General features: G+C 28.5%; 1 protein-coding gene across 2 annotated transcripts; it reads left to right on the top strand.

Annotated features, from left to right (window-relative positions):
- The first annotated feature begins 33784 nt into the window (after nt 1-33784).
- Nucleotides 33785-124861, top strand: LOC107446030 (protein DOP1A). Of its 2 annotated transcripts, XM_043047374.3 has the most exons (31): nt 33785-34204; nt 35801-35961; nt 44640-44992; nt 50236-50425; nt 51741-51916; nt 55807-55963; nt 56993-57129; nt 58807-59125; nt 60145-60904; nt 65408-65856; nt 67814-67914; nt 68450-69947; nt 73374-73575; nt 73724-73943; nt 77553-77799; nt 83590-83763; nt 87280-87405; nt 89531-89662; nt 92606-92763; nt 95786-95852; nt 96980-97112; nt 99518-99633; nt 102225-102334; nt 103833-104044; nt 107233-107385; nt 108710-108846; nt 112026-112081; nt 113565-113594; nt 117475-117642; nt 118963-119095; nt 122267-123582. In XM_043047374.3, the coding sequence occupies exons 2-31, from the start codon at nt 35815-35817 to the stop codon at nt 122594-122596; spliced, it is 7191 nt and encodes a 2396-aa protein (XP_042903308.2). In that variant the 5' UTR covers nt 33785-34204; nt 35801-35814; the 3' UTR covers nt 122597-123582. The 2 variants fall into 2 exon arrangements, with proteins under 2 accessions (XP_042903308.2, XP_042903309.2); XM_043047375.3 differs by lacking the exon at nt 113565-113594 and having other exon boundaries at nt 122267-124861.
- The last annotated feature ends 5408 nt before the right edge of the window (nt 124862-130269 follow it).

Below are 130269 nucleotides of genomic sequence, written 5' to 3'. Positions count from 1 at the left end.
AGTTCTATACTGATAAATAAAATTGCGCAGAAAATAGATGTTTGTTAATATTGTAGTAAATGTTATTTAATAACTAATAAGAAATCAGTCTTGAATATCTTAAATTTAAAGTTTCAAACAATTTTCGAAGTATTTTCTGCAAATTTGTTATTTTTATTGATGAACAAAACAGATAAAGAATCAATATCTTTATAGTTACACTTAATAATTCATAAGTATCTGATTTTGAGTATATCAGAAGCTGAACTTCAGACCACATCATTCGGTACGAAATTTATAGAACGAATTTCTAATTAAACAGATTTAGGGCATTGATAAACATAATTTGTTTGCTTTCACGTTAAATCTAATATTTAGTTATAAGAAAGACATGGACTTGGCTGTAAATCCATATTTTTATTAAGTTAATTCTTAAGTATAGAGGGAGACTATATTAATGTGAACCTAAATACGATTTTTACTTTCAAAATTAATTATACAGGGTGTTTATACAGTCCCGGACCCATTTGGATGTTTAATAACTCATAAAATAATAAAGATAGATTAAAATTAATAACATAAATGGTTAGATAGACTCAAAAAGTTTCATGACCCTTGTCAATGAACTTCCATGTGTGCCCCCTTCGTCGCACGGAGAATATCAAGTCGAAAGTCAATTTCACGCCAGGTAGCGGCAAGCATGTCGGCATCCACAGAGGTTATTGCGGTTGTAGTTCTGGCTTTTAGGTCATCAATGTTCGGCACGATTCTCCTGTAAAATTGTCCTTTATAAATCCCCAAAGAAAAAAGTCCAGCGGCGTTATATCATGTGATCTGGGTGGCCAAGGAATTGGACCTGCTCGCCCAATCCATCTTCCTGGAAAATGGTCATTCAAAGAACTACGAACGATGATACCCCTATGAGGTGGTGCACCATCTTGTTGCAAAAAGATATGTGGTTGAAGCTCTTCTAGTTGTGGAAGTACGAAGTTTTCCGACATGTCTAAGTACACGACTGACGAGACCGTCTTTTCTGTAAAAAAGAAAGGCCCAATGACTCAGTCGTGCACTAGTTCATACCACACATTAACCTTTAGGGAATCCCTTTGTGTCTCACGGTATTCATGGGGGTTTTCAGATCCCCCTATGTGCACATTATGGCGATTAACAATGCCAGAAGCATGAAAGGATGCTTCGTCGGAGAACATAATGCTCTTCAGAAAATCAGCATCATCTTCTATCCTTCCTACCATATCTGTTGCAAACGCCATCCTCCTAGGCCTATCGTCCGGTTCTAAACCTTGAACTATTTGAACTTTGTATGCATGCAGTCTTAATTGTTTCTTAATAACTTTGTACACCGTCGAAATTGGCATATCCAATTCTCTTGCGGCTGATCTCACAGATCTTCTAAGATTGTCTAAAAATGTCTGTCTGACACGCTCAACGTCAAAATCACTTGTACAGGGAGGTCCGGAACGTTTCTTATCTGCGATACTTATAGTTTCTAGAAAATTCTTTTTCCACCGCAAGATGCTGCTTTTGGATAGAGAATCTTTTTGGTAAATTCTTCTGCAATTTTTCTGTGCATGCACTATCGATTTCGTTTCTATAAACCACCATAAAATCTGTGCTTTCTCTTGCGGTGTATGCATTCTCCTCAATATCCGCTCGAATAAAACATCACATAGAAAAGTACTACATAGAACAAACGCATCAAAAGTAAACATAACATTGCAATAGTTGCCAAAAACAAAAGAGAGAAAAATGCAATTAATAAGCAGACGATATTTAGAAAAGTACAGATATTTAGACTGGAAAATGAAATTATCTGAAATTAACTACATGGGCAGACGATATTTACAAAAGTAAAGATATTCAAACCTGAAAAGGAAAATATATGAGTTATTCCATCAATAAATGCCATAAGTTTGTTTATATCTTCATTATTTTATGAGTTATTAAACATCAAAATGGGTCCGGGAATTTATAAACACCCTTTATAATTAAACATTTTAAGAGTCTACACTCTCTAAAATGAGTTGCTAGAACAAATTCTAAAATAAGTACTTCTAAGCAACTCTTCGTGTGATTTAACTTAAATCCAGATTTTGTAGTATTGGTGTAATTGCAGTTGAAAGTAAAATTAGATATTGCCCACAAAATGTGTACTTGTCTCAGGAAATTTTTAACATATTTTAAAACAAATATACAAATTTTTTTTAGCAAGTTTTGTAAAGGTATTGTACGATTTAGTCTAGTCAAATTACTTATGATAAATTGAAAATAAATTAAACTTCGAGTATATCACAAGTTTATGTGAGTTTTAATGATACTTATTTGCTGCTGGAGTAGCGAAATAATTACTAACTGCTCAGTAATCTAGTAACATACCTTAACCATAGCGCTAATTCGCTGCTTCAGTAGTAGAGTAAGAATAAAGTAGAAGAGTAATCTCCTCTTGAATAAAAGTAAAATTATAATTGTGATTGGAGTGAATAGAAACTGCGCTGAAAAATTAGTAACTTAACTGGAAATTTTATATTTTAATAAATTTTTTTTTAAATTACTAAATTATTAAAGAAATTTTGTTTCAAAGGTCACAGTGAGTTCTTTAAAGTAATAACTAATTATTGAACGACTGTAAAAAGGACTTTTAGCGGCAATTATAAATTTACAATAACTTACAAATTGCGCTTATTACATTTGTGACTTTCATTCAGGTCAGACCTTTCGTCTGAAGTCCACTTTTACCGAGGAATTCAGGTTGGTATTTAGTTCTAGCCCTACTTAATTTTCTACCAGTTTTGTGTTTGACATTAAGGATTTATGAAATTTTATATGTGAAAGAATCTTTTTATTTTTGAAAAAAATTACTTTAAATTGAAAACAAATCTCTTGATATTCCATGACAGCCCGAATTTTTCTAAAATTATATAAATTTTACTTGTAAAACTAAAGTAATGCAAAGTTTCTTAACAAACATATCGCTTTGCGCCTGCAGCAACGCACAACTCGTAATGCAAGCGTTCGTGCAATACAAAACTGTAACGAAAGCAAAAATCCAGTGAATATTCAAAAGATTTTAAGTCAGCAAATTAAATGGAATTCTATCATTAGCTTTTGAACTTTTTTAAATTTCCAGTTTAAGAAAATTTAACTAGAAGAAAGGTACCTTTTTATAAAATCAAGGCTTAGAGTAAGAATATTGTGAATAGAAAAAATTTCGGAAATTAATTCAAGAAACTAAGTTCTCAAACATTAATTTAAAATCATTCTTGAGTGGAAATCCGTAAACCTGAAATGTTTTATACTTATAAGCCGACAATTGCTATTTTTTAAGAGGTATGACAACAAAGTTCATAACACAATAATTGATAGTTTGATTTTAGAAAATTAAGAGTTTAAGTTCTAAGTTACTGAAGGAAAAAAAAAGGGTTTAATATTTTACTTTAAACTGTCTCTGCCAATGTTAATGTTTAAAAGTAATTGCAAAGATTCTTAATTTTTAAATTGCTATCCTTAGACTATTTAGTCTTCTTATAGAGCTTTTAAAGAAAATGACTATCCTTTGATGCAGGAAAACGATCAGTCAATATTTGATAACTAACTCTAGCCTAGTTTAGTAATTATACTTTCTTTGAAAAATTATGCCCTGGTAGAGTAATTTAAGTATTTACACCCCATAAATATGAGATCGATCTGAAACTCTATATTGGGATATTGTTTACAACACAGGTAAACATGCGTGAAACGAAAAATTTCAAAACCATTGGACAAGCGTAGAAGTCTAATTGGTAGCGGTAGGCGGCCATTCTGTTCCCTCTTGGAGCTCTACACTCGTTCAGCAGTTTCGAAACTTTTCGATTCCCTAGTATACGCTGCTGTGGTAAAAGTGTCCCGCAGTAAAAGTCTATGTGGCTTTTGGAGTCTTGGTGGTCCTGGATTGTGACGCTAGACTCCATGTTTGTGACCTGAAGTCTCAGAGGAACTTACAGCCGAATAGCTGTGAAAATTAACATTTGAACTAGTGCATTAATCAAATTTTAAAGGCCTGGCTGGAAAATAGTAAGGTCCTGGATTGCTATTTTAGGTTGCAGGTTCGTGCCCTGAAAGTCTTCCAGCACTTTAAAAGTGTCTAGTAGAACTAGACCACTCATAGAACTTTAAATTACGACAGTGTAAAATCTTTTAAAGATCTAAGCAAAAAAGTAATCTAATCGTTATATGGACGAGGGCTGCATTTGATGAACGACCTTAAAATTGGCGTTGCCCTTATGAAAATTTAAGGTATATTTAAGGTTGATTTGAGGTATTTTTGAGGTATTAAGGTTGTTTTGAGGTATATTTGAGGTGTATTTAAGGTTGCAGAGAAAACAGCAATAAAAATTATACCTCGTAAAGGTTGTAATTAAGGTGTACGAGGTTGATTTATATATACTTCAGCTTGTTTTGAGGTTGTTTAAAATTCACTTCAAATCAACCAGACTAATAAGGTGATTTTTAAGGTACACCAGGTTTATTTTCTTACACTTGTAACAAAAGAGGTATTTTTGAGGTATAAAAATTTTTACCTTATTTCAACTAACGATAAAAAGGTATTTATTGAGGTGTATGAAGTCATTTTATTTATACCTAAGCTTATTTTGAGGTTGTTTTAAATTCACTTCAAATCATCCAGACTGATAAGATGATTTTTAAGGTATACGAGGTTGTTTTTCTTACACTTGTAACAAAAGAGGTATTTATGAGGTATAAAAAAATCAACCTTATTTCAACTAACGAGAGTGAGGTATTTACGAGGTATAAAAAATATACCTTTTTTCTACTAACGATATTGAGGTATTTATGAGGTATAAAAAATATACCTTATTTCAACTAAAGAGAGTGAGGTATTTATTGAGGTGTTGAAGTCATTTTATTTATACCTAAGCTTGTTTTAAGGTTGCTTAAAGTACACTTCATATTAACTAGCTCACTTCCCAGAGTTCCATGCGAGCCGGCAAATGGCGTGTCTGTTGACAATCGAAAGTCTATTCGAAATTCGGTAAGTGTGCTTGACATTTATTAATTTAGTTTTATCACTTTTAATCAAATATGCTTCAATTTTGAAAATTAAATTTTATTATTTTTGTTTTAACGACGCGTCCTGATCTTAAATAATTTAAGTTGGAGGATATTCTTTGAGGCTATCGTTGTAGGCTTAGCAATAAGAGAGAATAACCGAAATATTTCTCGTCACTGTTTAGGGTAACATTACTGGTGAATCGTTACAGCAGGTTATGCACAGTATATTTTATTGTTTGTAGTTCAGTCAAATAGAACTATTCTTTTTATTTTGCTTAAATGTATATGTTTTAACGTAGCAGTATGCACGCTGATTAATTGAGAAAAATGTTCACAATTTCTCTTATAAAAAAATCATTGAAAATTGAAAGATTTTAAAATAGCAATTTTGCTTTGAAATTCTACTATAGCTGTATGCTTATCGTTTGGATATTTGTTGCAAAGTTTATATTATTGTTTATATATATACAAAGTTTATATATATATATATATATATATATATATATATATATATTTACAGAGCTTATCCACAGTTCCCTGATATTAATGAGATGGCCTAGGCTGTAAATAGCACATGCGCGGCGGCGCAGAAGAAGAGACAAGCAAGCTACTGCTCAGCCTTCCCCTAGGATATAGTTCTGAATTTATACCTAAAAGAAAAACTAATCTCTCCTAATAAACTACAGATTTTGTGTAATTGTTGATAACAATAGTTTGCTAGATATTTGATAATTGAGAACTAGTAACTGTACTAGCTCACTTCTTCAAGTTTGATCAGAAAACTGCTATTTTCATTACATGTTATTTTCTCGCATTTTACCCACGTTAATTATTTACTAAGCAGATTGTTATTACTTATTAGAATATTGGGCAGAATTAAATTAAATTCGATTTCAAGTTTATATGACAATTTGTTTCAAGGTTATGGGCTTTTTCATGCAGCTGTTTATGGTTCACTACTTCAAAAATGTGCGAATTTCGGAAATCTTAAATATTTTAGAAATAAGTCAGTATAGTATGCAATTTTAATCCTGAATTGAATAAAATCAATTGCAAATAAAAACATTTATTGTTGAAAGTAATATGCATCATTTTGAGTTTCATCCTATGGGATGTGTATTTATATTTAAACAAGTGTTTGTAACAACTAACTATTAGTTTTATTCTGCTCGGTATAAGTTATATAGGAGATATTATACTCAACTTATTTTAAAAGTATTATTTCAAATCATTCTCTCTTAGACATTTTCCTCACATAAAATTACTCACAACTTTAAAATAAATGCTCCTTATCAGAATGTAATTTGTTCTATTCAATTGAGTGTAAAAAAAGAATAAAAATTGGTACATAACTTTAAAATTTTAATTTATTAAACGATTGTAGATTCTAGATTACATTGATTAAAAATTATTAAAATAACTATTTTTTAAGAAACTCTGATGTGATTGACAATAACATAAGTCCTTTTCAGAATCAGCGTCAAAAATTTAAAAAAAAGCTGTGAAGTCTGACAAAAAGCTGAAAAATATAGACTAGGTTTATTGAGTTTAAAGATTTTTAAAAAAGAAAGGGAAGGAAATCTAATTTTTAAACTTACAAGTACCATAATGTTACAGATGTATAGAAAAATAAAAAGTGTTAAAATTGCATAATAAGATTGGAATTATACAGGGTGTTTATAAAGTCCCGGACCCATTTTGATGTTTAATAACTCATAAAATAATAAAGATAGATTAAAATTAATAACATTAATGGTTAGATAGACTCAAAAAGTTTCATGACCCTTGTCAATGAACTTCCACGTGTGCCCCCTTCGTCGCACGGAGAATATCAAGTCGATAGTCAGTTTCACGAGAGGTAGCTTTCTTTTTTACAGAAAAGACAATCTCATCAGTCGTATACTTAGACATGTTGGAAAACTTCGTATTTCCACAACTAGAAGTACTTCAGCCACATGTCTTTTTGCAACTAGATGGTGCACCACCTCATTGGGGTATCATCGTTCGTAGTTCTTTGAATGACCATTTTACAGGAAGATGGATTGGGCGAGGAGGTCCAATTCCTTGGCCACCCAGATCACCTGATATAACGCCGCTGGACTTTTTTCTTTGGGGATTTATAAAGGACAATGTTTACAGGAGGATCGTGTCGAACATTGATGGCCTAAAAGTCAGAATTACAACCGCAATAGCCAAGGCCGGATTAACCATTAAGCACACTAAGCACGTGCTTAGGGCACCAGAGGTAAGGGGGGCACCACGAAGCACCAATGAAAAATAACTAATTGAATTTTACTAAATTGATATTGTGTTATAATTATTTCAATCACGCCGACACGAAAAAGAAAGTTGTGTATTCATAAAGTGATCAATTCTTTTTCCTAACAGACCACCTATATAGTTGGTGAATAGCTGAGACCTGAAATACAAAACTAGAGATGGGAAGAAGCTTTGTGTATACAAGCGTAACGAATTGATTTCCTACGCTCACATGTCAAAGCATTCTTTTTATCTCTGAAACATCTTGGGGACCGCTAAATCCCCCTTAAATTTTGCTTTTTTTTTCAGTTAAAAATACTACTTCTCTATATACGGAAGATAAGATTGAAACTTTTAAATTGTCCTTCTTTGTGGTAACTTCTGTTACAGAAAAGTAGGAGGGCGAATAAAAGAGAGGTTCCTTGACTGGCATATTTTTTAAAACCAATTACGTGATTAGGAGCTGCATCAATTTTCTCATTTTCAGCGTACACTTGTTGAGCATTTAAAATTTAAACAAATTTTAGAGAGTGACTCGATCTTGACTGAGTATGTGCTTTGTTTTATTTCATGTTATGGAGATTTTGCTTGATTTTAAAAGTATAAGTCATTAAGATTTAATAATTCGACGAGGTTATAAAAAGAAACAAAGATCCCCCAGAGATTCTTTGAAAACTTCACGACTGACGTAAAAAGTAAAATTTTTTTTTTATTAATTTAGTTTTAACTAGTGTTTCCTCTTTTTATTTACAGATTATTGAAAACGTTGTAACAACGTAATGGGATTTTTATAAATCGCTTTAACTGATTTTAAATAGAATATTTCAAACGAAAATTACAAATACTAATCAATGGAAAAATTTTATTAAATTCAAAATTAATGTGGAGAAAGTAGGCATATTTTATAATGTAAAATGAGTTTAATTTATTTTAGACCAAATGAATAATTTGTTTATAAGGGGACTCAGGTGTTCTAATTCAGTTCACGTTCAAATTCAATATGCTGTGTGCAAAATAAAAAGTAAAACTTCAGAATAACTTTTAATCTAATGTAATGATAAGATTTCCGTATACTCAACCTTTTGTAGTTCAAAGACTTAACCTTAAATATAAAATTTTCAAATTAATACTGATGATGTTTTAAGTTATGATATCACACTCAAAAAAGTACTTTCTCAGAAAAACATATATTTTCAAAAACATTTTTCGGCAGTTTTGTATTCTCACCCTTGAATAAAGGGGGAGGTGGCCAAAATCTGGAAAATATGGTCACAATAATTTATGCAGGAGACCGATTAAAAATTTGGACCTATCCATGTTAATTTTACTTTTTTCGTATTTCGCCATATCTCTGGAAATTGCCCAGCAAATCAAAAAGTTTTTGCACACAATTTTAAAATTCCTTTATCCTAATATAATTTCATGTAAAATAATAATTATTATAATATATTTTATCTACTGAAGGGAAATTGAATTGTAAGGTATCATATTGTTAAGTAGTAATTTTAAACAACACAATACAAAAATTTAAATTAAATTGGTGGAATAAATCTAGAGAAATCAAAATTCAAATGAACTGCGTTTTGAAATTTGTTAACTCAGAAACTAGTCGATCTATTTCGTTCAAATTTTATGACTTAAAATTACATACTTTAAAAATGGTGTAAAAATTTGTATACGTTATAACAGAAAATTTTTTCGACAACTTTTAGATAAAATAATTAATAATTGTAATTTTTTTTAATGAATTTATCTTTGGATTAACGAATTTTATAATTGTGTACAAATTTCTTTCGATTCGCTTAAAATGTTCTCGTGATATCGCGTAATGCGCAAAAAGTGAAATTAACTTTATAAGTTCCGAACTTTCGAATGCCTCCTGCATAAACTATTCTGACCATATTTTCCAGATTATGGCTAGCTGACATCCATATTTTAGGTATCAGAATTCCAAATCTGTGGAAATAAGATATATTTTTTCAAAGAAAGTACGTTTTTGTGTTGGATTTTGTAATTTATCACATCATGAAAACATCGCCTGCATTAATTAATTGGCCCATTTAAGATTTGACTTTTGAACCCATAAAGATTGAGTCCTAGTGTGTGAAAATCCGATTATTTAATGAAAATTTGTTCGGGGGGGGGTGTTCACTTTTTTATTTTGGGCACACCTTTTTTCAGAAAATATTGTATAAATTTAAAAAATCTCTTTTTTTTTCTTTTCTTCATGTAATAGAGCATGATTTTATAAGTTTTTAAAATTAAAAAAATATTGAATTTATTTATGGTATTTTTTCTTTATTTTCATGACTAAGCTTTTAATTAAAATTCCTTTAAAAAAAATAGTTCAAATTCTACATTATTTTCAAAGTTAAAATATGCATCAAAACAATATTTTGAGTATAATTAAAATCAGTTAATATAAACTGAAAAAAGGTTGGTAAAAGTTAGCTACTTTAACAAACTGATAATTTGTCCATATTTTAAGAACTTTATATGTTAATAACTTTTTAAAATACTTTAATAATAATGCTTTCCGAAGTCCTATACTTCACTTAAGTAAAAAGCATGTCAAACAGATTAAAAAATATAATATTGAATAGTGGAGTTCACTGTTAAATTAAAATTAATAACCAGTTTTAGTTAAATATATAAAACGACCATATTATATTAGTGCATTAGCTTATGTATTAAAACATTTCTAATCTTCTTTAAAATCATAATTGAAAAAAATATAACTTCTCAAAATAATATTAGATTATTTATGCATATCAAAGATATTGAAGACTATTAAAAATATTAGTCAATTAAGTTATTTGATCTGTATCAGTGCAATTGTTTGCTTACAGTTGCTCTTCAAATTTTACTGATTTAAAATCTTATATTAGAGCGCGAAAAAGCAACTTTTCTAATTGAAAACAACTAAATTTCCTGTCGTTTCCATATGGTCTGTCACTTATTACAATCATTTTAAAAATTTTGCGTTTAAACTTTCACCGCACTGTGACGAGATCGAGAATGTGAATTTACAGTAAAATTCATGTTCAATACATATCAATACGAAATCAATACGCCATATAATCACACTATCACTTATATACAAAACTCACTTTTTCACAAACATGAAATTAAAGTGAAGTAACATATAACGGCTTAATTATAAATTAAATTTATTATTAATTCAGAAATTGTTTTACATTAAGCATAATTAATATATAGAATATTTTTGATTGATTGTTACAAATAAAATAATGTAAAAAATTTTTTTAAACACTTCGTTTTTCAAAGGAGTGGAAATAATCCGATTTTGCCACAAAAGGCGAAATAATTTCGTTAATAATAATAATAAATGCCTTAAATAATGAGAAATCTTTTATAAATTCATGGAGAACTGTCACAGGTTTCTTAACATTCTAAGAGATAAAAAAAAGAGTTGTTAGTTATTTTTATTTATTATTAATTTCATTTATATACTAAATCAAGCTTCTGTATGTTTTTGTATTCTCCAAAAAAATTGGTTAAGTTCGATAATTATTTTTTACGTAAATATTAACTTGACACCCACAGTGAAAATATTTTTAGCAAAAATTTAAAAAGCATATTTGAAAATATTACATAAAACCCAGAAAGTTTGAATAAAAAATTAGGTTTTATTTTATAGAATTAAAATGAAGAAAAAAACAGCTTGTGGGTCAGGAAATTTTTTTAAAAATGAAATACCAGGAATGTTGAAATTATTCTAATTTTGCTCTAAAATCGATGAATATGTGATTATAGCCTTGACAAACTTTCAAAAAGTTTATTGAAAATTTTTGATTTCCACCAGATTCTCTGCAAAAAGGGTTAAATTTGAATATAATATAAATTTATATAAATTATAGTATAAATTCGAATATAGATAAATTTATTTATTTTTGTAAACTTAACTTCAGTTTTATTTAAGAAAAATAATTTTTTTCAATTTATATTGATCTTCTTAATTACATTTAAGGAGCACCCAAAAATGTAAGTGCTTAGGGCCTCTGAGGTTCTTAATCCGGCCCTGGCAATAGCCTCTGTGGATGCCGACATGCTTGCCGCTACCTGGCGTGAAATTGACTATCGACTTGATATTCTCCGTGCGACGAAGGGGGCACACATGGAAGTTCATTGACAAGGTTCATGAAAGTGTTTGAGTCTATCTAACCATTTATGTTATTAATTTTAATCTATCTTTATTATTTTATGAGTTATTAAACATCAAAATGGGTCCGAGACTTTATAAACGCCCTGTATATTTGAATTTCTGTAAATGTTGTTAATGGTAATACTGTCTTCAGTGTATTTTATTTTGTGTCTGTGATACATGTCATGCTTTTTAGCTACGAGGATTGAATAGAAATGGCAGAAGATATTTATCTGAAAAGGAAAATTAATTTCATCCAGTTAATTTAAATCATAAAAAAAATACTTTCTAATATTTTAAGACCTGCCACTATTATTGTAAATATGACTTTCTTACTAATTTATATTTTTTTTCCTTTTAGGTTCTAATAATTACAAGTTTCAACATGTAGACGGAAACAGTATTTAAAATAATTTTGTTGGTTTGTAAAAAAAGTGAAATTTTAGTTTTAAATAAAAGTACTTCGAATTTGAGCCGACTAATTATTTAAATTTGTAGTTTTATAGCTTTAAAAATTCAAGCACCTTAGACAACTATCTTCTAAAAATACGAGTATGAGTTCCCATAAATAATTTTTACTAACTGTGGAATTTGGATAAGTGTTATTTTAAGATGATTTAAATCAATCTATTAAAATTATAGAAGAATTATGCATTTGAAATCTTCTTTTATAGCTTAACAAAAGAAGCAATTTCTGCCGAAGGTTTAATATTAAAAATTTCTGGTTGATAAATGATCTCTACTAGTGAAAAAAATGTAATGTACATTATTCTTCATATAATATATGTAATATCTTTATATATATATATTATATATTTTATATAGTGAGTCTAAAAATTAATAAACTAGGTGGTCCGTATAACACCTCACCTTCGTAAGTGCTAAAAAAAAAACATCTTTGGTTGATAAATTAACGCTTCTAAAAATACAGAAATATATACTTGAGGTTACGAAATAATAACTTAAGGTAGAACATGGAGCACATGGCGCTAATTAAAAATAACCTTTCCAATTGTTGAAAATACACTTCAGGTTGATTTATAACAGCCAGAAGTGTAAAATGGCCCACCTTAGGCTGAAAATATATACCTCTACAAGCATAAAATTATATGCCTGAAGTTGAAGAATAATTACCTGAGGTAAAACAAAATACACCTGAGGTTGATTTATAACAACCAGAAGTGTAAAACGACACACCACAGGTTGATAAATATATACCTCTACAAGCATAAAATTATATACCTGAGGTTGAAAAACAATTACCTGATGTCGAACAAAATACACCTGAGGTAGATTTATAATAAGCTGAAGTGTAAAATGACACACCATAGGTTGAAAAATATATACCTCTACAAGCATAAAATTATATACCTGAGGTTGAAAAACAATTACCTGATGTCGAACAAAATACACCTGAGGTTGATTTATAATAACCTGAAGTGTAAAATGACACACCTTAGGTTGTTGAATAAATACTTCCACAAGTGTAAAAAAATATACTTCAGACTGAAACATATATACCTCTGGAGGTATATTTAAGGTATATTTGAGGTTGATTTTGAGGTATTCATTTGCACCCTTTTCAACCTTTACGACGTATTTAAATAACAACCTCCTTTATACCTTTAAAATATACCTCGTTTATACCTCATTTATACCTCGATTTTTTCATAAGGGTGAAAACGTAGTATCGTTCTAAATTTAAAACTTATAATTGTAAATACTTAGATTTGTGATAGATGTAAACATGAAATTTTAATACCAAAATTTAAAATGAAGCTCTAACTTGCTAAACTTTAAAATATATAAACTACTAAATCGAATTTTTATAGTTGCAATTTTAAACACTTACGACGGTGCAGATAAGTTTTGACTCAAACTTTTATGTGCTTAAAATGTTAAGAGGAATTTCTGGCATGCCTTGGGGAAAAACTTGTCTTAAAGTTCGAGTAATTTAACAGAATTTGCATTTAACAGTTTTCTAAATTTTTTAATGATTTATTTTTTTAACTAATTTTTTAATTAGTTTATTTGAAAGACTACCTAAGAGGTAGTCTTTCAAGTAAACAAACGGAAACTTTCAAATTTATTAAATATGCTGTTGTTGTCGTTCATTTACGTCGCACTAGAGCTGCACAATGGGCTATTGGCGACGGAATTTACTAAATTTTATACAAATCTTTATACACTTAAATTTAATTTAAATGTTTTTAATGCATGGAAAATTTACCTTTAAACAAAAGTCAAATGCAGTGTTATAAAGTACAATTTACCCGTAATTTTGAAATTTATTATTCATTTAAAAATTAAGTGTTAAAAGTAACGAAATTCTGAAGCTAAAAGTTTTTCCTAAATGTCTTGTATCAGCTAGATTAACATAACTGAAACTGTTTTCAAATATTATTCGTTTATTTTAAAAGAATACTAAAACAGAATGTATTTAATAACAAATGTATCTTATTTCTTAATATTACAATAGAGTATGAAATTCAATTTTTATTTAATAATGATGTGAGCGTTATTAATGTATATTGATGTATTTGTATAGTGAAGAGCCTTGAATATTAGTTTTAAAGTCCTCTTGTGTACAAATTTCGCCACTAAAAATGCTCTTAGTATAAATCAATTAAAAAAAAATATGGACTTATCCTGTTTAGTAGTAAACCAAAGAGTGCCGAACAAGTTTAAAATCTTTCTAAAATTTTCTAAGATACTAAATTTAAAGGAGTTGTTGAAATATGAGGAATTTAAAGTGTTCTAAATTTGTTAATCAGCTTGTGGTCTTAAATCTTAACAATGGTTTTGTTCTGGATTCCTAGATTTATCGATGTATTTTAATTATAAAGTTGAAATTGTGTATGGTAATGCAGTTTTATTTGTTCTATAATAACTTTCTATACTTAAAAATCACACGTTTTTCAATGGTAATAGGAAAATACGCTTCAAAATTATACTAACAGTGTATTCACTGCGTTAATTTTATATTTTTCATAAATAATTTATTTCGATTTAAAATAATTGAATTTTTAAATTTTATTGTACCTTATGCCTAAAATCGAATTGGTGGTTTTAAAAAAAGGTAAACTTCAATTTGGATTCATTGAAGAAACACCTTTTTCAAAATGATTCATTTCTATTTTGACTTTCAAAAAATGAGGTTATTTGAAAATTTTACATCCCAGCTCTGAATTTTTAATTTTTTAGCTAAACTTAACTGAACAAAATTTTAAAAGAAAAAATAACTTTCATAAAATTTTTTAAGATACGTTACTTATATGTTGCAAACACGTATGTACGTTTAAAGAATTTCAGAGTTCTATAACAATAATTTCAATTAAAAAAATAATTTAAATCAACGCTAAAGTTTCTTTAGATAGTTATCCATTTATAAATCTTCAGCTGCGTAGATACAAAATAGTTTGGTTCAAATGTTTTCCTTAAACAAGTTCAGTGGCGAAAGTTTTTAATACTTTGTACTGAATGAACTATTAATGCTAAAGCGCTAAAAATTGTAAAAGTTCATGTCCTTTGTCTTGGGCAGAAATCAAACTTATGTTTAGTTTAGTTTTTTTATTTTTTTTTATTGCATAAGAACAAATTTGTGTCGGGTTAACTTATAAGGATTACGATAATCGATGACCTTGTATATATACTTTAGCACGTATTTCCGGAGGAAACCTAAAATATACTTAAATAAATTTCAAAAATTTACTTCAAATCCACTCAAAACCATTTTACTCAGCATGGTAGAAAAAAGTTCTATGGCACTTAAAATGATCTAGTTTACTAATACATCAGAATATAAAACGTTCCTTAGTCAGTTTCCGTCTTTTATAAAACTGTCTAATCAATTTTTAAATGTAATATGTGTGTGTGTGTGTGCGTGTTTTTTTTTTTTTTTTTTTTTTGCATTGCATTGCATTATCAGTTTGTTCAAATGTAAATTTAATAATTGTTTTTTTTTTTTTTTCAGAAAAATCGAACTTTTTCATAAATATTAGTTTTAAACGTTATAAATGCAAACAGATGTTAGAAATTTTTCTTGGGTGTAAATACTATTGCACTTTGGATTTAATTTTTCTGGTTTTTGAAAATTTGACTCGTTAATGATACATTCATTTTTGAAATTTTACGCAACTAAATTTAGATTTCTGGGTCATAGTTCCAAAGGACATTTTTGTTAAAATGCTTCATGCTTTTTGGATTTCAAATTTAGTGCCTTTTATTCCTTAGTGCCGAAAATTATGTTAAATTTAAGCTAAATTAAATCAAGCAGCCTGAGCCTTAGCGGTAAAGTCTTAAGTTTGCGTAAAACGTAATACTTTTAATGATTTATGCTCTTGTAGTATTATAACGTTAAATCTTGGTAAATTTATAGAGTATATTTTATATTTTTAAAGAATATGAAAATAATATTTAAAAAAATATTAAACAGAAATGATTTTTTGCTATTTCGTTTTATAGTATCTGATTTCTTTTAACCTCTAAAAGCATTAGATTTCAATTTTACCTGCAGATTTTACTATTGTATTTACTTACTATTTTTACTATTGTAATTATAAGTAAAATTCTTATTACTTGAAATTCTAATACAAAGTGTTTGTCATCAGCTCTCGTATATTTTTAGAAAAAGGGTGTTTTATCAAATAAATAATATTCAATAGATATTAAGAGAATATCATTTGCTTCATTACACATTCTACTAATCTTAACTGGTGTTTTAAAAACAGGTTTATTAAATTTTTTTATAACGTGCTGAAATAAGTATAATCTCGTAGAAAAATAAAATTGTAAATGTTTGGAATTTTCAAATTTGCTTACTATTTAATAGGAGATTTACCTTTGGTTAAAATCGCGCAGTAAAGTAAATATATAAAATCGTAAATTGAAAGAAAAAAAATTAAATAGCTTTTAAGTATTTTATTTTTTATTTTATAACCGTCGTTGAACAGCCGACCCAAGTTCATGGGTTTACGACTACTAACGTTCAACTCCGTAACCTTGTAATTTTGAACCAATCCAGAAGACAAGGAAACTCCTGGATCAGTACCCCCAGAGGTATTGATTTGTTGTGGGAACATGGAGGACTTTGAGACTCGACAGATTTAATGTGCATCAGTCACCATTTACTATACGGGGAGTCTTCGGCCGGCGAGGATCGAACCCACGACCTCTTGGATATGGGCCCAGCGCCCTACCGACCAGGCTATCCCGGCCGACCTTTTAAGTATTTTATTTTATAACCGTCGTTGAACAGCCGACCCAATTTCATGGGTTTACGACTACTTCCGTTCAACTCCGTAGCCTTGTAATTTTGAACCAATCCAGAAGACAAGGAAACTCCTGGATCAGTACCCCCAGAGGTATTGATTTGTTGTGGGAACATGGAGGACTTTGAGACTCGACAGATTTAATGTGCATCAGTCACCATTTACTATACGGGGAGTCTTCGGCCGGCGAGGATCGAACCCACGACCTCTTGGATATGGGCCCAGCGCCCTACCGACCAGGCTATCCCGGCCGACCTTTTAAGTATTTTATTTTATAACCGTCGTTGAACAGCCGACCCAATTTCATGGGTTTACGACTACTTACGTTCAACTCCGTAGCCTTGTAATTTTGAACCAATCCAGAAGACAAGGAAACTCCTGGATCAGTACCCCCAGAGGTATTGATTTGTTGTGGGAACATGGAGGACTTTGGGACTCGACTGATTTAACGTGCATCAGTCACCATTTACTACACGGGGAGTCTTCGGCCGGCGAGGATCGAACCCACGACCTCTTGGATATGGGCCCACCGCCCTACCGACCAGGCTATCCCGGGCCCCTTTTAAGTATTTTATTTTATAACCGTCGTTGAACAGCCGACCCAATTTCATGGGTTTACGACTACTTATGTTCAACTCCGTAGCCTTGTAATTTTGAACCAATCCAGAAGACAAGGAAACTCCTGGATCAGTACCCCCAGAGGTATTGATTTGTTGTGGGAACATGGAGGACTTTGAGACTCGACAGATTTAACGTGCATCAGTCACCATTTACTACACGGGGAGTCTTCGGCCGGCGAGGATCGAACCCACGACCTCTTGGATATGGGCTCAGCGCCCTACCGACCAGGCTATCCGGGCCCTACCTTTTAAGTATTTTATTTTATAACCGTCGTTGAGCAGCCGACCCAATTTCATGGGTTTACGACTACTAACGTTCAACTCCGTAACCTTGTATTTTTGAACCAATCCAGAAGACAAGGAAACTCCTGGATCAGTACCCCCAGAGGTATTGATTTGTTGTGGGAACATGGAGGACTTTGAGACTCGACAGATTTAATGTGCATCAGTCACCATTTACTATACGGGGAGTCTTCGGCCGGCGAGGATCGAACCCACGACCTCTTGGATATGGGCCCACCGCCCTACCGACCAGGCTATCCCGGCCCCTTTTAAGTATTTTATTTTATAACCGTCGTTGAACAGCCGACCCAATTTCATGGGTTTACGACTACTTATGTTCAACTCCGTAGCCTTGTAATTTTGAACCAATCCAGAAGACAAGGAAACTCCTGGATCAGTACCCCCAGAGGTATTGATTTGTTGTGGGAACATGGAGGACTTTGAGACTCGACAGATTTAACGTGCATCCGTCACCATTTACTACACGGGGAGTCTTCGGCCGGCGAGGATCGAACCCACGACCTCTTGGATATGGGCTCAGCGCCCTACCGACCAGGCTATCCCGGCCCTACCTTTTAAGTATTTTATTTTATAACCGTCGTTGAGCAGCCGACCCAATTTCATGGGTTTACGACTACTAACGTTCAACTCCGTAACCTTGTATTTTTGAACCAATCCAGAAGACAAGGAAACTCCTGGATCAGTACCCCCAGAGGTATTGATTTGTTGTGGGAACATGGAGGACTTTGAGACTCGACAGATTTAACGTGCATTAGTCACCATTTACTACACGGGGAGTCTTCGGCCGGCGAGGATCGAACCCACGACCTCTTGGATATGGGCCCAGCGCCCTACCGACCAGGCTATCCCGGCCTTACCGTTTAAGTATTTTATTTTATAACCGTCGTTGAACAGCCGACCCAATTTCATGGGTTTACGACTACTTATGTTCAACTCCGTAGCCTTGTAATTTTGAACCAATCCAGAAGACAAGGAAACTCCTGGATCAGTACCCCCCCCCCAGGTATTGAACCTTTTAAGTATTGATGTTTATCATGAATTTAAATAAGTAAAAAGTCCTTCGAAAAGTGCAATAAATGATTGTTTACATGTCGCATTTGTTTTTATTCGCCTATGAAATTTACTTCTATTTATTGAAAAATAAGGAAGTTTAAATACATATTACTCTTAAAAATGTAATAAATACAAAATCTATAGTTTTTGAAACTGGTTAGTTTAATTTCGGAAATTACCTTAATAAAACTGCTTTTAAATTCAAAATGGGACATCAATACGATATCTTCCCACGTTTTAAACAAAATTTAAATATCGTTTACTAATGATTTAGTTTTAACTTGATGTGATATTCTTAAGACATTGAAATGAAGTAGTTTTTCGAAAAACTTTTTTTTATTTAATAAAATCATTAAACATCGCTATCAAAAATATTTTAAACTTAAACTAATAAAAATAAAAGAGTTCTAGGGAGTCATGGAACTCCATATAAAATAGTATAAGCTCATTTCTCATAATTATGATGGAAATAAAATTGAACCTATGAAATGATTCTTTACAATTTTTACCAACTTCCGCTTCTTGGGCAAATCGCAGAGAACTGGACCAGTTGAAAACCCATAAATAGCTGTGAAAATAAATTAGTGCTAATTTGGGGATTGCGCCGGCATCTTATTTACTATTTTTCATGGTCGCTCTTTTGACGTCAGAAGTACTGGTGGCTTGTCCCTTTTAAAGCTATTTGTTCTGTAATTTTTACAAACAAATTATTTTTTTCACTCTAACAATGACAACCATTTAAGTTCTTAACTGCTGTCTCGACCCCTCTTTTTTTCATTTTGTTATAAAAGAGATTTATTTCAGTTCGACAAGTTTTGATATCCAATTGTCACTTACTAAAATAGCTGTAATAATTTATTTATCACTCCCTTTGTGCAACAAATACCCCGTTAATATCCCTGCAATCTTTTATCATTAGCTCTCTTTCGTTTTTATTAGTTTTTGAAATAAAAATTTTTGTATATTTCTGAATTGAGTATATTTTTATTTATTGATTATTAAATTGAGTATATTTTTTCTAAAACGTTTCTAGAAAATAAAAACAAAAATTTCCAATACTTTGCAAGATATTCCGGTAAAAAATAAAAATAAAAAAATTTCTCAACTTCATAGTACAGTCGGACTTTTATATAACGAACTTCTATTTTGCAAATTTCTCTATTTTGCGATTTTTTTCGAGGAACCAAGAACATTTTGGAAATTTCTTCGTAAAGTAACTTCCAAATAGCGAAATAGATTTTCTGTTTAACAGAGGTTTTTTTTTTTTTGAGATCCACTTTCCCTATTTCTCGAAATATTACGAAACATTTCAAACTTGTTAACGCATTTTATGGGGAAAATGACTGTGAATTGATTTTCGAAGCCAAACTTTTAGAGAAAGCAGCAAAATCCCTTTCCCTTTTCGTTAGCATTTCAAACTAAAAACTTAGACAAAATTGACGGATTTTATCAGTTGCAATTAATCTTAAGAACGGATGTGGTAATGTATGTTTAAAATTACTTTAATAAAGGCAGCTATAATTTAATACATAAATATATATTTTTTTAAAATTGAAAATTTATGTAGCATGATAGTGTAACACTGGTTATTTATTCTGTTTTGCTTTATTCCATGCTGCTTTCTATGTAAATTTCTTTCATAGTTAAGATTTATAGAATAAATAAACTGCTGTTTGTAGAAAATGCAACACCATGAAGGAATCATCAGAATCAAATGAAATTCGCAGCAAATGTCAATTATAGGATATTATGCAAATTAATAAAGTTTCAGAGCCATCGCGCGTGCGTGGCGCGCGCAGCGCCCTCTGAATTGATGCTGAAAGCGTATAAATAAAGTGCTGTAGCGGGACGTTGAAAATAGTCTATGATTATTTGTTAGTGGCAAACGTTTAGTGAGACCTGAGTATGCCTCCACGACGGAAGAATAAGAAATTCAAGCAACTTACGGAGTTTGAACGAGGGAGGATAATCGGCCTTCGAGAAGGAGGATTTTCCTATCGCGCAATAGCAGCTCGTATGCAGCGGAACAGTTCCACAGTGATGCGAGTTTGGAAGCAGTGGACCGACGAGCACCGAACAACTCGAAAAACAGGCACTGGACGACAGAAGGTGACGTCAGAGCGCGATGATCGACACCTGCTCCGCATGGCGGTGAATGATCGCACAGCTTCCTCCAGGCAGCTGGCAGCACATTGGTCTACTGCTACAGGTGTACAATTGTCGGCTTCGTCAATTCGTCGTCGTCTGCTGCGCCGTGGATTGCGTGCAAGGGTGCCATTATACAGGATTCCCCTCACGGCGGATCATCGACGGCTGCGTCGGCAGTGGGCTCTTGAGCACAGAGACTGGCGAGCTGATTGGCACCAAGTTGTCTTTTCAGATGAATCACGCTTCAATTTGTGGACCCATGATGGCCGTGTTCGTGTTAGACGTTATGCCGGTCAACGCTGCCTTCCTGAGTGTATTATTGAACGACATAGTGGTCGAACACCCGGAGTTATGGTCTGGGGTGCGATTTCGTATCATGGACGATCCAATTTGATACGAATTGAGGGTAATCTCAATAGCAACAGATACGTCCGTGAAGTGCTACAGCCCGAAGTCGTTCCTTTCCTTCAAGGCATCCCTGGAGCTATCTTTCAGCAGGATAATGCACGCCCACATGTTGCGCGGACTGTTAGAGACTTCTGTTCAGCACAACGCATGCAACTTCTTCCTTGGCCTGCTTATTCGCCGGATATGTCGCCTATTGAGCACGTGTGGGATATGGTTGGTCGGCGTCTCACTCGTGATCCGCGTCCTGCAGTTTCCAAAGACGAACTTTGGTTGCGCATACAAGCGATATGGAATTCTCTTCCTCAAGCAGATATTCAACATCTGTTTGACTCCATGCCACGTCGTATAGCAGCACTTACTGCAGCGCGTGGTGGCTGCACCAAATACTGATTTCGGACGCTTAATTTGTTTCTTTTGTTTTGAAAATTTCATCATTTATTTGTATCAGTACAAGTCGTTTCTGCATTAAATTTCATTTGATTCTGATGATTCTTTCATGGTGTTGCATTTTCTACAAACAGCAGTTTAGTATATACTAGGTTACACGATGAAGGTGTATCAATTGCTATATTACTTATGTTTAATGTTTATTAATTTAAAACCTGTTTTGCATTGTTTAAATATTTCAAAAGGTGATTTTCTATTTAACAAATTTTCCATATAACGTACTTATTATCGGGATTTAGCGACTTCGTTAAATACAGGTCCGACTGTATTTAGTAAAATTAGGACACTTAAGCAGTTCTAAAATTGTTTAAAGCTTTAATAATTATACTTATTATTGTGATTTAACAAAATACAAATTATACTTTTTATACGAGTAACTGCCTTTATTTTAAAGAAAATTCAATTGAAATCGTCCATAAGTTTTAAGAATTTTAAATTTTCGAAAAATTAAGGCCTTGAGAGACAATTATGAATTTATAACAATGCTATTATAGTATAACATATAACTGTATTAAAAATTAAAACCGTATAAAGGATTAAAAGTTCCTCTAAAACAGCAAATAAAAACACTGTTCAAGGACTAATTTTTTTAGTAATAACTGCGATTGAATAAATACTCTTTTTAAATTCGGGTACAATGGCATGAATTAAATTGAATATTAAGTTAATACAAATGTTAATGAGATATGCTCCTTTTTCCGTTTTTTTTTCAGTGCTTTTTCCGGTTTATTTTAGTGTTTTTTTCCGGTGCTTTTTCCGCGATTTACAAAGTATGCTATTTTGAATATCAGAGAAAATATCGAATTACAAAAGTATCAATAATCTATTATTAAAATTTTAAAATTATGTATGAGAAAGGAAAATGAAAATTACTCTTTTCAACCATAATTAAATTAAATACGAAATTTCTTTAAATCGTCCCTTTATTACGACTTTAACAAAAGCTGAATAGTTAGAATTTGTAATTCGTAAAAAAAAAAGTTAAAATTTGACGAAAGAGATCAAAAATAAAAATGAGTTAAGATTTTTTTCTCTACCAAATTCTCACTCGCTATTATATTAAATTTAAAATCCTGGTTTCCCTTTAAAAGTTTTTTTCTTTAAAAAAAACATTTATCAGACTTCTTTTTGGAAATTTAAAGCATTTATATATAACTTTAAAATACCATCTTAAAAATATAACTCTTTAAATTTCGAAATTAATATTTATTTTATTTATTCATTTCGAATTTAACTTATAAAAAAATATTTTATTCTAAAAGTGTCTGAAGTGTAAGTGCTCAAGATCAGCAGACGTAATCCTTATTAAATGTCTGGTACTGGCTACCAGAATAGATCTTAGATCTTTTATTTCCAAGGTCTGATTCCAAGGTCTGATATGTACATCGAAAAAGATGATAGTGGAATATTATTGAAAAACGCGTCAATCAATTAAATCTCCCTCAATATAAGCCTTAATCCATAAAACCTTTATCTATCAATAATATCCCTTAATTTAAATAAATAGTTAATTTTGAGAGGTATTTCAAAATTATGTGCGTATAACCTGAACTTATAAAATTTAACAGTTATTACACTATAGTAATTCTCCGATACTTAAAAATGTGAAATTTTTCATACATATTATAATATTTCTAAATTTACATTTGAAAATTAAAAAGAGCCATTAGTCTTAAACTTTTCAATTCTCAAATTATTCAGCTTATCACACTGAAATAAATAGTTTATTTCATCATTTAAATGCAACATTTCTCTTTTCAGTTTACAAATATATAACGATAGCACAAATTTTATGCATGAATATACTTTCTTTTTACCATAAACTTTATTTAAATATACTTTGAATTTGTCAATTTGTAAGATTGAATGCATATTATGCTTAGATTTTTTAATATTTTTCACATTGATAATTTATGTAAATTAAAATTATACTTAACAAAATATAGTGTGAGTACCGTTAAAAACTACTGAATTCTAATATTGATAAAAAAGATAGTAAGTTCTAGAACTAACCAAATGATATTTAGTTCGAATATAATTATAAAAACATCTCAGGTCCAAGTACTCATAAAAAATGTGTGGTTTATGACAATGATCAGATGATAGTGAGTTTGAGTTTCGATAAAAGCAAACAACATAAAAACAGTTAATTTATGTACTCGTACTGATTAAAAAATAGCTGATTTGAGTACCGATTATAAGATAGTGGGTTCAAGTTTGAAACAAAAGAGAGGAAATTCGAAAATTGATCAAATGATAGTGGGTTCAAGTAAGTTTTAAAAGATAGTGGTTTCAGATACCGATAAAAAGAGAGTGAATTTGAGAGCTAATTAAGTGATAATTAGTTAAAGTACAGATAAAAGCATCCTGGTTTCGAGTATTGTTCAAAAAAGTTTACGATTTCCGAAACAGATTGATCGATAGAGGTTAGCGGAGAGTATCGGAAAAAAGAAGACAGTGAGATTGTACTGACTAATTATACCTGGTTTCATTACCCATAATATGATAATGGGTTCGAAAAGATTTCAAATAATTGCCGGATCGATTACGGATCAAAAGGGAGTGGAATCTAGTGATGATCTAGTAATTATTTTATCGAAGGGTAGCGGGTTCGAATACCGATACAAATTATAGGTTTGAGCTCAGATTAAAAGAGTTTTTTCAGGCGCTTATAAAAAGTGTGATCGATAAAGATAATGTCATACCTGCCAACTTTTAATCCTTTCAAGGATGATTTTCCCCAGTGGTAGTAAATTTAAATTTAAAATGTAATTCTAGGCAGTAACATTCGCTGTAATTTGAACAAGCTAATGCGGATTTCTTCAGTAGTATTACATATTAATATATATGCATAATTTTTCTAAAAATAGTGGTGGATTAAAAATGTTATAAATTAAGTTTATAAATGCAAGGAATATATCGAAAGCATATATTTTACTACCACTTTAAATATAGAAATAAAATTTTACGCCAAATGCGTGAAAGTTGGCAGGTATGTAATTTTGTATACCTTTGAACAAAATAGAATTGTTCAGAAATTGATAAAATGATATGGGAACAAATATTGATAAAAAAAATAGTGAACTCGAGTGCTAATCAAATGATAGTTGGTTCGAATACTTATAAAGACATCATGGGTTCGGTATTGATGAGAATTCGGTATGGTTCCTGTATAAGTTTCGGTGATGGGAATGTAAGACTTTCAAATGAAACATCCTCTTTAACAGTAAAAGATAACAAACCATCTACGAAACTTCACAAACTCCAATTAACAAGCTATTCTTTAAAAACATTAAAAGTTGTTATTAAAAGAACAATTAAAACACTTAAACTTTTGATTGTAAATATCTCATACTGCCGGTGGGCGTCACTGGGTAGAAACGGGATATCGGGACGAAGTCTCGGACGCTGCACAACAACCCTTTTGAAGGCTTGGACTTGGACTTGGATGTGAATTTTATCGAAGTACCTGCCCGCGAATGCGGGCACCTCACTTCTTCATCTATTTATTGGCCCTAGGGCAACTGTGACTAGTGGCTTTGGCTCAGGAAAAGAAAAGAAAATGAATTCTACTAACTCTGGTTAGTTGTCTATGAGGTTAATTGCCGGGGAAGTCCCTATAGTCCATGGCATGTTAAAGAACAAAGAATTGAAAATATGTAGAAGATAAGTAATAACATGGTGAAATAAGAAAAATAATAAAATATTTACAATGTTTACAAATTGGCATAAATTATATATCTATTAGTGTAACCTCTGATACAATGATGTCCCGGTAAACCGCTCGTACCGGGTTGCTCATCATTTAAATCCTTTGAAGGCAAATTGTCATCTGCTTAAATACTGGACATCAGCCTTTTCACTCCCTGCCTTGGCCGCCGGTTGATGCTCCTCCGCCGGTATTCATCCGCCGGTATTCATCCGCGCAGGAACTATTTCGGTTCGTCCTCCTACCTTCGGTCTTCGATCCAATCCTCGATCCTTCTACCTCGGCTTTTCATGTTATCTGAGCTGGCGCAACCAACAGCCTCTACAGTTCCTAAAACTGATCGAATGATAGTGGGTTCGAATACCAAAAGAAAAAAAAAGTCGAATAGTACGGATCAAATGATACAGGGTTTCATTACCGTTAAAATAACAATGCGTTCGAGCATTGAAAAGATGAGGGTGGGTTCGAAAAGTGAATTTAAGTTTATTGAGTAAGATAGGGGATTCGAGTTATGATCAACTGATAGTAGGTTCGAGTACTGATCAAATGATAGCAGATTTTAGTTCTGAAAAAAAAATGGGTTTGATCACCGATAAAAAGATAGTGGGTTTGAAAACTGCCCCAATGATTGTTAGTTCGAGTATACATATAAAACATTGCTGGTTCAAACACCAATCAACAAAGTAAGTAGTTTTCAGAACTAGTACCACAAAATAGTAGTGGGTTTGAGTATTGAACATAAGAGATTAGATTTTAAAACAGATCAAATTATAGTAGATTCAATTTAACATGAAAAGATAATTGGTTCAAATACTCATCAAACGTTAGTGGATACAAGCACCGATAAAAAAACAATAGGAATTAAAGAAAAGAAAGTTTGTTCGAAAAGTGCTCAAGTTATAGTTGTTGTAGTGGTGGTGGTTCATTTACGTCACACTAGAGCTGCACAATGGGCTATTGGCGACGGTCTGGGAAACATCCCTGAGGGTGATCTGAAGACATGCCATCACAATTTTGATCCTCTGCAGAGGGGATGGCACCCCCGCTTTGGTAGCCCGACGACCTGCACGCGAAGTCGAGCATGTTACGGTAGAACGGTTTAACGAGGACCAATAATGCGCACCCTCTGTCCCTACGCAGACTGATCCAAGTGGCAACCACCCGCACACTGATCGCAGTCAGTGATGCTTAACTTCGGTGATCTGCTGGGAACCACGTCTTAACGATCAGTCCACCGCGGGACTCAAGTTATAGTGAGTTCGAGTATTGAACAATAGAGAATTGAATACGAAAATTTAAAATAATAGTTGACTCGAATATTGGTCAAAAGAGTTCAATCGAGTAATGATCAATTATGAGAAGGTTCGAGAACTTATCGAATGATAGCAGGTTCGAATACCGATGCAAAAGATAGTGGGTTCACTTTTTGAACGAAACAGAAATTAATAGAATGATAGTGGAAACGCATATCGATAAAAAATAGTTAATTCTAGTACCGATAGGAGAAAGAGGGCTTCCAAGTAATGATAAAAAGATAGTGGGTTCAAGTTTTAAACAAAAAAGAGGTTTCAAAAATTAAACAAATGGTAGTAGGTTCCTGTACCGATTTAAAGATAGTGGATTCGAGTACCAGAATAAAGATGGTGGGTTCAAGTTTTAAACAAAATAGAGTGTAGATTATAAAAATTTTTCAAATGATAGTGGTTTCAAGTACCAATTAAAGGATAGTGGATTCGGGTACCGATAAAAAGAGAGTGGGTTCGAGAACAGTATAAAGAATAGTTGGTTCGAGTAGCTTTAAAAATATTGTCGGTTCAAGTTCTTATCAAATGATACAGGGTTATAGTAAAGATAAAAATAAATAATAAATAAAGTGAGTTAGTTGTTCCGATAAAAAAAATAGCGAGTTCGAAATTTGACTAAATGATAGATGGTACGAGTATGCTAATAAAATCATTGTAGGTTTGAGTGTTTATCAAAAGGATTTATGGATTCTAAAACGGATCAAATGATATTGGGTTCAAGTATCGATAGAAAGGCAGTAAGTTAGATTACTGATCAAATTATAGCGGGTTTTTGAGTATCGATAATAAGATAGTCAGTTCTGATCAAAAGAAAGTGGGTTAGATCAAAAGTTATTTAGGGTGGTCTGTTTATTTTAACTGCACACATTTTAATGATATTTTGTTGTAGTTCATTTACGTCGCACTTGAGCTGCACAATGGGCTATTGGCGACGGTCTAAGAAGCATCCTCGAGAATGATCTGAAGACATGCCATCACAATTTTGAACCTCTGCAGAGAGGGTGGCACCCCCGCTTCGGTAGCCCGTCGACCTGCACGTGAAGTCGAGCACTTTACGGTAGAACAATTTAACGATGACCAATACAGCACACCTTCAGTCCCTACGTAGACTGATCCAAGTGGTCACCCACCCGCACACTGACCACAGTCAGTGATGCTTGACTTCGGTGATCTACTGGGAACCGTGTCTTAACGATCAGTCCACTGCGAGACTAATGATATTTTAAAGCTATTTACACTCATTATGTCTAAATTTTGTTAAAAATTATCTTAAAAATTAAAAAAAAATTGTAGTTGACTGTTGTAACACAAAACTTTGCTGTTTACAAAAATTTTTACGAATTTATAAGCTCCTACACTCGACCATAAATAAATTCAGTGCTGTTAATATACTTACTCGTTATTAATATGCTTATTCACTAATCTTAAAGCAATGTTAATCTTAATCATGAAACTTAGAGCAAAGTTAAAGCATGTTAAAGTTAAAGAATGTTAAAATAAAGCAAACTTAAAGCATGAAAGATGAGGGGGGAGCCCCCTCATCCCTTGCTTGTTGAATGGTTTAGAGAAGAGATGTGGAGCTGGGAAATATCTGGAAAATTGGAAGCTAAAGAGCCAAAAAATGACTTTTCTGCTGCACACTTTTCTTTCCATCTTTAGTAAAACTTAAATGTTAAGAGCACTAACTACAACGAAAGTTTATCTAAGAATATATGATTAAAAAGACCTAGAAATATATATTTCAGACAATTAATACTTAACAAAAAAAAATTTGTAATTTGTAAACATAAATCTGGGTCTCTTTCGGCGCCCCTCTAACCTGGCGCTCCAGTCGATCGCCTGCCTTGCCCGCCCCTTTCACCAGCCTTGTCCATTTTAGGTCAAACAAAAATAAAAACATTTTTCCAATTTAAAATTTTTTTAAAAAAAGTAGCTTTTATAACTTTTATTTTAGTTCTATGTTTGTAAGTTTCCTTGAGTTTCTACTTAAATTTCGATAAATAAAGAAGTGATAATATTACCATTAATTTTATTCGCATTATTTAAAAAACAATACTAGCATCAAGCACTAGTCAGAATTTTGAGCATAAAATAGCTTGTTGGAAGGGGATCGAAATTTTGATGGGCATTAAGTTCTCTTAGACGAAGAAATAGTTAAAAATATTTGTTAAGGACTGTTTCAAATACTATTTTCATCCAACTCAGAGCTCCATTTGAAATTTAAGCGCACAAGCTGGTCAAAAGAAGACTTCGAAAGCTACACAAGCTTTCGGATTCTTTTTAATTTATTTGTTGCTTGTTTCGTTAAAATTTAATTAAAGGAACTCTCTCTTCATTGCAAACACTGCAAGTGTAATTTAAAGGATTGCCCACTTTTATAGACCAAGGAGTAGAAATCAATTGAAACTAGTAACCCGGAAGTCTTATGATAAATGTTAACCTCTAGCGTCATTTGTGATTAGCTTTACACGGTCAAACAACCATCTATTTTTCATTGTAATTTATGTCCCGCAGTGGACTGATAGTAAAAACTGGGTTCCCAGTAGAACACGGAAGTCAAACATCATTGGCTGCGGTCAGTAAGGGGGTAGGTGACCTTTTTGATGATCCTGCTTTGGGACAAAGGGTGTACGGCATCAATCCTCGTTAAACTGTTCTATCCTAAAATGCTCGACTACATGCTCAGATCGTCGGGCTACCAAAGCTGGGAAGCAATCCCCTCTGAAGAGAATGGAAATTGCTACGTCTTGTCTATGGATCATCCCCAGGACCCCAAATCTCGCAACCTTCGAACGCGGACGGTGACGTCACTATTCCCCGGAGTCTATTCTATACCACCGTCCGATAGTAAAACAAAATCCAAACTTCGCAACCCCCGAAGAGAGCGGTGAGGGGAATCCCAGCCCTCGAACAAAGGTTCGGACCCTCCCCCTAGGAAGTGACGTATTGTATCGATAGTTATGAGAAGGGACCAATGGCTTTTGTTTATCCTTTAATCGTTCTGCCCTCGCTTGGAGTTGTGACCTCTATCCCAGAGTTTACAGTGTTCTTTCAGAAAGAGAATGTATTCTTCTTTCATTTTGACGGTTACATACATAGTCTAAAATAAATATCTACTTATTTTAATCTTTGATCTTTCTTCAAGAATTTTATATTTAGTATTCGTTTTAAATTTGTTTGCATTATTTTATTTATTATTAGAGAATCGATTCACTTATAACTATATTTACTAACAGTTTGCCAAAAAAAAAAAAAGAAAAGAAATATTCCTAAAATAAAAACTAACATCAGATTACAAATCAAATACATCTTTATTTATTACCTTTTCTAAAAATCATACTTTGAATGTTGTTTTAAATAAATGTAATTGATTCATGCAGAAATTTTATCGCTAGATTCTGAAACTTAAGAAATTATATGTATATTATCGAGAGCTTTTAGATTTAACGAACTAATGATTAATAAAGGTTATTTAATTTCACAAAATTTTGCAATTTTCTATTTTTACTTATTTTATTATTTAAAATTTTTTTATTATATTTATGATTACTTTATTACCTTCTATTATTTATAATGATTTTTTTTAATATTTGCAATTGATAAAATGTGTAGCTTTATACTTTATACCACTGAAATCTTTTAGTTTTAAAGCTACAATAAGTATCAAAATAGCGCGCAATAAATAAACTTTAATAAATAGGTAGAATGCATGAAATAAACTTTAAACTAGCATTTATTAAATAATTGCTAGTTTAAATAATCTTAAAAAAAAATTGCATTACAATTTTAAAAGAAACAGTTTTTTCAATTTTTCACTTTCTTTTTTGTTATGATTCCTCTTTTTTTTTCTCTTTCGCAATTCCAAACTTATACATTTTAATAATTCTAAGTTATTTTTTCAAAAAAACATTACTTTCTTCTCTTTTATAATATTTTTTATAATAAATTACAATTCGCAACTCAAGCAATGCAATATTTATTTTTCAAATTTAATAATTTATCTCTTTTTTGAAAATGGTATTTTCAATCGTTGTATTCTATTGAACTAGATTTGGAAAAAAATTCTCTGCAATTAATTTTTTGCCTTTTATTACCCTCTTACATTAAACCCAATTCGGAAGATAAGGATGCCAAGTAGTCGTACTTTATTTAAGAATTTCATGCTAGAGTTATTAGTTACACAATTTCACTGTTGTCGTTCTAACCGTAAGGGCAGTTCGTGATTTTTTTTATATCACAAATTCGTTTTTAAAGTTTAACTCGTTACAAATATTTTTAATACTTTCAATTAAGCACATTTTCAGTTTCAAAATATCCTCAATTGTTTTTATACTCGATGCTGGATTTTATTTTTTGCCTTATCATTTACCATGTAAATAAATTATGAAAAAATAATTCGAAAAATTATTTGTTTTAAGTGCCACATAAATTTGTAAGAGACTTTTTGAATTAGAATTAATTACATCAATGAGGATAACTTAAAATATTACTTGAATAATACCAAAAAAGACTAGTATAATAATGACCTATGTATACAGGAAAAACAGAATATATTAGTTAATATTTAAAAATTAATAATACTTAGCAAATTATTAATACTTAGCTAATATTTAAAAAAAAATCTCAAAACAGAGAAAGCAATTATGTTTGATTTTTTCTCTCCCTAAAATTTGTAATACAAACAATAAGTATTTTCAAAAGTTTAAATGTCAAACAACAGTTTAAGAAAAAACTAAGTTTTCTTTAGTCTAGAATTTTTTTAGTACAATTTTTAAGTAACAGCGTGATTTTAGAAATTTTTTAATGCTCATTTAAACAATTTTTTTTCTTATAATATTACATAATTTTTAAAAAACAAATTTTCGAGTATATATTGATGTTATAATTATAAGACTAGAAATATAAATATTTTTTTCTTGGAATATTGAGAACAGGAAAATTAAGGAAATAACTAATAAAAAAAGGTTTCTTAATTATGCATCTAAATTTATCAGCAACTTTAAAACAATTAATTCAAAAACAATTTTATTAAAAAAGTTTTCTTTCTTTATATTCCGGTCTTTTTATTACATTCTTACATGGAATCCAACTCAGAAGACAAGGGTGTCAAGTCGTGAGAACTTTGTTACAACTTTTGGGAGTTGGAACTTTTAGTTATACATTTCCATTGCTGTAGGTCTAGTCATAAGGATTATTCGTGATTTTATTTTATTACAAATTCGTGTTAGTAGTTTAACTCAATGCAAATATCAACTAGTTTTCATTGCACACTTTTTTAATAACAAAATTCTCTCAATTGTTTTTCTGATTGACGCAGGATATTTTTTTCTTATGATTTACCATTCTGTATATAAATGAATTATGCTAAAGCAATTCAAAAGAAATTCTCTTTTTTTACACGTCGCATAAATTCGGAAGAAACTTTTTGAAGTAGAATTAATCGCATACATTTAGATAATTTAAAGCATTATTTGAATAAAAACATAATAACTCTAGTTTAATAATAACAAATAAGTATAAGTGAATATCTTTAGAATAACTTAGCTGATACTTAATGGAGAATCTCAAAACAGAAAAGAAAATAATGCTTAAAGTTTTTTCTTCCACCCTAAAATTTGTTATTTACCATTTTATCAAAGGAGTAACTGTTTTAAAAAGGTCAAATGTCAAACAGAAGATTAAGAAATAACTCTAAAACGTTTTTCTTATTCAATTGCTTTTTTAATGCTATTTCTAACAAAAAAAATTTAAAAAAGGTGATTTTGGAATATTTTTAATCTTAATCTTAGCAAATTTTATTCCTAAAAATAATACATAATTTTTTAAAAAATAAATTGTCGAATATATTTTGGCATTATAGATAAAAGAATAAAAATATCTTTTTTTCTTTGAAAATAAAAGATGAAATTTTCGCATTTTAAATTATGAACAGAAAAATAAAAAAAATAATAACAATGCTTCTTAATTATGCATCTAAATTTATCTGCAACTTAATAATAATTCAAAAACGATTATATCGAAAAAATTTCCGTTCTTCATATTCCATGCTTTTTATTACCCACTTGTATTCTATCCTACTCAAAAGACAAGTGAAAATAAATGAAATTATGCTTCTTAATTATGCATCTAAACTAATCAACTACTTTATAAAAATTACAAAATCGATCATATTCTAAAAGCTTCAGTTCTTTCAAATCTCTGATAGAAAATTACACAGCGGATTAAAAATAAGTATACAATTTATAGTAATTCTTATTTATATTATATACGATTTAGTTATAGTAATCTTTTTTATTTATTATGCACGAATCTCAGTCATAACTCATCAATTTTTTAAAGAAAAAAATTCCATTTTTTTCTGCATATATTTTGAAAATATTACGAGGTAATTAAAATAAAAGTTAATAAAAACACGTCAATAATTATACTAAACATATTATGGCTGAGAATACACAAAAATTTGGAACAGAAAAAATTTTCTCGTTTTATTTAAAGTCGTGCAAGATTATTATAGATTTTATAAGTTCTGCAAGAAACTAATTATACTAAACGTATTAGGGCTAAGAATACACAAAAATTTGGAGCAAACTTTTCTTCACGTTTTATTTAAAGTTGTGCAAGATTATTATGGATTTTATTACAAGGTCTGCTAGAAACCGAAACTAATTATTTAATCCATTTATCCATTATATTATTTAATCCATGAAATAATAAATTTGTGAGAGAAAAAAATTATGTCTGAAATATATTCATAAAATATCTAGGTAAATGATTATAAAAAATCATAAAATATCTGGGTAAAAATTATCTTTGAAATCGGAAATTTAATTTAATCCCAACGTTAAACGCACTCTATTCGAACGTTCGAATCGCTTTCACCAGCAAATTGTTAGGTGAAAGTTTTTCGATAGATAGGAGGAAAAATGAAGATAGCAGTCCGTTAGCAAAATCCGTTCGAAATCGCGAGGTTCAGGTTTACCCTACGAGTAGAAACGTGACGTCAAAATGACGTCATTTTTCTCTTCTTAGCTCGTTCGAAGGCTGCGAGTTAGTTCCCAGACCGTTACCGATAGCCCAGTGTGCAGCTCTAGTGCGACGCAAATAAAGTACCTCCCTACATTGCAATTTTTCGAGTGTAACTGTGATTGCATTACTTTCAGTTTTGTTGTCATCATGTGATGTCAACAAAGATTAATCTCAGCAGTCTTCGAAGAAAGAGTTTCATCGAACTAAACACTTTTCCTTGGTTAGATGCCATGAAATAATTGCTGATAAACATTAAAATATAATATTAAGTGATTTACAAATTCTGCATAGTTTATATGCTTAATCAATATAATTGTATTTTGATTAAAATGTTAAATCAATGCAGAATGTTAAGTTCGTTCTATTCATTGATTCATTATGCTATTAATTAATTTCTTACTTAAGATATTATTTAAACAGATATTAAAGGGTTTGTGAATAACATAGTAAGTTGGGAATATTTTAATTTTCGATATTTCTTTTGATTTCTATATTTTTATTGTTGCATCGTGTAATATTTTAATTATATTTATTGGTTTAGCTTAGTTAATTATGAATCATTATAAAATTTAGCCTTATATGCCATTTTAATATAATCTAAGCTGTTATGTTTTATTCATAAGTATGTCCAGACATTTTTATTAAGGTGGCCTTTAAACGTTATCACATTTAAGTCTGATTTCAATATCCAACACTTTCCTGTTGAAAGTTTATGTTAGTTCTTAATAAAACACTGATTTTTAATCCTTTTTGATTCTTTGTAATCATTTATTATACATGTGAATAGCTTCTATCTTTCACAATTTTAGAAATATAAAATGTATGGTGAAAGAAAAGTAGTTACTGAAAGTTTTAAAACAAGTTCGACAAATACATAAATTTTTCATATCAGGAATGTTTTGAACACAGAAAGCATTTTAAAAATTTTGTTACTAATTACATTTTAATGCTAGTTAAATTTTGTAGAGTTTAGAATGATTACAATTTCATTTTAATTTTAAGTAATTCATTTTTTAAGCAGGGCATTTTTTTGTATTGTGTTATATGTTCCACCAATTACAATCGTTAAGGCACTAATTCTATTTTAAATTAGAAAACTTCTTAAAAGAACAAGTAGAATTATACTCTTTGAGTTGGTCTACTTCTGTGATGTGTTTTGAATTTCTCATAGGAAGTTGCTCCTGGAAGCTCTCCTGGAAGTTGCCAAGACTTGGCTATTTTGGCTATGGTCAGGATACTGAAATCTTCTCTTAATTTATATCCAATAATTGGCGACATATTATTTGACTATGAAAGTATGTAGACTAGTATGTTTGACTATGTAGTATTTAATTATAAAAGGTAGAGGGAAGTATATTATTCAGAACGTAAATTACTCGGATTTTATAATGAGTTATTAGCTATAGCATAAGAATTTCGGGACACTTTTAATTAAGATGAGCAGAAAGTAGAGTTAGATAATAAAGATGTATGCCATGCTTGGGAATTCTTAAATTTTATAGATTTTTAGTTATCAGGTCTAATTGTGTTGTGGTAAATTCCAAAATTCTAATATTTATTTAATGACATAAATCCAGCAATTTCTGCACAGATAAGTTTTTTCATTTTTATGGAAAATTATAAAATCAGAAGTGACAATTGACAATATGATTTTCTCAATGCATATTAATGCTTAAAACATAAAATAACACATCACAATGTAACCTAAACTAATGGTACCTGAGACTGTTTCTAAACAAAATATAAGCATTCATCTCAAGCTCTTGTAACTGGTAATATTAAATATCTTATATTGTCACTGATATAAAATGCATTGAAGAAATTGTATATTTATTAATAAGCCACACTTCATGTCGTACAATGTGTTCTTTCATCTTTTAAAAATAGTTTACTTTTTTTTTTACTCATTATGTAAAAGGATGTAAGACCAATTTTTGTTTAATTTTGCTAGAAATTTTTGTTACTTTTTTATGCATTGCTTTCTATAATTTTAGTTTTATTCTACCTTATTTCAAATTTTCTTTTTTCTGTATATTTTTTAGATTAGCTACTGGAAATGTCCGGTATTGCTTTGGAAGAATATGAGCTACTTGGGGATTCCAGGTATCGATCATATATATCAGCAGTTGATAAAGCTTTGAAAAGTTTTGAATATACTAGTGAATGGGCAGATCTAATTTCTGCTTTGGCAAAACTAAATAAGGTATGCGTACTATAATTTCTGTATTCATAATCATAACTTAACCAATAATTATTTAGATATATATGTATAAATATATACACACATATATAACTTTTCTGTAAAAATATGTTACAGAGCAGATTGTATATTTATAACCTATCTTATAACTCGATCATTTGTTATTTGACATACACTTATAGCTTCATTTTGCATAATTTACTTCTAGAAAGTTTTATGTTATTAGTCTATATAAAGTGCATAGAAAACATTAGACTTTTCTGGAAACTAGTGTTTTCCATGATTATTTCTGTAAGGGTAAAACTTAGCTACTTTTGTATAAGTAGGGCTCCTATATATAAATGTAGTATTGAGGGATATATTAACATTACTGCACAAACGTGCAGAATCAGATTAACGATTCAGCTTACTAAGTACATGCGTAGGGCACCAGAGATTAGGGAGCACCACAAAGCACCAAAAGAAAAAAAAATTTCAATACTTTTTTTACACATTTTAATTCAATTGTAAGCTTTTACACAAGATCATGGTTTAAACTAAATTGTTATTGTATTATATTTATTGTAATCCCACGGAAAAGAAAGAAAGTTGTGTATTGCCAGTATCTCATCACAGAATGACCAATACTTTTTTTTTCATATGGACCACCTACAAAGTTGATAGCATATATAAAACCTCAATCGGTAGTTGAGGCCTGAAATACAAAACTAGAGCAAGGAAGAAGTTTTATGTGAACAAGTGTAACAAATTGATTTACTACACTGATGTGTCAAAGCATCCTTTTTATCACTGAAACATCTTGGGGACCGCTAATTGTCATCCTATACTTTTGTCTTTTTTCAGTGAAAAATACTATTTTTCTTTATATTGTTGAAGATAAGATAAACTTTAAATTTTTCAACTGCTTCTGTTGGTGGCAACTTCTGTTACAAAAAAGTGGGAGGGCTATTAAAAGAGAGGCTCCTTGATTGCCATATTTTTTAAACCAATTTTATGATTAGGGGTTACATCAATTGATAATTTCCACAAAGAAAATTGAACATTTATTAAAACAAAAGTAAATTTTAGAGTGCTATTCTATCTGAGTTTTGTTTACTTCATGTTCAAGGAAACTTAGTTGGATTTTTAGTTGGAAGTATTAATCTTTTTTAAGTTTTAATAATGCAGCAAGGCCGGAAAAAAGAAACAAGACTCTCCCAGAGATTCTTTGAAGACTTTATGACTGACGTAAAAAGCAACAAATTTTTACTAAATTAGTTTAAGTTTTGCTCCTCCTTCCCATTTATTAATTATTGAGGTTATTGTTACAACATTATATGATTTCTTTTTATCATTGGGTAAGTTGCTTTAATTAATAGATTTTAAATGGATTATTTCAAATACCAATAAAATACTTGTCAATGAGAAAATTTCATTGGCTTCAAAATTCATTACACAAAAATTGACACATTTTATAGCGTTATATGAGTTTAATTTAAATTTAGATGAAATGAATAATTTGTTTTTAAGAGGAGTCTGGGATTCTACTCATATTAAAATAGCTAAATTTGACATATTGTGCGAAAAAAAAGACGTGATCGTCTAGAAACTTTTGATCTAATCTAATGATTGGATTTTCACTTATCCAACCTTAACAGTCCGAGGACTTGACCTTAAATATGTTAACTAATATTGACACGATTTTAAGCTATGAAATCTGACTCAAAAAAGTACTTTCTCAGGATAATTTATTTTTTCTGACAGATTTGGAATTCTGACCATCGAAAAATATGTTGGAGGAGAGAGCCACACTCTGGAAAATATGGTCTCAATAGTTAAGGAGAGCAGTTAAAAATTTGAACCCCTGTATATTAATTCACTTCATCACTTTTTGTGCATTTCACTGTATCTTGGGAACTTCGTAAGTGAATCAAAAAGTTTTTGCTCACAATTAGGCTGAATATAATTCAATTAAAAAAAAAATTATTATTAATTTTATCAAATGAAGAGTAAGGTATTACAGTTTTAAATATGTTATTTTAAGAAACAAAATACAATATTTAAATGAAATTGGTGGAATAGTTTTTGACAAATCAAGTTTTAAATATATGGTTTTAAATTTTGTTAAATCATTAGACAGCGGATAATATGCAATTGCATACTTGCATATGCAATTGCATATTTTAGCACTTTTTGCCACTTGTGCATATAAATGCATAAAAAGGTATATTTGCTCTTATAAATGCATATTTTCAGCATTTTACGGCTTTCCCTCCCAAAACCATATCACTATTCTTTTTATGTTAGCATAAGGAACGCTTTAAATTTTGTTTTCTTGTTCTTTATCACCTGAAAGGGTCAGCTGGGGTGATTGCAATCACGTGAAAAAGATGTAGAAATGAGGTGTGTGTCGGGAAGGGGGGTACAAAGGGCCCACCCAAACAGACATTCGTCATAGAAACCTCAGAAAGGGATGGTTAGATATTCTATGAAGGGATGTCTTTTCCTGGAATAAATAATTGTCAATCTGTGTGGGAAAAATAAGGCTTCTGTGGTAGGTTCACAGACTGGCTGAGACTGTTCAAGAAGTATTCTCCTCTGTGAATGATTTAATTTCTAGTATCAAGAAAGTTTTTCTCAAGGCACCTGTGCGCATAAAATTGTATAAAGAAATGTATCCTGATTTGCCCTTACCTCCCCAGCCTGTGATAACTAGGTGGGGTACATGGATTGAAGCTACACGTTTTTACGCTAATAATTTTGATGCAATAAAGTCAGTTGTAGATGCAATTGACAGTTCCTGTGCTTCTTCAGTTTATGTCACAAAAGAATTAGTACAGGATATCTCTTTGCAGAAGGACTTGGCCATAATTGACACTCACTTTTCTTTCTTAAGTGGAGCAATAACAAAGCTCGAAACACGAGGTCTTCCCCTGGCTGAGGCCATATCCGAAACCAAAACTGAAAAAATTCAACAGTGCATCAATGCTCTTCCAGACTCAGTTGGGAAGAAAGTAAAAGAAAAATGGTGTTTCGTTCAAAACAAAAATTCGGGCTTTGCAGCAGTGAAGAAGATAAATGATTTTCTTAATGGAAACGGAACTGAACTTCCAGAGAAAGTAAAACCAATGAGTACGAAATTGTACAAGTTTTGTCCAATAACATCGGTTGACGTGGAGAGGTCATTTTCTGCTTTCAAAATGATCTTTGATGACCGACGACATCAATTCACCCTTGAAAATTTGGAAAAACACTTAGTTGTGTATTGCAACAAAAATTATTCAGTTTAATAAAATCTTTCGGGAAAATGCGATGATTTTTCTTCTCTCATTTATCATACTTCAGCTTTAGGCTTTTTCTTCAGAAATGCGTAGATTCAAGTAAGAAATATTTTGATTTTCTTCCTTTTAACAAAAAAATGTTTTAGCTGTGTTTGTTGGAAAAAGTAAGTAGTAGTATTTAAATAAGTTGAACTTTTAATTTCTATTTTAAATGCATATTTCTAGTTTTAAGAGCATATATTCAAGTTTTTTAGTGCATATTTTGTCCGTTTTTTAGTGCATTTAATCCGCTGTCTATAAATCATAAATTATTCAATCTATTTCATTCAGTATTTCTTTTTTGTAATTTAAAGATACATAATTTAAAATTGTGTAAAGAGTTGAATGCATTGAAACTCAGAAATTTTTTGACTACGATTAGATAAAATAATAAATAATTATAAAAATTGTTTGTGAATGGAATTATCTTAAGATTAACCAATTTTATAATTGTGGAAAATTCTTTTGATTCATTTAAAAATTTCTCATGATTTAAGAAAATGAGCAAAAAGTGAAATTAACATTAGGGGGTCCAAACTTTCAACTGCCCTCCAGCCTATACTATTGAACCATATATTCCAGATTGAAGCTTGCTAACATCCAACCCACTGAAATAAATTGTTTATTCATATCAAGTATGGTTTTGTTTCTGATTTTGTAATTAATTGTGTAGTAAAATATCATCTGCATTAATTAATTAGCACATTTAAGATTTACCCTCGAAATCTTCAATATTGAGACAATTACTTGAAAATTAGTTAATGAAAAGTTATTCAGGATGTTAAATTTTTTATTTTGCGCACACTTTTTTGCAGAAAATATTGAATTGGTTTTCAAAGACTTTCCATTTGTTTCTTTTCTTCACGTTAGGGTTCACAATTTTATAATATTTGAAAAACAATCAATTAAACAAGCTGTAGTTTTTTTCTTGGCTAAATTTTAAATTGTATTCCTTTGAAAAAATTTCAAATTCTACATTATTTTTAACAAGCTAGTTTAACAAGCTGATACCAAAAGCAGTGACAAAATAAATATTTTATTCTTTTTGTTATGATTATTTTTCACTTTGTTGTTGTTTATTGCCATTCTTTAATGGAAAGTGGCAATTGTACTCAGCAGAGTGGCATTACTGTGGATCGACAAAGAGGAGTTCATGAGAAAAATAGAAGATATTATGAACATGAGAGACAACACATGAATGATCGTCGTTAGGAAGCTAGAAATGCTGCTTCACAGAGAAGTGAAGCAAATAATACAAGTGCTAAACAATGCAGGCAACTTATTAGTGATCGCTGTAGAGAAGCTCGAACATCTTGGATAAATTGATATCGAGAATTAAACGAATGTCAGTATCTCAGTGAATGTCTTCGTAATGATTGCCCACCGCCCTTAATTGGTGGAATGACCATGAAATGTAGTCACTGTGATGCTTTATCATTTCAAAATGAATGTGGCAGTGTGAAACATAATTGTTGCCATCAGGGTATGTTAAGCTTGATCCATCTCTTCAATATCCTTAGGTAACACTTTTGATGCTCTACATTTTCGTTAAAATATACATTTATAAAATGCTGCATCTGCAATGGCAGCATTTTCACCTTCTGAAGAAATTCTTTTTAAAGGCCTCAGTTGTGTGACAGTAAGAGGTGAAATTAATGCCTATGCAACTACCAGTCTTCTTTCAAACAATGCAGCAAAACCAAAATATGCTCAAATTTATATGCATGGGATTGACTCAGCAAATGAATATAGATTTTCTGACAAATGCCGTCCATCCATATTACAGTAAATACAAACTGTTATTTACAATAACTCATATGTCAAGAATTATAAAACACTTTTTCATAGGTATGAACAAAATATAAAAAAAAAACATCGTTAGCTTAATGTTTCCGCGTTCTGTTGTGTCAGATGGCCGTTGCTACAATGTACCAATTGAAAGTGCAACTGCTGAAGTAGCTGCAGTAATAGTAACTGGCAGTGATGGTTATATTCCACCTTCAGTAGATTTTATTGTGTATCTCAAGCATCACCGTGAGTTTCTAAAATTGCCATCAGATTGTCGCTTCATTGTTTTTCCACTACTATTTCTGTTGGGTAAATCCTGGCATATTCTATAAATATGCATAAGAATGTTTCTTCTTCCTAAACAATAACAGCATTGCAGTACTTTGAATGGCAGTTGCCATGGTTTTAACATCTTTACTATAGCAGGTAGATTGACACAGCAATGTGTGGTTCAAGGATGTAGAACAAATCAGTGGAATCGTCTAAATTATATCCACATATATCAGGTCCGGTTTCGCTGAGAAAGTGTACAAGGTTTAATTGATCACAACGAGCATAGTGCTGTAAGCACATCTGATTCCATGTGACTTGGTAGAGTTATGGAACCACCATCAACATTAGGAGGAAGTCCTCACTCAATGCAGCAACATTTCCAAGATGCCATGCCTTTATCCAGAGGAATTAGACGCCCAGATTTATTTATAACATTTATTGCCAATCCTCAGTCGCCTGAACTACAGGAGTTTCTTATGACACTTCAGGCTATGCTGCGAATGTCGTTCCCCATATTCTTGTTCATGCTTTTTTTGAAGCTGTTATTGTTAAAATAATGGGATATGCATGTAACATTCAATTTCAGAAGAGAGGTTTGCCCCACACTTACTGTCTATTCATCTTAAATCCCCGGGATGAACTACTTGCATCAGGGTTGCTTGATAGATTCATCTGTGCTGAGATTCCCGACAAAGCACATGCTTCGTGGGCCCCATTAACAAACTACTTCATGTTATGATTGTTCCATGGGTGTGTGTAAAAAGAAATTTCCTTGTGCTTTCAGTGACATAACGGATATGTACGGAGATGGTTTTCTTCAATATAAACTGAGTGGTAACCAAGAAGAACTATATTTTTATAACAACACGGGGTTGGTGAGCATTAGCAAGCAGAGTCTGGAGCCCTCTAGTATATATATATATATATATATATATATATATATATATATATATATATACCATGATTTTAAAAATATCCTTTGTTGCGATTTTGATTATTGGGAAATTCTGATTAATTTTTGTCTTTTTAGTAATTATCTTTACAATGGAAGGGATATCTTTCTTCAAATTAATGGAATACCACAGGGATCTAATTATTCATCTCTCTTAGCTAACTTATTTTTGCATTATTATGAAAAAAATTTTACTCTGAGTATTAAATTTGTTTTTAGATATATTGATGACTTAATTATCTTTAATTTCCAAGATTTTACTGTTTTATTGAGTGATATATACCCTGAGGAATTAATCTTACTTCGTAATCATGATGATAATATTAATTTCAATTTTTTGGATTTGGGTATTATGAAAGTTGAAAATATCTGCTTTGTTGATTTATACGATAAAAGAAATGATTTTAATTTTAATATTAATAAACTAGTTACTTGGAATTCTAATGTTTCTAGGAGCATCTATTTAAATACCACTTTTAATGAAATGAACAGAATTAAAAGAATATGTAGTAATATTTATTTATCCAAAATACAAATCGATAAACTCTTTCAAAATCTGATAAAAAACAATGGATACCCAACTAATGTAATAAAATTTTATATAAAATCATTGAATTAATCGTATATTTTGGTGGATATATTTTCTTTTTTGTTAATTTTTATGATTTTCCCATGTGCAAATCCATTTCAGGCCAAAATTCATTGCCAAAATTATTTACTAAATAATTTCTTTGTTAATTTATGTAATTTTTCCATGTGCAAATCCATTTCGGGCAAATCCGTGGCTATAATTATGTACTAAAATTTTTTCTTTGTTAATCTTTCCATGTGCAAATCCATTTCGGGCAAATCCGTGGTTAGAATTATTTACTAAAAATTCCTTTGCTAAATAATTTCCCTTGTTAATCTATACAGTTTTTCCATGTGCAAATCCATTTCGGGCAAATCCGTGGATAAATTGTTTGCTAAAAATTTCTTTATTAATTTATACAATTCCATGTGCAAATCCATTTCGGGCAAATCCGTGGTTAAAATTATCTGCTAAAATTTTTTCTTTGTTAATTTTTCCATGTGCAAATCCATTTCGGGCAAATCCGTGTTAAAAATTATCTATTAAAATTTTTTCTTTGATAATTTAAATAATTTTTCTATGTACTAATCCATATCGTGCAAATCCGCGGCTAAAATTATTTACAAAGCAGGCAATTTATGTTTCTCTTTTCTATTTTATATTTTTTCTTAAATAAACATCTATCTTCTAAAACTATTTATGATCAATTTTTAAAATTATCCAGTATAATATTACCTTGTGCACATCCATTTCGGGCCCATCCTTGGTAACTAACAAATCAAAACTCAGAATAACAAATCACTTCAGCAGTGCAGTAAGAACGACACTTTAGAACCCTTTTGTTACACTCAATTTGCGCTTTTGTTTTCATATTTTGTAATCTGGCAATCTTTCTGCGAAAATATTTTTAAATCATTCTTGAAAAATAACTGTCCAAGTAAGTTGTTATGATTTTGCTACTCGCTTTATAGTCCCCCCTTTTTAATGTTTTTTATTTTTATTTTATTTTTTCTTTTTATTTTATTTTATTATCTGTTTTTACATGTTATATTTACTTTTTATGATCTATTTTTACGTAGTTATTTTATAAAAAAAATTTTTTTGAGTGCTCCTCACACTATTGTATTAATATATTTTGCTTTGGCTTTATTGATACAATATCAGAAAGTACTCTGTTTTGCGGATATAATCGTGTGGGCTGAAGAAAAGATTATATCTTTTTTTCCGGCTTTTTTTCCGGTTTTTTAATTAACATTTCACTTTTTTTTTTTTTTTTTTTTTTTTTTTTAAATAAAATATTGTTTGTTGTTGTTTTTTTTACTTATTATTTCCCACCCCCTTTTTTTCATATGTCTATAATTTTTCTTTGTTTTATTCTTCATTTTGAACTTATATATATATATATATATATAATATTTGACACATACTATTAAAATCTTTTTGTTTCTGAATGTTTCACAAGACTTCATATACATACTTTTATTCATTTTTAAATGTTAAAACTTTATGTGTACTAATGCATTTATTGTTGAATCTTTTGCTTTTATTTTTTTTTAATTTTGCCATGCATTAAACATATAATTCTAAATCTTTGTTATCTGTTGATGGTTATATAGAAAACTAAATGTTTTAAGTTAATTAGTAAAATGAATTTTGAAATGCATATTATTTCTGTTATATAGATTATCTAGATTTATTATATATCTTACTAAGATTTTTAAAATTTTTTTTTTAACAATTAAAAAAAAATTTTAGTTATTACATTTCATTAAAAAACTTTTTCTCTGTATTTTAATAGGTCCTGCTGAGTAATGTTAAATATTCCATAATTCCAAGACGCATCACAATCAGTAAAAGACTAGCTCAATGTATGCACCCAGCTCTTCCTAGTGGTGTACATTTAAAAGCTTTAGAGACATATGACATAATATTTAAATGTATTGGACCTACCAGATTAGGTCAAGAATTGTTTATCTACAGTGCTGGTTTATTCCCACTATTAGGAAATGCTGCGATGAATGTCAGACCAACACTTTTAACTGTTTACGAGACTCATTTTTTGCCCCTTGGAGATAAACTTAGACCAGGATTAAATGGATTCTTGATAGGAGTTTTGCCAGGTTTAGAAGAGGGATCCGATTATTATGATAGGTATGTTAATGAAAATTTTTTGTTTGAAAATATTTCTATTTGACTATTCTTCTTAGTACTTCAATTAGCAACTGTCTAGACTTATGAAGTGTGTAAAAGAAATGACAGCTTTATATTTATTGCTTTTTATAATTTCCTTTATAACTTCTTCAAAGAGAATTGTTGAAAAGTGCTTCTTTTTATCTTGTTATTAGTCTGAAAAGCATTCAGTTATTACAGGTATAAAATGAAACGAGTACTTTTACTTTCTTTCATTTGAACTTCTCTCATACCCCTTGGCAAATTATTGGCAACTGAAGGGCTGCAAAGTTTTTTTTAATAAAAATATTTAATTTTGGTTAATATCTAATTTAACTCATTTGTGGTTAACATATTTTAAAAAAGTCAATTTCTTTTTTCAAAGAAAAAAATAAATAAATAAAATAAATAAATAAATGAATAAATAAATATAAAAATAAATCAATAAATAAAAGTGGTAGCACAAATGTTTTGTAGTTATAATTTAATTTTCAGAAACAAGAGAGTTCTATGTACCATAATAAATTAATAATGTAAATACTTTAAGATCTGAAGTCATGGCCATTGAAAACAAACTGCACACAATTAAATCCACGCTAGAGCCTTGGCCTGTGTTGCAATTGCGCTGAGCAGATGTCAAGCTCACCCGCCTACGTATAGGACATACTCGACTGACTCATCTTCACTTGCTGTTCGGAGAACCACTTCTTCGATGCAATACTTGTAACGTTTCACTTTAAATTCATCATATTTTAATCGCTTGCCCATGTTTTAACCAACAACATCTCACCTTTTTTGGAAGCACAATTTTATATATAAGAGACTTGTTAGATAAAAATCACCATCCTAACATCTTTGCATTTTTACGCGCTATTGGAATTTTAAGTTGTATTTAATTGTTTCATACTATTTAGTGTTTTAGTAAATTTACCATGCAATTTTATTAATTTTAATGTATGTAACTTTACAACATTGTTTTAGAATTTTCACTATCTTGTCTGATTTTATACGTGTGCTTTACTTAACCTTTTAATCTGTCTTTAAAACCGTGTGTTTGGCGCAGTAAGTCCTGTTTTGGACCTTGTGCCACTAAACCCCTCATTCAATTCAATTCTGAAGTCATGGCCCTGTGCTCTTCTTAAGCTAAAATAGCAGGTAAAAGAATGAAAAATACATCTGGTGTAATCAAATATGTACAATCGCTCTGTAATTCCTCATACAATTATTTTCATATACAGACCACTTTTTGCAGTTAGGCATTAATAGGTCAAAACTATTTATATTTATAGCCAAGCAAACTGAAATTTCATTATTTAATGTCTTGTAAATTTATGTTTTTTATAACAATTAGTTCAAAATGTAATAAGAAAAAAGTACAAATGAAACAAAAGTTCATTAGATTTCCCTAAATATTACTTGAATAAGAAAAAATATATCCAAGTTTATAAGTGGAATAAAATGCAAGAGAGAGAAAAAAAATAGTTTTTTAATTTTTACTTAACTTTCACCTATTTTAATAATTTAAACCCGAAATTCACAGATTTTTATGTTATTATATTTGCCCAAAATATGCTGCACCAAAATTAAAAACCGACAAATTATTTTATTAAAATTGCTACTTATCAAAAAATAACAAAAGTAAAAGGAAAAAAATATTATGATTAGTTGTCTATATCTATAATCTATAATATAAAAGTATCTATACTTCATTCCACCTTAAGTTGGCACTAGAGAGAAGGGTAGGCAGACCGGATTACAGACGTTGTCATGGAAACTGGGTTACACTTTAAGTCGGTTGAGGGATGGGGTAGTAAAAAAAGGAGAGAAAGTGGCCAGTATTGGCGTTTAAGAAAGCCAAACGCCGATGTTTTTTTTTTTAAAACTGAGAATCATACTAAAATTTTGAACAGAATACAGAAAAGAACACTATTTTTTAGAGCATTTCTAATAATTATTATTTTAAGATACTAGTTGTAAGCTAATTTCTTAATTAGTATTTAAAAAACAGATTTTCCTATTATGATTTTCTTAACTAAACTAATTGTAAACAATAGGAAAAAAAATATATTTGAAAAGTTTTTTTTTTGCTGAAATCTAAGTAAAAAAAGGAAATGCATATTTGCACACAAATACGTTGTTTTAAATATTTATTTTTATATGCTTACTTTTTGTAGCATATAGCTTTTGCATTAATTTATCCCACATTGGTGTTTTGTAGGGAAAGAAAAAGCCAACATAGGCAGGGAATCATTGATCATGAAAAATATCATACCTATGTTTTTTAATATTTACTGTTCTTTTTTTTTTTAATAAATAAAAAATTCTAATTTTTTTTTCAGAAGTTTTTTTTTATATAAAAATAATTTTTTTCTGAAATATATTTGCTTTTTAGAGACAAAAGAACTTACGTAGAGAAAATAATTCTCAAAAATTGTATAAATTTGGATTTTTAGTATTATCCACATAGGGAGCGTCTACTACATGTACGCCCGCCCCCCTTATTTTCAGCTGCCATATCCTACCCTCTTAGACTCAACAGGAGCTCATTGACCTGTCCTGGTGGTTATCTTGTTATTCATTTAATATTTTAACAGTTGACAGTTCTTTCTGCAAACTTTTTGTGGGGTCGCCCTGAATTGAATTCAATCCACAATTTCTTATCAGGAGAAATTCTACTTGGGTGGTTAGGCGCATTTTTTCAAAAGAAAATACATATTTTAAAATATCATATTTAAGTATAGTAGAATTAGTCTGGAAATATTTTGTCAGATACTGAAATATCTTAATATTTTCTACATAAGAGAAAGAATTTCTCAGCTTTTTTGGCTTTGTATTTCAAAAATAATAATTAAAATATTGACTGGTTTAACTTGACCTTTCGATGTTAAAAAAAAATTATGATTCACATTTTGTATCTTTTTTTTTAAATTATTTCAATTCCTATACTTACACTTATATTATGGAATTTGTATTTCAGATAATATTTAAAAATCCCTTTAATTGAACAAAACTAAAAATCTTAAATTTCCGCCATCACATTATTAAAGTTCCTATAAAAAGCGAATTGTACTTCAGAGCTACACATGGTGCAAAAAACACATAATTTGAATCTTTAAGGAGATTGAATAAAGCGAAAATTTTTTTTACTTTTGTCGTAAAAAAATAATAATAAAATCACATGTTGAATTAGCTACACAGTAAATATGCTCAACTGTCATCAGTTTAATAATATTCACCCGTCTATTTTTTTTCTCCATTCATTCTGAAGATAAGAAATTTTCATTAAATATTGTACATGAGGTTAATATTTAGAAAATTAAATAATCAAATACAATTTTACTATACTGGTTTAAAATTTTTTTTTTTTCATTTATGAACAAGGTTTGTTGATTTAAATCAACTTGATTTAAATCACGATTTGAATTATGATTTAAATCAAATGATTTTTTCAAAAAAATCATTGATTTAAATCAATCAATTTTTTTACATATATATTGATTTAAAAAATTAAAAAGCAGTGTTTTAAATTATTGATACTTTTATTATTTCTTTTCTAAGTTTTAAAATTCATTTTAAATAAATTGCTGCATTAATTAATTTTAGCTAACGAAAATACTTTCTTGGTTTTCTTGGTATGTGTTAGATTTCAGCACATTTCAAATTACATTTTTAAAAATCTTTTGATTTTTGAGATTGAAAGTACAGATTAAAGTAAGCATTTAAGTTTTTTTTCTCATAATATGTTTACAGTATCTTTGGCATTATCAGATTTTCTATAAAGAATTATTGTGGGAAAAAAATTTCAATTAGTACATAGATTTTTTTAAAACCTTTTTTCCGCTGAACTTCTTTTAATGAATGACTATACTTATAAACACAATCTGATACATTTATTTTGTCATTTTAAAATTCAAAAGAAAAAAAGAAGAAATCACAATTTTAAATTAAAACTATGGTTTGGTAATTGAAACTTTGTTTTAAAAGTTAAAGTATTCTTTAAATTCTCTATTTCATCTAGTCCTTAAATTTCAATCATGCATTTGTTTCAAAATGGTTACTATGCATTCAGAGCTATGTTTTGTAATAAAAAATTGTTTTAGGTAGTTAAGAGTTTCTAAAATATTCTTGTAATATAGTTTTAATATTAATTTAATTTTGATTAAACAATTATAAAAATGTTTTTTAGTCATAAATCAAAGTTCTTACAGTGTATTTGAATAAAAATAAAAAAAATCCGATTTAAACCAAAAAAAAGGAATAATTAAAAAAGGAAAGCAAGCTAAAGATTAATAACTTACAAAAGAAAAAGAGCTATCCATTAATAAGTAACAAAATAATACAAACTAACAAAAAAACATGCTAACATTTAGTAATTAGCAACAAAAAAAGAAGAAAAAAATTTTAGCAAGGAATCACAAAAAAATAAAAATTAACAATTAATGCAAAAAAAAATTTAAAAACTATAAAAAACGAGCTAACATTAAATAACTAGTACGAAACAACAAATTAACAATTAATGCAAAAAAGAATAATAGTGATAAAAAACGAGCTAACGATAACTAACCAGTAAAAAACCACAAATTAAGAGTTAATAACTAATAAAAAACAAAACAAAAGAACAATTAAGCGATGCGAATGAAAGAAAGCGAAAAACGAACTGCACAAGAGATAGGCAAGGAGAATGGAACGAGCTGACTGACCAGTGTAAAAACTTAGTCAATACGCCAATTCCTTGGCCTTGAAAACTGATCCAGCGCCAAACTAGAACACCTCCTTCTTCTTTGTACATTCGCTTTACTGAGAAGGTATTTATAAGTTAAATACATTTAAACATGAAAAACTTCGAATATATGTTTCAAGATAAACTTTTCTTATTATACAACATTTATTTATATTTGAACGCGCATTTAAACTGCAATTAATTCCAAAATAGAGAAGAACTACTTTTCAAAGGTGAAGTATTACATATCCTACCCTTCCCTGCAGTGCCAACTTAAGGTGGAATGGACTATAGCTATCTATAATATAAAATCTAGTTATCTATAATGTAAAAATATTATAGATAAAAACTGAGTAATTTTGAAAAAGTAAATAATAAAAAGAACTAAAATTGCAAAATTAAATTATTCATTATTCTTAGTTCTAGTTTTGATCTAATTATTTCTATTATAATTAGTTTATTTATAATTAATAATGATATTGTATTGTTTTTAAACTTTTTTTAGGACAGATCAACTTTTGCTAGCTGTTTGCAACAATGTTGAACAGCATTATTTCTATGGTTGTATGTGGGAATGTGTACTTTCCAATCCATCCATTCGACTTCCAGCTGTAACATTTATAATCAGCCATTACAATAGAAAGCTATGCATGGAAGATCAACTTTTTATATTTGGAACAGATGTTGATACAATGGTAAATATTTACTTAGAAGGTCTTTGAAAATACAGTAAAAACTCTATGTAGACAAGTACTGCATAAGAAGTTTATTATTATGACAATTTTTTAGGTCACCGTCAAAATGCTAATATTAAAGATTCAAAAATGAAATGTTATAACTTATGTTATAACATATATGTTTCATCTTATATATGTTTCATCTTTTTTATTACTATTTTATCATTAAATCTGTGCATTTGTTTATAACATTAAACTTGCTATAATGATAATTCTCTATACTACTGTGAATTATCATTATAATATACTTTTATGGAATTTATTTTTCATTCATGTAATTTATCAACTGTGTTCTTTATTTTTTTTGTGTTAAATATAAACTTTTATTTGTAGATTTTTGTGTGGATTTCATTACCTTTTTTAAGAAAGTCTTAACTGCTTAAATAAGTGTTAGAACTATATGGAGTTTAAAGTTAATTTACTGGTATATTCTGTTGCTTATATGAAAAGGAAAATATTTTAAATTAAACAGTATTGCAATTACTTATTTTGTTTTGTTGGGAAAAATAGTCAAAATATTTATTCAAGTATGTGTTCTCTTCTTAGATTACATGATGTTCAATTTATAACTATAAATGAAATTGTAATTCAGTCTATGTTTGTAACACTGTTTGGAAAAAAAATTATTTATCGACCCTATATTTATCTCTAAAAAATACTAATAGATTAAAATAAGATAGAAATGTTTGTGGTTCCCATTACCGTTTTTAAAGTGTCTCCTACTATAAGTATGGGAATAAAATTGTCTCAGGTCCTTATATATCATTAAACAGCTTTAATAATGTTGAAAATAATTCCAAAATATGTTTCATAACAGTTGTGTTTACTGCAGTGGGCTTAATCGTTCATGTTTATCAAGGTGGTTAAGCAGTGATAATAATTTTTATTAAATATCATTATTTACGTATAAAAAAGCATCCAAAAAAGTAAGATCACCAGATTCTCTTTCAACTGTTAATTAAATGCATGGATGCATTCAATTCAATTGAATCCTCAATGCATGCTAAATTGCACACTGCCTTTTATGACATTAATTTTAAACAAGTTTTAATTTTCTTGATAAAATTTGAAAAATATTTAATTTTTGATATTACTGAGGGAAAAAAAAGAGTTACTTATAGAGATTTCTCAGCAAGATGAAAAAGACCTTTAGCCACTAAGTTGTAAAATAGAGACCTAACTAAATATCTTATTCTAATAATGTCTTATTCTAATTTAATGTTTGCTTATAATTATGCCTACTAACTTTATATTTTCATGTCTTTTTAATTAGGTTCAAGGATTGTGTGCTTCATTACAAGACACTAGTGTACTTGTTCAGAGGTGTGCTTTAGATTTGTTATTAATGGGATTTCCTATACATTGCAACCAACTTCTCACATCGGATATGATTCATGTTGTGACTTCAGCTGTAACTGTAGTTTTGCGTCGAGATATGTCTCTTAATAGGTAAACTATTATATATTCAATTACTATAATTTATGATTATTATATTGTGTCAGTTAAATAAATGTATTTTTTGATTAAATATTTACAAAAAATAGCTGCTTTACAGAAAAATATTTCACTCTTGAGAAATAGTTAGTGATATCAAAAAACAATTTTAACTATAAGATAAAAAAATAAGTCTATCAACCAAATGAGACAAAGAGCAATCAGTTTACTTTTTATAGTAAAATCATATTTTAAAATAATTAAACGTAGACAAGTTTAGGAAAAGAATACAAAATATTCAAAACTATCTTTGAAAGAAACACGCTTAAAAGCAGCAGAATTTTCAAAAGAAAGAATAATTGAAGCAATATAGTAAACAATGGAAACAAAAATATGACCACCGACCGTCTTCAGGGGGTACCGACCTCGGAAGCCATAAAACAAAACCTTTTCTATTGAGAGAGAGGACAAATGCCAAAATTAACTCTCTCAGTACCCTGAAGGTTTTGTAGAAGTCCAGGAAGAAATACATGAAATACATAACAACCAAATCAGAAAAGAAATTTCAATAAAATCTTGAGAAAATAAAAACTCACATTAAACCGGTCAAACAGCAATTTCACAAACAAACTAAATGCAAAGGAAACTCTAAAGCAAAGGAGAACAACACCCTCTATTAAAATGCATAGAATGAAAAAAAGAATAGTAAAAAAAAAAAAGATTACGTAACAAATTAATATAATGCTTAACTGGGGCTTCTCAGTTAAGACTTGAATTTCGCCCTGTTAAATGGAGTAATAAACTAGTATTCTTCAATCATTTTCTTAATCAAAAAATTAATATTAGAATAATGAAAAGGAAAATCATTATTACTGAAATTATTCAAAAAATTATTCACAGCCACCTGAAAACTTTCAACGTTTTTGCAAATATTTTTAATCCTAACCAATTGTGAAAAAACTAAATTTTTGAAAATTTTATTACACAGATTAGTATTAAAGTTGCAGAAAAAAATGACTTTAAATTTAAAAGCTTTTCTTTTGTCAAGAACACCAATTTTAATTATTTTATCAACAATATCAATTTTAAAGTCTAAATATTCAACATTTAAGCAATTCTCATTAGTTTTCTTCAAAACCAAATCTTTAGGATAAATACTATAAATAAAATTATTATTATCACAATTAAACAAAATCAAATCATCAATATATCTAAAAGCATTATACTCAAGAAATTTAGCTTCAAAAAAATGTAAAAAAATATTAGCAAAAGTATCAGAAAGGGAATTACCTTGTGGAATTCCAATAACTTGGTTATAAGAGTCTAAACCATTAAAAAGTACATTCCCAAAAAGATTAAACCTACATAAATCCAACCAATAATATTTATCTATTTTCTCATTAAATAAATACTTATCAAAAATGCTGCTACAAATTTCAATAATCTGTGCATGTGGAATACTTGTGTACAATTTCTTAACACCACACATTTAAGTATTTATTTTTTATTTTCTTATATTCATTTTAACCTTAAAGAATGCATTTTTCACATTCTAAATAAACAATTTTGGTTTCTTACATTTTTTCCTTTGCTGCCATTAAATTTCAAATTTCTGTATGCAGAAATAATTTTGGATTAACTATAATGAGTTACCCTGTCTAAATCAGTATCATAGCTTGTAAGCTGGCTTTTGCCTGCAAAGATTATCTATGCTTGTTTTATTCAGATGTCTTAAGCTGTTTCTTCTTGATGGAAATATTTCAAAAGCAATTTTGCTTTTACTTTTTATTTTTATGAAATTTCATTAATTTTTTTTTAATCTTAAAAGTTTTTTTATTTTTATTCATTATTTTTTTCTTAAAGAAAGTATTATTTTACCAAAATAGTTTTCTTTGTTACTACTTGGAAGGGATGTGAAATAATGGGTTTTGAGTTGGAAACAAGATAAGGAATAAAAGGCTAATGATTTATTAAGTTAGAAGTGATGCAGCCACAATTGGGAAACTATCAGTTAAAGATTAACTTATAGTTCATGTGCTTGTTTTTTTTAGTAATAAAATATAAATTAAATATTCTGTAAGTTATCAATATTTTTGATTCATAATTAACTTTTTTTTATTTGTTCTTTTTTCTTGTTAACCTTTTTAAACCCAAAAAAATTATGAATGTGAATGACCTTATCTAGTGGGTCAAAATTTTTTAAGCTTATTTTTAAGTAAACAGAATTATATAACTTTTGCAATTGATTTTCGGTTGGTAACAAAATGATAAAAATTACAATAATGTTGTAATCTATCAATCTATCATTTCTGAAATTTACATTTCTATGTATAAGTTAAAATCAAAGCTTTCTCAATTTCTAAGCAGCTGAATTATCTAATCTTGTAGTTTTAAAACAATTATAAACTTTCAACTTTTTTACTGTCTTTGCCATTCTGATGAAAATATCACTAATTTTAATTAATTTGAAATAAGAGGTTTTTGTTTTTGTAAATTGATCCTAAGAAGGGAAGTATAAAATACTAGATAAATACTAGATAATACTATGCATATATTTCTTGTCTAAAGTTTTCTAACTAGTTAAATCTAGAAATCTTAATTTATTAGAACAGCTGTTTTCTTAAACCGAGGAGGATCTATTTGGAACAGATCTCTCCAAATCCTCGCTTATGCGGACGACATTGATATCATTGGAAGATCAGAACGGGCTGTTAAAGATGCCTTTCAAGCCCTTGAGGCCTCTGCTATAAATATGGGCCTTTCCATTAATGAAGACAAGACCAAATTCATGGAGTTTTCAAGCTCAACTGTAAACTATAGTGAACCTTTGCAGATAAACGGACATTCCTTTGAAAAGGTTAAAGAATTTAAGTATCTTGGTACAATTATCAATGACCAAAACAAACTGAAACCTGAAATTGACAATAGAATCAATATGGCCAACAGATGTTTTTTTGGACTAAAAAGTCAACTAAGATCGAATTTTATTAGCCAAAAAACAAAACTAAAATTATATAAGACACTCATTCTGCCTGTCTTGCTATACGGAAACGAAACCTGGACTTTAAACCTTGACGTACAACGCCCGATAGAAACGTTTGAAAGAAAGATACTTAGAACTATCTTTGGTGCCATACCAGAGGGGGGATGTTGGCGAACACGGTACAACTTTGAACTTTATGGGCTCTATAAACATCCTCAAATTATGCAGATAATCCGAAGCAACCGACTAAGATGGCTCGGACATATATGGAGAGGCTCTGAAGATAGCCCTGTAAAAATTGCCATCTTCAAGAACCCTCAGGGGTCTCGCTGTAGAGGTAGACCACCTACTCGATGGCTCAAAGACACTGAAAACGACCTCAAAGTCCTGAAACTTAAGAACTGGAGGGGAGTTGCCATGGACAGAGGGAGCTGGAGAAGGCGTGCTGTTGAGGCAGCCAAGGCCTGCAAAGGGCTGTTGCGCTCCTGAAGAAGAAGTTTTCTTAAAATTAACTTTTGCAATCTTTGTCCCAGTTGCAATGTTGTTTATAAAAAATTTATAATGATCTAATGTAATGTTATAAAAATTTTAAAATGTTATCTTAGTTATAATATGTATAATGTGGTCAACTGATAGCACTTTGCTAAATGTATTCCACAGCTTCCAGACATTTGACCTAAAGTAGACAGCTTTACTGGGGATTAAATGGAAGACATTTAGCTTTATTTTGCTTTAGATTTTCAATAAAATTTTTGAGTACCCCTTTAACTTCCACTGTATTTATAACTCACTTTTCAATTATCTTTTAATTTAAGATTTATATAAAAAAAGAATATATAGTTTTGATAATTATAGAATTTTTGAATGAGCTTTATTTTGGTGCTTGCTTATATTTGCAATTATATACTATCTTTTGTTTCAGGCGTTTATTTTCCTGGTTAATGGGTGGAGATTCTTTGTGTAGTGATGATGTAAATAAAACAACACCAGGAAAATCAAATGAAAAGTTTGATGCTAATTCCTATTTTAAAGATTTTTCTAAAGAATATTTATTAAAAGCACTTCAAAAATGCTTTGATGTAAGTATTCTAAAAATATCTGGCATACTTAATACATTAATCTGGTATACATTTTAGTGTTGATTTATATTTTGTTTTGTAAATTTAGTTAACTTAATGAAAAATAACATATTTTTTTTATATAAGGACTTGAATACATTTTTTTAAAATTGCAATGCATTTTTTTTTAGTTTATCGCATTTCAAAATTTTTAGAACCTATTATCAGCTACAAAGGAAAAAAGTTATTTGCTATCAATATAAGAACGAAGAATCTTTTGTTAATAAGTTCTGTATGTATAGTCTTTTCAAACATTTAAAAATGTCTTCTCTAACATAAGCATATGCTTTAACTTAGAATCATCTCTTATTAGTAGCAATGCTTTTTCTTGGTTGATTCTTTTTGAAAGGGATCAAAATAAAAATCTTGTTACTGCCATATTGCAGTTTATTATGATTTTTTTGGGAAAAATTACATTTATGAAAAGCAATTAAAATATTTTTTAAAATTTTTCTGGCAGATGCTACGATGAGTAGGTCATTTTAAACTTTAACTCAGTTGATCTTTATTATTCTAGTCAAAACAGTTGAGTTCATGCCATGCTAGAAAAATATCTAACTGAAAAGTTGATTAGAATATCATAAATATCTCACTGAATTTTGTGGATATCTTATCCTTGTGTGAATATTGGAATTATTTTTATGTTTAAATATAAAAATGTCATTTATTTTAGCAGAAATTATCTTTAAATAATCTTAACGCCAATCTTAAACAATCTTAATTATTAAGTTGTTAGAAGAATTGAAATAAATACAAAGCCATTTTTAAGGGTTTATTTTTCAAAATTATTTTCAAGAAAGAAATTCTTATATTTAAAACTGTTTGAAAAAAAGTAAAAATTGTTGTTAAAATGCATTTTATAATGATTAATAATAAGCAATAGTCTAATTAATAATATAGTGTGTAGTTCATTATTTTAATGGTTAGTCCCTCTACTTCTGTTTTTTTTCTCTGTTAGTTTAATTTAATGTGTTTTTTTTAATTCTTCAGAGTCCTCAGACTATTATGCCATCAAACTCTGTGCCTTCCACTGCTGACTTATGGTGCTACAGATTGCTAATTAGCTTACTAGATCGTCCAGAAATTAGCTCTGCTATTTTAGATGACATAATGATTGATATATTCAGGTAAACTTGGTAGTATCAAATATTTTGTATTATACTAGTTTGGAATGTATTATATCTAATTGTTATGGGATTATCTAATTGCTATTGAAGACTTTTCTCGATGATATCAAATGTTTTGATTAAATATTCAAAGTTTGATATAAAAAATTGGAATTAAAAGAATTTAAATTACCAGATATGTAAAAGACTTCGATATATAATTGATGATTTCTTTAATGATTAATTATAGAAATTGATGTAATGTTAAAAATATTTTTTACAATACATAATTATACTTCATTATATTTTGCATAATATTTTCCATTACATAATTATATTGATGTAATGTAAAAAAATATTCTACCTAATTTTAAAATTTTTTGTTTTTGCTGATTATTACTGAAAAATATTCAAAGTGTGTAAAAGTTGGCGGTTATGGTAGATTGTCATACTATTTAAAAAAATTAAATATTACATAATCAACTTGTTTTTAGTATCAAAGCAAGCCATTGAAATTGAAATTTTTATTTTATTTCAATAAATAAATAAAATAATAAAAGTACTAATTATAATAAACCAAATTTTGTGTAACACTTAGGAACTAAGAAATATATTTTCATTGTTTGTGTTTCTAAATAGACTAACTATTTTGTAGTTTAAAGCTCATAAATAATATGCTCAAATATCCAAAAGTATATTTAAGAAATCAACAATTAAAAATAAATAGTTTTTTGATTTTCTGTAGCATGATCTAAAAGTTTCAAGCATAGTTTTATTTGATTAGTCATTATACAGTTTCATAAAATTCCCTCCTATGTTTGTCAAAAGTTTCTTATGAAATTCTTTTATACATCTTTTGTTAATGAAACAAACATAGACAATTTTCTACTAAATTTGCATCAAACTTAAACTAAAAAACTAAAAGTAATAATAATATTTTATCTTGCCATTTCAAATGAATAATATAAATATTCAATGAACTATAACTGTGTATATATCTTTTAACTGTGTATGTCTATTATAACATAAATTTTTTGGTTTTTTAATTTTTGCTAAACTGGAAGAAAAATTATTAAAATGTTATTTAAATCCTAAAGATATCAACAATTATTAAACTTGAATTACAGAATACTTAGAAATAATATGCAGCTCTGATGCAGTTTATTAAAGTAGGTTTACTGCCTAGTACAATATTACTTGATACCAATTGACACATTCATAACTCTGGGTACAATAGTACTGACTTCAGTAAATTGGGAAATATTATATGTTCCAGGTTTATTTTATAATTTGGACAGCTTATAGGAATGGCATAAACTCTGGTTATTTTAACCACAATTCCAAAGGAAAATAATTTTTTCACTTTTTTTTTTGGATATCATTATTTTTTAATAATGATTAATTGAGTAACAATACTGAAAGTTTGTTTTTTGCTTTTAAAAATGCTTATTAGTTTTTAGAAAACATGCATATAATATCTTTTTTACTTTTTTTGTTTAGTAAAAATTGTTTAGCCATGGTCGTAATTTTGCTAAATCTACTGATAGTTTTGAAGTAAGAAATTATTCAGACTGAATGAAAGAAAAATTAAATGTTGCTGTAATAACATGATTTTAGTTGTGATATTCATTGTAAAATTTCTTAATTTTGATAATGTTTTAGCCCATAGTTTTCTGAATTAAAATCTCTATTTTACAGGTCCTTATACTTAGCTTGTCATTCATCAAAGTTTTACATTTCTAAGAGTGATAAGAAAGGCCAAAAGTCATCTAAGGACCAAAATGAACTTAAAAAATCTGCTAATTTATTATTTGGAACCTTAGAACCATCATATCTCTGGGAATATGCTGGAAAACACTTTTACAATGCCTGCCAAATGCCTAGCTCTTATTCGGACGATTCTGTTGAAGAAAGTAGTGATGATTGCTCAAAGTGCATAAAACGTGTTGGATCAGGAGATCCTAATTTATCTGAGTTATGTACTCTAGTCAGTTTTTTATTAGATATTGTGTCTCTGGTTAGTATTTACTTCATTAAACCAAATTTTACTTATCTTTAGCTTTCGTTTACTCATGATAATTCATTTCCACAAGTAATATGATTTTAATAAAATTTACCATTAAGCTGGTTTTTATTAAAACTTTTAACCTTTGATTCTAACTTTATTTTAGTTTTTTAAATTAATTTTTACAATAGTTTTATGCAATTTCATTTGAGACTGTTGTTGTCTTTGCCAATATTAGTGCTTTAAATGAATACCACAAACATTTATATCAAATATTCATTTCAGAATAATATTTATAAAAATATTTATTATGTTTCCTAAGTTAGGAATTAAATTTATTAATTGTTTCGTTTGATTTAATGATTTGTGAGTGAAATTTCCAATAAATGATTTGGATCTTTTTTTAAAAACGAAAGCCATTTAGGTATCTTTTCTATAAGAATTTAAAATAAAAATTTTAATTGTAAAGCAATTACTCAAACCCCTCAAAACAGTGGATGCAGTTAGTAAGATATTGGAAAAATATTGTATCTTTTGACATTATTATTAGTAAAATTACCTAGTTTGTAATAATTTTCCTGTCCAATAGTTTCAGTAAATCTTTTTATATTTTATATGAAATTGTTTTTTAATATTACTATTTTAACATTTTAAAACTTTCATAGATTTTTTAATCTATTTTTTGTAGAGAAATGAGCATGTCTTTTCTAGGATTGATATGCTACCTGGAAAAGTCAGGAAAATTGGAACTGTCATGCACTTACTTATGTTGAATATGTAGTTAAAGATGTTCCGTTGGTTACATTTCATTAAATTCAAAATTTCATTACATCGTTAAAAAATTACATTAAAAACATTTGCATTAAAAACTTTTACATTTAAAAAGAAATAGTAAAATAAACTGCATTTATTTCTTCTAGTTTTATGTTCTATTTTTATTTAATTCTCAATTTTTAATTTTTTGTTCTTTTTCACAATGTTGCAACTACTTGTCTTCAAGTTTTTCTATAGTTTTTTTCTTCTTTTTATAGGAAACTTATCTAGAAGCAAAAACTGAACACCTTCCTAAGCTTTTGAGTGATATTTTTGATGTGCTCTCTGAAAACTGTTCTAATTTATGTGTATATGATATTACAATAGCTTTAGAATTATGTTCAAAACTTTTATGCAAAATGCAACCACCTCTTGTGAATGCTATGTCTGAGGTAAAAAGTTCATTTGAATATACTAATAAAGCTAGCGATTCTTCAAAAGTTAATAATACTTCAGAATATGCAGTAAAAAGTTCTGATATTGCACAGCTAAATTCTAAAAAAAATAATTCTTTCAGTTACTGTCAAGATAAGTCAGAAATAGAAGATCATTATGAATTGAATATACGTAGTGTGATAACATTATGTGTTGAAAAATTTCAGAAACTATTTGTGACATTTATAGTGAAAAAAATGGTTAAAAGCTCTGAAGCTTCTTTAGAGCGTTATCAATCCTTAATTTTGCCTCAGGGAGGAGGAAACAGCCAGCGAGATATAAATTTAAATAATTTGTTACAGAAATGCTTGTCAGCTAAATGTAACTGCTTTTCTTCGGATGATCTTGTCATTTACAAACAAGATATTTTAGAGGCAACTGACCAAAACAGTTCTCTTCCTTATAGTGAGGTAGAAGAAGTACCAGATGATATTATTATGTGTAAAACTTTTCGTTATTTGTGTAATCTACTTGTTGAACTCTCTTCATTTCCTTCATTTTATACAAACTGCAAGCAGTTGTATGACACACATTTATCAACTGGTAAGTTAAATTTAATTTTTTAAATAATTCAAGTATATGAAATTATGTTCTCTGATGAAAAACCAATCAGATAGTGCAATTTTTTCTCTCTCCATGAAATGTAATGTAATTATGTAGGATTTAATGTATTCGCTTAAAACCTCATTATTAGAAAAGTGTTACACCAGATTACATCCAATATCAATGACATTTATTTTAGACTAATAGATATAAGTTTTTTAATTAAAAAAGTTATTATAAATTAGTAGCTAATTTAACTTTTTAAATAATCCAAGCATATGAAATTTTGTTCTCTGAAGTAAAACTAATAAGATAGTGTTAAAATAGTTTTTTTCTTAAAATGCTGTGTAATTATGTAATATATATTGCATTTGCTTAAAACCTCATTATTAGAAAAGTGTTACACCCAAATTACATCAAATATCAATGGCATTTATTTCAGACCATTAGAAATAAGTTTTTTAATTAAAAAATTTATTATGAATTTTAAATTAATAAAATATTTAATTTATCTTGTTTCTAAAATCATTCAAATCAATGCCTTAAAATAACTTATTTTTTAAATTTTTAAAAAAAAAAAATTGTTACTGAATTTTTCAGTTTCTTTTGTTTAATATTACATTTTGTGACAAAATTTAGTCATTATTGATACAATTGTTTTTCATTAATTAGTCTCAAAACTTTCAACATTATTTAATAATTATCACACATATATTTGGATAGTAATTGTTTTACTTTTTGAATGTTTCTGTTTTCATTAATTTTACATTATTTGCAAGCACATCTGTTGCACCTATATACTAAATTTTTTAAATATCTCAAGTAAATACAATGTTTATTCAAGAATTGGAAAATAATTAGAAAGGTATTTCTTTAGAAATACAGTAGTTCTGATTATAGGACAACGAAATTTTTAATTTTTTACTGGTTATCATGCTATAATATACATGAACGTGTGAATGCTGTTCACATATAATTTGTCACTACCACATAAATTTTTTTGATGTTACCCAAAAAAAAAAAAAAAAAAAGAGAAATATTCTACCTCTTCAAAGAAAGTTTATCTTTTTTGAAATAACTGAGGAAAAAAAATTTTGCTTTTTTGTTTTTCCTACCAATGCTTAGGTAATTTTAAATTACATACACTTGATAAAATCGCGCATCACAATTCCTATTTACGCAAATTAAGATCACACATCATGTTTCATATTAAAAACTTATGCATTGGAATTCATTTTCACTTGATTTTTAGAATGAAACATCAGATTTGTATTCACATGATTTTAAAATCAAGCATCGAGATTCGTATTCACGCGATGTTAAAATGAAATACCGAGATTCGTATTCATGCTATGTTAAAATTTAACATTGGAATTCGTAACATAACGATTTTAAAATTAAACCTTGAGATTCATGTTTACGCAATTTTAAAATTAAATATCGAGATTTGTATTCACGTGATTTAAAAATTTTGCATTGAGATTTCTATTCACACAGTTCAAATAAATCTTTCATCAATATTTTAAATGAACCATCGATAACTTTCTGTGATTAAATGTTTTCTACTCACACTTTTTTCATGCAAAAAATTTCAGATACTTTCTCAATTATTTAAAAAGTGTTTTTTTTTACATAACATTTGTGGATTTCTATTTTCTGGTTTTTTTTTATCAAACTTATCCCTGCAGTATGAATCAATATAGAGTTCTATAAAAATTGAACATTTTAAAAATAAAAAAAAATCAGTGATTTTCAAACAAATTTAACCAGAACTAGGTGGCGAGAGAAGGGAAAGGTTTTTTAATTGAGATTTTGTGTTTTCAACCTTATTTTGACAGTAAAACAGAGCACCTTTTGAATCACTAAATAATTTCGGTTAAATTAATAATCACCTAAGTTAAGTTCACCTAAGTTCTAAGTTTGTTATTGCTATATACTCAAATTCCATTGTTGACAAAGTTATACATTTTTATTCAGAACTTTGCCAAGATATATGTATTCTATTTTAAAGCACTACAACTCCACTAATTGATTTTGCGGAATCTATCTGGAGCCCATAAAACATCTAAATAAACATATAAGTCATCTGAATTTGTATTACTTAAGCTATTTGATAATTCTAGTGGAAATTACATAATAAAAAACTTTACATAATAATTTTCAATGAGTTAAAGTAGTAGGAGAATTAAACTGCAATAATTCGTTTACAGAAAATAATATATATGGCCTTGACCTTGAATCCAAAAATAATAGCAAACCTATTACCTATAGCAAACTTTTATAAGGAAAAATTTCTTCAATTGAAGGCTTGTGTTTCAAAGATTGAAAAGTAAAGCCTTGAGGAATGAATGAGAACATTACATTTAACCTAGGAAATATCCTTAAACATTTGAACTACTTTGTCAATAATGTTTATGCAAAAACCATTTGCTATTAATAATCTTGTATTCTAGCCCTAACACTTGTCTAACAAGTGCTAAATCTTTTATATCAGATTTAGGCTGAATTAAATTATTACGTTTGTCATATCACTTTCAAATTTTGTAAATACAACCAAATCATCTACATATACTAATATTACAGTTTTACAATCATAATTATACATGTAGTTACGTTTCAAAATTTTATGGAAACTTAAATTTGATGAAACTATATCCAGTTCTAGATGCCATTCTTGAGCTGATTGATGAAGCTTTCCTTAAAAGCATAGAAAGCTTTCCTTAAAAGCATAACACGAGAAATGTAATTAAGTTATGAATCTGATTTAAATCCTTTTTGGTATTTTCATATATATTTCTTCATTAAGATTACTATATAGATAAGTGCATTTAATATCAACGAATTGACAAGTTGGAATTTTTTGTTTTTTTAAAATTTGTTTTTACTGCACAAACTAGGTTAATATTCTAAAAAAGAATATCAATAATATAGCAACATAGTACAAATATGAAATAAATTTTTAAAAAAAATCTTGATCGACATTTTGTTCTGGTTTTTTGAGCATATTAAAGGAGCCATATGGATGAATAGAAGAAGTAGTTTCATCTGTATAAAAGGGTAGTGGTGGCACATTTATCACTTCATTTTCAACATAATTTTTATTTTCGTCATTTTTATTTATGTTTTCTTTCATTTCATCTACATCTCTTAAAGTGGCCGTTATGATAGATCACAGTTGAATACATCTTGTCACAGCGGCAAGTTGTCCTTCTGTATGCCTAAAAGTGGATGGGGTGGTACAAATTTCTTATATATCGTCTTTAAATTGAGACTATCCTTAAGTAGAACAGTGTTAAGCAAAGATTCAACTGTACGTTCAGGGTGTCCCAAAACTCATGGTACACATGTTAGAGGGTGATAGAACACAATTAGACGAGCACAAATCACCATACAATCCATTGTCAGAAAGCAAGAGATAAGGCGCTAGAGCACAAAACATACTGTGTCATGTAATGATCGGAAACTAGACTGGAAGACGTGGAAATGAAACCGATAAAATGAAGAAAAAAATTTGTTCAATGAAATCATGGAAATGAATGAAACAACACTAAGACCCCATCATAGGTCGTGTGATATGTGCTGAAACATGGTTTAATAATTCTGACTACACCTCTTGCAAAAACAGTATTAAATTCCATCCAGGTGTGTTGGCAGTTGATCTATTAGATGATCATGCATGGTTCCGGTCCAAACATTTAGTGCAAAAGATTGCTGGAACGAACGTGTATGTACTACATATGGGTTTTTCAGTTGCCCGCACATGATAAAATACTCTGGCTTGCGAATGTATTCGTCAGTGAACAACACATGTTCACAAAAATCTGGGTCCACAGCTGTTGGGAAACCACAATGTAAAATTGACACGAGCCTGGTAATCTGATGGTTCCAGGCCCTGAATTCTCTGCACATGGTAGAGATGCATTTTTTCATCTCCCAGCATTCCTCACACTGTATTATAGGAACCTGAATGGCTTGGGACAGTGCCCGAGTGCTAGATATAGGCCTCTCAGTAATGTGATGCACAACTTCGGATGGCGTTCTTACACTCCTTCCAAGTCTGCTATTCCGCATGCAACTTCAAAAGGGACTCTTTTAGCGGAGTTGTTAGTGCAGTCGTTGAAATATTCTCTCATTGGGGATGCCTCGTGTTGGAAAATGTGATACAATCTTTGAGTTTCTCTTGCATTGCTGTCTGCAGTTCCATACATGTAATGCATCTCAGCCCTCTTCTGATTTGATTACGCATCCATTTCATCGATGATCCATAGAGCGACTGAAAGCAGCTGCTGTGAACAGCTTTTTTACGGCGGTCTCAGGGAGACACCCTCTTGCATGCTATGACTCGCATTGGAATCATGGATTGTATGGTGATTTGTGCTTGTCTAGTTTTGTTCTATCACTACCAACATAAATACTATGAGTTTTGCGACACCCTGTTTATTGAATAAACATTTATCTTTTTTTTAAATTTCTATTTCTTTATTTTATTTTTATTTTTTACAGCTGGATTATCTTCTATTCCAGAGTGGCTAAAATTCATCATCACTATAGCATGTTTTGCTAATTCTGAAGAAATATTTTTTATTGCAATTTCTACACTATTTGATTTAATTGCACTCACAAAATCTGTTCTTGTAAATATAGAAATTAATGAAGTTGCTTCAGGTTCACCCAATCATTCCGGGATAGGAGATGCTTCTCAAACTAATGTACCTACTGTTGTTTTAGTGGCTTTAACGCCAGCTATCAGTGCATTACAGTTAGATTTCCTCTCCAATGAAACTGCACTTTTCAATGTTGCTGCAAACAAGCTATGGAAATATGTAGGGGATGAAAGATCAAACTTGTGCCTACGTGGCACAGAACTTTTACAACAAGTGCATAATTTATCTCCGACAAGTTCTATATGTGAAACAATTATCTGCAATTCTATGGCATCAGGAGATGAGATGGTAATTTAAAAATTTTCTCCATTTAGTATTTTTGTTACATAAGAGAATTTGAGCTTAAATATTCTTTGTATTTGAGAATCTTAACTTTTCAGCTGTCTTTTATAATTTTTCTTGTTAGTAGATTTTTTTTAAACAAAAAACCAGATTTCGTATAATAATGTAATATTGATTTGACTTATATGTATGAATATGATATTTTTGTGCAGTTTTCTACAGTTTTTAGCATTTGCTTTTTTAAAAAAATATCATCTCTTAAAAATTAGTCTGCATAATTATGTATAAGAGCTATGTGCTATTTGGTATTCAAGGGTCATTCTGAAATTTTTAAGATATATGCAGACAAGAAGTGGTAGAAAAAGCAAACTTTTATGTTAAGAATAAACATCTAGCTTCTGCTAGGTGTTGACTTTTAACATAACCATTAAGGGAGCTACTGCTACAAGAATTGGTAGTGATTGCCGAATTAAGAAATAGAAAAATATTTAGCTTGAAAGATGCACCTCATTGAGTTTGATGAAGAGCTATTAAATCAACTTTTGTTCTAAAATTTTAATCAAACGATGAGGGAATTATCAGAAAAAAATTTAACACTTTCTACTTTTAAAAAATTTAGATAAATGGAAGAAACTTAATTGCTAATTCAATATGAAACATTAGGAAAATAGGTGCTGTTTTAGGTTTTTCATGTTCACACACTTTTTGACAAGATCAACTTCAACTCAACACCATAATTACAAATAAGGAGTTCCAGGAGTTATAAAAAATCAAGCTAATTAAATAAAAATTATTAATAAAAAAAGCACAACAAGATCAAATGAAGAAAAAACACAATATTTTTGGAATTTCTTAGAGTTGATTATTTTTCAGGCTGAGTCTTTTTTTTTTTTTTAGTTTCAATAATGTGTACATTTTTAATGTTTTTGCATAACATTAATTTAAAGTATATTTATGTTAATTAACTTATTCATAAATATTAACTTGGCTGCAATTTTAATATAAATATGAGTACTGAAGAAGAAAAAGAATATCGACATCTTAAGAAATATATTGAAAACCATGAACTTATTCATTAAAAAATATATTCATAATATTCATTAAGAAACATGTATTGAATACCTGGTATTGAAAACCAATCCAGTCCATTGTTCACCAAGATGACAAACATCAATTGATAAATTTTTTGTAACCCATAACTTAAAATGTTGTGTTTACGACTGTCTATCCAGAAAAAAAAAATGTGACGAAAGGGTAACCAGTGATTGCAATAATGCTATCATAATTTTCTCTCTTGTAGTTGATCATCATTATCAAAGTTAATTCTAGTTAACAAAAATTCAGTAATTACACTAATGTTATCAGTTTGCAAACATTGACCAGAGGTCTGTCCAGAAAAAACAGTAGTTTCACAAAATACTTTTTCTTGAAATTTTATTTTTGTATCCCATAAGAAACAATAAATCCATATTTTTGTGTTGATTTTTTAATAAAATTTTTAATTTTCACAAATTATGTCTAAATTTTCACAAAATAGGTACCTCTTAGAAAAACCTGGACCGACCCTTGTTAACTAAAAGTACTCTACTTGGCAAAAGTAACTAAGAGTACCACTTAGCAATCACATTAAAATTCATCATACCATCAATATGATTTCTCAATAACACAATGCAGCTGCTCTTTTAAAAAATTATTATCCAAAATTAAAAATAAAAAAAATTTATAAAAAATAGTATCCAAAAAGTAGTAGATTAAATTTGTAGTATACAAAAAGTCGGATATTAAATTGTGTTAATTCGAATTGCATAAGCACTAACATTTTATTTCTGTGTTTTTGTACTTCTGATTACTGATAGCTAGTTTGAAAAGTTGGTACCTAATTATTTATCACAATTCTGTTTATGAGGTTATTTTTTTAAAAAAAAATTTAAATGGAAATAATTTTTTTGTTTTGTCATTTTAGGAGCAAGTAGAAGCACAAAAGAAATTTGCTATACTATGGCATTTGACTCGAGATTTAAATTTACAGTCTACACCCTCTACTATAACTAGGGTTTTTGATCGGTCAGTGATATTGAGCTTTTCTTTCACATTAATTTTATTTCTATTCTGTATTATCTAATTATATATTTTGTAAGTTAACTTTGTCTGTAAAATTTCTGAGGCAAAAAATATTTTTGATAAAATTTTTATATGGATTTAATCTACCGAATACTATGGTTGTAATGTAGTTGGCTATTTTTGCCTAATGTTTATTATTATAGTTTAAAGAAAACAAAGAATGGAGTTCTCCTTTTCTAATTTTTATTTTATTGAGTAGCCTGGAATTTTATTTTTATAAAGTGACCTCTTGTTTGAGAGAGAAAAAAAGCTTTTCACAATTTTTATTGAGATCCTAATTTTTTTCTGCAAAATATTGAGCCATATTTCAGAACTGGGATAAAAGAAATTTCTGTAGATGACATGATTTTTTTATAGAATAGTTGGTAGTTTTACGGTTTATTTTGTTTGAAATTTACGTTTTATTGCATAATTATTTTATTGTTTCTTAACAATGCATGCTTAAAATTTGACTAATAGGGATCACTAATTTTTTTAGATGTTTGTTTCTGATGTTAGACAGCCTGTGTAAAGAAACTGGACCCCAAAAGGCTATATCTCAAGCTTGGCTTAATCATTCTTTGCAACGTGGAGATGTTGCCAGGTTTCTTGAGCCTATCATACTGATATTACTTCATCCAGACTCTGCTCGAATATCTGTACAACATGTCAGTGTACATTGTCCACCAAAATTAGTAGTTGATGATGGTTATGCATCATCAACCACAGGTGCCCACCATGATGATGATGAAGCTAAAGTATATGCAATTAGTAGTACTTCTGGTCATGTTATTTATCATATTAGTGATGATAGTCGACCCTCCTCTCAAATACCTACTCCCGAGAAAAAGATATTAGCCTTAACATCATTAGTTAATCTTGATTCTGGAAAGGGCTCGTCATTTGTTACTCATAATTCTATGATGCAAGATTTTGAGTTGCCTTCCAGTCATGAACGGGATTTAAAAATGCCCATTTCAGTTTTTGTGAATCCATTTGGTTCATTATCTTCGCTTGCAAGTGATACTAATTTAGAATATTCAATTGTTTCTGCAACTGATTTAACGCAGCTTAAATATATTGAAAATGTACAAAAAAGTTCTTTTGATGAAGATGTTGATGAAAGTAACCAAACCCTTGATAATGAAATAGATATTGAGGGGATTGTTTCTTCAGTTTTGGAGGAAATCATTTCACAGATTGAAAATAGTGATAGTGACAAAGAATTTATATCTTCTGGTGATTATAATTTTAATGATGAATTTACTGATAGTGGTGACATAAATGGAACTTTTAAAAAGAACTGTGAACTTAATAGCATGTCTCAATTAACAGTTCACCCATTGCATACTTACATTTTACTATATTGTCAAGTATATGATTCCCAAAAAACTCTTTATGCTCTTTACTCATTAAAAGCTATAATTTTGACCAATCCACGCATTGCTTTATGCAGTATGGCTACCACAAATATTAGTAATTCATTGAGCTTAAGGGGCCAACAATTACAAATTCTTTTAGCTCGACATCGCAAATCTGTTTTTGGGAATAATTTTCACGGGGAATTAACAGCTGAAGCTACTACAATGTTTCGAAGCAATACATATGTAGAAGTCATTGTAGCAGCCTGCTTATATCATATACGAAGTCATTATCCTAATTTATGTCAAGTTAAGTTAACAGACGATGAAGTAACAGGTAACAGAAATGTTCGTCTTTTGTGCATGGAAGTTCTTACTCTTGTGTTTTCGGAATTAGTTGGAATTGTTAAAGATAGTGGAAAATGCTTTGCCAATTACTTGAGTGATCTTTTACACCGAAGTAAAGTTCAAAAGACTCTTTTACACTGTCTTGCTGCTAGTGTCTATGACTCACGCTATAAAATTCTTGATGAAAAATGTATGGCTTTTACTGAAACAATTGTTGACTTTAATGAGAAGACTTCAACCTTTTGTAATCATAATCAATCTGCTGATGACTTTCAAGACACATATCAGGTTAATAATTTTAATATTTTGTTTTCAGATAATAGCATTTTTACCTAGAAGTAAATACTGCTGAGGTAGACAGCATTTTCATGTCTTAATGCTAACTTTGTGATAGTATCTAAATTTTTTAAAAATAGATTTTTTAACCTGAACAATTATCTTAATTGAAAATATTTACTATATTGCTAAATTAAAATGTTTTAAATATGATCAAAAAATTATTTTAAAAAGCATAACATGTTAGCAGCCTGTAAACTGATTGTTTTGAGCATATATTTTTTTCTTGCATTTATTATTATTATTACTATTATTATTGTTTTTAAAATACATATAAATTAAAGTCATTGCTACATTATCTTAATAAATTCAGTTGTGTATCAGCGAATCTTGTTAGTTAAAAAATTCTTATATTTCTGTTACAACTTTTTGAATACATGTGTCCTTACTCAAAAATAATTGTCCCTGTACTTCAAATTTTTTTACAGTATATGAAATAAGTATTAGGCTATCCTTTCAAAAAATGAAATAATGAGTTGCCATTAGTTTTTGTGCAAATAAAAATTAATGTTTAAAAATACTTATGTTAAAAATAAGTTTAAACTAAGCTCCTGAGCTATCATATCTATGTTTTAAGCATACTCTAATTTTATCGGTTATTCAGAATCATAATAAAAACACTAAGACAAGGCCTGAAATTTCATTTTAAAGATACTAGCCAGGCTAAAATTTTGCTCATGACCATTTTTACAAAAAATATGAACAATTTTTAAACTTTTAACAGACGTTGATGTAAAATGTTACTGAAAAAGGGAAAAACATTAATTACAAATTAATAATAATATTTTAAAATTAAGGTTGCCATAAGGTTTTAATGATTCCAACATCATCCTCATATCATTAAGTGTTTAAAGTATGAAAAATATGAGTAAAATATATTAGAAATACTTGAATACTTTTAACACTTCATGTTTGTATAACCCTGTTTTTCGACACTAAAATACCCTTTGTCAATTGCAGCCCTAGTGTCAAACTTTATTATTCTCAGACTTAGTCATTTTGTCAAACTTTCTCATTACTTATTCGCTACCCCTAAATATTTGATCACTGATGGTGAGCTGCTGAGTGAAAATTTTGTTCTATTAATCAGTTATGCCCACAGGGAGTACCAAAGGGAGCAAGTCACCATTGCCATTTTTTAGAGGAAATACTTTTTTTAAAATATACAATTTTGTAGTTTTGAAATTTTAAATCATATATTTAAGAAATACTTTTGATTTTTAGGGGGTAATTTTAAATATTTAGGAGGGGGGATATTTTTTAAATATTTTTAGTGGGGAATATTTTCCCCGCCAAAATATATAATATCAATACTTTACTTTACACTCACAAAAAACTACAAATAAGGGAAGCACATTTACAACTTGTGGTTTAGTTTGAGGGTACAGAAGTTTTTTGGGTGACGAGTTAGATTTCAAAATCCCTCTTGGATGAGGGATATTTTTTTGTTTTTAGTAGAGATTATTCTTTCCAGCCATGTTCATTATATCTAAGCAACTCAAAATTTACATAATAAGAGAAGCACATTCATTTAAAACCAGTGCATTTGTTGAACTGAAACATTAGTTTTAATTTTTTTGGGGATGGGTTACATTGTTTGTTTTCATTTGAAGCAAAGTATTTTTTCAGCTTTAAGGCATTGAGTGTGTAAAATATTATCAATACACCTAATCATATTTAATCATGCAAAACTTCAAGAAGAGTAAATACCTCAGAAGGAAAAAAAAATTAAAAAAATAAAAAATATTTAAGAAGGGGATGCACTTTAGGGAAGGGAACTCTAGTTTATTCAGAATCTGTTCTTGTAAATTCTTAAAACTAAAATACTAAACTGAGCATAAGAACAATTAATTAAAAACATGTGTGTTATTGAATTTTATTACTTTGATTTTAACTTTAAAATAACTTTAAAATATTCATTGCCTGCATCATAAACTTTAAAATTGTAATTTTTTATTTTGAATTTGGTGCAATGAGCCTTAGGCACTTTAATCAATTTGAAAAACTGTTTCCTTCTCAGAGAAGGCATTTTTTTTAGTGTTTTTCATTAAAACTGTTTTCACATTGCATCTTCAATCTTTTTGAAATTATTAGCAATGTTTGTAATAAAGTCTTTTACATTTTTATATACTCAGCAGCTAATTTTTGGATGTTGCATTAATTTTACTGGTAATGTTCTTTAACTGCAATCTTTTTCTTTCAAAAGTTTTGGGGGTCATTTTAGAAATATACAGAGTAAAAAACTTTTCTTCTAGTAAACTACTAAATACATTTTTTAGACATTGATTTTCTCACTAGAGCTTAAATGAGTGCTTCCTTTTCAATCAGATTTGAATGGTAGTTAAATGATATCTTTATTCAAGTCGACTTTACTTAAAATTCATGTTTTATATATTGTTGGAATGGTTGTTTTGATAGAGTTAATTGTAAAAGATTGTAAGGAAATTTAATATCAACCTTAACTATACAATCATACAATAAGGACTTCACTCATTATCAAACATTTTTCAAAGTTGCCCTTAACAGTGACATATATTTCAGAAAAATGGACCAAAAATGGAAATTTTTATTCAATTAGAGCAAATGAAACAAAATTTTGAAACTTAGTATAATACTACTAGTATAATATAATATAAAAACACAGCAATAGGTTTTTTAATACATAAATTTTACAAATCTTTTGCTGTATGGCATATCCCAAAACCCCCACACACATTTCTCTCCCTCGACTGAAGTCGTATTCGGTGAAAAACTGGGACCACTGATGCTATCTATTCGGAAAATAGTGAATTAAGTATCCTGAGATAGAAACAAACTCAGCTTGGGCTTCAAAAAATATAAATGTTAATTTTTCTCCTGCCCGAAGTCAGTTCGGGCATCACAAATAATGCACATAGTAGTTGCCCGATCTGAATTCAGGTGACATTGGCAAGGGTCTAAAACTCTTGCCATTTTCCTTGTTTTGATTGTTTACTTATACTATAACTATAAACTATACTATAACTATAAACTATACTATAACTATAAACTATACTATAAACTATACTATAACTATAAACTATACTATAACTATAAACTATTAACTATAAACTAAACTATACTTTATAAACTATACTTTAAACTATTACTATTTATAGAAATTAAAAAGAGCTATTTAGGATGTAAATTGCTGTCAGAGTTAGGTGAAGTGAATTTTCGGCTTGAGGTAGATTACAATGACTTATATGTGTTGAAGGCAGTCTAAGAATTCGAAAAATATCTTATGTTTGGTGTTTATCTTTAAATAGTGTGTTTAGTTTTAGTTTTTCAGTGTTCATAATTTTCAGAATTCATGATGGTTTAAAGCATTTTCAATGCTAAAGCAGTTTAATTTTTTAGGTTCACCTTTTGAGATTAATTGCTACATTGGTTGTACTAGAGGATACAGTTTTATCTCAAAATGGCGCAGATAGGGATGTGATAAATGGCTCTGGAACAAAAAATGGTGATAATACTGAAAAGAAAACAAGTACAGGCTATACATCAGTTGCAAAGCCTAGCACAACACAGCCTTCAACATCTTCTTCCAAATTTCAGCCTGGTAACAATGATGTTTAAGTTGCCATTCTTTTTTTTTTTTTTTTTTTTTTTTTTTTTTTTTTATTTTTTTTTTTTTTTAATCTTAACCCTGTAGGACCTCAATTTATTTCATCATTATAATTTATTTAAAATTACAATTTTTTTTAAAGGTGTTCCAGTTCCATGTCAGTCTATGTTTCTAAGTGCTGTTTTAACTGCTTTGCGCCAAGATCATCATGCTCATTTGCATATACATTGGTTGTCTTTAGTTACATCTGCCTTACCATTTCTTGGGAGATGGCTACCTAGACTGATCATGACTGTTGTCAACCAGCTTTGCACAAATTTAGAAAATATTATGAAACTTTATTGGAACCCTTCTACAAATAAGTAAGTAACTAATATTTGTGCATACATAACCAATCATATGAGTAAAACAATCCATTTTATTATGAAATTTTTACATTATTAAGTATTGTTTGAATTTGAGTAATTTTTGCTCAAGGGTGTTTAATCCTTAAATTTACTATCTCTATTTGATTTGAAAGATATGATAATTAAGTTTATTATGCTTTTATCTACTCATCCTTTATACTTTTCAAAATATATAGGAAAAGTTGTTTTGTAAGTAATAGTCGCTCTAAAATTTGGTAAGATTTACAGGCAATGACAATCTTAATCAAGCAAAAGTCTATGAGTTAAAACATTCGGATAATAAAATAGTTAAAATTGGTAGCATTAAGTTTAAATATAGTTTTTTTGTTTAAACTTACAATGCATATGATTTTGGATATGACCAAAGTAGCACATATCTGAAAAACGATATCCTAAAAACACAGCTTCAAACGTTGTACAATATTGTAAGCGAAATATTGCGCAATATAAAACCTGAAGAGATATTTCTCGATATTTTAAAAAACGCTTTGGAATGTTGATCTATATCTCTCAGCATTTACAAACGTTGTGGAATTGTCGATCAACATTGTCAACACGATATTCGAGAAACAAATGCTGTAGAATGTTGGTCATCATCACGGTTGCGTTATCTGGAAGAAAAAAAATAGTGTTTGATAAATTTTCAGACCTATTTGTACACCAGAAAAAAGAGAAAACTGGTAATAAAACCCCTTCTAGCTAGTTTTCAAAAGAAATAAAATATCCTTCATTCAAAAGTTTTTCTCAGTTATTACATATATACTTACATTTGAAAACTTTTACAGCCCCCATTTTTTAAAAGGGATTAATAAAGCTTTTCCTATTATAAACTATCACCATTTTTTACTTTCTTCTGTATATGAATCTGTCCTATATATATATGATAACTTTTAATTAGTCTTGGTAGTCAAGGATATTTTTTTCTCATTCCTGAAAATAAGGCAGCTATGATATGGCTTTGCTTATAGTTTTTTCTCTATTCCAGGATACAAGCAGCCCTGTTATAATTTTAATTTGCCATTTCTTTTAGCAATTATTGTGATAATAAAAACATTAATTAAAATGAAACCAAATCACTACAATAATTTTTTCCACTTTTTTTTTTTGCTTTTCATTGAAATTTAATTTCATAACTTTATTTTTATAGTACCTAAAAATATTTCTTCTTTAAAAGAAAAAGAATTCTGAAAAAGCAAGAATTTGTAACTGAAGCTAGGGAGAAAAGTACTGTGTGGGAAGAAAAACGCCAAAAATATTTTATGCGTGCTTTAATGTTCATGTTCTATTTGTTTGGATTAAACCTAGGTACTAAATCAGTTTTTAAAAGTGCCCCTTGTTAGAAAAAAAATAGAAGAAAATTTCTTTAAATAGTAGCCACAATTCTCAATTAAAACATATTTTTTCTTTTTCAAATAAATTTTTTTTTATAAGTCAAGTAGCTAAATTTTGCACAAGTAGGCAAATGCTTATAAGTTAATGCAAAACACAAGTTTTTATCAAGGCCTCTAAAATTATGAAAAAATTTGCCTTTGGTAATAGTTGAAGAAAATTTTATTGATGTCAGATATTTGTTAGGGATCACTAGTAAGTCGTATAATTTAATTATGTTTGAAATAATGTTTTCATTTAATTTTACTGAACGTATTTTGCTTATGAGAGATAATGCATGAAAATTATATTATATATTTTCCTAATCAAACAGATGAAATACATTAGCATTTGAAAGGGGAAGTATTTAAAAAATGATCTGTTACTGTCAATTGCATTGATACTATTCAGATAAAAAAAACCTTTAGCTTGAGAGAACACAAATTATTTGTATTTTATCCAATAATATCTATAATTAATAACACACATGTAATATAATTTACTAAAGCATCAAATTTTATAGTAAACCATGAAAATTAAGGGGAAAAAAAAACATTGTAACAGCAGCGCTCACTTAAGATATTTACCAATGATAAGCATATAAGTACCAAAGACAATTTTTGGCAGTTATTAAGACAATGGGAAAAAATATCTATATATTATCTCCATCTCATGTGCATTGTCATCATATTATAGATGGATGCCAACCTGGAAGTTACAGCTTCCTACAATATTTAAAGTAACAGCTTAACGCAATGTTTGGAGCAATACGAAATAACATATCGAAGTTACTCAATAAGTTAAATTTTGCTCGCAATTAAATTTGATAAAAATGAATAAAAAAACATTCTTAAGTTAAAAATAATAATAAATAAATTCAAACTTGAAACTATTGTATGCTGGCATTATTAACCTTCAAAAGCAGTTAATGTTTCACCTCAATGCTAAGTGCAAACATATTGTTCTTTTTCATACTCATTTTTCTTTTAATGTCATTTTGTGCTAAATACAAAGCAAGATTAAATTATTAGATATTTAACTCAGTTAAATAACTAAATACTTTCTTAGTAATTCTTAGTGAATTTTGCATAATATTCCAAATAAAAGTATATGTTTTATCAGGGATATGCTGAATTCCAATCTAAATGTTTATAAACTATAAAAGCAATTCTATATTTACTTTCTATAACTCAATGGTGGCCTTCCAAATGAACAAAATTCAATTGATGTGTTCATATTTTAATAATAAATTACGAATTTAAGGAAATATGTAGGAAAAAAACATGCATAGTATATGTATTCACTTTTTAGCACTATTGTACAATAGAAATAATTTTTCTAAAAAAAATTGAAAAACTTGTTTATATATTTAAATTCATAAAATTTGAATTTATTTTACTGTGCAAGATTACTTCAAGTTCAAAGTAAGAATCACATATTTACTGTAAGGGAAGCTGGAAGTAAAATTTTTGCTATTTGTTTTTATTACAAATTTACCTGTTCAACTATTGTTTTCTTAGTATATTTTATTCCGCAAAATATCACAGCTAAATTTTGAAAAACTTAAAAAGTTGGTGTATGAACAATTATGATCTCTAATTATATTAAAACTCTTCACTTTAAATAGTAATTTTACTAGTATATTTAAATTGTGTCAAGAGATTTCAAATGTCTTGAGGACAGTCTAATATAAAGTCTAGAAGTGGCCGTGGCAGATGCACCGCGAGGATCCAGAACAAGACAAAACTGATGTTGAGGACAACCCATGACTTATATAAGAAAAGTACTGCATCCATTGCGTCATAATCGTCAAGACCATCTTAATGTCTCTTGATATTTTAAGCATCAGCAATCAAATTAAAATCTTACCAACTTTTTATCTGCATATTAATTTAATTTGCAGAGAGAAATAAATGTTTTGTAAATTTACAAATACTTATTTTTTTTGTCTATATCACCTGTATCCAAAAAATGCTTTAATATTTGTTTATTTTATGCCATGATGCATTTTATTTATAGATGTTGTAAAAGTTTAAGGAAATATATTTGGTTCTAGATTTGATGTTGAATTAAATATTTTTAATTCTCTATGTTTTTATAAAAACATAACACATTGCTGTTTTGCTTTTTTTTAAATTTTTTCTGCCTTTACCCATGATTTTTTATGTATATATATTCTTAAAAATTTTTTTTTAGTTCTGTAAAAGGAGAAAAAGACAATTTAGTAAAGCTATCGATGCCTCCTGATTATCTTATAACTCTTATTGAAGGATTGACAACATTGTGCCATTATTGCTTATTAGAGTGTCCTGCTCCTCTTTTATCTCCTTTGAACCAACCACCATTACCACCTGTTCCATCTCAACCATATGCACCTGGAACTAGTGCTTCACAAATCATATCAAATCTCATCCATGTATTTTCCACTTCATCAAATCAAAAAGTATGACTTTAAATTCTTATTAAATTGCAGAGTTTTTGCACTTTTGTACATTTAAGAATTTAAATTCACAATTAAAATAGAATGCAGCAAATTTTCGATAGCTTAATGTGTATTGAGCTATATTTATACTTAAATTATTTTGGATTTTCTTTGTTTGAAATTGGCAAAAATAAATTAATAAATAAATAAAAAATAAAATATACCTGAAATTTAAAAAAAAAAATAAATTATTATATAAGAGTGTAAGCAAATTATTACTTTTAAATTATTATTAAAATTTGAAAATTTAAGTTCATTTAGTTAAATAATGTAGTCAATGTTATATCCTTTAATATTTATAGAAGGAGCAAATTGATGAAAGAGGTGTTTAACAAGTAATTTTGAGGTTCTTTTTAAAATTCTTCAAAAATGTTTTAAGTAAAATCACAAGTTTTAAGCTTATAATGGATCTTAAAATTCTTCATACTTCCACACATCTATATCATGATGCTAATATATCTATTAGTTTTATAATACTTTTTACAGACTTCTTATAGTGTCATAAAACAAACTAATATATGTTTTTTTTTCATTCACGACTCCATTATTTTTAAAACATTAAATTCCTTTACCATCAATTTAATCTTAAATTATTATCGTGACATAATTGGTATCTTTCAGCATGTTAGCACATAAAAATGCATTGTCCTCATTCTGCATGTCTTTAATAAAATTAACGTAAGAATTTTTTAAGATTTAATTTTTCCTATATTTATTTCAGAAAGCTACTATGTACAAATAAGATTGACTTTTATATTTTCATTTAATTTTTTTTAGTTTATATCTATCTATATTTATATACATACAGGGTGTCCCAGAATGTCTTGTGCAAATTTGGAGAGGAGGTAGAAAACATCATTGGGAGTCATAATTATAAGGGAAAGCATGGGCGGTAATAAATTGGTGGCGCTGTATGTGAACTCTCAAAGTCGACATATATAGCTTCATTACAGATGCCGACTGCCTGTGTTCAACATGAATTCCTCTATGGTCTAGCCAACGAAAATGGACATGTTGTTTGGTTTCATTGGGAAAGATATCCAACAAGGCACCGACAAATCATCAAATGTTCGCATCAATGCATCAGAATCTTGCAAAACGTGGATCCTTCACTACCAGGATTGAAGGTATTGGGCAGGTGCCAACTACATAAACACCCATATTCGAAGAGGGTCTGTTATTTGCTGTGGACCAAAATCCTGGTACCAGCAGTGTATTGACACTTGAAGTTGGTACTGAAGCATCTTGATCAATTGTCCATCGAAGCCCTACGTCCCTTTAATGTTTAGAGAGTTCAGTTATTACAGCCGGATAATCACCTGCTACGTGTCTGGTCAATTCGAATTCTGCACCCAGCTCGCACCGACCACAGTGCTGATGTAAAATGTCCTCAGTGGTAGATTGATCATGGGTTAGAGTCCCCTTGTCAAACTAACGGTGGGAGGTGTTCGTGGTTTTCCTCTCCATTTAACGCAAAGTGGGGTTGTTCCATCAAAAAGTCTTCCATGAAGGGGACATTTCTCCCAATACTTGATTCTGGAGTTCCCTTGTCTTCTGGATTCGGTTCAAAATTACAAGACTACGGCATTGCACATTGGCAGCCCTAACCTCGAAAATTGGGTTGGATGTTTAACAATGGTTATGAAATAAAATATAAATGTGCACATGTGGGCCCTAAACAACCTACAAAGAACTCAAACACGAGCTGCACAACAGCCCTTCACTGTTAATTTGTGTTCAGATATCATGGAGGACAATTTAATCAGGCCATACATTTTACCACCTCAATTGGATACTCACACTGGATCTCGTCTATCTTCAGAAAGTATTTTCGGAAATGCTGAGCAATGTGTTCGCACATGATCAGTGTGGAATGTGGATTTAGCACCACAGGGTGCGATCTCATTATGGAAGGTGTGTAGGAAACCATTTAGACTGGACATTTGGAAGCAGTTAGGTTGGGCCTGGTGGTCCCGTTGTTTGGCCTCACAGATCACCTGATTTATATCTTCTTGATTTTTTCTCAGAGGTGCCACGAAAAGTATTGTCTACAGCAGTGGTGCGCAAACTTTTTTCGACTGCGACCCCTTTTGTAGAGAGAAAATTTTTGGCGACCCCTAGAGATAAATGTTCACAAATATGATGTATATTTCGCGCATTTCTTTTGTTTCATCGAATAAAAACATCATCATACTTTACTCATATTAATTTTATTTATAGTTTTAAAAAAATACTTTTTGTATAACACAAAAATCAGCAAATTGCCCTTTAATGAGATGTATGTGGCTGCAAGTTTCTAATTATCTCATCGATGTTTGGATGTATGTTGCTAATTGCAATTCGCATATCATCTTCAGGGTTTAAACGCGAGCGGTATTTAGTTTTTATTGAAACTAGTTTGCTAAATCCAGTTTCACATAAATACGTTGATGCAAATTGTATTAACACTCTGATGGCATTCTTGCATAAAACGGGATAGTGTTTTTCCACGGATAGCCAAAATTTTTGGCAAGGCTGAGTCTTAAACTGATTTCGAAGAGTATAATCACTAATTAGATCTATCAATTGCTCTTTCTCACTAATTTGAAGAGTTGAACTGCATATGTCAAAGGAAAATGGAGCACGAATCCAACCAAGATTGTTTTCAGGAAAATCCTCGAATCTTCTCGAAAATTTTTTCTTTAACTTTTCAATGTGACTGGAAATGATGTTTTTAAATGTAAATATAATTATATTATTTTCCTTGATAAAATCGTTAAAGCAAGGGAACATGTCGGTGTTGTTTTTATTCAGTTCAGTTTGCCAGAGACTAAGCTTATTCTTAAATGCTTGAATTTTACTGGCTGCAGTTATGATAGTTGAATTCTCACCCTGCAAGCTCAAATTTAAGTCGTTAAGTTTTTCGAAAATATCAACTAAATAGCTCAGCTTCCCTAGCCAAACTTCATTGATATAATAACTTGTCAATCTATGTTTCTTTTCGATTAAAAACATGTACACTTCATTTCTCAAATCAAATATTCGTCGTAGTATTTTCCCACGTGAAAGCCATCTGACTTCAGTGTGTAACAGTAATCTCTCATACGTTGAGCCCATCTCATTGCAAAGTATTGAAAAGAGACGGCTGTTGCATTTAATGTAGTTAATTGAACTAACAGCATCTTGTAATACGTTGTGCAACTCTTCATCCATATCTTTTGCAACAAGAGCTTGCCGATGAATCATACAGTGATTAAATACCATATGAGGCGCCACCTACTGAATTAAGCCTCTGAGCCCTTTATTCGAACCTGTTAATGCTGCAGCACCATCAGTACAAACCGCAACACAGTTTGCGCAGGTGGACTTTGTTTCAAAATATTCATTTATTACTTCGAATATTTTTTCTCCAGTTGTTTTTCCTTCCAAACTTTTGCAACATAAAAACGTTTCTGTTATATCTTCATTATTATCATCTATTAGTAATATCGGTAGTCTCGTCCAGTTGTAAAGCAAATACAGATGAATTTTGTATGCATTTTATGACTTCTGACTCGATATTTCGTGACATTTCGGAAATTCGCTGAGGCACGGTATCTCTTGCTAATGGTATTGTTTTTAGTTCATTTCCATATTTATCGCCATGCTTATGATGTCATCTTAGTTGCTGCAGGAAGGATAAAGGATTCTCCAATTGTATGGGGTTTCATTGTTTTTCCTATTAGATAAGAAACTTCTAAAGAAGCTCGTAATGCTTTCTGAGGTATTGTTGTAAATTTCTTTAAATGTGCACTTTGAATTTTCAGATTTTCAGCTCGTCTTTGAAAAAAATCGGCATGTTTATTTCGAAGTTCTTTATGTTTAGTTTCCAGGTGCTTTTTTAATTTAGCTGGTTTCATGCTCTCATTTGCTAATTTTTCGTTGCAAATGACACTTATCGGACGTTCTTCGTCATCAACAACACAAAATGTAAAACCATACTTAATAAATTCCTCATTGTATTTTCTTATTTTTTTAGATCGGGCATTTAGTTCAGTATTTTGCGACTCCTCATCAGTATTTGTTCGTTTGTTAGCTAAACATGTACCTGGTGTACATATTACCCATTTATCCATTATGAAGAAAGGGGTTAAATTATTTAATCTAAAACAAGTAATATATAAAATTTTATCATATTTTTTCGAGAAATTCAATAAAATTAACAGAGATCTTTCTCTAATGATAGTACATACCTAATAACAAAGAGTAGCAAAGCCCAATAAAAATATAAAAAATTAAAATTACACTGTGTGGTTAAGTATTACTTCAATACTTATTGAATAAATGAGCAAGATCTAGCATCTCGCAAACGCATTTAATGACAACCTAACGAGATACACAAGCTGAAACTAAACATAAATGCAAACTGAAACTAAAACTAAACAGTTAATACACAGTCACAGTTAATCTGGCTGATGCCACATGTACAACGTCGCATGATGAAACTCGAGGATAAACTAAAACAATTGCAGTCCAACTGCTACATGCTACAATTTCATACGAACACTTCACGTCTTCACTCTGACTATCAGATACACTGCGTACCTCGCCATCTGATTGGCTGATCACGGAAATGAATTTTTGCCCTTTCCCTGCGGTTAACGTCTAGTCACACAGGCGCTTTTCAGTAAAACTGACGAATTACTGCGAAGAGGGATCTATCTACCGGAGTGAAAAACCTGCGTCTTCACATTTTACATACATTACGCATTACGGTCAAAGAAAGAGTGGACAGCATGAAATTTCAATTAAACAGTGAGTGACGGCGCTTCACTCTTTATATTTACACTGTATGGTATGCAACATGCAGGGATAATTCATTTCATAAAAATTTGGCGACCCCCACAGGGGTGCGCGCCTGTGGGGGTCGCCAAAGGCGCCACCCCTAGTTTGCGCACCACTGGTCTACAGCATGCTGTAAATTCTAAAATGGACTTGGTGTGACGAATCTCCATCACTGCCGCTAAGATCAGTGAAATGCCAGATGTCTTTAAAAATATTTGCCAATTTATATCGCATAGGTGCATCAAAGCCAATGGGCACAATTTCAAACACTCCCTGTGATACTTGTATGTCATTTTGCTAGCATTTTTAAATTTAGAAAAATGAGAAATTTGAAAATTACAGCTTGATAAAAATGGATAGTTTTATTTTGTAAATAATTTTGAAATAGGTTTTAAAATAATTTTATTTATAATGAATCATTAAATATTAATTTAATATTTTCATATTTATTTTTTTGTTTTTACTCTTTTTTCTTTATTTATTATAGTAGAATATAAAATAAAAGGTCATGTTAGGTGAAATGAGTGCAAAAAGCATGTTTCTATATTTTCAAGTGAACAAAAACACAAATCAAAATATTTCATCTGTAGTTATTTTCATTAATTATTTTAAATTTAAGTGAAAAATAGACTTTATCATATTGTCTCTTTATTAATAGCATTATAGTAAAAATAGTTTTTGTTAACTAATTGAAATTTAAACCAAGTGTTTGACACATCATATCCTGTTTTGCACCTCGTATCACATTAAACCCTACATTCAATTCAATTGAAATATAAACTGAGATTCTATGATTTGTGTATATTTATTTTGTACAAAATCATTTGTTTTAAAAAATATAAACTGTTTTTGTATACTTGTTCTTTCATATAAATCAAATAATTTTATTTAAAAAAATATCAAAAATATTAAGAAATATTATATCTCTTTCCTTTTAATTTTTTAAAGGATATATCTGGTTGTGAATCTGGCAATGCCTTGGATCCTATTCTTTCTGCACGAAGAGTTCTTCTTAGCAATTTGCCAAGAGTTATTTCTAGCATGGCATCAGTTTTTCGCATTGTTACTGAAGTTGATAAGCAAAACTCTCACAAGGAATGGTGGATAATGGGCACACCAAAGGTTAGATTTCTTAAAATAATTGAAAACAAATTTAATTTTTAAAGCAATTTTGCTTTGATTATTTCTCTGCATTAAAAAATTGAAATTAGGCATAATGAAAGGGCCACATTTGTTCATTTACTAAACATAAGAGTTTTTTTTTTTAAAATTTCAATATGTTTGAAAGTTATTGTTATTTTAAGTTCTATTTTGTGACTTTTTTTAAATATTTATTTGCTTTGCAGCTCAAAATCTATAAAACTTGGAAACTTGAAATTACAAAAGCATGTAAAATAATGTACTAAAAGTTCGATGGAATAAAAAATAATTACAATTCAATTGTTAATTTGAGAGTAACTGTTAAACTTGTAATACATATACTATGTTATGCTGTATGTGTTATATGTATGTTATATACAAATACTATGTTACATACACTATGATCGATCCTTGATGTGTGTTACCTTGGCTGCCCTGATATTCTTTAATTTCCACACAGGAGCAGACACGATGCAACTAAATTCATTATTGCATCTACTTTCTATGCATCTAATTATTATCATGTATTATTATCATGTAACTTCCTAAATTTAAAGTTTATAAAATTTTGAGATCATTACTGAAAGTTTGAAATATTACGATTAGTTTGTGACTTTGAGGGGTTCTGCAATTTCTTGGTATTAACATTAAACTTTCAAAACTTTTAAGTTATTACTGAATCTTAAACTAAAACTTTAAGTGGTAATTTTCCGTAGGAATATTTGGTGTTAAAAATTTGTAACTTCAGTTAGTCAAGTGTACAAATATTATGTAACAGAAAATATTTTCTAAATTTGATGACTTTTCTATTATTTGAAAAACAAGTTTAGTAAAGCTTTTTTTTCTTCAAATAATTGAAAAAATTTAATTTCAAAATGTTTTAGTGCTTTACATTGATACTAATGATGTCTAGTGTTTAAAAGGTGATAATAGTAATTCTATTTCAATTTAAAATTTTGAAAGTATACCTTGTATGATTGAAATTTAATTTAAATGTAATTTAATTTAAATGTAAATATTTGAATTTTTGGTACTGGATAAAGTAATCAGGTAGTTTTAAATTTAATGAGGACGTTTTCATATTCTATCAAATAAAATGTTAAACTTGAGGATTTGTTGAAAATTTAAATTTTATGTGAGTGCTTGTTGAAATTAGAAATATAATTTAATGATCAGAATTTTCATTTTAATCTCCATCTATGTAAGGCTGAAGTTTTAAGTGAAAATTTCTTGGTAATATTAAATTAATGTGCAAAATTATACATGTATAGAATTAGTTAAATAAATTCTCTTTGACTCTGATAAATAAAATAAAGGTGTGATGAATTAGTTACATAAATTTTTTCTAATTCATGTTAAGTTTAATTATGAAATTCAGTGAGTTAATAACCTAAATTTATCTAATTCTTGTATAGTATGTAGTAAGTTAATTATGTTTAACCAGAGTCTTGGGGAATCTGTTTTGACAGCCTATGGGTAATCATTGTATGGAATGTCTACAATGAGTGAGCATAAGTAGTAAATTTTTAAATTTAGGTATTTGATGCATGGTACTCTCTTGGTGTTTTCTTATAATATGTTATTAGATAATGGCTATGGCTTCCATTTAGAGTAAGTTAGACTAAGTACTATGAGTAAATTATAAACTAGAGCTTTACTATCCATGATATAAAGTTTTTGGTAGAGTGTATTAATGGAAGGATTCTATGAAATTTAAAGATTATGACATATGACTTACTTGTTTTTGGAGTATGTACTTATGGTTGTGCATTTAAATATAAGGATTATATAAAAGTCTTATAAAATAGGATGTTGTTAATTTCAAATTTTAATTTCTTTACTTTTGCTGCAACAAATTTCAGACTACAGAGTATGGAAAATAATGATCTAATTGTGTTTTTCTCTTAACGTTTGTAATGAATTTTTTGGGAATCTCATGTGATGCAACTTAGAATATGTTTTTATATTTTGAAAGTAAAATGTTCTGTGTTTTTGTGGAAAGTAAAGTAAAAGTTTAAGAAGAAATAAACAATGATGATTGAGAATCAATTACTGGGGTTGGTGAGCAGAGCATCCTACTTTATTTAAAAATTCCGGTTTAGTGTTATAATGTGCAATCACTTTTTTTTGTAATACTGAAATTGAGTAGCAAAACTGTTACAAAACTCCCTGTGCAAATCTCTTAGTTGTCATCTTTATTTAATTTAATTAAAGAATTAGAACCTCTTTAATTAAATTGTGTTTTCATTATTTTGTGTTACAATTATTTTTCAATTCTATCTTCATGCAACAATATAAGGGGTAGAACATAATTATAAGGGCTAGAGAATACTTTTAATCTTTCCATTTAGTAGTATTTAGCTGTAATTTTTGTGGAGAAAATTTATTAAGCATGATAAGGAATTTTGTCTTTTTTATTTTTTGAAAAAAAAAAAAAATATTATGAACGGCTACCTAAACTAAGGAAAAAGCTCAAATAAAAGTTTATTTTTAGTTGATATTTTAAATATTATTTTAATATCAAAAAAATTAGTTATTTATAAAATTATTTTATTTTCTCAGTTAATTATTTTTGTTTTATAAAATTAATTAAAATTTGTTTCAGGGTAAAAAGCAATGCATATTTGTATTAAATTAAAAATAATGTTAATCAAATTATTTTGTTAAAGTGAAAATTGAGAGTTCATGATTAAATAACTTCTTTTTCTTCTTTTTTACAAAAAGTTTTTTTTCCTAATGTATGTGAAATATGGATGAATTGAAGAATCTCTCATGAACAATAATAAAGTATAGTAGTATACAAATAGTACTATACAAAATTGGATAGTGGTACACTTTTAGAGAATTTTAAAACAAGTAAAACATAAAAAATAATAAAAGAAATATAATAAAGTAAGGTAAGGAAAACTGAAATAAACTTTTAAAAATAGAAAAATTTAAAGCGTCTTCTTCACTATCTGAAAATTGTAAGTAGGTTTAGCAAACTTTTAGAGAAAGAAGAATTAAGAACTAAGTTATTTCTTACTAATTAAAGAAATATAAATTATTAGAGAAAAATATAAGCATAATCGCTATAGAAGATTTATACAACACAATTATGTAAACCACATTAACCTTGCAATCTCTAAAATAAACAAAAATTTATAAATTTGTTGGATTTATTTCTTAATGTTTTAATAATTTTTTTTTGACAATAGTAAATACCTAAATGCATATTTTGTAGTTTTAAGCATTTGAAAATTATTTTAAAGCATTGTTTTTTATCTGTTCCAATATATATTGCCATGTACAGTAGGTAAAATTAATATAATATTAGGAGTAACCAAACAGAAAAGTACATGTTTAAGTTGATAACATTCCCCTTTTCAAGTTATATTTAAGTTGTTTTAATTTTTTTTGTGTGCACATCATTTACTTAAATATTATACAGCTCTGCATCACAACCCATCATTTAAATATTATATGGATTTATTTAGTGTTAATTTATAATATTTTCAGGTTGTAAAGCAACATATTTTGAGTTTTCTCAGCCCTATCTCTTTAAATCACGGACCTCATTTTATAGCAGCTATAGCAGTTGTCTGGCATGAAAATAAGAACAAAAATGGTACTCAAATTAGAAAAGTAAGTGAAGAAGAAATTTTAATCTCTCAGCTTTAAAATTTTTGAAATTTATTTAAAAAGAACATCCTTCCCCCCCCCCCAATTTTTTTTTTTAATATTAAATTAATCAAAAAAAATTATTATTAACACTAATTTGAATTAAATTTACAAAAATATTTTGATTAGCAGAGGTAAAGTATTAAAATAAATATTTATCACTCTAGATTTTTCAAAAAATGGAAAAGTTATGAATTTTGTAATTAAAAAAGCATGTGGGTTGGATTTCGAATTTGAAGCATTTTTGATGTCTCACAGAAGAATATTTTTCATTATGAAGTGTAATATCCTATTGATTTAGATGTTTGTGGTTTCTAAAAACACATGCAATTAAGAGTAACTATGTATAATATTATAAGAATTTATCAAATGCTTTATTTTCTATAAATTTTTAACCAAGCACTATCCTAAAAAATAAGCTATCCAAAACAATTAAGTAAAATTTTTTTTTTATACTTTTCCAATTTCTATTATGTAAAATAGTTTCAGAACAATTATATGTTTCAAGAAATTCATTTTATAACAAGTCTAGAAGATATCTTTGAATTTTTAAAAATTTTCTTGATGCATATTAATTGTTTTGTTTTGTCCAAGAAAACTATCCAGTCTGTTATCAAGGAAAATCATTTTTAGAATTACTCAGTAGATGATTCTAGTTTTTTTAATATTGCTTTGAGAATTCAGTTTGTGGAAACAATTATTTTAAAAAACAATCTTAAGATTCACGGGGAATTAAAAATATGTCGATATTAAGTGGCGCCCATTTTGTAGGAGTGTCCATAACAGGTGCATATATATATATATATATATATATATATATATATATATATATATATATATATATATATATATTTATATATATATATATATATTTATATATATTTATATATATATATATATATTTATATATATATATATATATATATATATATATATATATATATATATATATATATATATATATATATATATATATATATATATATATATATATATATATATATATATATATATATATATATATATATATATATATATATATATAGGGGAGGAGAATCAGGTAGCCCGGCCCAGCAGGTACCCCCGCCCACAGTCAATTTCATATGTATAGAATATTTTTTCAAGTCAATGGGCCAACGGACATTAATTGTTGTATTAAAAAAAGATTATTTTCAAAGTTTCAAGTATTTATGCAGCTGTTAACATGGTAAACAATAGTTTTGAAAATATGTTGAATACAGTAGTCATGAAATTAAGAAAAATTGGTTGAATGTTTCGATTAAACTTCATTTTAATACTAAAAAAATAATTTTTTCTATACATGCAGCATTAAGGTATGTAGTCGTAAGTTTATATGTGAAAAATTGTTCGAGTAATTACAAATTTACAAAAAAATTGGATTTCGGGTAGCCCCGCTCACATGAATGTCGGGTATCTCCGCCCAATTTTATATTGTCGATAAATGTACGGTTGCAAAGATTATTATTTTATTGCTTCAAATTTGAATGTTATATGCATTTTTAACGACAAATATTGTTGTTATTAAATGATAGAATTCACTAAAAGTATATAAATATGTAATAAATAAAATAATTTTGCGATAAAAATGATAAATGAGGTTTATCTATTTTCAATACATTGGTCACTTTCATTTACACCTGAAAAAACAGTCAAAAAACATAATTTTTGTACCTGGGCCTGTTCTGTACCCGACACATTTTGAAAAGAGCTGAAAAACGTGTTTTTTTGAATTTCTATTTTTTTAAGTTAAACTATTATTTTTTTGGTTTATTCTCTTTGCATTATTTAATTAGATGGTAAGACAATAGAAACATACAAAAATATTGATTATTACTCAATATTATACAGAAATATAAGCAATACTCCTTAAGTGGGCGGGGTTACCCGTCTCTCCCCTATATATATATATGCAATAAAGACAAAAAAGAATAAAAGAAAAGTGAGATTAATGAAGAAAATTACGAAAAATTATTATAATGGCAAAACATCTTACTACACTTTGTATGATTGGTTACTTTTAATGGAAAAAAAAATTAAAACCTGTCTTCACCAGAAAAATATTTTTCAGGTTATTCCTACTTGGTCCAGTGATCAACTTTTGCTTGTGGAACTTGTTGCAGCTATCAAAGTTTTACCCCTAGAGTCCATTGTACAAACTGTTAGAAATGTTTTGAAGCAACCGCCCTCAGTATCACAGAAAGTAAGATCTTTTTTACACCTCATATTCATTAAATTAACCATAAAAATTCTTATAGATTTTAGCGTCATACTAAATGTTTACAAAATGTTTTACTTTTGTAAATTAATATAACATTCACTCAAAGAGAAAAATAACATCTTTGTATAAGTCTGATATTATAACTAAATTTTTATGTATTAATTTACAATCCTTATGCTTAAAAGATCATGGTATTATTTGATGGTTGCATAAAAGCAAACTGTTAATGAAATTACAAAAGCAGTTATATAGAGCTGATTTTCTCAACATAGTGATATTTTGGCAAATTTGGATTTATATCTCCTAAAATTAAAGAATAGTTATAGTTTGGAATACATGGCGCCAATAATTTTATCAGAATCATAATGTCGTTTTTCAGAGTTTTAGCCTTACAATTGAGTTGCTTGCAGAAATCTAAAATGTTTTTGATCACAGTTATAAAAAAATTTTCTTCAAAAATAATACCACCCATTTTTTTCTTTTTTTCTTTCTTAGACATTTAAGGACTTAATAAATTTATATAATTATGAAGTAAAAAAATTTATAAATTTAATTGAAATATTTTTAAAAGTAAATAATAACAATAAATTTGAAGCTATATCATTGCATCTAAAAAATGTTTCATAGTTACATATATAATGAAAACAAATGCTTGATTCAAATTTATTGGAAATGTAATAGAAAAGTATCATTATTCACTACTGAAAAACTGGCTAAACTGAACAAATCATAATATTAGCTTCACATTCTTTGTTTAATTTTTAAAGCAATGATATAAATATGCTGTCTTGTGCGCTACCTTAACACAGGTTGTCAAATCTTTCAGCCCAAAATTACTCCATCAATTCCAAAAGAAAAAATTATGAATAAATAAATACACAATAAAAATGACAATCTGCATTTCTTTTACACAGCTTTTTTATTCTATATGAGGAAAATTTCTTTTTAATATAGTAAATACTTCAAGATATAAAAATTGTAATTTTAAATTTGCAGTTTTGAAGATTATGTTTTGAAATTAGGATTTGGTAAAATCGTCCTAACCATGATGCGATATGATCCATATTCAATAGCTACACATATAAATATACACATATAAATATATGTAAAAACTGCATTAAATTTTTGCTTTCTTCTAAATTTGCATTTTAAAAAATACAAAAGAATTTTGAGATTTTAAAAATCTCAGTTTAGAAGTGCTGTAATTCATTACTTTAATACAGATGAACGTTTACGAATTAAATTTATCAACAGCAATTAACACAACAATAAATTTAGCACTTCGAATATCAATGAAAATTTTAAACAATCTTGTATTAAAATGCTTTGTAGATTTGAATTGAATAATCAGTAGTTTCTTAGAAAAATCAATTGATTTAAATCAACAAACCCTGATTATAACCCTACTTAATGAAAACATAAATCAAAATTATTTATTTAATACTTCAAAATTAATCTAAACCAACAAAATTACATAAATAAATTAAGTAAGTAACAAACACAGCAGAAGTATCAGGTAATCATTTTTATTAGATATAGAGGAAATAACAGTAGATATCACACAAAATCCATAAAATAAATTTTTTTACTTATTTTAAAAGTGTCATTGCCTGCAATAATTGTTACAAATCAGAATAAATTACTTAACATAAAACAAAGGGATTAGAAATAAATCTTTTCCCCATTTACCTAAAGACGGGAACAGATTGAAGAATAATATTGACTTACTGATGCTATTACGTTTAAAAAGAACATTAGAATCACTGACGATAGGTCCATGAATTTGGATTTGAATATAAGAAAGCTCATGTTACAACTCTGAGTTAAAACAGATAGTTTTTTTAATTATTAAACTATGTTTGAACTATTTGTTTTATGTTCTTTTCTGATTACGGTCATTTTTTGTTGTTGTCGAAATTGAAATACAAAGAGAAGTAAAAATTTAATTTTCTTTCACTCTTAAAATTTAACATAATTTTTTTTGTATTATTAGTTAATCACGTTATACTTAACCTAACAAATGCAAGAGGGGAAAAAAGTATTAGCATTGCATTCAGAGACAAAAAGTATTTCTAAAAATATACTTTCGGCTGTAATATTTTAAAATTTCTGGAATAACTTTGATTCATAAGATAATTAACTAAGATCATACTAAGATTTTACTAAGATAATAATATTTATTTCAAAGAAATTAGAATTAGCCATGATTGATGCATCAAGGATATTTATAAGGTAAAATAAATAATACTTATTGATAGAAGTACAATATTTTTTACAACTGAAGAATAATTTCCACACCACAACTTCAACGACTTTCAACTACAAAATGTACCCATACCCATAAACACAGGATGCCAAGGTTACATCTTTCACATGTGCAAAAAGAGCTTAAAAAAGTTTTAGCAAATTTTTTTAAAAATATTTCAAAGGGAATGACACAGAAATGTTTCTGTAAGCACTATTTTATAGCATTTCAATCGTGATGTTCCAAAAACATGTTTGTTATCACTTGAAGAATTTTTTTAACTTTTTTTCTGAACTTTACGTATTTGCACTATTGCTGTGACTTTGTGTGCTGTACAGGTCCTTATGCATTATTATTCTGCTTTAACATGTTTGATTTCAGGATTCTTTACAACTGCAGTTTTTTATATGCAAGTTTGTATGTTTTATAAGCATAACTTTTGTTCAAAAGATATTGAAATGTGATAAATATTGCATTTCTAGTGATGGTGATTTGTATTCATGCAAAGAATTTTGAGTGTATAATAAAACAAAGTGTATCTTTGGCTTTGAAATTTTTTGAAGTATTTAAATTTGCATCAAAAAATAGTTATGTTTTAAAAGGAAATAGTTTTAATATAAACTATGTAAGCATGTATAATTATATATTTTGTAATGAAAATTTTGATTGCTTTTTTATAGAATAAAATTGGAATTGAAGTTAATACTCTCCAGTTTTTTCTGGCATATATTCAACAAACATCTGGAACTCAGTTGATTGAAACATGGCAATCCCTACTAGGTCTTTGGCGAGATGGTTTGCAAATACCTTCACCGTTAGTGCAGTTTCATTTGCTAAGGTAAAATGAGGTTTAATGTGCAAAATACTTAGGTTATTTTTTTTTCCTTTAAAAATTTTAATGTAGTGTGCCAAATGAAAAAACAAGCACTTTTATTACTTTTTATCTAATAACTGGATTTTCACATTCAATTTGCAATCTTAATAGCTTGAGGAATTCATCTTAAGTGATACAGTGTTGCCTGGCCAACCAAACCTAGTCTTGTAGATACTTTAGTGAATGCTGTATTGGTCAAATATACTAATTAACTTATGTAGACAATATTTTACGTTATGAAATCAGGCACGAAAACAGAACTTGAATGAGCATTTCTTTTTATTTTGTTGATGAATTTCAGTTCTTGTCCCTCAAAATATAAAAGGTAGCTATAATCTGGATATTATGGTTCTAATAATGGTCACAAGAGCAGTTAATAGCTTGTTTCCCTTATTGTTAATTTTACTGTTTTGCTTATTTTGCTCTATCTCTTGCTCTTTTAATGAATCTAAACATTTTTACTCTTAATTATATAACTTATTTGTCCAAATATTAATATAAAACCAAATCCAAATATAAAATCTACCACCCTATTAAAACCATTTATTATTTTATATAATTGATTTTAAAATCTAAAAAATGTTTAAATTATAAGGTAAACAAATTTTTACATCATTTTAAACTTTGTAATTTTAAATCACAAAATCCGCAATTTCAGCTGCATTTTTATTGATTTTCCGAACAATAAAATAAAAAAAAGAAAGAAAAGAAAATTTAATTTCTTAAGGAACCATTTAACCAATGCTGTTCAAGTTTTAGATTTTACCATTAACTATAACACAATTTAAGATTGGGTGAAAATTTTTATGTCTCGTAATTCAAAATCTTTTCTTAAATTATTAATTTAAAAATGAATAAATAGCTATTTTAAAATTATTTTTTATGAAATTTTTCTTGGATAAAGAATTTCCATAATTATGTGAAAAAAGTTTTTGATTTACTTAAATAATTCCAAAGATAAATGAGACTGCTGTACTTTAGGACAGACACACATTGAATACCTATCTTTTCCTCTGTAATATATTTTCACCAACATAAATTTTAAATCAAAATTTGTCAGCCACTTGAAGTAGAAAGTGCAAGCTGTTTTAAAGATTTATCTTGGAACTTCTAATAGAGTTTAAAATTCATTCAAATGTGTATAAAAAGTTAAAAAATTTTTCTATTTCCTACACTTCTAAAAATTAATAATGCCAATCTGCATTACCAAAGTAAGCCAGTTAAGTAGTTGAATATGAAAATAATTAGGGAGAGCTTGAAATCGTATTAAATTTGTGGTTTGTGTTCAATGTGGATAATTGAAGTTTGCTATCTTCCAAGATGATCATTATTCTTCTTTTGAATTTACTGATTAGGAGAAGGAGCTCGAAAAGAGGATAAACTTAAATGTTACTATAGACAACTAGGGATCCAGGATAGTCTGGTTTTTAGGGGACTGGGCCCAATTTAAGATAACAGCGATTGCGCAATGATAAAAGTAACAGTAGGTCTACTAAAAATAATTAACAAGAATCGTGAAATCCCGACAAAAAAAAAGTGATGAAATTATGCACAATGAAACAATTGCTAAGTAGCAAAAATCTCACTGAAAATAATTTACAAGAAACGTTAAATCCCGACGAAATAAAGTGCACAGCGATCACAAAATAGCGTAAGTTCAGCTGAAAATAATCTTCATAAAAGTAAACTTCCAAAGACAAAAATGGTGCATAAAGAAACAGTATAGAGTTCAGTTTCAACGCCGATCCTCGCACGAAACCGGGAGTTTTGATTCAATTTCCTTTTCGTTATTCAGCATCACGAAACTAACATCGTCTTCGTAGCTAGAACTATCAACAGCTCTGCAGCTGGACGAAATCAAAATAGTCTTCGTCAGCGCGGTGACAGCCGCCGCGACGAAGGCGATATTATAGCGATATCGTTGAACCGCGAGTGTTGTCTTATATGACGGCCTAAATCTGAGGCATTGCTAGAACGAGAGTCACTCTCGGCAGCTTATATCAAATTTCTGATGCATCGACTAAAGCAAAAGTCAGTATTAGCGGCTGAAATCAGATTTATGATACATCTCCTAAAACGAAAGTCATGATATCGGCCTGCCGATATATGCATTAAATCGATATTTCGCGATGCATCGATTTATAGCCCAGTCCTACTTCTGGATTAGTTCAGAATTACAAGGCTACAGAGTTGAAAATCAATAGTTGTAGACCCAAAATTGAATCGGCTGTTCAATGATGGATATATATCTAGATAACTAGCGTATTCTTTCCTTTTTTTGTGCTGATTTGAATGACAACACAACCGAGACCAGAGAACTAATATTTCAAAAATTAATGTCTTAAGTCTAAAAGGTGAATTTTAGTATTTTTACCTACCTGCATGTCTGATATTACTATCTTGACAAGAGAAGTCTTGAATCCTATGTTTTGTTTTTAACTGAATGAACAAGTAGTTTAGATACCATTAGCATGAAATCTTTGTAAGACTGATAAAAGTTTCATGAATAAAAAGTATACTTTTTGTACATACTATTTATGCATCTGACATTGATATCTAGACAGATGAGGTGCTGTTTCTTATGTATTTTTACAATAAATTCATAAAAATTGAAACTAAATTAATAGAACTAATAGTTCTTAAGTTATAAGGTCTTAGGCATAATCTAAGTGAAAAATTATTATTCTTATACCTGACATTCTCATAACTTCTAAGCTATAAATCCTATAATTTTCTGTATGGTGTCAATTGATTTAGTGTTAAACATGCATTTAATTTTCTTATATTTAGCGAAATGAAATATTGCTTGTTATATTTAGCAAAATGAAATATTGCTTGCCATAATTAGCAAAAAAATTATGCAAATATTTTATTTGTATTTGTAATGCATTTCCATATCTATTTGACTCGTGAGTTTCCGAGTATTATGTACTGTTTTGTTACTAAGAAAGTTACACACTTAATGCATGTTTCCTTTTTCTTGTAGCATTTTACATGAATTTGTACAACGCTCTCCTTTGTTGGAAGACAAAAAGTCTCAAAAGGATCTTCAAGTATGTTAAAATGCTTAATGAATTATACATTTTCTCCTACTAATAAAGCTCATACAATGATAAATGTTCCATTTTTATAATCAAAACTATCACTTTAATTTACGTTGATTTATAAGTTTATTTATCTACATCGATGGGCAAATCGATTGATTGAAAACAAATTGATAAAATATTTAATTTAAAAACATTGGCTCTCAATTGCTATGCAGTGAAAAGGGCAGGCCACATAGTATAATCATAACTTATAGAAGAACATTAAAAACTAAAAATAAATAATTGAACATGTTTCATGCCCCCATGTGAGAAAAGTTGCAGTTACAATACAACATGCACAATTAAAGGTATTTGATTCCAGTTTCAAATTTTTTTAAAATTTTTAATATGGGTTGTTAAGTGGAAAATTAAATCTATGTAATAGGTGTTGTTTAAGTAAAAATTAAGATATGTAGATAAAAAAAAATTTCAGAACATGACCACTACTATGATCATTTGTTATGCTCATATTCCTGTAGTGGATGAGGGTTAAATTGAAAAATAAAAATTAAAAAATATGGAAAAAATATTGAAAAGTTTATTGATAAAATGGAGTGAGATGTTATTGTTGGAAAGAGTATTCTTGTTTTAATTTATGAAAAAAAATTTCATGATTTATGAGACACCCTGCATATTATATATACGCTCAATTAATTATATTTCAGGTTAACTGATGCCTCTTTATTTTTTTTAAAATAGATTTTTAAAACAATCTGTCAAATCATGATGTAACTCTAATTTGTTTCTTGTTAATTTACAAATGTTCATCATATTAGTTCATCATGTAGCCGTTTAATTTTAATCTTATAAGAGTAAAAATACAATTTAAATATCATTTGCATGCTTAGCTTTGTAATTTACACTGAAAATTGAAACTTAACAGTCATAAAATAAATTTTAAGAAACTAAATGTACTATCTTATTAGTATATTTACTATTAAGCATATATTTGTCAAAATTTTTACTCTATTACTATTCTCTAGGTGAATTATTAGTTAATCTGTGCAAAAATCTAAATCCCCTTTTAATTTTGTTTTGTTTATACATTAATTAATGTAAATTTTAATTAAATTATTACTTTATCTTTGTTATAGGATATAGCTCATAAGTTGATCGAAGCATGCAGTAATGTTGCTTGTGATAGCTTGGAACAAACAACTTGGTTGTGGCGTAATTTAGCTGTTAGACCTGGTCCTCAGTCTGATATATCAGCTGCTGTTGAAGATGGTGAGATAATTATTTTTTTGCATAAAAAGTTATCAGATTTTTTCCTTGTTAATTAATTAAAATTTCAAAATTTTCAAAATTGAATTATGTAAATGACATTCTTGTGCAAGGTTATTGAATTTAATTTTAATACCTCTTTTACTACATTTACTTTTGTCTTTTTGTTAATGATACTATATTTGTAGTTATTGAATACCATTTTCAAAAGGTAATTATTGCACATATTTTTATCTACTAATTCCAATTTTATAAACTTAAACAAATGGTCAAAGATGAGTAATTTAACTAGTTAAAGTAGATGTGTCTATTACTTATAATGGCATGAATGTGGGTAGCAAATAGTTTTATTTAAACTTAGTTCTAAAGAATAAATACTGCTTTTATGATGTTCGACTCATAGATGAAGCAAAACTCTTTGTAGCTTATCCGTAATGTCACCTAGAATAATTAATTTAACTGAAAAAAGTGTTATAGCTGGTAATATATTTTTGTACCTTATTTGTGGGATTAATCCTAACCTTAAATGCTCTGCATTATGCTTTAAAATTTAAACTGTTTTTTTAATCTATGTTTTCCTAACTTGGTCCTTTCGCAAATGGCAGCCAGTCAAAGTAAAAGCTTATATGTTGCTTTTAAAATCAGTTTTCCTATTAAAGTATATTCTTTAGAAAATTTGCATTCTTTAGGTTTAATAAAACTCCTTAATGTTGAGGCACCAAGATATCTTGTCAACTTTTCCGATTGTCCTTTTTTTCCAGCTTTAGTTTATAAACACTATTTAATTTTTATGCCTGAAGTTTGTAACAAAGTTTTGCACTATATAGTAAATTTTTACTATTTTGCCATTAATTTTCTAAACTCAATTCTATGAAAATTCATAAACCTTTTGAGTATGGTACATGCTAAATCCTTTTATTCTGATACATTTGTTGTACTAGTTATAAATTTAAAAGATTTAAGGTTTCAATCTTTAGTTTATAGTAGTTAGTTTAGGAATAATTTCAAACAATAATTGTTTTTTTAAAAATAAATATTTTTCAACTTTCCTTTTGTGATGACATATTTAAATACTTCTAAATGTCAAAACGTATTCCTAATTTTGTTTTAGTGAAGGCAAGCTTCTTTCATTATTTTTTTAAATATATACATATATTAAATATATACACTTCTATGCCAAGCTTGTTACAATAAGAGACTTTTTCTTCAGATTTATAATATTTGTATCAGTAATTTCTGAAAGAGATTTATATATTTTATGTTATTTAGAGGGTCATTAATTTTGTATTTAAAATTTTCACTAAATTATCTGGCTTTTAAAATAGTTGCCATCATTGCTGTATGCTTTCCTCTCAAAAATTTGCATAGTAAAAATGTCATTATTCCCATAGAAAAGAATTAAAATTGAACAGTGCCTATTTCCTTTAAATGAAATGATTTATTATGAAATATTGTTCATAATTATTTTATTTAAAGTGTTTAATTATTTTTTTTCGTTGAAGTCTAACCAAATGAACTAAATATTTTAAAATGTTATACTTTTGAACAGAATCAGTTTTAAAATATGTTACTTAAGCTTTTTGATTGCAAAAAATGTATAAATTTGATAAAAATAGGAAATTATAATGCAGCGCCATTTAATTATGAGTGCTACTTGAAGCTTATCATTTACTAAACTTTGGCATAACACCCATTGTTAGAAATACAATGGAAAAGTAAGATGAATAAACATCTTTTTTTATTTATAACATATAGACATTTTTTGTTAGAACTTACTTTTTTGTTAGTACAATTTAGAAATCTGTAACAGATTGCTGTTCTTTTTCTGTAAATTAGTGGGAATGCAGGCAGTTTCCCATTGTTTTAAAGACTTTAGGGCCATCCACAAAGGTTGTCACTGCTTGTGGTTCTGTTTCACTCTCTTCATTGGCATCGTCTTGCTCTTCTTCAATTTCTGCAACCATTTTTTTAACTGACATCACATCTCAAGTTTCCACATTTTCTTTAACTGATGCATAAGTATCAAATTACATGTTTAAAACTCTTAACTAAATAGCAAATCCTAATTTTCTTCTTCATCATTAGTATCAAGAGTTATTGCTTTTATTTCTCACAATAAAATAACTTTAGTTTTTATCAAATGTCCTTAAAATTTCGGAATGATACATGTGGTAACCTATGGCATCAAAAGTGATCTAAACGGAAATTATTAACATTTTTAGAAAAGTTTTTGTGATGGGATCAGTTAAACAAGACGATACATATGGGAAAACAAAAGTTGCAGGAATGTTGCATTGAGGTTCAACTGTGTTTATAATTTTTGAATTTTAATTTTGCATTAAATACTTTGCGTGTTACTTCACATTTTCTCTTAATTTTAAATAATGTTACTATAAATAAATATTTAGAGGATACAACTCTGGAAGAAGATGAGACCTCAACGTTAAAGACAACTTCCAGTTCTACCTCTCTTCATTTAAATAATGCTCAATACAGTGTTCAAGCTTTATGCAGCCTAGCAGAAGTAATTTTGAATTTATTTGTGTTATTTTTTTAATGAAATTTCCTGATGTCTTTTGCAAATGACTATGTCACTTGTTATTTTCATATCCAGAATAGCTCATTGCTAATACAGCTGAAAGTCACGTATCCGGAAACGGTGTGGCTTCCGGAAGTCCGGTTATTAGATTTTTCCGTATAATAGATCCCCAAGGTAAACAACGCTTAAAACGATCTGAATCTAAGAACAAAAAATAAGTGAACATAATTTTTTGGACAATAATGTTTTAGTATTAGAATGGCATTTAATCAATCAAAAACAAAATATTAGAAAAAAAATTATTTTATATAATATAGAAATAAAATTATTATTTTTAATTATTATAATATGTATGTTTGTGTATTTTTAGGTAGCATTGATTTGCTTCAAATTCCTTTTGCATCTTTGTCTTATCCCCCTCTTGGAGATAAGACAAAGATGCTAAAGGAACGAAGAGTAAAATTGCAGAAAACTAGGGCGAGGGCTGATTTCAACTATATTTAGTTTAAAAGCTATTCTTTAGTAGGAGCCTCTCAGTTAAATCTTTTATCTCAGTTTATCTTTTTATATTTATTGTATAATTTTTATTTTATTGTAAGCACAAAAGACTCTACAAGACTATACTTATTAAAAAAAATTTAAATATACTATTAACCATTAATTATATTTGATGCCTTCTTATTGATTGTTAATGTATTTAAAACAAACCTCAGATTCAGTATTATGACTATTTGCTTAATATTTTTGCATATTATTTTATGTCTTCATTTAAGCAATTATAGCGTGTTCAAGCATTTGTTTGACTGCATACAACTTCAAAAGTATTTACTGAAAATGTGAATAATGTAGTTTTCCTAATTCCTTGCATAGGATAAGTAATGTTATAAATCTCACTTAATGCTTATAGGTCAATGGTGATTTAGACAATTTTTTTTTTACATTATTAGTTTTAAATTGAAGATCATAAAATGTTTTGTGAAGTATAATGTGTTTTGCCATTTTTCTGTTGTTGCAAATATAGATCATAATTTCTTTTTTTTTAACTAATTATTTAGTAGTAGCAGTTTACTATTTTGTTTTTATTATTAATTGTGTTTAGTAATGAAAATATTATTACGTAATGAAATTATTATATTAACATATGAAAATATTGATTTAATTCTGTGATGGATGGAAGTAAAACTTTTTTAAAATAGCATCAGAGAGAAACGAATGAAAAATCCCTGTTATTTGGTCACCTAAAATTAGTAGCTAGCACCCACTATTTTAACACATTTTATAATGTTTTATAATAGTCAAAAATATTTCTGATTATTTTTGAAAGAAAAATATTAGGTTGAGGGTATCATTTGCACCAGGTATTGTTTTTTGGCCTGCTTGTTTTATATAGCATCCATAAAAATTATTATCAAACATTTTTGTATTATTCTTAATATCACAAATTCAACTTAAAATTTCATGATATCAAATTTCGGGATATTGTGAATCTAATATTAACTGAATGTCAAATATTTTTAACATTTTAGCCTAAATAATAATTTTACTGATAGTTTAGAAGTTGTTTAAGAAATTGAAATTCATTTTTGGCTTCTAATACATATCAGAATTTATAACATTTCTGGTTCCTTTCAATCACTACATACATACTGCTACATTACTGTCCATAGTATCTACTTCTTTTGTGTTCGATAAGTTAGCAAGTTTTTAGTAATCTTATGTGTGAATATTCTTATCTGTATATACATATGTTACATGTCTGCTACTTACAATGTTACATATTTGTATATACATATGCTACATGTCTGAATGGATGATTCTGACCACTGGTTTTTTACTAGAGTTTCAAGACGTTGTTCATAAAATTGTCCAAGAAAAGTTTTTAAGGATTGAAGTTAATGCAAGAATTTCCCGTTTTTCAAAATTAAACAAAAAAAAAACTGTTGATCAAAAACATTTTTAAAAAGCAAGGTTTGCCAGGAAATATATTCAGCTAAAAGAAGTTTTTTGTTTTGCTATTAATGTCACAAATTGGTAGAGAATTCAGATTTTATTAACGTACAAAAATTCTTATTATCAAAGTTTGTGATATCAGGGTTTGACTGTGTTTCAATAGTTCAATATCTATGAAAATTGTTTTTAAATGTTGTCACACTAGCAAATAATTTAACATAAGTCTAGCAATTGTGGATTGATTATATGCTGAGGTTGAGCTACAAGGAAGAAATGGCAAAGTGCTAATGTGTTGTAATTTCCTGGTTGTAGCAAATTTCTCATCCAATGTTGCACTAGGTTTAGCTACCTGATTCAAACTATAAATATTTTTTTTGAAAAAACATAAAAAATCAATCAGATGCATGCGATTGCCAACAATGCAGGGGAAATCCTGAAAATACATCATTAATAAAAAAAAAGTGTTAAAATTGATGATTCTGCGTTACTAAAGAAGAAAATATTATTTTACGTATTATAAGTTGTTACAGACATTAAAGATCTAGTATTCATTTTTTCATGTATATGAAAAAAATTAATTAATTATGCCTGAAAAGATTTAGAAGTTAATCAATTTATATTTTAAGTTTTTAGCTCCAGTGTTGGATTTTGTTTATGTGGGAGAAGAAAAGGAGAAAGTGGTTCCATTGTTAAGCAGCATAATGCACTATGTTACTCCTTATTTAAAAAACCACAGGTATATTGCTGAATTTATTTATTTCATATTCTGTGTAAAAGTAATGTTTTCTTTTTTGATTAAGTTTTTAAAAAATTATTTATTTTTTTACAAATGGAATATATGACAGTATCTCTTATTAAAATTAGTTTAATAATTACATCTGTTCTTAGAATTTTTGCTGAAAATCTTATAGTAAGTCAGAAATAATACACCAGCTATTATTTTCATTGCACTAGTAAATTTACTTGTAAATATATTACTACGTTTTTAACTTAGATACCTACTTTTTTCTTATGTAACTTATTTTCTCTTCTTAACTGCTATATATTTAGTCACTGTCAAGATCAAGATGAAGAACTTAAAACTAAAATTACTAAAAATACTAATAAATATAAAATAAACAAAAGGCTTTATCCTTTTGTTTATTTTGCAGACTAAACATACTACTTTATTTTCTCTTTCTTTCTATGAATTACTAAAAAATAAAATAAAGTGTGAACATTCTTAATTCATTCCCAAATTTTATGATAAAAATCATCAGTGTGAATAAAAATAAAAGAAAAAAACAATAATTCCAGTCCACTTTAGAAATTTTACTTCCGCATATTTAGGCAAAGAGGAGGACAACACAATTTTTTCTGTAGTTAGACAATTCCGAAAAATTCGATTTGATTTCAATGGACGCACACAAATTTTGTTAACTAAAGAGTCACCATGCAAAAAATTATACAATTCTATCTCTTTCTAATAAATAAAAAACGCCACAAAAATATTTTAATAATGCATTTATTGTTAAATTTTTGTTTTTAATTTCTTGAACTCTTAATTTTTTTTATAAGTTCTACTGATTTTTTTATTATATTTTTTTAAGTTCTACTGATTTTTTTTATAATTTATTATTTTATTTTATAGTTTTTAATAAAAATAAAACATGCTTGGAGGTTATTTAGAATATAGTTTTAACTTAAAGATTTCTAACGTTTAAAAATTTCTTTTCAAGCATGACATGATGTAAATTTTTGACTTAAAAATTACTTTTAGAAGGCGAATCTCATTGACCTGTAAACATATAAAATGAATTCAAAGTACCTTTATTATTAGAAAACTGTGATTTTAATGATGTATGAACCATAGGAGCATAGTCTAAATTAAAAATGGGAAAATAAATTCTGAAATATGATATAAGAGAAGAGTGGAAAAAGACTTCAAATATTTTCAACTGATTGTATACGAAGTAATAATTATTGATTTAAGCTTAATTTTTAGTTTTTTTAAAAAATTTGTTTATATAATTACGCAATAATTTATTCTTTAACCAAAAAAAAAAAAAAAAAAAAATCAAAGTTAATAAAATTTTATCTACCTATTTTTAAATAATAAAAACTGTTACACTTACATAGGGTTATAGTCTGTTGATCATTTTGTAGTGATAAGCATCATAATGTCTCTTTCTTTTCTTCTTTTTTGAAAAACCTTGTTGTTTTTATCCTTAAAAAGGCTTTTTATTTTATTTCAGTGCTCATAACGTTCCCAGTTTTAGAGCTTGTTGTCAACTACTTGCTAATATTTCTGGCTATCAACATACCAGAAAAGCTTGGCGCAAAGAGGCATTTGATTTAGTATTAGACACCTCATTTTTTCAAATGAATTATTCTTGTATAGGGTATTGGCGATCAATTATAGATCATCTTATGACTCATGATAAAACATCTTTCAGGGATTTCATTGGTAAGTATCTTTTTTTAATGTAATAGTTATTAAAAATCTTAAAAAGCTAATTTTCAGTAATCTTCTAAAATTTTAATATTTGTTTTAAGTTTAAGTATTATTTATTTTAAGTATAGTAATCTATATCTATGTTTAGGGCAAAATAATAGGAATACCTGATTTGTAATGTGTTATACTTTAAACTCCAATACAACTTCACCATGTGTTGCAACAGTCTGCTACTTAATTATGGGGAAAGAAAAGCTATCGGTCGATACTTAGCCGATGTGAGTGCTGTATGAGAAAATTCTTTTCCCAACAAAGAGGCATGATACTTGGAATTCTTATTAAAATGTCTGTCTTGAACAGCCGCCCTTATGTGTGTTTAAAGGACCATTGTATCAAGAGTCATGATAGACCCTAGAAAAATGGAAACAGTGTCATCTGCAAGGCAGAACAGTAAGCAAAAGATAAAGTTGACCAGCCAAAACCTAGTGAAGAGGATAGCCCTCCCAAAAACTTGAAATAAATACCACAGATAATTTTTATACAAACATTCATATGCATAATGTTCGTATAAAAAATGCCCCATACTAATTAAACTATTCAATGGGAGCTGCATGCAAAGAACATTCATGGCAGGGTAGCTATCCTAAAATGGATTGTGTCATCACAGAATGCTATGAAATGATGACAGTGATACCAAGACCCCTAAAATAAACACAACAGCTATGAGAGTTGGTAATCTGGTCTGACAAATCATCATTTGCAATATTTTAGACCAACAAACGTTTATGTATGTGACATGAAGCATGGGGGTGATGTTGATGAGAAGCATGGAGGGGGCTCTGTGTTAGTGTCAATCTTCTGTTGAATACAAGCTGTAATTTTGACTCAAAATTTTGCATTCTTCTGCAGAGTTTTTTACTTGGTACCTTAAAAGAGAGAGGGACGAAGGATGTTAAGGGCACCTACATGTCAATAATAGAAAAAGGTTTGACTACACCTGAAAAGGCTAGTTTTAGTTATAATACGTTATGTATGTTAAAAACAGCTTTTTATTAATATATCTTTGATTTGAAAAATAACGTTGCATTTTTAGTTGATGATGAAAATAAATTAGGATTATAAGTTTTTTCTTTAAAAAAAATAAGATAGTCTTGATTTTACTCATTTTAACTATGCATGCTCATAATCTTTCATATAGTTTTTTTAACGATTCACTGCACAAATTTCCTTCTTAAATGTTAGCATTTTTTATGTTCAGTTATTTGAAATGTATTATTTTTCTACAAAAAAAATTTCTCTTAATAATGGATCTGTGTATTAAAAAAATATACTACCCTCACCACTGTTTTAGGACACATTTACTGCATGTGCTTCTCACTGTCAGAAGACAAAATCTTTGGTTTCAGTTCAAATATGAAAAAAACATAGAGAGGATACAAATAAAGTTATGCACTGACTGTGGTACATCCTCCATCGCAAAAAGTAGAAACCAAAATTGTTGGCTACATTTGGTTAAAGCAGGTTCAAAATAAAAGTTTTGATTGCTTAAATTTAACCTTTTTCTTGTTTTGTCTATCAATCACTTTCAGCATATGAGCATATTAATAAATAGATCTTTATCGGTTTTTAATATGCTTATACAGAGAATTTTTCTTCTTGAAATCTTTTATTTGTTTTTTTTTTCGACCTTGAAGATTTTCTTTCCTTCTCCTTTCCTTATGATTTGTTTTAATTTATCTAAAAATTATTTAAAGTGTCGATTTATTTATTTTAACCTAGGATTTTATAATTTTTAATGATTTTAAATTATTTAATCTTCTGTTTTTTAGTTTACTATTTGTTTAGTGTACTTTAAAAAAATTTATTTTTTAATGAAGTAAAAAGGCTGAAAGTGATTAAAATCGTGAATATTTAACATTTTTATTTTCTTTGTTCTGTTTCTGAATTTTTTTCCATTAATGAATTTCAAGCTATTTTATGCAAAACTTTTGTTTTGATTGAATAGTTTATAGTATAATACTTGATTTACTGATTAAATATTTGATAATATCTCTAACAAAGGGCTGCAATAAATAAGTTATGTTACTGTGTGAAAGATGTTTTAGAAGTAACTATTTAATATTTGTTTAATATCCAAAAGAGTGACTTGCAAAACAGTGCTAATTGAAGTTTTTTTTTATTCAAAACTGCAGCGATAAACTTATTTTCTATCTTTTTGCTATTTGTTGTGAAATTTTTGTGCTCAGTTGCTATGAACCTCAAATATACTTAATGGTAGATGTAGAGGAAACCATAATGTTTAGCAAAAAATATGTGAAAATAAATAATTTAAACTTATTTATCCATACATAAAATGATTTTTCAAGCATTTAAATATTTTAAATGTTTTTATTGAATATTTCTGTAACTATTTTCTTATCAGTGAAATATAGGATTGTTGAAAAATTGTAATGTATGCAACACTGATAGATTTCCCCATAACATTATTGTTTAAGTTAATTTGATGTCTTAAAATTCAATGAAAAAAGTTTTTTTAGTGTTAATTTTATTTAAATAGAAAAGTGGATTACATAAGTAATGAATATATTTATTCATAATACATAAAAATAATATAAATATCAATGAAATTCAGAATTGTTGCTATTAATGTTATCACCTTTTAAGAAGTGGTAATTTATAATTAAATATTTTAATATTATTTAGTAAATTTTTATTAAGTATATTTCATTAAAAGATGAGAAAAGTAGAACAACCCAGTTCACTTTTTCAGAAATTGTCTCTAATGTCTTTCATGATACTTTCATTGCAAGAAAGGGATTGAAGTAAGACTTCTCCACATCATTTGATTCATGGGAAATTCATTACTGTGAAACACTAATTTGTGAAATTTTTAATGTTTTTTCACTTCTACTAATTCTCTTGAAAATCCTTTTTTGTACTTTATTATAGCTATTTTGATTTGTTTGGGTTTAAAGGCATTTTGATAATAAATTTACCTCCCATAATAAGGTTTTTTTTTTAACCTGTCCTAAAGTCCTTCCTCTATACTTTACAAAAGTTTTATGATCAACTATGTAACATGTGCTTTTATTGGCTACTATACAATGAATAATAATTTTTAGAGGCAAATAAATTAAATAGTTATATTACTTTTATAAGAAATAGTCAAACTTTGCTCAATAATTGATTATTTTTTTTAGCCCGGGTCTCCGTTGCTCAATCTGGATCACTAAACTTATTTAGTAGTAAGGAACAAGAATATGAATTACGATCTCAACTATTAAAGCGTTTGGCTTTTGTTATATTTTGCAGTGAAGTTGATCAGTATCAAAAATATATGCCCGATATTCAAGGTAAATGTTTTTCCTAATGTTTAGTAGCATGTATTTAGACCATAATTATATTAAAATTAAAAGTACTGAGTAATAATATTCAATCACTCAAATTTATTCAATACCCACTACTATATTTATCATACATGCCCTCAGATTGAGATATCTTTAGCTTTTTATATACATTATGTAATACTTTCAATTTGATAAATAATATGATAAGTGTGAAGACTTATTATTTTGTATTGGTAGTTTCTAGTTATGTTAAGTATTTTATTTATTTAAATAGTGCAACATTTTTACTAATTAGATAATGGATAAATTATGTCCTGAAAACAAATATTTTTGGTACTAAATCTTGTCTTTCATGATGTGTTTTAAAGTTGTTTTTTTTACATTCATACCAAATTTTCTTGTTTAATTTTTTAATTTGTGTTCAGTATGCATTTCTCTACCTCTAGAACATAACACAAAACTTGAGATTAAAAATTTGTTTGCTTTCAGTGTTAAATTTGTTGTTCATTTGAAGATAAACAGATCTAGAAAAAATTGAATTCCTTTATGGATTAGCAAGTGGAATTTCTCAATTCCTTTATGGAATTTCTCAACTTTTCACTGTATTATAAGGTTCATTGTAATGGAGTAGTCATTCTAAAAAGTGTAGACTATTTTAGAGAGAAAAGCAAATGAATCAACAATAATAACACCTTTTAACAAACATAGTTGGAACACTGAAATGCTTTCTTGTTTTCACATATGATTCTTTTATAGATAAAATGATGATACCAAAATTTCCCTAATCTCTTAAACTTTATTCTGTTTAATTTGTACAAAAGAATGCATTAGTTTTTTTCTAATTTGCTTTAAGAAATATCATGCAAATTTGAAAAGTATGCAAATGATTTTTATTATAAATAAAGGAAATGTGTATTCTTTCTTTTCTGAGATAAATGCTTGGTTGTTTACTAAATATTCTTTTGAAAATTAAATCTGTTAAAGATATGTTTAGGAATAAAAAGCTATACATCCAAAACGTTGTGATCCTATCATTAATTTTAACCTTACTTTTTTTTATCTTAAGATATCATGATACTTCACCTAGTTGCTCCTAAGAGGTGTTTTCTAATAAATGACATTAGCAGAAATCTGTGACTATAATTTTTGTGTCTGTTGCTTTTGCATAAAATATATATTATTATAATATAATATATAAAAATATATTATTAAAAATGTGTATAATTAAAAATATATAATTAAAAATATGCATAATTAAAAATTTATTATTAAAAGTTACTTTTTTTCAATATTATCTTAGCTAAATGTTAAATATTTTTTTGCATTTCAGAAAGGCTGACAGAAAGTTTAAGAATGTCTCATGTTCCTATCGTTCAAGCTCACATTTTCTTATGCTTTCGTGTTCTATTAATAAGGATGACTCCTCATCATGTTACTTCTCTTTGGCCTGTAATCATCACAGAAATGGTTTGTTCAATTTTATTTAAAGTTTAATATTGTTTCATTTTTTCTAAAATATTTTGATTTAATTTTTATATTTTTTCATTTGTAAATGATATAATATGTTTTGGGACTTTTTTTTTTTTATTAACAAGAGAAAAGGAACTTATTTTTTCCTGTCAACACAAAACAGTGTACATAAATTGGAGAAAATACATTTTTACTACAACTTAATAATTTATTGAGCTCATCTTTATTTTAGCTCATTATATTTAATTAGTGCATTTCCATTAGTAATCCATTAATTAGTGCATTTCCATTAATTAGTGCATTAGTAATCTAACATGTATTTCCTTGGTGTATTTTTAATGTTTGTTGGCTGATTTTATTTTTCAATTTTTGAATTTCTGAACAATTTCTAGTTATTGTACAATGTTGCTATCCATCAGAGCATTTGTCTTTAAGTTTTGGAATGTGACAATAAGTAGTTGCCACATCACCATAAACAAAAAATGATTGAGCAGTGATTTCACTTATTCATTGTAATATATCTGAATTTAGATCCTAAGTGCTCTTTACCACTTTAATTGTTTCATAAGTTCAAATAGGCAGTAGCTATGTAGAAGTCAATAAGTTATCAAGACAATAATTTAAAGACCATATCCAAAAATCCTGCATTTAAATATATTTTGTATCATCCATTTGTAGGAAAAGGTGGCAATCCAAAAAATTCTACGATTTATCAGGCCAAGTATCGCTTAGGTGACTACTTTGTTTAAGCATTTCTGGTAATACTGTAATTACACAAACAAGAGTTTAAAGCTGCTAGGGCTAATTATAAGGAGTAATCTAATTATAGTCATTATTGTAATGCATTATAATGATCACTTTTTTTAAGATGTCATGGGTTTGCATTTTCATACAGCCATATAATGAAGCTAATTTTCACATGCTTATTCCTTTTTTACTATCTTGAATAACTTTTATTTTATTCTTAAATGTAATGAATTTTCGCTTGCGATAAGCATTAGTGTTTCGATTATTCGTTTAGCTCTTATTCAGACATCCACTTTTCTAATATCTTGAACAGGAAGACAAGGAATAAAAATCATTAAACAATTACTGGTCAGACACATGTACTCACTATTTCTTTTGCGCAAGTTCTGGTAATTTCTACGAACTGTTTAAATTGAAAACTGACTGATGAGACATTAAGAATTATTGCTTATGTTGTATGTTAGAATAAGACTCCTGTGATTCTTGGCGACCACCCTTGAAAGTTGCTGCTTATCTGTAGAAGGCATAATTGAATTGCCAAACCATGACGTCAATCCTATATAAGAGGTTCTTGTGTTCTAATTTGTTCTAGTTAGTCATTCCTTACTGTTTTTTGGAGATTGACATTGTTTAGAAGCTGTCATTAATGGAGGTTTTACTGAATATTTTATTCAGCTGAAAATATAGATAAAATGTTTTAAAACCATTACAAAGAATTTTTCTTAAAAATATTACTTGATAGTATGGAATTCTTTTTAAATATCATGAAGTGAGCAGAATTTAAGTATAACATTTTTACATAAAGCAAAACTCGTGCTAAAATTTAGTTCAGATTGATTTTTATTTTATTTTATAACCATCGGTGAAAAGACGACCCAACTTGTGGGTTCACGACTGCTAATGTTCAACTTCGTAGCCTTGTAATTTTCAACCCAATCCAGAAGACAAAGGAACTCCTGGATCAAGTATTCAGAGGACTTTTCGGTGGAACTACTATGCATTTGCGTTACATGGAGAGGAAGAACATAAGAATCTCCCCAGTTAGCCTGAAGGCTAAGAGACTCTAACCCATCATCTGTCTACCATTGAGGATTTCTCACATCAGTACTTTGGTTGGTGCAAGACGGATGGGAAACTCGTATCGACCAGCCATCTCTGGGATTTGAACCTGGTTCACCTCATTGGAAGGTGAATGCTCTATCCCCTAAACCATCTCAGCTCTCCAGAGTGATTTTATATCCGTCGTTGAACAGCCGACCCAAATTTGGGTTTACGACTACTAATAATCAACTCCATAGCCTTGTAATTTTAAACCAATCCAGTAGACAAGGAAACTACTGGATCAGTACCCCCAAAGATATTGATTTGTTATGGGAACATAGTGGACTTTGCGACTCGACAGATTTAACGTGCATCAGTCACCATTTACTACACGGGGAGTCTTCGGTCGGCTGGGATCGAACCCACGAACTCTTGGACATAGGCCCAGTGCCCTACCAACCAGGCTATCCTGGCCTCTCCAGATTGATTTAAAATTTTCTATTTATTAGAAAAGCTAATGATCATAAAATGTTGCTGACAAATTTCTTGCATAATAAATACTTTTTATTGCAGCAGCTAAAAATGAAAAAAACTATAGTTCCTTGGCAAAAAATTGTATATACACTGTCTTCGACCACAATTTAAGTCAAATGACTGTATAGAATTAAAAGGACGGTATTGAAAAATTGTTAGCATGAAGCTGAATATCATATTTACTACTTAGTACATAATTAAATGTATTTGTTTTTTTCATACAAAAATTATTAAATATTTTTTTAAATTCCTAAGCAAATATGGAGGGAGGAATAATAGAAATATAAGATTTTTCGCTTTTTCAAACAAAGATATAATCTTTATTTGAAATGAATTTAAAGAGGTTAAAGATGCACATTTTTAGCCTGTGCAGGCATGACACTAAATGGTTCCTGATAATTTTATCCTATCTGGAGGATAGGCATATAAATATTCTAGGTACTTATGGTAAATATTCTAGGTTGGTAAATATTCTAGAAACTGATTCCAAAACTTTGGAACATTAACAGGTTCTTGGTGAGTATCAACAAATTATATTTGTTGATAAAAATATGTTTGTAGCATTACTAGTTTCTCTTATAGACTTTTGTTTTTAATTCTTTAAAAGCACATAGGTCTTCATTATGACATTCATAATAAAACGTTGTCAATTCTTCGATAATAAATTTCCTTATTATTTCTCTAATATTAATAATTAATATCTTAAATCAGTCATTGTGCCAAAGATGAAGATGAATGAAAACATGTTCTAAAAATGGACTACAACATTTAAAATTATTGAATTATTAAGTTATGTTGACTTTCTCTTTTTAGCTGCTCACTTTTACTGTGCTTAAACAATTTCATATTTTTAGGTGCAAGTCTTCACACAAATTGAGTATGACTTATGTGTTGATTCTGAAGAATTTAGGTAATTACCTTACTCTCTTTTTTATTTTTTACCAGTTGTATTTTACAATGTATAATTTATGTAAGGTTTAATCAAATTTTGATTAATGTTTCAACAACCAGGGTTTTATTCAATGATTTCGATAACCTTGATAACTAGCATGAAAGTCTACTAGTCAACAACTTCTCTTTAATGTTATCATTCTCTTGTTTATTTTTATATTTTGTTTTATCTGATAAATAAGAAAGAGAAACAAATTGACTCAAATAAATTAAATTTTTGAATATCCATTGCCTTTTCATTATTCCTCTTTTACCATTAAACAACAATTCTTGTTTACTTCAGTTATGCTAAATTTTTTTTCTGTATTATATATATATTTTTATAGGAAAAATAAGGAAGAAAAACTAATTCACTCTAAGAAGTAGCATTGTTAAATGTTATTTACCTTTTTAATGGAACATTCTTTTTTATATTCTCAGAAGCAGAAGTATTAGCTATCATTTCTGCAATAAAGCATTAGAGAGGTAAACTTATGAAAAACCGTCAGTTTCAAATAAAGAGTCAAAGTCAACTTGCGTGCCAGAAAATATGGTAATCCTTAATGACTCTTAAGACTGGCCAAATAACAGTAATTAGTAAAATTCTTTAAATTATTTTCTACACTGACACTGATGATTAAGAAGCATTAAGTTTAACCTTAAATGAAGATTTAATAAAAATATTATAAAATCCTGCAACAAATTTGAATTCAATGAAATTTTAAGTAAGCAAGCTTTTCATATATTTTTTATAACGAAATGTAGCAAGACTATGCCTTTAGTACACAAATGTGAATACCTAGGATTAAATAAATACTAGAAGGGAAAAAATGTTAAGATTATTCTAAGTGTACACAGAAAATGTAGATACTTTTTTGTTAGCTGTTGACAATAAATTAAATACTCACTTATTGTTTTTAATGCTTGTAATTTGTTTTTAAAATGAAGAAAAATGTGGCTGTAGCTTTTGACTTGCTATCAACTGTGTTCCTTAATTAGAAACAAAATTTTATATAGAATCTTTGCTGCATACCACATCAGTTATTACTGTAAACAGAACACTTGTGTTGCACATGTAAAGCCCAAACTACATTGTTCAATCATTATATTTTTTCTGTAGTGCCTCTAAATCATTTAGGTACTCATATGTTCACATTTGTATGCTGCATGCATAATATTTGAGTTTAATATGCTGATTTTATTTTTTTGTTATGTTTAATATGTATTTTTGATACAAGTATTATAGTAATTTTTTATTAAACAGTGTCTGTTTTTTTAATTAAGCGAAATTATCTTTTTTTTACAAATTTGGTAATTAATCTTGTTGAATATGCTTTGCTATTTGTGGCATTTCGTTATGTTATGCTGACTTTTATTAGTAATATTGTTTTCTCTAATTTTACATTTTCTCTCTCTTTCTCTTTAACATTATATTCTTTTTTGATGGGTGTTTCCTGCTTCAGTGATGGTGTTGGTCTCAGAAAAATTCACAGGTACTGTAATATAAGAATAATGCTGCATGCAAATCTAATTCTTCCAAGCGTGCTTAAAAAAAAAACTCTGTTCAGCATGCTTTTTTTCTTTGGTTTACTATATTTCTCTTTTCCGTTCCTTATGCTTAATTATTTTTTTTATCTTAAAAGGCTACCTTTTAATAATATTCAAAAAGGATAAGACTCATTTTCTGAAGAAGAAAACTCCATTGTTTGTTTAAGTATAAAATTATAAAAATTATATATTACTTCAAAAATCATATTATTCAGCCGGTGAAGTCTATGGCATGTGAAAGTTTCATGCCGGAATAGTATGTTACTCAAAAAAGTTTAAAATTCCGTCTGATGATTATCATTCAAAATTTATTAGAATATAATGAACCTATCAAACACTTTTATAATTTAATTACTTTAATTCTTTCTAACATTGCTCTCTCTGTAAACAATTACTTTATTTTATCGTTCTTTCAGTACTTATTTCAACCCAATAATTTTACTAAATGAATTTTTGTTGTAAAAAAATATGCAATTTTTATTTTGCAAATCAATTTTAATAGTTTAAATTAGTTTGTATATTAAACAATTTCAAAAATTTTGCTTTTCTGAGTCTTTTAATGTATGTAGTTTGTCTAACAAAGTATTGTAATGTTGCTTACTGTACCAATTTGCTGAGAATATTAAATATTCTCCAATGCTGGAAAAAGTTATTATAGCTTTTAATGTAATAATAATTTGAAGGACTCTAAAGTGGTTTTAATGTTATAGAATTTTAAACATGTAATGAACTTTTGTAGTTGTTTTTGACATTTTAAATTTATTTTTAGTAAAATTGTTTCATAAAAAATCTCTTTATGTTATCAGCCAGCTGTAGTAAACAAAGGCATTTACTTATAAATGGTTTAAAACTTATATTTTAATAAAACTTGCTAAAAATTTACGGTAACATTATCCTAAACAAAATCCTTCATACACAAAGTAGTGAAAAATTCATATTATTCAAGTTAAAATGTTGCTGAAATGTAGCTTTTTTATTCCGTACTTAATTTAGTATAATACATCATTTTTGATCTAAGCATTATAATTTAAAATCTTCCTTCTTTAAAGAAAAACTGTGGCGTTTCTTGACTTCCAAAATTATTATTTTCAGGTATCATAATTCTATGAATATTTAAATTTATAAATTTGTTTAGTAAATTGCATTTTTTATTTTCTACCACACCTTGAATTTTTTAAAATCCAATCTTATGAGCTTATGTATGCATGCATGTACGTACATAAGTACCTTCATTTGTTCCAGAGCTTGAAAACAAAATTATTCACTAATGTTTTAAAAAAATATTTCAATGTTGCTATTCAAATAATTATGAAAATTCAATTTTCTATCCTAAGCTATTCGAATTCAATTTTCATAGTATTTATTACTTATTACAAAACATTTAATTTCTACATGAAAATATTATTTTTAAGTATTTAAAATAGATATTTTCAGTGAACATTAAACCAAAACTCTACAAGTGTCACAGGAATAATAATTCTTTATGAAACTATATGCATTAAATAGGTTTTATGTCTTTAGTCATAGGTTAAAATGATTTTTTCAGAAAAAAAAGTTCCATTTTGTTATGAACAGTTACATTTTTTCCCTAATATTTTGAAAATATTATATTGACAAAATCACTAATGGAAATTGAACAAGAATTTCAGATGTTCATTCAATTTTATGTGAAATAGTAAATGCTTTTCAAAGAAAATATAAAAACTTCTAAATGCTAATGATGTAATAATAATTTATACTAATTTATACAATAATAATTTAATAATAATTTCAGATTAATAGAGAGAAGAATTCTTTATATCCAAGTGAAAATACTCTGCAGAATAAATATTTAAACTCAAACGTGAAAAAAATATGTCCTTGAACATTTCTTAATAAAAACAGTGCAAGCAATCATGTTTCAGAATATAAAATCAAGTAATCTTATCAGTTACTTAAGATATTAGTGTGATAGAAACATACACTTTTGTGATTCTACATGTTTCACATGGCACTTAAAAATAGTCTTAATTTCTAATAATTTAATATTCTTTTATCAATTGGATAAGTACGGGGTTTAACCAAATGGGTTTTTAAATAAATGCTAAGCTTTGTTTTTTTCCAAGAAATTCTGACTAATAACTTAATTTTTTATTGTATAAATAAATAGATTTTCAATTAAATGTAAATAGATGTAAAATCCTTCATTTTCCATAAAATGTTTTGTCAATCCTATCTTTTATTGCTATTACGAATATGTATAACTTTAAATAAATGTAAATATGTAATGTTACAATGTTATAAATCTTTGCAATCCTGAAAATATATCGGTGTAAAATAAATTACTATGAGCAAATGCAAAGTTAAGTCATAGTATCTTTAATAAATGCTTAAAATTAAATAGACTATCACCAACTCTATGTTCTGGTTCTAATGGTTTCTGAAATGAAATAAACTATGTAATTAAGTGAGCTCAATCATTTTAATTACTTAAATAAAAATTGTTACCAAATCAAATAATGATTAACATTTTTATTATATGGAACATATAAATCTCTCGCTAGACTCACTAGTATAAATGGAAATGGGGTGCTTTCAGTTTATTTTTAAAATAATTTTATGTAGCAATCCTTTTGATAACTAATTCCTTTGTTAATATTTTGTTACCTGTGAAGGACCTTCCTTATTAGACAGTTAAATAATTGCAAGTATTTAAGCATTTTCAAAATACTTATTTTGCAAATGCATGTTATATACTGCAACTTAGTGTTTTAAAATTAATTCTACCTAATGAGACTAGATGGAATTCCAATCAGATGCTCTTAAAATTTATGGCCAAAGTTTACTTACGCTTCTTACAATTTTCTAAAAGAAATCAAAATAAAAAATCAAGAAAAGTGTTAAAAATTTTGTAGGTATTTGCAAGTACTCCCGTATGTAATTAAAATATAAAAGTTGGGGTATTGAATAAAGCTAATGTAAAAATCAATGAGCAAAGAGAGCCTAGATCTCACCATTCTAGTTGTTGGTGAACAATATTGTTCATAGGGCAGACGAGTCTTATTTTTTATTCCAAAATTATTTTGACTAAAAGCATTTAAAATTCTTTTTAAATATTTTTAAAGTATATATATATTTTAATATTTATTCTGCTTAATTCTTAAAAGCATCTTGTTTTATATAAACCTCTTTTATGTTACAATAAAGGACAATGAGCATCTTATACCAAATTTTCAAATCATTATTTTTATAACATACCTTTATTAGCATATCAGCATATATGTTATGCTGCCCATTTTTCACTACTGTTCTTTTTTAATTCTTCATTATTTTCAAATATTTATTTACTAAGAAAAGTATATTAGCTTCAATATAGACTGTATATTTAATGCAGTGCAAATTTTAGGAAAAAACCAAGAAAATTTTAGTAAAAAGAATGAACGATTTTTATGTTTTAAATTGTATAATATAAACATATGAAATTTTCATATTCCTTACGTTAAGAACCATTTTATTAACCTATTCATACTTTCTAGTAAATCATCGAAAATTTTAAGTTTAAATCATTTTTAAAATTCGTCAAAAGAAAGAAAATTGAAATATCTTTCCGTCAGGCATCATCCAAGTATATATGATTCAGAAAATTAACCTGATTAAATTTTTTTTTTAAATATTACTACAAAATGTATTCTCTATACATCTATTTTTAATTTAATTAATATTCTAAATTATTTCTGTTTATGAACAGCAATCTACAGGGTAATGCATAATTTTTTTATGTTGGTTTTAATAACAATTATTAGCTTATTCATTGTATGATTAACTTGTTTTTGGTATATATTTCAGTTCACACTTACGTCGAATGTCGACTTTGGATTCTTCTTTTGTAATGAATAGCAGTAATGGTTTAAATGCTCATAACCATCCAGCATGGTTACATTTGTATTTGTCAGCATGTAAACTCTTAGATATGACCGTTTCTTTGCCTGCTAATATTCTTCCACAGTTTCAAATGTAAGAGGTTATGTTTATTTTATTGCATATTTCATTGGAACTAATAATTCATCACATTAAATTGGTTAGATTTATTTTATTCAATAGTACTATAAAACGATCTTAACAATATATTGTAAGCAAATGCTAAAGTTTTCTTCTTAATTGATCTTGTCTTAATTGATTTAATATTTAGTTGGCTTCAGTTGAATTGAAAAATTTAGTTGGTATAGCAAATACTGATTGTTCTAATCAAGACATTACAGTTAATGAAGAGTACTAAGTATCTAGAAATTGATGTTTTACCATAATTTGGAACTTAAGTCCGCATTATAACGTTAAATATAATATTTTACGAAACTCAATAGCATTTTAAGCAAAAAGCAAACTAGCAAATGTAATGATGTAAAGCAAATTAGTTTTTAATAAGTATGTTATTATAATTAAACATTGATGATGCTATTTCATTTTCTGTAAAGGAATGTTTAAATTTTATTTAAAACTAACAAGGAAATATAATCATTTAAAAATTTTAAGAACTAATTCATGATCAATTTAAATTTTGTGAACATATTGTATTTCTTTAAATTAAATTATAGAGAATTTAATTTTAAGAAATACAATATGTTCACAAAATATTATTCAAAATTTTTTTCTAAATTATGGAGAAATGATATTGGAGAGGAGAGGAGCTACGAAAAGACATAACAGAAGGTGTTGCCAAGAAATCCATTCAGCATGCTCAAATTCACTCTTCAGTTCAAGCAGTTGTGAAGATTGTTTTTATGCGCTAACTAGTATCAATAAGCATCCAGAAAACTTATTTTACCATTGAAGCTTCAAAATATGTTGACATTTTTCATGATTCTATATCCTTTTACTGAAACGAAAATGTTATTGCACTATTTATACTATGCTAAAAACTAAATTAGTTAGTGCCTCTGAATATTTACTTTTAACATTGATAAGCTAATACTCTTTATCCAAAGCTTTCATTTATTTCTTTTACTTCAAAAAATGAATTTTTTCAAAATTTCAGTAAATAAGTGCTTACAATTTTTATTTGCCATTTAAAAAGATATTAGAGTTAGATATATTACTAGAAATAATATTTGAATATCTAAATGTTCGCAGTTATAATAAGAAGTTGCACTTTTTTATAATTTTATATAAATTTCTAACTCTATTTCATTGTAAAAAAATTCATGAAAAATATAGTTTTTAAGCTTTTGACTCCACTTTTAAGAAATTAATAATTGATTAGGTAGACAAAATTCAAATTAATTTTAAATATTATTCTATTTATGTCTAATTTCTTTGAATTTTCTAATGCATTTTTAGGTACCGCTGGGCTTTTATTGGTGATAGTCCACCATTGTCTTCTGATACTTTTGAGGAAAGTACAACTGACAAAGTACCTTCTCCAGAATTTGTACCTCATATTAAAAGATTGGCTAACTTATTAAATAAAAAGGTGATTTTAATATTATACTTTTAATAGATTCCCAATACGGTATTAATGCTTAATTGCATTCAGCATTAAAATTTAGAAATTCTGTTGATTGATTTATAAGTGTGGTGATTTTCATATTTAAACAAAAGACAAAATCACTATTTTCCTAATATTAAAACCAGAAACTTTACACCCTTTTTTCTATAAAATATGACTTAGATTTAAAGACATATAACATAGATTTAGTAAGTGTAAATCTGCAATATATAGTATTTTATAGTGTTACACATTTGTTGTCACTGAACTACAATGATATTCTAAAGTACTTTGATGATGTGTGTGTCTATTTATCTAACCTCTATACAGCTGAATTTTAATAATCCAATTCTCAGTATCGTAATTATGAAAATTTTTCTTATTTTACTGATGACAATTCCATTTTATTACTTAAAAGTTTACAATCCCTTAATTTTTTTTTTTAAGTTTCAGTGTTAAAATTACTATCTCTCATAATCCTTCGGAAATACTTGATTTTTAGAGGAGGCAAGATGCATGCTGTTCTAGACTCAAAATTATCTTTCCAACTTTGAAAAGCAATAACGTTAAATACAAATAAGATAGATAAGCTAACAGTTGGGCTGAAAAGTTCGTAGGCTAACATAGAAAAAAAAATGTTTTTGATAAAATTCCATTTTATTATTCAATATAGTTTCCTTCAAGGGCGATACAACGTTTATAGCGGTCGTATAATTTTTCGATGCCATTTTTATAGTACGATTTTTCTTTAGCCTCAAAATAGGCCTTTGTTTCGGTGATTACTTCTTCATCGGCGCCAAATTTCTTTAAAAGCAAGCATTCTCTTGAGGTTTGAGAACAGGAAAAAGTCGCTGGGGACAAGATCTGGAGAATACGGTGGATGCGGAAGCAATTCGAAGACCAATTCATATAATTTTGCCATCGTTTTCATTGACTTGTGACACGGTGCATTGTCTTGATGAAACAGCACTTTCTTCTTCTTCAAATGGGGCCGTTTTTCTGCGATTTCGTAGTTCAAACGCTCCAATAACGCTATATAATTGTCGCTGTTGATGGTTTTTCAATTTTCAAGATAGTCAATGAATATTATACCATGAGCATCTTAAAATACTGATGCCATAACTTTGCCAGCTGACTGTTGCACCTTTCCACGCTTTGGAGTTGGTTCGTCTCGTGCAGTTCACTCGACTGGCGGTTGGTTGGATTCCGGTGTGAAATTATGGAGCCATGTTTCACCCATTGTCCCATATTGACGCATAAATTCGGGTTTATTATGATTAAACAGCTTCAAACACAGCTCAGAATCATCAATTCGTTGTTGTTTTTGTCCAATTGGGAGCTCGTGCAGCACCCACTTTGCCTAGAGCTTTCACATACCCAAATATTCATTCAAGATATGTTCAACACGTTCCTTTGATATCTCTAGAGTCTCAGATATTTTGATGAAATTCACTTTACAGTAATCTAAAATTATTTTGTGGACTTTTTTGATGTTTTTGTTGGTAACAGCCTCTTTGGGGCGACTACTGTGTGCATCGTCGTTGGTGCTCATTTCGCCTCGTTTAAACTTAGAAAACCACTTCTCAATGGTTGATTTTCCTGGTACAGAGTCTGAATAATGTTTCCCAGGCCAAGCCTTGGCTTCAAGAGTATTTTTTTTTCGCTAAAAAGCAATGCTTTAAAAACACACGAAATTCCTTTTTATCCATTGTTTCTAAACTAAGAAAAGTTGCTTCACTAAAAATACTATATCTCACAAACTAATAGTCCAACAGCTGTTAAATTTATACACGTGTCTTTCAAAGGTTAGAACTAACTAAAAATCATATGTATTTAATAATAGTAGCCCCATCTATGTGTCAGCCTATGAACTTTTCAGCCCAACTGTTACGTTGCTTGCACATGTCTTCGTTACAAAAAATAAATGTATAAATAAATAAAAAAAAATTGCAAAGTGTTTTTCTGTATTCTTTTAGCTCATGTTCATTAAAATTCTTTAATGAATTATGAGTCTTTCTTTTTTGAAATTCTGTGATGATGAAAATCAGAGTAGAGCATGCAAGCCGTTTTTAGGAATATGGTGAAGCATTTATGAATAGAATTAAACTGAAGCTTTAATGTTTACTTTGTAAATAAAAGGAAAGTACTTTCAGACTTTAGACTATATTTTCTGAAACCTGTACAATAAAAATTCTTTATTTTACTTTTTCATGCATTATTGCACATAGAAGTTAGAAATATAATTTTAATTCATCCTTTATTATTATTTTAACTACAGAAACTGTTTTATTTTTTCCATTTTTACCGTTCCGTAAAAAAAGGTTTTTAAAAAATAGATGAATAAATGAATTTTTTTCAATATTTTTACTTATCATTTGCTTATACACTCATCAATTTTTTTGTGATTTTGGGATAGCCTACCTTTTTATTCCCAAAAGATGCTTTTCTGTGTGATGAAAATTAGGGTTTAACTTGCAAACAGGTCCTCACATTCTTGGACAAAACTAGACTCTTAACTCTAGACTTTTGGGTGATAACAACTTGAAAAATAAATTAAAATAACTTTATTTACTGATGAAATATAAAACAGAAAACAATTATGGATATATATAATGGATATTTAACAAATAACGGATATATATGATGTTGCTTAATGGTGATTTTTATCTAAGCCTGTTTATGTTTTCTAATGCTGCACATTAAAGATGATAGTTTTTTTTAAAATTTTGCCTGTGAATTTGTAAAATGTTGCTATTCCCGATCAATATGATTCTTTGTTGATTTCTACATTCTGTGATACGGGCATTCTTACAATTTCTTAGTAAAAAATGTGAAACAATAGGCAGATCATGTTTTCCATGTAAATAGCTTAAAAATTAAACTCTAAGGCATAATGAACTGTTGATTATTATTGAGCAGATATTTGGCATTTAAATCGAATAAAAACAATTCGATCATGTAGGTCACATCTCTCATACAGTCGAACATATCATGTTTGCTTCATCTACTGATAATAATTCATTCTTGATTATGTGCTAATTTACTTATCAAACACATTACTCCGTATGAAATTTTTCATTGTTTTAAAAATTTTGTATTTTTATTTACATTTTAAGCATACAAACATTTATTTCACTTGTCGCTGTACTTTTACAGGTACCTTGCAATGATTGTCTTCCATATGTTCCTGGACAGTTATTACTTACTATGCCTAGCATAAACTCTATAACTCAACTTCAGCCATTTTTTAATACATTATCAAATATTAAAAATTTTGTTGCATCATCAGATGAAACTGTTAAACATGAAGTTAAGTTTCTTAAAGATGATTGTAAGAGTTATCCTATTTCCAAATCTCGATCAGCTCCTGATTTGAATACATTGATTTCAAGTCTCCCATTGCCGGATTCAGAATATCCTCAAACTACGGCAGAACAAATTGAACTTATATTAGAAGCTGATTTTCTGGAGCCTTGCACTCAATGATGTGGACCATTTACATTTTTTTTATCCTTTTAGAAGGAAGTTATTTTTATATTTTTCGGAAAACATTGGATTATTTTACTATAATATTGAATTGATTGTAAATTAGTCAATAATGTTATAAAGGAACTTCCAGTGCTTTATTTTTGTAAAACAGCTTCTACTGTATTACGAGTTTATTTTTTTTAAACTGTTCTTTTTATTTCTTAAGTTATTTTTGTTTTGATTATCATATATGCATACTCAACATTGAAACTATTTTGCATAAATGATATCCAGATTTAATAGTTATATATTTGATCTTAAAAATTTCTCTAAAACATTCTATTTTTGGTCATTTGTTTTTTCTAATTCAGCTTAATTTAAGGATAGATTATTTATCCAATATAAGCTGTTAAATTTTTTTTATAGTGAAGACCCAATGGAAGTAAAGTCAAACCTCAATGTCATGAGCTTTAACAGAGAATATTTTGACATAAAGGCCAAAATCTAATTTCCCTATCTGTTTGCTAATAGGTAAAAACCTATTTTAACCAAATACATTTATTTCTTAGTGACCTGACCCTCTATTTTACAAAATAATTTTAATCGCTAAATTTTTTTCCTGGCTTCTTGCAAATTTAAATTGCTTTTTTTTATAAATTCGAATTTTTAAAAACTTTTCTTAATCAATTTTATGATTCATTTCTTAAAATTCTCATAAGAAAGAGATTATCATGTTGGAAAAGAAATTGTTTCATATATCCATTCTTAAAGAAGTAGACAGGGAAGCTATGCATATCTGCTTAAAAAAATAAGACAGAACTTGCTAATTTAATGAATTCAAAAGAAATTGCTATTCATTAGTTAATAGTAACCTTTTTTATAAATGTTTCAGTATTTGGTAATTGGGGAGAATCAGAAATATTAAAAGACGTTAAGGTATCTGGAAATAAATTGGAAAAGGCAAAGCAAAAGAATTTCAGGAAAACAAAAAATAAAATGAAAAAGCAGAGACATTAATCTTGCTTTAAATAAATGTCTTTTTAAGTAAAAACATGTTATTCAACTTTTAAAATGTCAGTACAGTTGATATTTTCGACTGAGTTTGAAGGAAGTATTCTATTTTCAACATCAGGAATTTTTGTTAACACAAGATTTTTAGTTTCTCCCTTCAAATTCGTAATATTGAGATTTGAATGTATTTACATAAATTAAAGAAACTATAAATATCTAAATTAAAGATATTCAAACAACCATAAAGTATCGCACTTTTGATACACAATAAGTGATTTATTCAAGAAGTTAAGAAGATCTATTTTTCAAAGTATATTAATTGACATTAATAAACAGCTGAAATTACGCAAGATTTTATTCATTGTTTCTTTTATATATTACCAATGTTTCTTATAAAGAATTTACTTTTTAAAGATTTACAAGAAGTTTCTATTATTTAAACTATATTCTATTATATTACTCTATATATTAAATTCTATTGTTTTAGGTCTTTATAATGGAATATTTTATTCTTAAAACGATTGTATTATTAATTAAGATGTTTGTGTTTTAACTAGTAAATAATTATACTATCTGCATTTTGACTTAGTTGCAAAACTACAATCTAAGCAAATAAGTTGCTAAATTTTTTAATACAACTCTTAACAAAATAATGGTATAAATTTTTTATTGCTTGAACCCATAAGGTTTGCTTAAATACATAGTAAGTTTTCAAAGACATGAAAGATTCTTCTATGACAATATTTATGTACCAGTTATTGATTTTATTTTTACTGAAATTTTAACTTCAATAGCAATTTTTTTATTATTATTATTTTTTTTTTTACTATTTGTTGAGATGCTGGAACCTTTTTAAATGACTTATATTTACTTTCTGCTCTTCTGTATGTACATATTCTTAATTTTTTGTCTAATATCTCTTGTTTAAAGAGAAAATATTTTTCAGTATAGTTCAAATTCTTTTGAGTTTAAAGTTTTACACTCTAACTTTTAAAAATATTTTTAAATACTCAATGACTGTGATAAGATTGTATTTATAATGTTCCATTAGAGATGTAAAATTATATTAAAATATTTTGTATGTTTTTGTTTTTGAATTTATTGTTTACTTAGTTTTGTAATTTTTGTTATTTAATTTCTGCTGAAACTGTGAGAAAAATTTATTTCATGTGATTTATAGCATGAATCAAACTTTGTATTCCTGCTGTATTAATTCATTTTGGTATTGTTGTATATTTAACATTACATAAAGATATTTTAAATGTTGTTCCTTATTTTTACGTGCAATAGTTATTCATATTTATATGGACTAAAAAGAAACTATTCTTAAAATGTGAAAAATATTCTTAAAAAGCATTGAAAAAAGAAGAGATGGGATAAAAAATATTTTGATCCCTAAATGCAAGCATTTTTATTATTTTAAATTTTAAGGTTTAGTAACTTTAGGTTTAAGTAATTTTTACTGTAAGTGAACAAACGTGATTCTTCTAAAAGAAGAAAAATATTTTGAAATTATTATTTGAGCCAAGAAAAATAAAAATATCATTTGTGCTGAAATAAATTAACATGGAGAAGAACACAAAAAAACAAAAGTAAAATTGGATTCTCTATTTCCCTTCAGCCTTTATCTTGACAATCGTAATGATTCTTGTATTCAATAGCATTAAAAAAGCCTTCCAACATATCAACTTTTCCTAAAAAATTTTAAAAGAAAAAAAAAAAAAAACGAGAGAAAATCCTAATATTTTCAAGACCATGGCAAATTAACAGATTTATTGGTTGATTTATGAATTCCTTAAAAATTCAGTGGCATCTATATTTTTAATTCTATATTTACAAATTTAAAAAGTAATGATCTCAAAAGTATTTTTCTTTACTCCAGGAATAATATGATTTTTTCAGTGAATTGGTTTTTATTAGTTTCACAGTTAAGAACTCATAAATATGCAGTTAAGAACTAATACATATATATTATTTTTACAGTTTGCAAAGTAAAATGCATATATACCTCACTGTAAAAACAAATATCATCATCAATATCTTGGTATAAGAGAGAGATAAAAAAAAAACTTTCAAATATACTATTGTAGCATAATCTAGAGGCTCATCAGAAACCAGTGAAAGATTATCAAATTTTTAATGAGCAATAAATCATAATTTAAGTGTCAAGTTATACAAAATTCTCCCTGGATGGTTAAAATTGGCATAAAAGTTAGTAGTTTCATTCTAACACTTCTTATTGAAGCACAAATAGTATAGATGATGGTTTCACAGAGACATGATAGTTTTATATGCCAGCCAGGTGGCCGAGCCGTTAGCATGCCTGACTACGAAGCCAATGGCTGCGAGTTTGAATCCCACTCAGAGCATGGATATTTCTCTCTGTGTGTTGTCTTCTGTTGCGTGTGAATGTGGCCCACCCTATGAACTCTGTGGCAGTCGGTTGTGGGTACTGTTGCTCGCCTCCGTGACTTAGGTTCACAGGTGCCCACTGGGTAACGTTAAATGAGCAACACTTCCGGCATCCTTCAAGGGGAAGAGCAAAAGTTCAGTACCTGCTGTTAAAAAAAAAGTTTTGGTGCATACAAAGTATTATTATCAGTGTCAAGACATGAAATAAATGTTGATAAACTGCAGGACCATACTGTAGCTTTTAAAATGGGAAAAAATTGAAAAAAGACGATAGCAAAATATACACTTTAGTTGAATGGGCAACTACTTTTTAGTGTTTAAAATTTTAACAATTATTGTTGCTACTAATGCCACCTTCCTTTACCAGAAAGCCTGCTTTGAGAAACCAGGCGATTTTATGGCAGAGGTGTGTTTCTTGTTTTTCATTGGCCCCATCTATGGACGAGAATATGATTTCAACCATATAGCCATTTTACTGGGAAGACCCATTCATTCATTCACAGATCACAATTTTGACCTGAACCAGAGAACAATCCATCTCCAATTCAGTACCCCCAGAGGTAATGATTTGTTATGAAAAGTGGAGCACTTGGTGACCCCAACAGATTTTACACGCGCCAGTCACCATATAATACAATAGGATTCTTGGGTCAGCAGGATTTGAACTCAGAATCTCACGAACATGAGCGCAATGTGATATCAACCAGGCTATCCCTACCCATTTTAAGAGTAGTTTAATGTATTTAACACAATTGTTTTTATACTTACATTGGGAACTGCTCAATCAATAGATTAAAAATATGTGGTTATATTCTCAAATTTTTTAAAAATATTTTTTTAAATCAGTTTTTGGTAAAATCAGTTTTGATCCCATTCTTTTACATTTTTCTTCTCTAATAAAATTCAAATTTATAATGTTTTTTCAATACATATGTATAGTAGCTTGAGACAAGTTATTTTAACTCTTTAAGCCTAATTTTTTTTTATGGTGAAAAAAAAGAAAAAAATTTAATTTTCTTCTTTTCTATTTTTGTATTTGTTAAAAGTAACAAAGAATTATTCAAATTTTCCCATCATCTCATTCCGCTTTTTTTGAAACAATTTTGTAATAAATAAACAAATTTTACTTTTAATTTAAATAATTATTCAATGTTTCTTCAAAAATACAAAGCTGCAAAATTTAAAGAAATAATAATAAAATAAATTATTCATTCCCAATTCATCTATTAAAATTATTATTAAAAAAGCAGTTGACAAAAAGGAGTGCCTTTATCTTCATTAAAAAAAAAAAAAAAAAAAAAAAAAGAATACGAAAATTCCCTCTAGCTAAAAAGGAGGGGGGGGGGGGAGACTATAAAGAGAATCCTCCAAAGTTGAGTGATTTTGTTTTGGAAGAGAGACTGAACTGAAAAGGTAACTAAATAAAATGTCACTTAAAAATTTTACTCTGTGTAAATTATCATATATATATATACAAGGGTTGAACTAAATAATGGAAAACACTTCCATACTAATTACATTTTTTGATATTTATCAAAAAATACTTAGAAAAAATCATTTTATAATACTTTTTAGTATATGATAGTGTTTAGTATTTGGGACTTATAAAGGAGGTTTGAGGGACCGATAATAAATTACAAATCGAAAAGTGTGTTTTTAAACATCCTATGCCAAAAAATGTAGCAATAAATTTATAACTTGTAACAATTATTTTGGTTATTATATGTAATAAGCGCACAAAATTTCGTACGCTTAACTTAAATATTTCTGGAGATAAGGACATTTTTATATATATAAAAAAAAAAACTATTACATATTTGTCTTACATTTTTATGATATAGCTTTAAAAATATTCAGACAATGAAAAATACTGAGAAAAATTTATTTAACACTGTGCAAGATAGGATTAATTAACGTAGTTCTTTTATACTGCGCATGCGTGAGAAATATTTAAATTTGTTTTTTATTAGGTTTGCAGTGAATCGTATTTGGAAACTAATAAAAAAAACCGATTTGATTATCTTAAAAATGTAAAAAGTTTTAAGCTATTTTCTCTGTAGTCTTCGTACTTTTTAAAAGAAAGCTGAAATGATAAGGTGTTTTCCGCAAATTTTATTTTGTACTATTAAACAAGATTTATTAAAAATGACACCGGCACCCTCCATAAATGTATCTTCCTCTTTTTTTTTTTTTTTTTTTGCACGCGTTTTCTTTCCGTATACAATCATTGTTTGATGTATGAACGTTTATTGTAAGGTAATTATCATTTGTTGTGTGTATATATATTTTAGTCTTATACAAAAGAATATTTGTAGAAAAACCCATATCATTTTGAGTTTATTCTAAAATGTAGAGTTTCTTAAGTTGAGTTACTTACTATTAGCTTAAAATGACAGTTTTCTTAACTTCTAAACTAATCTGTCATTTTCCACGCATTCAAAATTTGGTGAATTCCTATTTTCTTTCTTTTTTTTTTTTTTTTTGAGCGAATGTCAATAAACTACTGTCTGTAAGATATTAAAAATGTAACTAAATAAATATAAAAGAAAAAAAATTGATTATTTTGAAGACGAATTCTCCGAATTGTCATGTTTCCAAAGAATCACCCATATATATTCTAACTGCTTAAATTACGAATAATGAAAACATTTTTATATCTGCATCCTCCTTACCGTACAATATCTCATTAATCAAGTAATATATAATTTCGAATGGGTTTGTTTTATTCCCCAAAACTACAGCACTGCTAATACGGTATCACTAATACTTCAAGGTATTTAAAAGATAAGACTACCAGATAAACAAGGTTACAATAAGACGTTTAACACTAGTCATTTTCTACTTAACCTTCTGGTAGTGCCATCTTGTGATGAACGGCGGCAACTTATTTGTGCACCCAATATAATATTTTTAAAGTTATAGCAAAAATTAGTTTTTTGTAAAATTGTCCATGTCTCCATAAATATATTTAGCTAAGCTTACGAAATTTTGTGCAATTATTGCATATAATAATCAAAGTTATTCTTACAAGTTACAAATTTATTGCTACATTTTTTGGCATAGGATGTTCAAAAACATTATTTTCAATTTTTAATTTATTATCGGTTTCTCAAACCTTTAAAAAGCTTTAAACTTCATTAATTTGTGTGAAAAATCTCATGTTTTAAACGCTTCTGAAGTTATAAAATGATTAAGAATTTCTTGAGAAATAGAAAAAATGTATTTGCATAGAAGTGTTTTCATTATTTTATCTATCCCCTGTGTATATATATATATATATATACACTGCCAGACAATTGCTAAGGACGGATAACACTATCATCCATACCAACCACAAAATGAAAGGAAGCAAAATGTGGAAAATTAGAATAAGTGCGGGATATAGTAAGAAGAGGTATGCGTATGAAATTTTTTTTTTCCAAGTCTCTTCATCACGTGATAACGCTGATAAGAGCTTTAAAGGTTTTGACGCGTGTGGAGAGCTGTTCTTTCAAGTCAAAGTTTTACAGGAAAGACTTAGTTGACGAACTTGAAATTTTCGGCATGTCTTCCCGATATCACTTAGATGATTTTAAGCGTGGCCGAATTATTGGAAAGATCGAAGAAGGTCGAAAAATAACACATGTTGTCAGGGAGTTTGACATCGCTTACAACATTGTTTCACGGCTGTGGAAATTATTTAAAACTACTGGAATGTGTAGTAGGCGGCACGGAGGAGGTCGTGTTAGAAGTACGGCGCCTGCAGAAGACAGATACATCGTCCTATTAGCAAAAGGGAACGAGCGCACCACAGCTCAGTAGGTGGCAAATCAGTTTCTTGCTGCCACAGGATAAAAGATCTCCCGAAAAACTGTTGCCAGACGTTTGAGGGGCGGAGGTCTATACGCTTGCAAACCTGTTGTGTGTGTCCCATTGACCAGACAGCACCTTACTGCCAGTTTGCAATGGTGTCGTGAGCATCACAATTGGACTGAACAGGACTGGGCATGCGTACTATTCTTAGATGAGGGTAGGTTCAGTCTGTCATCGGATTGTAGACGCCAACTGATCTGGCACGAGAGTGGTAGTGGTTATCGTCCAGAAAATATCGAGGAAAGGGACCGATATCCGACATGCAGTGTCATGGTGTGGGCCGGCATCATGATCAATGGCCGCATGCGCCTACATGGGGTTGCGAATGGGACTATGACGGGCCAACGATACATTGATGAAGTTCTACTTCCTCGTGTTCGTCTTTTCCATGGTGCTGTCGGTGATAAATTTGTTTT

The sequence above is a fragment of the Parasteatoda tepidariorum genome, chromosome 12 (genome assembly GCF_982258835.1).
Source record: "Parasteatoda tepidariorum strain Cologne lab strain chromosome 12, Ptep-v5.0, whole genome shotgun sequence".
Taxonomy (NCBI): domain Eukaryota; kingdom Metazoa; phylum Arthropoda; class Arachnida; order Araneae; family Theridiidae; genus Parasteatoda; species Parasteatoda tepidariorum.
This window is presented reverse-complemented; position numbering and strand designations above follow the sequence as displayed.

Coding starts and splice junctions, on each gene's coding strand:
- LOC107446030 (XM_043047374.3), top strand. CDS start 35,815: ATGTCCGGTATTGCTTTGGAAGAATATGAGCTACTTGGGGATTCCAGG. Junction 59,126..60,144: donor TATTAGATATTGTGTCTCTG/GTTAGTATTTAC, acceptor TTCTTTTTATAG/GAAACTTATCTAGAAGCAAA. Junction 87,406..89,530: donor ATGGTACTCAAATTAGAAAA/GTAAGTGAAGAA, acceptor AATATTTTTCAG/GTTATTCCTACTTGGTCCAG.